At 26.2% G+C, this 144,179-nt stretch overlaps 3 protein-coding genes, 1 long non-coding RNA gene and 1 pseudogene across 13 annotated transcripts; 2 read left to right on the top strand and 3 right to left on the bottom strand.

Moving 5' to 3' along the window:
* Positions 1-24,370: 24,370 nt before the first annotated feature.
* LOC112682359 (keratin, type I cytoskeletal 9-like) lies at positions 24,371-30,987 on the bottom strand. Its single transcript, XM_025552932.1, has 4 exons — positions 30,814-30,987; positions 27,247-27,299; positions 25,705-25,937; positions 24,371-25,546 (listed from the first exon to the last, which is right to left on the bottom strand). Exons 1-4 carry the CDS (start codon positions 30,832-30,834, stop codon positions 24,432-24,434), a joined length of 1,422 nt encoding a protein of 473 aa, XP_025408717.1. The 5' UTR covers positions 30,835-30,987; the 3' UTR covers positions 24,371-24,431.
* A 23,534-nt stretch (positions 30,988-54,521) lies between these two features.
* On the bottom strand, positions 54,522-65,662 carry LOC112682382 (transcriptional activator cubitus interruptus-like). Of its 2 annotated transcripts, none has more exons than XM_025552960.1 (8): positions 64,914-65,662; positions 63,375-63,500; positions 62,922-62,988; positions 60,659-60,909; positions 56,641-56,802; positions 55,148-55,246; positions 54,910-54,985; positions 54,522-54,813 (listed from the first exon to the last, which is right to left on the bottom strand). In XM_025552960.1, exons 1-8 carry the CDS (start codon positions 65,355-65,357, stop codon positions 54,761-54,763), a joined length of 1,278 nt encoding a protein of 425 aa, XP_025408745.1. In that variant the 5' UTR covers positions 65,358-65,662; the 3' UTR covers positions 54,522-54,760. The 2 variants fall into 2 exon arrangements, with proteins under 2 accessions (XP_025408745.1, XP_025408744.1); XM_025552959.1 differs by having other exon boundaries at positions 54,524-54,813; positions 54,910-54,988; positions 64,914-65,655.
* A 12,034-nt stretch (positions 65,663-77,696) lies between these two features.
* Positions 77,697-84,620, top strand: LOC112682371. Its single transcript, XR_003148506.1, has 3 exons — positions 77,697-77,978; positions 84,210-84,285; positions 84,373-84,620. It is a non-coding gene; the product is annotated as an uncharacterized LOC112682371 (long non-coding RNA).
* Positions 84,621-90,754: 6,134 nt separating this feature from the next.
* Positions 90,755-138,122, top strand: LOC112682305 (circadian locomoter output cycles protein kaput-like). Of its 9 annotated transcripts, none has more exons than XR_003148501.1 (17): positions 90,755-91,107; positions 101,604-101,759; positions 121,837-122,003; positions 122,075-122,154; positions 123,236-123,322; positions 131,778-131,877; positions 132,462-132,620; positions 132,676-132,829; positions 133,411-133,517; positions 133,602-133,855; positions 133,919-134,558; positions 134,626-134,669; positions 135,925-136,012; positions 136,081-136,124; positions 136,221-136,403; positions 136,479-136,600; positions 137,586-137,674. XR_003148501.1 is itself a non-coding variant. In XM_025552849.1 (17 exons), the coding sequence occupies exons 2-17, from the start codon at positions 101,614-101,616 to the stop codon at positions 137,609-137,611; spliced, it is 2,340 nt and encodes a 779-aa protein (XP_025408634.1). In that variant the 5' UTR covers positions 90,755-91,107; positions 101,604-101,613; the 3' UTR covers positions 137,612-137,696. The 9 variants fall into 9 exon arrangements, 6 of the variants coding, with proteins under 6 accessions (XP_025408634.1, XP_025408632.1, XP_025408630.1 ...); XM_025552849.1 differs by having other exon boundaries at positions 136,479-136,539; positions 137,586-137,696; XM_025552847.1 differs by lacking the exons at positions 90,755-91,107; positions 101,604-101,759 and adding an exon at positions 105,428-106,649 and having other exon boundaries at positions 133,919-134,522; positions 136,479-136,539; positions 137,586-137,701.
* A 4,095-nt stretch (positions 138,123-142,217) lies between these two features.
* Positions 142,218-144,179, bottom strand: part of LOC112682301 — a 5,721-nt pseudogene continuing 3,759 nt past the window's right edge.

The following is a 144,179-nucleotide window of genomic DNA, read 5'->3' as shown; positions in this document are numbered from 1 at the left end:
TTATAGTCTTTACAAAGCTGTTTTTTTATTTGTAATCTAAAATATTTGATGTAATACTGTTCCGTATTGCAACCCGTAAGTCCCTTTTTGGATTTCCTAAGAGGTATGCCATTGCATACGTTATAGGTCAGTGATCGGATTGTTAGATAATTGATAATCAGTAAAAACATATACTGTCGTAGATTGTATTATTGATAGAAACAGAATAAAATTGAGTTGTTCCTAATTTAAAAAGAATCGTAATTTGGATATTTTAAAAATAATTTAATCAGTAACATAACATTTGTTTGTGTTTTTGGAAACAACAAATGAAAACTTTTAAAAATAAAGATCACACGTTATTTCAAACTGTTTGTGACTAAACATTTTAGATATAATACGTCAGTACTTAAATAAATTTAATAATTTTGGTTTTAGATATATTGAATTACAAATTTACTACTTAAATGATTTTATGACACAATAAGAAAAAAAAAATGAATTCTATTAATAAATAATATAGATTTCAAAAATAATTTTGTCAAATATATTTTAAAAACTGCAATAGAAGTGAAAAAAGTTTTGAACATTCGTAAGGGTATTTTATCAAGGGTTCACCAGCAAAAGCTTAAACAGTTCACAGAGACCTTTGAACCTTTATATTTTCTATTGTTAAACAATTTAAAAATGTTGAAAATGTTTATGTTTATGTTATTGCAAAATCCCTGAATTAATAGAACGAATAGTATATTTAAAAATTCACTAAGTATATAGTTTGTAATTTGAGGAATTTCAATATATTTAATTTAAATTATTATTTTTTATTTCATTTTTAATTCATTTTATGAGTATAATAAAATTACAATTTTAATAAAAATGGTGTTAGATATATTATTTAACTATGGATTTTAATGTGGGATAGTAATTTGTAATTATAATTAGGCCCGTAGAGATATAAATCCGGGTCTGAGAATAATACCTTGGGATACCTCAAATGTTGAACTCCCTATCAACGCTCGAAAAGAATTCTATTTTCTCTCTTCTCGCCAGACCTGCTTATATACTATATAAATATACGAATGGTTTGAATATGTAGTTCCAATAAAAATATACCGAATTATATAGAATAATCTATTTATGTATACAGAATCAATCCACTTACTTGTTTGTTAGCCATAGCCAAGTGGTTGGATGCGAAACAGCAAAAAATAAAAAAACAAAACGATGTTCGAACTCTGTATCACTCGAATAATAATAATAATAATAATAATAATAATAATAATAATTGTATGATATTTATGTATTATAAATTGTCACATGTATATTTGTTTTATAACTTATATCGAATACACAAAACGGAATGAATAAAAAAAAAAAAATGAATTTAACACAGTATGGGTAATGTAATATCTTATTATGGTCACGTACGAGAGGAAATAAAACGAGTAGCGACCGTAAGAGATGTTCTTATACGGTGTTTTCCACTATACAGTTTTCACTCGCAGGCCCTTCCAGCAGTTTTTCCACCGATACGATTAGACAACGTACCCGCGCTAACATCGAATTATTATTGTTGTTGTTACTCGATTCTCTCTCCGTTGTCGCGACATCCGTTGCTATTATTATTTAGCAGTCCTGCAGTGGTTTTCGTGTCGGCGACGGTGGACGGAACGTTTGATATAATGCACGGTTCGATTGAATATACATTTTCATTTCATTCGGTGTATTATTCAAATCGTCATCCGATCGCTGTAACAATACGTAAGGGGTCTTTTTTTTCCCGTCTACGGATTATGAAATTAATATCGTTCACACGACGTGTCACACACGTCACGCAGAACTAATAATACACGTTGACACCGACCGTCTCAAGTGTATGGAAAATAGGATCGGGATTATTTTCCTCCAACCCTGCAGCGCAGTCGCGTACCGCTTGCATAACTGTTATTTTAGTTCCATAGAATTCTCGAAATCCATGTGGTAAGTACATCATTTTATCATCGAGACGGTACGGACCGCTGATACGTAACGATACCGAAGTATTTTACGAGAAACTCGTCGAAACACGGATATGGCGTATTTGATTTTCTTGTCATCATCATCTTATCCGTTAAGTAAAAACTTCCCAAGATGCCTCGACAATATGGATACTAAGACTTCCGTTCTACAGTTTATCATATCATAATGGTTATTTTGATCTTTTTGAATGTGTCAGGAATTCGCCTAAACACATTTGTATATTTAGGCGCACTATTCGTCCATAGTAACCGAATTCGTTTTGTATTGTATTTTCTGGTCATCGGATATCGACGGATAAACAAACGGTTGGCGCCAATATTTTCAAATAACGATGGCGGTAAGTATTTACGCAGTATTTCTTTACCGAAATGTTAGATTGGAAATTTTACACGTTTGACTGTATGAACGGTACAAATTACTTTTCGGTTGAATAATTTATACCATGGTTATAATAAAGTAGCAGCTTTAAAACAAAGTAGACGTGTGATAAACGGTTTTTTTGAAATATTTCTTTTGTATATTTTATAAAATTGTACACTTCGTAAACATTTTTATACATGCGATTACATAAATCATAAATCTCGACTCATTCACAATAGTATTTCTTTCGTTTTCAGGGCAAATATCAACTGACACTGTTACACTGTCAACATAAAAAGTTTGTTATCCATTTATTATCGGCGCCCGGGGAATTTGCCATCTACGCCAACTAATCTATAAAACAACTAAATAGCCCACTCGATATAATTATTATTGAAACAAAGCCGCCATATGTGAAGCTGGCAATGTTTTAAAATTGTGAAATCGTCATTTCCAGTACACATAATTGCGAATTTGAAATATTCAATCTAATTTGATACCTAATGGCCCTAACTCTAACACATGTGTTAACATTATTTGTTACATAATGCCGATTATATACGTTCAATAAATATTCATTTATTATAAAACCTTTTTTTGTAAAGTTTAATAATACAAATGCTATTTATGTGTACTGTATAAGTTTTGATAGTATAATTTTTATTATACTAAATAAAAACTTAGTATTTGATATTTGATTTTAAATGTTCCCTAGTTGTTACTTTTCTTACATTTCTAATAACTCATCTCAAGTATTAAAAAAAAAAAAAAAAATAAAAAGTTTAAAAGTGCATTATTCATAGATCTTTATTTACATAATTCACACATAGTGTTAAGCATAAAGTGATGATTACCGGGATATTTATAATGAATATTACATACACAGATATATGATATTGTTATTTATTAATTTATTATTTTAATATTGCGTATTCACATTAACAATATACGTTATCAATACAAAATTAGTAAACATTGCCCGCTTGCACATGGCCATGATCAATGTTCACCCGCAATGCTGTGTAGGAAATCTTATGAATGGTCCTTTGTATAGGCTATCTATCTAGTTATTTGATATATCTGTAGTCCTGTCTGAACCAGTCATCGAGCTGACATCAATTATTATTTACTACTGTGGTGCTACGACATAAAATCTTATAGCTCAATCGTGCACGAATCTCAATGGCACTAATTTAAGATTGTCATTAAATTCACTCTAAACTAACTTTATATCAATTTTGTTCATTGAAGCCGCTTAGGAGTATGATTGAAGCCACACGTAATCCGATGAATATTTACGGTAAATAACACATCAGTGAAAGTATATAAATCGTAAAAATGATTTATTACTCAACGTATTAACGTTTAAACGTCTGCAACAGTTGAAGAATTCGTGCAAATATTATAATTTTCATGACACGAGAAATCACTTGACTCTGTGGTTATTTTTTATCTTTATTCGTTTGCTACATACAAGAACGATTGTTTTTATAATACTTGTAGGCGTGTTCGACCTTTCATTATAATTTTAAAAGAGGAGTTCTAATATTTGGACTTGAATAATTGCTTATTATTTTAACATTGTAATGACTAAATATTTTTGAAATATTATATTATTAATGTTGGTCTCAGATCGTTAGGTTAGTTTTATTATTGATATTTGTCTACATTTTATTCAGTAGTTATTGGTCAAACATTTTTCAAGTTTTAAAAAGTAAAAGGTTCGTTTATTAGAGATGATTTATATAATATGTCTAAATGTAAATCGTGTATTTAATCATTATATACAAAATTTACAATTTGTGCCAGTGATACAAAGTGTACGGAATGCATATTATATAGTGTTATATAATAAGTTAATTATTATATCTGCTGTTGTATATACAAATAATAAAAAATAAAAATAAATTGCATTACATTATGCACGGGTAAAAGTGAATATAAAGCAATTACTTGCACATAGTAAAAGTACTGGAATAAATCCGTTACTTATTGAATTATGCGAATACAACCTATAATATTTACGAATGCTCGGTTTAACTTGTTTATGTTAATTATTATAATAATTTTTTAAAATATATATTTGATTTCAACCGACAATATAGGAATTTTGTGGTAATATTTTTTCCTCTGCTGCAGTGTTTTTTTGCATAAAATACAATTTTATTATATTAAAAAAATCGGTTCCGAGTGGTAAAATTTCTTAAGGGCTTACCAAGTGAATATGCTCGGACGCTTCAGAGCCACGAGTTACACGTAATCAAATTTATGTAAAGCTCAGAGTAAGAAATCATTGCTCTGGTGAAGTGCTGGTAAAGTTTGCAACGAGGTACACCCATGACCAATCTACTCGTTTTACGTTTCAATGTAACTTTACCCGTAACACCGATCACAGCTGTCAACGTTTTCTTATGTATTCAGGTCCGGATCGATACGATTAAAATTGTGCCGATAAGAAAATCTTAGGTGGACGGTTTGAAGTCGTTGTACACCAAGTTAATATTTAAATTTAAAACTATATTGCTCAACTGTATAAAACAAACGTGTACACTCTTTTGGATTCGAATGAGTTATTTTTTATGTTGCTTACCAATGAAAAACATCACAGATAAAAAGTTCAAGTGGTTTTAAATTAATGTATTCGTCTCAATTATATGAACGTCAGTATATTATTACTCGAATACCAGACGACAATTTTCTTCTATTGAATACGGGGAGCACATACATAGAAACATAAAAAGACAAAATAAATACGGTTTGTATAATTATGTAATATTTTGAACGAATCAATATATAATGATGACGGATAGACGTATTCGATTTTCATTGATAACAATAATAATAGTTATGATTATTTTCGTCACGAATATATATTTTTATTATGTTAACATAATATGTACAGGTACTTATATATGCATTTATATTGACATTACTGTTCATGGTGACGTACGTCAGTCATAAAAATATATTGCACATATGGAATAGATGTATCGAAATATGTAAATATTATTTTTGTATTTTTACTCTAAAATCAGACCAGCCGCGTGCCAGAGACGCATTTCATTTCCTGCATTATCAATACTATTACACATTAGCCGTATTGACGTTTAACAAAATACGATGTAATATTTTGTTCGACTGAAAATATGTGCTTGTACGAGAGTCTATGAGAATTATATGAGAATAATGCGGTGACTAATGGTCTGTCGTCGTGAAAATTTTATCGTATTATATAATTAAATATATTATAAATAAAGATCGGATTTATATGCATTTTAAATTGTGAAATATGCGTGCAAACATGTATTAAATAAAGTCAAAATAGCAAGAAAAAAATGTAAAACATGCAAAATAAAATTTATTTTATTAAAATTTTCATAGACAAAAAGTAAGATGTATAAATAGCAAATTTGCAATATAAAAATGTAATTTGTTAAATTTTAATTTAATTTTTAATTATTGGTACATATTGTAAAAATTATTTTATTAAAATTAAATAATAGATACATATAAATAGGGGAAAAGTACGAAAAATGTAATTTTGTATGTTAATTGGAAAAATAATAAGTTGTCAAGGTATGTTCCATGTTTATTTCTGTGAAATTATGACGGCAATCTGTAAGAATGTATTTGTAGGATGAACAACTGCATTCAACATCGACACTGGTTATTGGAGCATATTGAAAATTAGCTAGTATATCTGGCGAATAATTTGGAATAGATAAATCATTGAAATTAGCACTATCACCTTGAAGTATTTTCGAAATTTCTTTTAAAACCATTAATCCTTTATTTTTATTCAAAACGTTTTTACATTTTGTTATAATTATTATACTATTTTAACTAGTAAGAAGTTCATTGATAGAGTTTTCCACTTGTTCTAAAATTTTTAACGAGTCTACAAAGGATAAATTAAAGGTTTCAAGCTTTTTGATGCTTTCAACGAAACAAAAAACTTGCACTAATGTAAGTAAGATCATATTTGATATTAAATTTATTTAAAATTGATTTAAAATTTTGAATGCTTTTTGCATCATCTTCTAAGTTTTCAATTATATTTTTGAACTCTTCAAAATGATCTGCGTAAAAGAAGGCTGACTCTTACCAAGTTCTTCAACGGGATTATTATTGGCTGTGGTGGTAAATGTGTATTTGGTAATATTTCTTTATATAACTGAATTCAACCTACGAAAAAACCTTTTTTCTATTATTAATTAAATCATTAATATCACGAAAAGTATCCATAATTTTTTCAGCGATTCGGCGAATTTTTACATTTTACATTTTATGCAGCTTTCGTCATATAAAGGGTAGCATCAAATAGAATCAACAAAACTTTATCATCATTGTTACCTTCAGGCCACAATAGCTTACAACACATTAGTTACAGAACTCCTTACAAATTGTGCTATAGTTGAATTATTTGTTTTTTCGAGAACTTTTGATGTTAAAAGATACGGTTTAGAAGGCGAATTTCAATTTACCAACAATAAAGTTGTCTACATATTTTCCTCGAGGTTCAGTAGTTTCATCAACAGAAAAAAAATGTACAAGCTGCCTATGTATTCTTGAATATTTTGTAAAACGTCTGTATAACATTGATTTAAATAATTTTTTCTTAACGTACTTTCTTCTGGTATATGTTTATTTGTGTACTTTTCCAAAACAGGTTTAAAGTTTTTATTTTGTATTTTATATAAAGGTATGTTTGAAGAAATTAATGTATTACAAAGTTCTTAGGAAAATTGTGATTGATTTTTTATAGATGTTGAAGCTTCATGAACAAAGGTTTTTTTAAAAAAAGATTTGTTCAAACATTTTTCATGCAAAAATGATTTTGTATGTTGAACAATTTGAAATGTTTTTTCTGTTACCGGTTTTTAACAATTCTGTCAGAAAACTGTTGTATTACTTAAAACTTTGGAAACCTCACCAGAAATATTGTATGGCTCAATCCATTTTCTAATTTATGCTAGTTTTGAATTTGGAACTTTGGGCATATTAACTGTTTAAAAATCAATTGGTAAATTACAAAATTATTTTAAGCAAAAAACACGTACAGCATACACTCAACAATCACTAGGCTACAACTTAATTCTTACTAACAATAATTGTCTTGTATAAATGTAGCAGTGGTTGTAATAGCGTAGCTATATGTGTTGTTTGGGGTATTTTATCAACAAGATTATATAAAATAGGTAAAGCCACGTCTCCACTATAAAACTCGTACAACTAACCTATGGAAGTTTAGTAACCTATTTTTAGCGTCCAAAAATTCTTTGAGACGTAAAATATTTAACATTATATAAACGTATCTATAATCTGGTTTTTTTTACTCAACACCTTTTTGGATCGTTAGGTGTATATTTGTACAGTTTTTTGTTAAAATATGCAAAAATATGCAGAACATGCACTAACGTCAGAATATGCATAAATATGCAGTATACATTTTTTATATTTAATCAATCAAGTAATGATTTGTGGAAACTCATTGACTGCATATATATGATGTTAAAAATAGCAAAATGCATTTTAAACAAAATCTATTCTATAATTATAGTTAACCTATACCGTATAGATGGTGGTAAAGTATTCTTATGGAATGAATACTTATGTAGGTGCTTCAAATTTTTTAAAAATATATTTTCAATAAATATTAATGTTTTAAAGACTTGCATTCGTGCTTGCATTTGATTATCTGAATGGTTGAACTTAGTAATAAATATCACCTTTATTATGTACGTCTTTTTAATTACTCAGTATCAAACTATTAAATATTATTATTCTTGAATACTTATAAAAATAACGATATCGTATGTTATACATATACATATGTTTATTCATGTTATTAAATATTTATGTATATATATATATTCGAAGTTCAATTGAGTAAAATCATGCTACAAAACTGTAGTTCATTGATAAATTGTAATATTTTAATATGTATTTAACTTATAAATTATTTTTAGGTCCCTATTCCTTTAAAATACATTTTTGGTATAGTTGGAATTGTACATATTAAGTATCTACTATTTTATCGAAATACGAGCGAGACCATTTAAAAACTTTTTTAAGAGTGTTTTTCGACTGATATAAAATTCGAGAATGATATAAACAACTAAGTACATATATATAAATACTTAAATACGTTTGTATATAAGTATTTTTGTTTACAATTATAGAGAAGAAACGAATTTCACGCATCGTGTTGTATTGCGCGATAATCGAGAGGAAAACATTATGTCCTTTAATAGCTGCCGCGTTCACGATTTACCGTCGTTTAAATTATAGCAGTAGTATAAATTGTATACTGGAAAAATAAAAATAAAAACATATGACGAATATAATAAATATATATAAGCGTAAAATCTCGTGGAGTCGCATCCAATCGTTTACCATTTATTATTATTTTTTCAACTCAAAAACCTACGCACTAAAAAAAATATCTGACAACGACGACGTTTCATTGCAGTTTACTTCCGGTCTTCTACTCGTATGTTCATCTCGTAACGCACCGATGCCGATGCTTTCTTGCAGTTCTAAATTGTCGGTAGTCATTTTTCTGTAATTTTCGGGTTTTATGTTTTATATGGAATACCTCTTGTCCTTGTTGTGCTGTCGGTTTTATAAAAATTCTACGTCTTAAGCACGTTACGATTTCACTATGTTTGAAGAAGGAAACAACCGTTCAGTTAAACGTTTATATATATATATATATATATAAACGTTATATGTATATTATATATATATATAATATAAATATTATATTTTACCGCAGTAACTGCAAGTACGTTTGTTCAAACACCAACACTACGGTATCAACCTATAGTAAAGGTCGATACGGGTTTTTTGGCAAATTTTTATAGTCCATAATAATGCATGTGTTATATGTTCTTAAACCATCTCTTCGTAAGATGATGACTGACATAAAACCAAACATGTTTTAAATTATTGAAAACAAATGTTTAACGATTATTAGACTAAAAGTGTCGAGTAGATATCGCATTGAATGAATATTATAGTTTTTTATATTGAAGTCTTATTCATTGATCAAAAATAACTTACAATTAAATGAACTGAGATCGTATAACAAATAAAATGTAATGATTTAACCGTAAATAAATTATAAAAATAATATATTGAATGTAAATAATCATAAGTATTAAATTTATATTAAATTAAAATATTGTCTGGCTTTCAATAAAATTATTATCTACGACTATTGATTGAAAAAAAAAAATAAAAAAATAGTTATAGAATAAGGATAAATTTATTATGCATTGAACGTGGTCCATTCATACAGATCTAAACTAGAGCTGATGTATTTCACCGAGATTTTCGAAACATATACGTTGGCGTGTTTTAGAAATTGTTCTTGTTATTGCTTTTGACAAATATTAATTCAGTAGTATTGTACTGATTCAATGGCACTATAGAAAATTAAACCAGATACAAAATGAATACATATCAGAATTTTGAGCGTAGTTTTAGGAAATAATGTTGGTATCTGTCTATAATTTATTGATTTTTCATCTTCAAGTGTTTTGAATGAAAGGTGAATTAAAAATATTATCAAAGGTTCTAAATATTCTCATATAAGTATACATAAACCTTAAAACAATAGGTACGGCGTAGGAGAAAAATTTACGATCAATGCCTAAAAGCTATCCGGTCGTTTACCTAGGTATAGCGTAAATTAAGTACTATAGTAAATGAAAAATATGAACAAATTATACACAGTTGTAAAGTACACGTCCATCTTATTAATTTTTTTCTCACCACTATTACGTATCTATAACATTCAAAATTGTAATCCTGGACGATTTTATTTTAATTTTGGTATGATTTTTGAATATATGATGTGTGAATAATTGAGTTAAAATGTATCTACATTTACCTAAGTATACAGATTTCAATGAAAATAGTTGATACATACAAAGCATTGAATATACTGAATACTTACAAACAAGGCTCGATTAAGGGGGGATCTAGACGGAGTGGTTGCTCCGGGGCCCTCTTGAGTACTCAAGTGAAAGGGGCTCAGTAATTTTAAGCCGATACACATTTCTTATCATACTAAAATTAGTAGTTTTATAGACATAAATTGTATACACCAATTAATTTTATAATTTTATAATGCAATTGACAATTTGTGAAATAGTTAAAAAAGTGTATCTTCTGCGAGCGTAGCGATTAGTTTTGTAAAGCATGTTTTGTCAAAAGGGCCCATATAAAATTTCAGGCCCGGGGCCCAATAGGTCTTAATCTGATTTTGTTTACAGATTTTTTAATGTATAATTTATATATATTTTTATGTTATCTCATCAAGGACATAATAGCTACGAAATATCTTCTGGAGAAAATGAAAATATGTAGTGACAATTACATCTTGTGAAGTTTCTTTTAATATTAAATCAATGATATACATTTATTTTAACTTTCATAATATTTTTTACTTGAAAGTTGCATAAAACCACTGAAAAAATATTTTTTCAGGCTTAGTTTTTTTTTTTATCGGTCATTAATGCATCTAAATTTTGTAACATACGTTCACTATACGATATTACATAATAAAATTATTTTTTTTTTTTTTTTTACTTACGTAATAATATTATTTATGTTATTGTTTAGTGAGTTCTTTGTTTTAATTTTTATATAGTAACTTGAAGTTTTAGCCTAGACTAGCAGTTATTAATTCTATATTAATTATATCCATGGAGTCTTTTAATTCTTAGCTGTGAATTATATAATAGTTCTACAGTTTTATATTTTATATTATACAAGTATAAAATTACTATTTATCTAATCGAAGAGTAAATGTTTGTTGTTTATAAATCCATAAAAATATTTTCTGTATGCTTTATTCTAAGACTTTATTGTAACAACAAAAAAAAAAAAAAACATTAGTTTGCAATTTTTTTTTATTCAATAATAATTTTCGATTAACATAAAATTATGTTATTTATACAAGAATTATTTTGTTCGAAATATTTATCAGGTATGACGAGTAATATTAAAATTGTTCTACAAATGTAATTTGATTGTAATTTCAGAGAATACCAACTCAATTATGCATATTATAATAATAATTAAAACAGTTAATATATACTCGTTTGTAAAAATATACGTAAGTTTTATTTAAACTATTTGGTCAAATAATTGAAAGAAGCCTAAATGAAATATAAACATAGAATACAAAAAATTAGTATATATAATTACTAAACTGTATATTGTAATAATATTTTGGTGGGTTTATTGATCAGCAAAAATAAAACATCAGTGGATCCCATAATTTCAAATATAATTCTATGTTCGTTTAATTAATGATAAAACAAATTGGAAAACGGTGTTTATGAATAACTTAAAAAAGTCTATAACTTAGTATTTAAACCAAATGCACGTTTTGTAACTTAGTAATATCTTTATTTACTGCTACAAAATAAAAATATCACGTTTATTATTTAAAAGAGAAAGAGTTAATAAAAATATTTTAAGCTGTAAAGCTGTATAACCAGCATAATTATACAAAAATTGTAACTTGCGTTGATGTGGTGACTTGTTTAAGAGAAGGGCTAATTATTATTGCATCATAATTATAGCATTTTGTTCAATAATTAGTTTTGCGTATGTGATTTCTGGAATATAAATTAAATATCAATAATAAGGTACAAGATGTATTCAACGATAATCCACTATGGTTTTCACTACGAAATTTACAACTTGAATACATAAAACCGTGTACGTTCATTTTATAGTTTTGGAGTCGAAAACGGTAGTAGTGTTTATTCTTGTTTACAGAAGTAATAAAAAATTCAAAATACGATTTAACATAGCACAAAAATGATTTGTAGTTTATAATTTAAAAATGATAGCAATTATTTTTATTTAAAAAAGTTAGTGTAGTATACTTGTGATCGATGTGCATACTGACGATCGACGAGAAATTAAATTAACAAATGGTTACAAACAAATAATTATTGTTATCTTTATTGAAAAACATAAAAATAGACTTAAAAAATACAATTACAAACTTATCAATATGAAAATAGTCTTAAAAATTGTTAAAATAATAACACTAATAATTACACTTCTAAGTAACACTGTAATTTTTATATTACTCGTTACAATTATTTATGAAATTCAATAATAATTCAAAATCGTTGAGATTCGATCGTGGTGGTATTGTTCTGGTATATTCGGTGTTGTTTTTATTTTGTGTCATTAGATTTTATGAGAAAATTTCGAATTATTAAAACAATACTTTATATTTACCCTAAATTTAAGGACAAAAACTTGTGATTTTTCCTGAGTTTGTTATGAACTTTTTACTATGAAATCTAGAATGTTTATTTATTCAAACCAATGAACTTAATGTATTTATGTTCTGTGTAAATTATATAACCCCAACATTCTTAGCGTCGAATACTAAACGAGATACGTTCGAATACTTATATCGGAAATGCATTCAAAAGTAGTCCGGTCACATATTAATTATCACTGAACTTTATCCGAAAGAATAAGCAACCTCTAGGTGTGTACATAAAGTGTTCATACATAAGAGCTTGCCAATCAACAACATTGGAAGATCGTTTCGGAATCGCACTGCAAAATTAACATTAGTATTTAAAATCTGAATTTCACAGCTTACAGCTATTTATTTACACTGCATAACGTGTAGGTAATTATCGAAAGAGATTAGCAGTCATGATAATGAATTATTATTATTTTGATATTTTTGATCATTTGTAAAATTATATTATCATTATTTTCCATTTGGCATGGGAATTATTAACGATGTTTCATAAAAAAAAAAAAACATACCATATACATAGTATATTGCTGTATAATTAATATCCTTATGTTTTATATTTGTATATATATATATAATGTAAAATACTAATATTTTACTACAATGTATATTTATTTATACGATTAATTGAGATCTTATTCAATAGTCAGCATAATTAACGGATGGCAAATTTTTTTTAAATAACCATCTCTTATAATATGCAGACTAGGAAAAAAAAATATTATTCGTTTTATTTTGTTTGCTGTCTTGGTACATTAATGTCTCTTTGATGTTATTCAAAACTAGATATATTCTTAAATTGATAAAATAAATAATAAGGATTAAAGCTTACGCAAACAAATTGTTTGAAAGTATTGAAAACGTGGATATTTTTATACCAACTACAAAGTAACTCTACTGTAAAATATAGATTAAATTAAAAAACCAAGTAGTAAAATACAAGTATATTTATATAAGTTTCTATAAGTATATTTAAACACTAGTATTAAACATTGAACCGATATAAGAAGAATTTTTATAAAACGTTGTGATAACTATATTAAAAAATAAAATAAATAAATAATGTTTATTATAATAAAAATATATTGCGCATTACTATAATAAATCATGAAAAAATTTGTAGCAGTGCGAATCTTTTTAAAATTAACTTATAATATATGCACCATGATGCATGTATGATACATGTAGATAAAAAAAACAGCTATGTTTAGAACAGTATACTGGGATTGGACGTAATATTATCTCATATAGTTTGTTTAGCTCAACTTCAATAATATGATAGACGTGTTATAGTAATATTTCGTGAATTAAATACATTTTTTTTTTTTAATGGAGTACCTATCATAAATGTATTAAATATAGGATATATACATATATATATATATATATTACAGGCCTATAATATAAGTATTTACAGTGAAAAAAGTTTAATTTACGTATGAATCGCCGGATAATTTACAGTTCAAGAATTTATACCTTAGTTCATAATAATTATCAAGGTTGTACACAATTATAAATAAACTATTCAGATGATTTACATTTTATGATTGGGAATAGTAACTCTTATAGATAAATGATGTTCGTTTGAGGTCAGCAGCCAGTTTTCGTTTTGAGTTAATGTTTTATAACGCTTTAACGAATCTGACGGTGATAAAATAATTAATAAAATAATCTATATGTAATCAAATTGTCATGACTAACTGTTATCATTAAACTAGTCTTACATTAATATTTTAATAAGTTATAATCAAAAATATATTTATGTTACCTTTTATATGATAATATGATAATCTATAATTGAAATTACATGACTCTAGGAGGTTGCCATAACCCCCAAATATTTCTCATATATACACTACTGGTCATATTATTTTAATACATTTAAAAGCAGATAATATTGTATTATAGAAGTTATTATTTAATTTTAATAATTAATAAATATTATAGTAAGTATGTTCATCATTTTTAGAACTCGAAAATCGTTTAAGTCATGATCTTTTAGGAATATTTTGGGTAATGATTAAAATTAATTGAGTTTAAGAGATTAAGGAGCAGATAGGTAACTAAACATTCACTATATTTAAGACGAGTCTTAAGTGAGATCGATGTTTTCACCTATCGTACACTTTTTGTTGATTTAGTATTTCTGTCTCATGCTGTATGTCATTATAAATTTGTATTAAAAATTTAGTTTTTTAAAACACAGAAATACTTTGCTTGCCAAAGCGAAAAATTACTGTCGAATAATACAGTTGTCATCTTTAGTTATTTAGTTATAATTAATTCGTTTAGCATGATTCAAATTTATACGTTTCAGAAAGCTATAAAACTGTAATAAACATTCTTCAAGATATATGGATTTTAGCAATGAAATAACCACTATTATTTATTATGATTACTATTATTTAATCCTCAAATATATATTCCTAAATATTTAAATTGAAATTTTTTTTTGAAAAGGCAAATTCAATTTTTTTTTAAATAATAGATAATAAAAATAATAATAATAATAATAACAATATTTATTGTTACAAAATCAATAAATAAACAAACAGGGGTAGGAATATAGTAATAATTATTAAGTAAAAATTTATATTTATTATTTGAATTATTACATTGGTAGGCGACACATCGGACTATTGGAAAAGTAATTTGTTTTTGACTATTGTATAGCAAAAGGAGGGTTATGTCTAAAGTTGAAAAAGGGTACTTTAAGATCAATTTTTTGTAATAGTTCAGGACAGTTAATTTCTCCATTCAAGATTTTATAAACAAAAGTAGTATCAAAAACTAATCGTCTGGTCTTTAGTGACTTTAAACCTGCAAAGTTTGCAATCACATCCATATTTTGGTTTAATCTCATTGTTTTATACGCATAAAAACGGAGGAAAATTCTCTGGACTTTTTCTAATTTGTTGATAAATTGTAATTGATTTGTATTCCATAATACTGTGCCAAATTCAAGTGATGATCTTACTAATGAACAATGTAATACTTTTAAACATAAAGGGTTATTAAAATCATGGCATGTATATTTGATAAACCCTAAAATACGAAGACTGGTCCCATATATTTTATTTATATGTGCATTAAAGAATAAATCATTTGCCAGAATAATACCTAGTTTTTGTACTTGATTAACTGAATTAAGGGGGATGTCATTTATATGATAAATTGAATTTATATTGGATTTAGAGCGGTTGAAAGAAATATGAACACATTTAAAGGTATTAAAGAATATGCCATTTAATGAGCACCATAATGAGAATTGATCTAAATCGTGTTGTAGGGACATGGTATCTTCATCAGAACGAATAGACATGTATAATTTCATATCATCGGCAAATAGTAAAAAATTACAAGTATTAAAACATTTATTCAGGTCATTAATAAGTAATAAAAAAAGCAATGGGGATAAATGACCACCTTGTAGAATTCCTGACGTAACATTAATAATACGAGTATTAGAAATAGAATTATCAATTTTTACTAACGGGTTCACTTAAATAAGAAGAAAACCATGACAATACTGGATGTCTAATTTATGTAGTTTAGCCAGAAGAAGACTATGGTCCACTTTGTCTATCTTCTATATCTATTATTTATAAAAAAAATTTTATAATTATTATGTTTTATGTTTAACTTATTAGTTTTGCCAAAATAGATTTGCGAGGAGCTACAGTTATACTACATAATACACATTGATGTTTAGTTATATAGTTTTATATAATTTAAGTACAATTGTGTATGTACATAAAGCAAATGTGGCTTAGAGATTTCTTAGTTGATGAACAAGAGAGCTGGTTGGTATAATACATTAATCATAAATATTTAGTTATACTATAAAAATATATAAAAATAAAATAAAAATACCCCGGCCGAAGTACTTGTCGCTGAATGAACCCATGCATTTTATTTTTCATGCAAAATAACACAAGTATAATTTATACAAGTAAGAACGATTTTTAATTAATTAATTACTGATACTTTGCTTATCTATCATATTCACTTATGATTATTGCACCATATACGTATAGATTGAATAGTTTTCTATATTAAAAAAGTAAAAAAAAAATACGATTACAGTGGTCACCGGTTAAATCCAGGTTTGCGTAGTCGTTATTTAACAAAGAGTGACCGACAATTAAAAATTATCAACAGTGAAACTGTATGATATTATTTCGGAAACAAATGAACAAACAATAGATTAAGTAAACAATTTGGTCGAACAAGCAAAACCCGATAATTTTATAATTATATCGCATTATTGCTGAAACGTGCTAAAATAATTGTCAAGTGAGTGTCTACAAGTGCATATTGTTCGTGTCTCTCAATTTCGGCTCGGTGCTACAGTTGAATCGGTTCTTACGCATTTCCGTACGTATTGATACCCGAAACGGTCAACCATGCGACGGACGTTTAAATAGGATCTATTTGTATTTATCGACATCTTGTACTTCAAGGCGCAACGAATCAAAATAAAAGAAGCGTACTATTACTTATTTACTATTTCGACACATTGAAATGTTTGTGTTATGTTTATTTTTAACCACTTTTCTCATAAATAAAAGCGAAAAAGTACTTCGTCTTTGTGTGTAGATAATTTTTTCCATGCATAATGACATTATTTAGTAAAGTTGAAAAAAATATATTTTAAGTAATTCGGAATCCAATCCGGGTCATACATTAATTAGTAACAACCTGACTACCAACACTATTTTTTTTCCGAACCAATTAGTAATTCTTACTCATCTTGGTCGTGTTTCAATAATACTTATTATGTTCCAACAATAATACGTTTCTTTATACATATCTAACCGCAGTTTCGTGTTCACGAATTACCTTTATAAACATTTATTTTGGGTAATATGAAGCCGAGTATATCGTTTATGATTCATTGCCCAGTATTTCATATTGCCCGTAACATATACAAACAGATTTTTTGGTGTTCCAACTCTGGAGCAAGCAAAATGTAATTGGCCGTGTTAAAAAAAAAACAGAAATTTTATAAGTTCAAACCAGCAACACTTAATGATTGGTGGTTGACCTTTGTTAATAGTGATTATAGCAAAATCCAGACGCACTAGAAACTATAATTGTTTGAAATCAAATAGTAAATCAGTTGAAATCATTGGAATTCGTGTTATTAGCATATATAATTATTTAATTATTTGTTGATGAGTTGTAGCTGCTCTTACTATAGTAGCTCTGATTCGAATTTTTTTTTAACTTGTTTCATGTTGTTTTTATGTTTCTACTGCACTTGACTGCCGCTCTTACAACCTATTTGACTATAATCACATTTCACGTTGTTCAATAGTTTCTGTTGATCTTTTGGCTCTTTTTCGTTTTGCATCTGTTGTATTTCTTCCAATTATAGTTCTTTTCGGTAGAATTTTTGATAACCTTTAAATAATGAGAAACTTTAATAAACTCTTATAATTGCAAACAATACTCAAAATTATCACAACATTTCACGAGAATAAATTTTTTTTTTTACTGTTTATGAAGTTTTTAATATAATCTAATTCAATTATTTGACATGATCGACGCAATAATCATAAATGATTAAACTTTCTGATGAAAATATCAGAACGGTGTATTTGTGTTGACGGTTTGTATTATGTGCCAACTTCACAACAATGCAATCAAAATAAAATAAATGTGATGCGAAAATTGCATAAATTATTTTTTTAATTTATTTGTGAGTAACGCATCCTTTTGATGAAGTTGGTTAATAAAATTCGATTTCAGAGGAATTGGTATTCGCTGAATAGTCGTTTTTGCTTTAACTGACGTAAGAATACTGTTGTTACTTATATATTTATTTTTATCATTTTTTTGGTGTAATTTGAAAATTTAAACACTCGAGAAAATTTTTGAATGGGAAAAATCGAAATTGTGAAATTGTCGACTACATGAATGGACAGAATGTGCTTAATGCATTTTTTAGTGGTCTAAAACCGTCTTCGTATTATTGCCTTTCTAATGAAACCGGTTTGGGAAACATCGATTGGATGGATTCAGAGTCTATGACGGACTTAAGTAGAAATAACTTTTGTGTTTTAAAGATATAGACGAATATCTAATATTTTTATAATGTCTTATTGGCATAAATTGTATGAATATTATAATAGAAGGCTATTATAAAATACTATTTTTAAATATCAAATATATATTGATATTTTCGAACAAAGTTTTTTGTATTCATTAAGTAATATAGTTTCTAATAACGATTTAAAAAATATATTTAAATCATGGTACAGTAGAATACGTTGAACTATTGCTGAAAATAATTACTCATTCTAAAAACTAAATTAGAATTAATCTATAACAAAAAGATGACACAAATATAGATGGATATTTCCGATTTCATAAGTGTAGGTATTGTATAACTGTAGAAAAGATTATATAAACACTGTGAGAGCACAATCGATTTAATGATTGTGGAAGTAGAAGAATGATAGGGCGTTCGTTGTAAACCGCATTAACGAACAATTGATCCACAAAATTATCATAAATTACAATCAATGTACTCTTTTACTTTGAACTGGTGTGCTGTCATCGACATTTATGGAAATTAAAAGTATACACACGGTAAAATATTTACATTTATTTTATCTAACGGTAATGGAATAGGTATGACATCATCGTCTAATTGTAGGCAACATAGAATCTAGTTAATGTGGTGTGGGGCCATTACTAACAATTCGATTCCATGTTCAAGGTCATTGACTAAGTTCTTATTAACTTTTATACATAGGTCTTAGTGATAAGTAAATACCTAAAGTCCTATTACCTTGTGTTAAACGACATAAGTACGTCTCTGTTCTTTTGCTTTAATGAAAAAGTTGATTGAAGCGAAGCATTTCTGTAACATTGGACATTTTGTCTTCCCGACATCTACTGGTTTGGAGAAAATGTATCTAGGTTGAATTTATGTTATAATATATTTATGTTAGGTAAAAATTCTATAAACACTAAAACACTAATCGCTCCTTCTTTGTAATAGAAGCGTAATATACATTTGAAAGCAACGATAAATTATTGCATTCTAAAAACAATTGCGAAAGTTAGTACACCCATGTATAATTATTGATACGATTGAAGTAATTATATAGTTATATATAAACTCTAGTTTATTACGTAATAAGAAAATCACGCGCCTTAAAATCTAAAATCAACTAAAAACTTTATATAAAAACTTAACATACTTAAAAGATTAAAAAAAAAATTAATTATCACTGTTCATGCAGTATGTAAAATGTCAATAGTTTATAAAAAAAATTACCGACAGGTAGCCTAATTTATTTATAGTGAAACTATGTAAAATGAGTTATAATTAACGAAATATTACATTCTTATGCCTAATTACATAAATTAAAATGATATATAATTAAATACAAAACATTATTGTAACCTATTGTAAATTATATTCTACCTAATAAATTATAGCATTGTACCTATGTTTTTGACAACATTATTTCTTTCTTTGTTACTGAGGGAATCAAAGAGTTACCTCTTTAGAATACCAATTCCTAATCTAAAATCTTTGCTGCATGACATTTTAGCTTCAATTCTTATTATACCTATTGAAAAATACTTTAAAAATAGAAAACACTTATTTTTCATTTCTTTTATCCGATTTTCGATCTAAAGAAATATTATGTAAAATTTTTGATTCAGTTATATAAACTGAAAAAGTGTTTATAGATTAAAAAAAAAAAATATTAATTATAAAATACAAAAAACAAAAGTTTTCGTCTAGAGTATTATTGTATAATATTTGCAAATATTTACGAGTACTCATCATAAAACAATTTTTTTTTTTATTTTATAATTTGATATATACTTATAGGTATAAAAGTCTTATAGGACTTAAAAAATTATATAATATATAATAATTACACTATTACCAATGCAATGATAATTATGTTTTACCAGATATACAATTTAATATATACTTATTTTTACAACATACTCAGTGTTTATGCACTATTTCATCAAACTATGCGAAGAGTGATAAGTATAATGAATTGAGTAAAATAATAAAAAATACTTTTATTCAATCCTTTACTCAATAAAACATCTTGATCCTGTGAATAGTTCAATTGAACAAATTAAAAGTATATAGATTAAAAAATAATATAATTATGCACTTAATTATATGTAATATTATGTATATTGTATGCTTGTTTATCAATTTATTTTGGCCTAGTTTTCACTAAAAGGAAAATGAGTGTATATACTTGAGCAAATGGTTTAAAGCAAAAATATTTTCAGTTATTCACTTATCATTTTTCCAGTGACGCATGGTTTTTAAACTATCTAGATTTTCTTGCAATAAATTGCATTTATTTTTCCCATAAGCTTATATTAATTAGTAGCTATCTACCAGTTATCTATAGCTGTTACTCTCACGATTTGATTCTAATTTTATCACTAATAAGACTTAACTAGAATTAGTTTCAGTAAAACCTAAAAACTAATATTATAAATTGTGCTCTTTCAATTTAATTTACTCAATTCAAGTAACTCAATATTTGAGACATAAGCAAAAAACTGTTTAAATTAAATATATCTAAAATAAAATGCTATTATATTATAGTCGATAATCACTGCATTGTATAAAATCAAAAAATCAACATTTAAATAAATGTGTTTAAATTTTATTTAAATAGTGATTCATGATCTCTCTGTATTCTTTTAAAATATTTAAGCTATTAATTACTTCATGACGGTAAGAATTTTAGTTAATACTAAAAGCAGTAGTCAAAAGACAGATTATTGAAATTTAATGACTAACGAAGAAGTTTCAGATACCGGATTTGCACAGAACAGTGATGACCAAGATAAAAATAAGAATTTTGGATGCTTAAGAGTGTTTATGGGTTTGGAATCTAAATCTTAATACTATACATAAAGATAGGTTAATTTAGTTCGGTTATTAATATTATGAGCATTAGCATGAAGCTGATCATATCACGATAAGACGGAGTTCAGGTACTTTATTGGTACTCATGAAAAACTTTCGTCTCTAAAGAGACTATGAGCACATGTAAACTTCACTTTTCACTTTTTCTACCTTTTTTTGTGTGAATTCCACCAATACATTTCTTTACCTGAAAAACGTGTAAATCACTTTTTTTCACCTAAAAAAAAAATGTGTTATCCATCGCTATGTTTTATCGATTTAAAAACACGTAAACTCCACTGATGGCAAAATCCACCACATCTAGCTTAATTCTTTAATAACACACATCTAAATATACACCACTTTTCAAAAACTCTATTAGTAATTCAAACGTACATTAAATATGTAAATTTACATTAAATTAAATAGATTTGATAAACTTAATAAACTCACAAATTCTCGATCAAAAACACGCCAACAATATATAAACACCATAAGTTTGTCATTCAAGGAAAACAATATTACTATGATGCGATTCTTCATAGCTGCATCTAATCATTATAAAACTTAATTTTAAATTTTATTTAAGTAATTTTATTTCGACTAGCTACTCAAGACAGAATCGATAGTTTTTTATTTATTTATTTTTTTTCATAATTATGAACTTATTTTAAATTTTTTTTTTTTTGGCTAATCTAAATGATAATTATTGATTATTATAAATATTTTTTAAATAAACGTAAAAAATAATTTTTTTTTTTGGTGCTATATTAAACTAAACAGTTTGTAAAATATAGTTTTTAGCAGAATTAAAATTAAATGTTCGTTAGAAATACATTTTTAACAAACATTTTATAGCATATAATTTAATATTCATTTTAACTACACATAAATTATAATTATTGTTGATTGTTAATCTTTGTAAGACGAATTACATACGCAATACATAGACGCTGTATGTGATTTAGGTCTTTACGGGGATACCACAGTAAAAAATATAGTTGTTACCATTTGTAATAGTTATAGTAAAAACCTATTACTACAATACTGTCGATGGTGTATAACTGTTGTTATTTAAAAGCTAAATTTTTGAGGAAACTTACACACACGAATTATTATCGATAAAAATAATTTTAAGGAGAAAAGAGTATGAGATGTATTAGTTTAAATTAAATTATGACGTATTCGACATTATGTACTGGTATTTATCTTCGTCAAATTAAAGTATAACTGACTGCATAAGTATGCATATCATTATTGTTGTATTTGAACCCAAGTTCTCGCGGATAAAAAAATCGATAGGTCCAATACATTATAATAATTTTATCTTGTGTGTGACACAAAAAGATATTCGATATTTTAGCTGAAAACAATAAATTAAGTCTAAAATCGGCATTAAGTGCTGCGGCGATCATGATAAGTTAAAAGTTACGAATTTAAGATGAAATTTGCTATTACGAAAAATACTAAAAATTAATAGGTTAACACACATTTTTTTTAAATCTCTTCTTTTTAAAAATTTAAGTATTAGAGGAACAATTATTTCTAGTTTTAAATGTAAAAATTTTATCAATTTTGAGATGTAGTGAGAAGTGAGTGATTTTTGAATTTTATATAATATTTATAGTATATATATTATATATATTATTTATTATATAGATTGACCTTTTTATTACTTATTACTGAAAAAATATACTTTATAGCAGGGATGGGGAACTCAAAGTTATTAGAGGGCCACTTTTTAGGAAATTAAAATCTAGCGGGCAAGAGCGTAGAAAAAAAAAAGTAAGGTCAATTAAAATATGAATTTTGATTAGCATTTATATACATGGAAATAATAAATTCAACACATACGATAGCACGACACGAATGATACGAAGAAACTAATACAGTGCGGTACAAACAGCTATGGTTGAAAGCTATGCGTATACATAAATATGATATTTAGACATTTAACGATGTTTAATACTAGATAACAATTATTATATCAATTAGTTAAAGTATAGACGATAAAATTTAAAATTGTTTGATATAATTTTAAAATATAGTACGGGCCAAATAAAAAAATACTCGCAGGCCGTATACGTCCCGTGGACCGCCAGTTGCCCAACCCTGCTTTATAGGATATACTATCGATTATTTATAATTTTTTACATTTGAAACAAAATATGTCCAGCAAGTGAAATGCAAAGATTTCATTTTTATAAGAAATTGGCATGAATAAAATAATTAATTTAAATATGAATTTAAATTATTTTTAAATATAACAATTTTTACTATCTTATAAGTTAATCTATCTCCTTTTATTGCATTTTAGAATAAAATATATGATGTTACTAAAATAAAAATAGTAACATTACGGGTAACTAATACGAATAAATATTTTCGTTGCTAAGTAAATAAAATAATTATTATTTTAATAATTTAATAAATGTATTCTTAATGTACAAAATTGTACCAAATTAATTATATGACTTTTTTTTTATGTGTATAGTGAATAGTAAATATTTCAATAAACTTAAAGCTATTATCTATCAATGTATTGAATTGTTCAAACATTCCAGTATTTATAAAATTAAATGTATTTCAAGTTTTATTTTTCAGATATGTAGCTTTAATTTTAAATTATAAATAAAAATGCATCTTTTTTCTATTTAATAAATGGTATTTATTTTAATTATTAATAAAAACAGAATATTCAGTCTTAGAACAGGGAAACTTTAAATATTGTTTCCGCATTAGATACAAATTAATAGCTAATAACGTATGTAACAATAAAACAAAATTAAACATTTTAAACATAAATTCGTATTATAAAATAACCTATTTGTTTTGAAATTTCGCAATGGCTTATTTTTTAGTATAAGGGAAACTGCTTCCTGGAGGTCCATAGCTATCTTGTCCCGGGGCTGAATAAGTGTCTCCACCACTACCACCTGCGTAACCACCAAAACCACCAGAACTAGAACCATGTCCACTACCAGATAAATCATCGAAACTGAAACTTCCTCCGTATCCTCCAGATGAACTTCCTCCGTGTCCTCCAAATGAACTACCTCCAAGTCCTCCAAATGAACTACCTCCATATCCTCCAGATGAACCTCCACCATATCCTCCTGATGAACCACCCCCGTGTCCTCCAAATGAACTTCCTCCGTATCCTCCAGATGAACCTCCCCCAAGCCCTCCAAACGAACTTCCTCCATGTCCTCCACCAAATGAGCTGCCACCATATCCTCCTGATGAGCCACCACCGTATCCTCCAGATGAGCTTCCACCGTGTGCTCCACTGAATGAGCTGCCACCATATCCTCCTGATGAACTGCCTCCGTATCCTCCAGAACTGCCTCCGTGTCCTCCACTGATTGAGCTACCTCCGTATCCTCCAGATGAGCCACCTCCGTATCCTCCAGATGAGCTTCCACCGTGTGCTCCACCGAATGAGCTGCCACCATATCCTCCTGATGAACTGCCTCCGTATCCTCCAGATGAACTTCCTCTGTGTCCTCCACTGAATGAGCTACCCCCGTATCCTCCAGATGAGCTTCCACCATGTCCCCCACCGAATGAGCCGCCTCCATATCCTCCAGAAGAACTTCCACCATATCCACCAGATGATCCTTTGTGGTGTCCAGCAGAATACCCGCTAAATAGAATGCCACTTGAAGAACCACCATAACCTCCGGAAGAGCCTCCGTAACTTCCAGAAGAGCCACCATATTTTCCTGACGAACCACCATGGCTTCCCGAAGAACTACTGTAACTTATTGGTGAGCTAACATAGCCGCCCGAAGAACCACCATGACCACCGGAAGATCCGCTGTATCCTGAAGAACCATGGTCACTGGAATCATACTCATCCAATGAAGATGGTCCACTGCTGTAACTGCCTGATGAACTGTCATCATAGCTGCTACCACCATGCCCACTTGATCCAGAATCGTAAATGCCAGAACTTCCATGACCTAAATTCATATTTTTACTCATATTATTCACATGGTATAAGTATTTAGTTTTATATATGAACCTATTATCAAATCTAAATCGAGATAAGGAGGATGGTTATAAAATAAATGTATGTGAAGTCGTAATTTAAAATATGTGATTATAATAATGATCTTACCATCATACGAGTCATCTCCTCCACCACCAATATAGCTACTTGAGGATCCTCCATAACCACTGGATGATCCTCCGTGACTACCGGATGATCCTCCATAGCCACTAGATGATCCTCCATAACCACCGGATGAGCTACCATGATCATAATGTTCATCATGGGATTCATAGTGATGAACTGGTTTTTTTACATAAACTTCTTTCACAATGGTTGGTACATGCACACGAATATGTACACTGTAATTAATTTTTATAAAAATTATGATTTAGCATTTATATAGATAGAAATTTATCATATTCTTAATATTAGTTAATAATATAGAATATATATTGACGTTTTGTTCATATTTAATACTATTAGGATTAAAATGAATAATATATTACAACAAGAAAGGTATGTTATGTTTATAATAAAATTTATGAATAAGTATTTTTGTTTATAGGGAGAAATCAGAGATTTTAAATAATAAATAATTCACAGTCATCTTAATTAGTTTCACGTTCGATCATCAGTTGAATTGAGTGGTTGGTAGTTTATATAATTATTAATATGTACTGTTTAAACGTTAAATGAAAGTTGTTCGATTCTATTTTAAGTAAGATTTATTTACTAAATTATTTAAAATATAATTTATGATCAGGGTTATATTTGTATGCAACAGCATTTTTTTTTCGCTATGTCCAAATGGAGTTTTAGTGAATAACGTCCATAATTTATATTATTCTGATGAAAATGGTACTATTTTTATTTTGTATGTTTTTGCATATATTGAGCTTTATGCATATTTTTGCATATTTAGTATGATCTTATTTATTGTATTTGAGCCCGTAATAATTAAACTGATCAAAGTATATACCTAATTTGGTTTTTTGTCAAACATAAATTTTATTTTTATAAATACAGTCATATTTGGTACATATTCGACAATTTAAAAAAATATGTGGCCATATAACACATGTATTTCTGCTATTGAATATAAGTTTTACATTTTATTTCTAAAATAATAATAAATATGTATGCAAAGAATAAATAAATAATTTTTAATTTTTAATCTCAATTATATTATATTAAGACAATCAGCCAATCACTGATGTTTTTCAATAAATAATTTTTTTTTTGTAACTATATTTTTGCGTGTACCTCATAAAAATTAAAATACTTATTTTACAATTTTTTATTACATACAAATTCTAGCCCTGTTTATAAATGTTTATACAGTGTAACTATGTAAGAAACAATTTCATTCTCGATCATATGTATTAAAATAATTTCGCTTGGATTTCCACATTGGTTTACGGATCATAATATTGAAAAATATTAATACTATGTAAAAAAGAGTGGGACTATTTTTAATTTAGAATGAATCATTTGTTTTTAATTTCTAAGTTAATACTGCAATTCAGTGAAACATGTTATAGTCATTGAAGGGATCAAGGCGAATTGCAATGTACAGGTTTGGATGTTTTTCATTCGCTTATTCCGTACGAATCGCATGGCTAAATTATATAATATACAACTATAATTATACTACAATATTATGCTTACTGTTCCTTGCCGAAAGTTGCGTACGTGCCGGCGACCGCGAGCAAGCAGCATACCTGAAAAACACAAGAAAAACATTATGGTCGTGTACACCCAGACTTGTTACGTCGCCAGTCTATGTTTCTTCGCATCCGGTGACGCGAACGGATGGGTAGGCACGCGCGCGTGGGCGTGAGAGAGTTTGCGCAGAGGAACTAGTTTGAGGAAGAGCAGCGCGCGGACTTTACCGGTCGGCGCGGTCACGTCGGGGTCACGCGCGCGCGGTGGTGAAAGGTTTCCAGCATTCGGGCAAACCGGACGAAACCGTTCGTTTCCGGGAGCGCGGGACACGCCAGACCACGTACCGCCGCGACGGGTGGGCACGTCGCACGTGAACGCGTTAAACTGCCGGATTCGGGATGCGATCCGCGAGAAGTACCACGGACCGGCCGACGTGGTCTCTGGAGCCGACCCGTCGCTTTCCCTTAGCGACCACTAAGTCAGAAACTTCTACCGTGGCGGTCCGTGTCCCGGTAAACGGAGAGAGAAGAAAAAAAAAAATAGAGAAATCGGAATGACAAAAACTAATCGCTTAAACGCAGGCGATTCTCGGTCAAACACATTACACAACTCGGTACAAAATTAAACCCACACGAACGGCATATGTTTATAGTAATAAATAAAACCGTGTTAAACGTTCAAAAACAGCCGAGTTATGAGGTAAATCGAACGGGCCGAGAATGAATTGTTCGGCGGTAGATGTTATTCGATCTGCTCCGGGTAAGAAGTGAACGTTCTCCGACCGCCTCTGGTTTATGCGCGTGCCTACCGTCGGACGAGGGTGAACTCGGTAACTGCACGCGGTCCGGAAGTACAGCGTAACGTAACAAAATCTCATTACATCGGTGCGGTGACGTCGTGACGGAAGATATGTACGTTTGTGATCGCGGTCGTGATTTGCCGATCGGACGATTATCGAGTATCGGTGTGTGTATGTGTGCCCGATGGGCGTAAACGGTAACACACACACGCGCACACAGATGTACTCGTAAACACAGCCGTTCTACCGCGTGAATTACTCGCGCGGATATAACGTATTGTTATTGTTATTGCATGAAACGTAGTGCAATGTTCGAAACAACTTTTGGTTAAGACATCGTGCGAGTCGGACAATATCGTATGTAAATCTGCAATGATTTCCATCAGCCGAATCGGGTGTACCTACCGCGATTTCACGTTTTTAACGGTCCGAGAAAGTGTATTATTGACGAACGTTACCGTTTCTCGTACGAAAATCTGATGTTGATGTTTGTAATCATATTTGCATTGGCGTGCAGGGTGATCAAATATGTTTGGAGAGCTGAAGCCCACTATACATATACGTGTACGTAAGCTTAACCCTCCCACCCCCTCTTTACACGATTAATGTTAATAACATTCTTGAATTTAAAAATAATAATAATTGTAAATAATAACAAAACCGATTTATATGTACATTATATTTACGTATTTATGTATTATTGCTATTCGCCACGAGTTCAACACAACAAGAACAATTTACTTGAACGAAATAAATAGCAAATAATTCTAAGGCGATCTTAGATATTCGTACCGAAGAAGCTAAGCCCATCCAATCCTCTCACTAGATACGCTTATGCGTATTTATTGAGTTCGTTAATTCGATATTATATTATTATTGTGTTCAACGTATTCGTTCGCTCTCGGTGGATTAGTCGTCCCGGGAATATCAATATGTGTACTCTTGCGACCATATCCAATGGACAGAAGATTTGATTTTATTTTTGTAAACGCGCGAATCATTTCAGCTCCTTGGTTTCACGAGTTTTGCTCGATGATCTGTTCAAAAATTGGAAAACCCTGAATTTACTTTTGACACCCCATAACGCACACGCTGTGTTTCGCTCTGAATCATTTTTAGAATGCAACGATTATTAATTACTTTTAGATTGGAAAAATGCTACATATAAGATAATCGTGGCCAAATGATCGGCTACTGAAAAAAAATGCATTTCCCGCGAGACTAAATCCTTATCGGGACAATTGAAGCAAGACGAATTACCGACATTGAAATTATACTATTCTGACAAAATTCTAACGAAGCGAGACCAATTGTTCTGAACAAAACTATAATTACTTTTTTATTTAAATATTTAAATTGAAATTTATTAAATCTATGCAATCAATGATTACAGCGACTGAGTAAATTGTATAATGAATATTATGTTAGAATAAGTAGAATGGTATAAAACGTTTGATTTTATTGTACCTATTTGGTACTCGGGATAATTTCGAAAATATCATCGGTAAGACTATTACATCTTAATTTTACAGAATACAACATATTTTGAATGATACGTGTGTTTTAGAATTGTGAATTGTGAAGTGTGTTTTGAAAATAATATTGATATTTTAGATTAGTATTCAATATTGTAATAATAGATCGAATTTATTTATGGTATAACTAATTTTTAACTTTGATGTTTTTGACGTTTTTTATACATGTAAACATTATGTATGACATTTTCATTACAAATGTACAAATGAAAAGAAGCTATTATTATGTTGTGTATATATTTTAGCTTATTTTGAAACTCTTAAGAAATCTTATATTCAATGGTCGATTAGATAATAAGTTTCGGCTAGATATATATTTTGAAGTAGGTCGAAATTGTATCATTAGTTTTTTCGTAACGTTTTCAAGATAGTTTCAAAGAATTGACATTTTTTAATCCTGTTCGTAAAAATTATTATTTTTGAAATTATGAATTTATTTCATAACATTATCTTAAAAACAATAAATAAAATATTTGTAAAAGATTATAAATAATTATTATTACTCGTATAATGGCTATAAAAATGATGAAAACAGCTAGGAAAATATTTGAATGGCAAATTAGACTAGTGAAATTAGACAAGCACATGATTTTAATGGAAATCATAAAGTATTGTTATCGTACAAATTAAATTACTCTACAATTAAAAATTTAATGTGTATGTGAGTTAGTCCGAATTATCCAAAAAGTAATTGAAATCCATGATATTTATCATGAATATCAGTTTTATTCAAACTTGAATGGGTAAACATTATAAGACATGCACGATAGTCATTATATTTTTTATACTATTTTTTGTATCGTTTTTAATACGTAAAATAATTTTAATGGTGGATATTCTTAAATATTTTCAGAATGAGTATGGTTTAATAAAATATTTCGATTTCAATTAATAAACAGTATACGTATGAAAAATTCAGAAACTTAGAATTGAGAAAGTCTAGATATTTAAAAATAACTCTTATTGAATTTGAGTGTTTATAAATAAAAATATTTTAATCTTTATCGGATGAAGTAATTATTTAATTTAAAAAAAAAAACCGGTATCCATTAATAAAATCAATACAAGTTGTCGATAATTTGTAAAATTTGTTTATATACTCTTTAAAATAATTACACTACTCAAATTTATTTAAAAATGTATATGTTTTATCGATAAAAAATTTTTGTTCCGAGAGTAAGAATATGGTAAACTCGCAGATCCACGTAATAAATGTTTATATTGTTGTTTACTTACTGCGATTGATAAAGTATTCATGTTGAGAGTATAATAATACAATCGACAGGCGTCGGATGTTTGTTGAAAATACAGTTAACTCGAAATATGGTCCACACCGTTCGCAGCAAATAATAATATCGCAGGATCCTTGCAGTCACCGAAATCACCGGCGTACATCAGAATGAAAACCTAGCTGGCGTCCAACGTTTTTATATCCGAAAGTCACAAACCGTAAAGTCGAATGTCTGCGGTGGGGCTCCTGGTTACGAGTAATTGTATGTCTAAGCGATCGCGGTGGCGGTGACGGAAAACAAGGCGTCTCCAGGTGGTAGGTATAATCGCCTAAAATGATGAATACATGATATAATAATAAAATGATCTCTTACGAAAGCATACCAAAGAGTCACGTTCGTTTTTTACCGTCTGTGAACTTGCAAGAACAATTTTAATAGTTTATTACCTACCGTCCTCTTACCACGTGGATCGTTAATTTAATTGGATAATAGTAGTTATTTGTGGTAGGTCGTATGCAAGGTAGTTGGATAGGAATATTATGAGTTTTGAATTAAAAAAAATGGCTATTTAACTTTTTTTTCTTCGTATTTATAATATAAAGCTTATCGCAAAAATAAAAATATTTATGTTACAATATCCAAAAAAAATTCAGTGCAGTAAACCGATCGACATTTTAATAGAAATAACTGTTGTATAGAATCATTACGATAATTTTGTTTTAATTTGAATTTTATTCGTTTTTATTTGAATTAATTTTAGTTTTGAGCTTTATTTTAAGAAAAACAAAACTTCTTAGATGTTTTGTTAAGCATTAACATTTTATTTTTTAATTTTATTTATACAAATGGGACGAGCCCAATTACAAGTTGTATATGATAGTTTTTAAACTTGCAACTTAAATCTATTTGACTGAATAAAAATAAAAAATAAACATAAAACAATTAGAATATAAAGTTAATTTTGGACAGTAAAGGTAAAAAAAATACGCAAGAGATGTTAGGGGAAAATTGGTGTTAGAAGCAAAGAGCCTAAATGGCTCGTAAAAGCTAAATAAAAAAAAATAAATAAAAAAAGATTAAAAAAAATATATGTGCATGGTAAAAAAAAGAATAAATGTATCTATGTAAATAAGTAATATTATTACAAAAAGAATCAAAAATATGAAAATGAAATAAATCAACCTGGACGTCATTAACTAATTTCATTTTAATACATTTAAAGGCAAGACAATTGCATAATTTATTTTTTGAAATTGAATATAAAATGTATTTTTAGATCTAGTAAGACAATGAAGAACATTAAAGGTTAAGTAACTGAGTAATTCAAGAAAGTTTAAACCATTTACAATTTTATATAGAAACGTTTAATCAATCAGTTTTCTCCTTTCAACTAGAGTGATCATATTTAATTGGATTAATAAAACTATAATTTATACCATACATAGTTCCTATTATAATATGTTAATATACCTATTACACTTAATATTAACATATTAACATAATGTAATAAAAATATTATATAAATTATAATAATAAAATTATATAAATACTATGTAAGTATAATTTAATATTATTATTAAAATTGTTAATTATTATAATTTAAATAATATAACATATATTGCCTTACATAGTACCCATTATAATGATATACATATTATTCAAATGTTTAAAAAATTTCAAATATTATTAAAAAGTCACAAATCTTGACGTATAACATTTATTTATTAAAATTGTTTGTTTTCTGTTTTAACAAACAAAAATCTTTTAAATTATATGCTATTCAAGGATATTAACCTGAATAGGTAAATTCTAAAGGACATGGGTATATAATTATTTTTTGCTAGTAGGATTATTTAATTTACACTTACAAACGATTAGATATACCTTAGTTATTTGAATTTTTAATATTTAATATATTATATTATATTGAGGTCAATGTGATTTCGATAAAATATTTTTTGAACAATTACCTTCGAAGTTTAAATTCATGTTTGTTTTTTTTTTTTTTTGATCATTTTTTTGAGCCATAATTAATAAAAATAATCTTTTGTATTCGATTTTGATCATATAATATAAATTATGTGTATAAGGTCAATAGAACCATAATTAATTATATTATTTTATAGTTAAGGTGCAGTTAATTTTTAAAATTAATTGAGTAATTTACCATTTCGAACAAAATTCAGAATTTTGATAGTTTTATGTATATAAAATTTTCCCCAATTTATAATTATCATTTTGGAAATTTGAATATTTATTAGACTAGATTATTTACGCATAAATTTCCATATTAATTATAATATAAATTATACTTCAACAACTAAAAAAAATTTTAAAACATAAAATAGACTTTTTCAGAATTCATCACAATTTTATATAATTATTATTATTTAATCTCTAGAGATTCTTCTTAATAAAAAATAATATACATTTTTTCTATACAATCTTACGATATTCTATGGATTGCAATCGAATAGTATGGATTTAAAAAATGTTTTATTCAGTTGGACACTGAGAAGTATTTACTCCCATTTCGCTATGCATTTTCTATAAATTTTATAATTTGTTGTGAACATCATACAATTTACGACTTGTTTATAATAATTGATTGTATTCCTATATTATATTATATGTATAATCAACTCGCTATTGTATCAAACCGACTCGAGTATCTTCAAAGAGAACGGGAAGTCGCTCTTCAACTGTTTTATTCTAATTAAATCGTAATCGTACGTAAGAGTCGGAACACGAACAATGTGAAAACTCTGCGGAAATAAAACTATACGGTATGGCCTGCGGGTATTCTTTATTTATGTGCTTTTATGTGTTTCGCAAACGAATGTACTGCAAGAAAATATGTTTTAACCATTATACATAATTGGTTAACAATATTGAATAACTAATTCACAGATATTTCTAAAATTTTTCTCTGTAGTTTCTATTATTGAACACTATTGTATAAACTGCGTACTACAATACAACCATGCGTGCATTAGTCATAATATTATGGTCTAAGAGAAATCAGTTGACGTGTGATACTTGTATTTGTCACTGTGGATTTTTATTAAACGAGAAGGCAGAATGAATCAATTATATTGGAACATCGCATGGAAATAAAACGTCACTAATTGTGGTTGTACACAATTGGATGAGCACTATCCCTCGTCACAATTATTATTGTTGTACAATAATTTTAGAATTTCACGTAACGAGATTATTTATTGAACATTTTCATAATTTTAATTAATCATGGAATAATAGGGAAAAAATGGCGTATTATGCTGCTAAATCTGGAAATTAATTCACAGGACTCTGTGTATTTGACACCAGCATTAAATAATTATTTTTATAATTAAATTAAGTAAAAAACAAAATAAATGTTAATACGATTTATAAATACTATAATAATAAAGTATCACATAAAAAATTTTATTGGCATTTCGCAAAAATCGTTTTTGTGATTTAAAATATAACAAATAATAAGTTGTAATTTATATTAATAAGTGATGATAATTTATCAACATTTTTGAAAATTGAAATACCTATATTATAAAGACACATGAAGACCATAATTGATATATTGTTATTCTATACATTTGAATTTATATAATATTTATTCGTGAAAATTATGTTTTATTGAAAAAATACATATAACCTTAGTTTAATAATTTAACGTCAAACATGAAAAAGATATTTTTTATTGTGATTTAATTAATTAATAAAATTTACTACATGCGTTTTTGAAAATAATTTTAATACTGATTGTATAATTACAACACTAAGACGCTAAGAGTTATATTTCATAACAATCAGATATCTGATTGTTATATTTCATAACAATCAGATATCTGAGAACGATTACTATGACAATTTGATAAGTATAATCATTTTTTTAACTTAAGTTTTTTCTATGATAAACATTTAATTTACGTTACATTTTTTGGCACCATTCTATAAAACTTTCAAACTAATTACGATTAATTATATGCATTATATGGAATATGAAATATCAACATGTTTAGTAAATGTATATTTTGAATTTTGTTCATCTAATCATAATTTAGTTGACTAGAAAAAATTTTAAGTTTTTCAACCACAATGTATTCAAGATTTTTCTTCAAAGTTCCATCTGGAAAATGTAAAAAAATAAACTGACTGTACGCGTCATGATATTAGCAGCATTTTTTCATATTTGTATATAAATTACCATAATGAACTCATTGTTTATTATATAAATAGATGAACAGTTATGCATACATCGAGTGATGTTTTTTAAGTTTAAAATAGTCAGATTCTGGTGAAATTGATTCCCTAGCTGGAATAGAAGTTGGAAAGTTAATATGTCTATTAGTTATTAATGTAACGTGGTTGTGTACCAGAACAGTAGGTGTTGGATGTTGCAGCACTCATAATTACAGTTGTGCAAGGCTGAGTTTTATGAGTTTTTTTCCAATACTGTCCACAGTGTCAACTCAAAATGATTGATTTCTCAATCCTTAGACGACCGCCGACAATTTCCGTATGACGTTTTCGATACATTCGATATTATAGACATTAGAAGTGCTCGTATACATGTTTATGATTATTATAAATTTTAATTTTATTTTTTATGGCCAGCTCACTTATAAATAAACGGCATTATACTATAAAACAATTATTTGAAATATATATTTATACGACGTACATCAAAATTAATATAAAACGAAAATGTTTTAAATAAATTTAAATGAAGTTTTGATCGTATAAAATATAGCTGATGATTAACCAAACTACGAAAAGTTGCACAGTTTGGTAACATTTATCTGAAGACACTAACTGAAATACATCTCGTATTATATAAAAGGTTTATAACCCTATAAAATACATAGACATTACGTTTGTTGTTATGATTGGATTGTAAAATAGCAATAAACGTTTCATAATCCATCGTATATTATGGTCGTTATTTTATAATCTACAAATTTTTTTATATTTTTAAATTATCGCCACCTAGTTAGTGATTATTAATTGAATGCCAATGAATCATACGGAAAAATCGGCTAGTTATAAGACACATTGATTTATCCCATGTGTTGTAAGTATCTTATTTGGTTGTAGTTGTTTACGTATGTACAACAAACATATAATTAAAGTTGCTCGGACTGTAATATTTACAAACGATTTCCTTTACGTTTCCGATTGTGTTACAATGCATTTACATATTTCGTAGAATAAAAATATACTTTCCTATTTTTTTTTTTTTTTTTTAATATTTTCGTATTACGCAACGCGTATAATGTAACCTTTGTGAGTCACCGTTCATAATAAAAACGTCTGCGTATGCGAGGATCATGAATACTATAGTACAAAATAATTTCGTCCGTATTCGTCTACTTTATTGAACCATATAAAAATCTACGGAGAACAATACCTGTTACACTAACACACATCGAGTCTACCGTGTCTACTATCGGTTTTCTGTTTCCGAGGAACGAGCAAAATAATGATTCCGATAATCCGAACGTTAACAGCACACGAAGTTCTATTATATCTGTAGAGCGTGGGCATTTCATATTCCCGGGTATACCTGGGAGTCACTATATTGATCGTTTGTCGAAATTTCAGCCTCGTGTCCAAAGGGTTTACTATTAATTTAATCGGTGCATCACGACTGCTAACGACGATTGTTACGTGTGATTCTCACGCATGATCATACATTGTGCACGCGCAATGGAGGTTTTAAAATTTGTTGGTATTTTTCCCATTTGCACACGACATTACTGTTTACTCCACAGCCCACATCATCATAATACGCCCGAGTTTCACTGTTCGGGATATCGTGTGTCGTAAGCTGATAGAAAAACCCGGGTCAATTAGATTATTGTAAGACCCGTTAAAAGCTCGGACCAAGCATCTGTAAGGTGTTACCTAATATCCTGCAAGTCATCCTTCACAAACGTTATCTACCAACATTGTTCTTCATCCAAATAATTATAATTGATATTACGCGTCAGAAACAATCCACTGCGTCGTTTAACGCGTCCTACCGACGGAGACGTTTCCTTTTCACGGAATGTAATTAATTTCCGTCCTGCGTTTTATTTAATTAGTCAGCTCTGCAGCATTTCGCATTCTCGGTGCAGCTTAACTAATTGAACGTATCGATTTACGTTTTATTTTAATCGTACACTTATTACCATTAACAACCACGCGTACCGTAATCGCACCGGTACGTTCCCCGTCCGTCCCGTACAAGCCTTACTCCCGTCGGTCGTTATGTCGTCATAATGTTGTATTACATTAATCGCGCGACAAGCGTTGTACGTCGTACGTCGGCCCGTTGACGGTGTGACGCGTTAATATTTTGTGCGGTGCGGAATTTCGTTTTCTGGCAACGGCCGAGACGAAACAAAAGCGAACAGCAGTTCGCGCGCGCGTTGTGTATGCGTGTAGACTTAAACGACGCGTGTATGCCGCGCGGTATCGAATGAAAGCGATTTGGCAAACGCGTTCCGAGAATTTCACATACATGCCATCGCGACGAAGAAAACGAAATACGTAGCCGGCAGAAAAAATAAAAATCAAAAGTAAAAGGAAAAAAAAAAAATTAAACGAAATAATATCGTGTTTAACGATATAATAATTAAACGCGCGGTATATGGCAAATTATCAATAATATATATAATATCCATAGGCGTTTTCGGCGAAGGTTTAAACGAATACATGATATATTCGGTATAAACATATACAGGATGTATTTTTTTCTAACGTCCAACGTTCGACAAATCGATACATATACATACGTGTTTTTAATATATCTGTTATCCTAACTGCAATCGTTCTACGTGCACATCATTCACATCTGTAGAATATTTTATTAAGGTTTACTTATTTTCGGTAAAGCCACTCTGTAGTTTATAAGGTTTTCATTTTTTTTTTTCAAGTACTATTTAAAACTAATGATTTTTTCAGAATCATTGGTACACACATTTTACGTATATGATCAAATGTCGGACTGGTAGTTCAGACTAACCGAGTTCGTGTTTAATGTCTTTAACTTTGAACTCTCTTATCGAATCGTTTACCACTGCAGGTTTGGTGTTCGCTTTGCGTGCGTTCAATTTGTTGGAAAAATGTACTGCTTCGAAGCAGGACCTACGACATTAATAGTATACGTGTGGCCATCTAGGAAAATAAAAATAAAAGTCTCAAAACGATTAAAGAAAAATAAATAACTAGCAAATTTATTTTATAAATCGATATAAAGGTGCTTCGAGAATATTACGTTACCCTGTATAGTCCTACACGTACTACGCGTGTTTTCTTACGTCGTCGGATGCGCGCACGTTCCCTTGCATGGCAACGAAGATGGCAGCTGCTTGTCCTTTCACCTCACTGCTGCCGTATCGTATCATAATATCATATAGCAGGTACACACACATGCACAAGTATTACATGTCTTCGGTTAGTCTACGAGTGAAGAAAAAAGTACCGAACTTACGTAATGGGATGTTTATTTCGCGGTGGAAATACAGCCACGTTCCGGATGAAGATACAGCAACTACTCGTCTAATAATAATAGTAATAATGAGATATTTTTTAATGTTAAACGTAGGTTGATAATGGCCTACAGGGACGTCGTATCTCGCGAGAGGAGGAAGAAAACGGCGAGTCGTGCGCGCATCATGATTCCGCGGGCAAATTGTATGGCCATGCGCGTGTTACGTACGCATATGCGAGCACAATAAAATTTTTTTTTAAAAAAAAACAATAATAAAAACGATTGCGGCGATCGGACGCGATAGCTTTTTATTTTTAACCGTATATACGCGTTATTTATCGTCTTTCTCCTTTTCTTCCGAGAGAAAGAACCGCGTGGTGTACGACTAAAAAATATTATTACAGCACGATAACATAATTAGTTCCTAAATAAGTTGCATTTCTTCGGCCGCAGCACGATCACCATCCATCCGTTCATTATATACATACATATATATACTCATATATACCTTATACCGGAATAGTATACAATTATTACGTCCGGTACTGATATGAACGGATCGATGAGATCTGAAAGGGGAAAAATCAATTTTTCGACTGTCATGTAATTTTGACGGTATTTTTGTGCGATGACTGGTGATATTTAAAATACCTAATGAACCTGCATGTGCAGTAGTAAGTACGGTAACTGGATGAGAAAAAAAATAAAGACGCTTGTATAAGACGGAGAGTTATTACTTTTTATCTAGGAATAGTATACACTTTTCATTATTTTCTTTTTCTTCCGAGTGAAAAAATCGTGCAAAGAATCTCAAAGAACAAATTGTCCACTTATATATTTTTTATTTTCTTATTTTTTTATTTGTTAAATCATAATATAAATACAAGTTGCACATTTTTAAATACAGAATTATAATGATTATCTATCTCTCATAAGCTATGTTTGAGTTAGAGATAAAGAGTAATTTAATTTAATTTAGACAGTGAAAACTATTTTATAAAATATAAAACGAACAAAATAAAATAATAAATAATAATAATAATACATAATTATAGATCCTAGAGCAGTATTATTCGTATTAGTCTTACGAGGCTCTACAAAAGTGACATAGTGATCACACGAACAAATAAGTTCATATAGTTTTAAATTAATAAGACGATAAAAGGTTATAACAAACATTTGAAATTCGTAACGATATTTTTAGACTAGGTACCTCTTTGTTCAAAAATCAATTAACGATATTATTTTATCACGGATATTATTTAATATTATTTTTAAATTATAACTTACTTATATTATTTAAGCCTGATAGTTAAGTATTTAGTTGAGATAGGTTACGCTCATTAATTTATTATTATTATGCCAATTATGTACAGAAGTAAATGATAGTTATCAGTCTCTGTTGGTCGGGTGCCCCATAAGTTTGGGGACCTGGGGTTCGTATCTCACTTGTCCTTAAGGTAAAGATAGAATTAGTTAAAAGTATATAGTCAGTTAGTTATAAATATTCATATGATATAAAAATAAATCTTTACGATACTGTTTACAACATTGTTATTGATGATTGTTGTTAATCAAGCAAAGCAGCTGATGTAACCATATAAGACTGTATAAAAGAAAAAAAAGAATTTCCAACAAATAACTGAAAATCGACCACTTAGTAGTTAATAGTATATTATAGAGAAAGCATAGGCTTATGAGTTTTTTAGATTCCCTCAATTGGAAATCACGTAATCGAAGTTTGTTTGAAAGTTGCTCGGGTCGTATTTTTTTCATGATCTTTCGATGCGCATGTGTTACGTTTTAACAGCACGCCCAGACGTTTCGTGAGTGGTACGAGATGCTCAACATCCGATCAAGAAACCGGTCGATAATATATTATTGTCGTCGATTTGTACCGGATAATGTGTAACGTGTTCGTAATGAACGCGAACACGTGCACACACACACACACACACACACAAGCACGCACATTTATTAAACGCCCGAAAATTAGTCGAAATACTGCGTGACCTATGAAATGTAATAACTAATAGACGAGCGTGTTGAGTTGAAAAAGTTACATTGATATTATATACCTATATATTGTTTGAATGCGTTTCGTCGTGGTTCATCGTCACGCCGGTAAATAATCCGAGGAGTTCCGGTTTACAATATATAAATTATACGTTTGGTTTACAAAAAGAGGTAAAAGTTTCGATAAACAATAGTCGTTAACATCTTGAAATTTCAAACACTATAAGTTAAGTAATACTCATGTATAAGAGTAATAAGAGTATAATAATTATTAAATCGAGACATTAATAATTTTACTAACACACTGTCGAGCAGTGGTTTTCAAACCGCATGTGCAAGAGAGGGAAGAGAGGTAAGTACTGGACGCAGGAGAGACGCTGCAGAAATCATAGATTATAATATCCACTTTTATAGCATACAGTTTTACACTCGAAATTAAGATCATCAGATCATTTATACGAGCAGCTAGATGAGAGTTTTTTATATATTATTAATTTTTTTATGTTGTTGGTCCACATCAAAATACGATTTGTTCACGAGGACGTATATTCATACAGATGGATTACGCACGTGGGCAACATATTATTATAGACACGTGCATGGTTTAAAAAACTTATGCGAACGAAGAAAACCTTTTTACGATTTATTATTATTAATTTACATAAATGAAACTAGAACTGAGCCAAACCTACATAGTACTATGGTATTGCCAACTCAAAACTTGATCACTATAAATTTATTTGTAAACGAAAATCGGTGTTGCGTTAGAGGAGTGTGTGTGTTAATGGTATTTTACTAAAAAAAAATGTGTGAAGTATATTTCTGATTAATGTGTAACAAATAAAAAATAATCACTTTGTATTCATCAATGTTGCAGTATTGAATAAAATTAACAGATGATATTTATTATTTGATAAAAATCATAAATCATTAAAATCATGTGACCAAAAACAACTAGTCAAAAATATTTATATTGGTTGCGCATTGCCATATAAAATAATGCAATTTTTTAATTGATTATTTAATCGATTTAATATAGCGTGATTCAATATCAAATTAAATTTATCGTAATGGAAATGTATAAAATAAAATTCTTGTTTAAATCAAAAATGGTATAAATTTATCAACTTATCGTCTTTAATCTTTAAAATATTTAAGATGATTCTCACGACATGACCTTATGACGGTACGTGATCAAAACGATTGGGATTTTATTTTTTACAAATATTTCAGTTTAATAAACGTGTAAAGCCCAAAACTTATACATAAAAAAATATGGCGCAACTATGAGTATAAAACACTTTCCAATAAATTATGACGATTCAGATGATTTATTTAAGTAGGTATATCATCATCATATTCATTTTACTATTAGATATTTCAATGAATTAATAATAATTTTAAAAGTAATTATCTAATATATATTCACTTTCTGTACTGAATCAATTATGAAATATATTTTTTGTATGTGAAAAAAATATTATATTATAATATTTATAAGCAAATCAGTAGAATAACACAAACACACTAGTTCTAGTACTTATATTACTTACTTACTTCTATTACTATCAATTAATTTATGTATGACAAATTTTATGTCATGGACCTCATTATTTTTCTAATAAACTAGTCTAAATTAGTATAAGAATACATTTTTGGTTCCGTGAACTCCAATGGGGCAATATTTCACTAATTAAACTATGATAATGTAAGTGATTAACGTGGCGATGGATAACAATGACAGTTGGACAGTATAATATCTACGACCTATTGTAAAAACATTAGATTTTAAAGTTATGGTTGTACTGAAAACCAAAATATTTGACCACATTACATATTTTGAATGGGTATAGATCAAGGGCGGCCAAATGGTCAATCATGGACAATTTCATAATTGATCATGTTAGAATTTATTTTTAGGGCACGTGGACGAAAATTAATCGTGGTGGTTATGAACAAATGATCGATAAGTTTTATATGTATAGTTTTTATCTTTTATTCTGGTTTATAAAAAAAATTTCCAAGAAAGTCGATCTTCAAAGGTGAAGTATATTTTTAGTAGATCGTGGCTGAAAAAAGTTTGGCCGCCTCTGGTATAGATTATAGGTATCTTTCAGTTGTATAATTATTTTAACAGCAGTATTACGATTTCAAAACAAATTAAATAACAGACAAATTGATTACTAGTTTTTAGCTAACGTTGGAGTCTTGGGGCCATGATGCTTACATTTTATTTTAATCCACGTAACGGTACAACGTTGATAAATTTCGAGAAATCTCAGCAATTAAAATATGAATCGTGAACAGAAATTTGAAGAATAATACAGTAATGTTTTAAAATCTTATCTTTTACAAAGACAGCGTTTGTTTGTTTATCCTTAAAAATCTCAATAACCACTTGACCGATTGTTTTGTAATTTTAAATGAAGATTTTTTTATTAAATGGAAAATGTCATAGGCTGTGTTGAGTATAATTTTTTTAATTCATTATTTGCGATAAAAAACATGTAAGTTCTTTTACAAAATTGAAAAAATTATTGGTTACGTAATTATCGGGAAGAATTAGGAAACCTCATTATAACAAACCATCAACTAACCGCTAAATATGGATTGTTTAGAGATTGTTTATCTGGTTTTATCGCTCACTCATAAAAGTTTTATGGCTTAACTCACTGATTTGGTGGACGATTGTATCATTGACTATACACGTTTTTGCATTTGTATGTCATTAAGTGTATTAGCTTCGATAATTTGATTAATTGTATTTAAATTAAAAAATATATCATTTTTAAAATGCCAAAATCTCATTTGTCAACTAAAACGCTGAATGCTAAACGTAAGGCAATTGTTCAACAAAATTAAAGCTTTGTCAGTTACAGCTCTCGCAATAAGAACAAATTTTGCAAATTGTCGCCCACGTAAAATAAATCCAGTCAGAGAAATGCAGTTGTTATAACAACGAATACAGACATCTTCTTAAAGATAACATGAATCGTCAGTTAAATGTTTACAAAGGCTTGAGGACCAACGTTCTATGCGTAATAGGCATACTACGACGTAAAGAGCTGTATTTAAATATCAAGCTCATTTAGATTATATCAATTCAATACGTGTACGAATTAGCTCAATGAATAATCGTAAAATCAGTTTGTTCTATTAATATTTTGAAAACAAAAAATATTATTTATTCTAAAGTTTTTTAAAATAAATATTTAAAAAAAGATTATATTATATGCACAAATGACACGCTCTAAGTTCTATTAAATTATATCGCGGGCGAGGCCGCTAGTATTTATATAAATATACTGTGCTCTTTGATACAACATCGTAAACATCATATTTTATACCCGTAGCGGGTCAGAGGTTAATATTTAATATGAATAATTTAAAGTAAAATCTTTTCGATCTCACCGAATAATATATATATAAATAGGTTCACCGAGGTATTCGTGTTCGCTGGAATAATTACGTTTATGGTATAGACTTTTTTGTCCACTTTTGATTTAAATAATAATAATTAACGTCGACGACGAGGACAACGAATAACGACGATGAGGATGTTGATATAATCAAGCTATATATATACAGGTATATTACATATAACATTATATATGTTAGAATAATGTATTAATGCTTATCGTTCAATAATTCCGTGCACGGAATATGAACGGTAAACACAAATATTTAAACATGCAAATAGCAGATGGTTCTTATTGTAATTATTCTTTAATTTAAATAGATATACGCATTGTTTAATATGTGATTCGAATAATATTATTTTTTTTCTTTTGGCCCATTCTAATTGCGTATTAGACAATCATTACATTTTATTTCGAAATATAAGACCGAATTGGACTGGAGTGCATGCACACACACACACACACGGTTCTATCGTTATACAACAGTACAACACTACCTAGAAGAAAAAAAACAAGTAGTGAATCACTGCAGTAGTCTGTTTAATTATTAATTTTACTTTTAACTAACATTTTCAATCTACTAGAATTATTTAAATATTTTCAGAAGAATCCCAACAACTAGAAGATTAGTACCAATTATAATATATTTAGATAACCTCAGTCCTGGCGACTATTCGTCGCGTTTGCCCATTCCCGATGAAGTTTTCGTCAACACAGTATGAATTATATGATTAATTTGGTAGATAGGTGTATATTTTATAGTTTCTAGACCATTTCTAAATGATCTAATCTGCAACAGTGAGTACTGTTTTAGAGGTGAGCCCGACACTAGTATTTTTTATAATCAGAACAAATTTTTAAATATCAATGTAGCCCGAAACATTTCGTAAACATTTCATCCGAAAAATATTTGGAGCGTAAACAACGGACATTTGTCAAATTTAACGTTTCTCAAGAAAAAAATATGAATACATTTGCATGAATTTGTTAGAAGGTACATTCACCTTTAAAATTTTGTCGTATGCGATCTATTTTGTTAGAATTTATTTTTATTATCATAATCTAAATCACAATATTGTTGTAGTAATAATATATAACTTTTATGTTCTCGAAATTATAAAATATGCACTTTGGTGTCTGTTGATACACTTGATATTTCTGATATCAGTTACGTATAATTCGAACTAAACTATTATAGCTATAGTACTCTGAAAACAAATTTGTAAAAATTAATTGTTTTGATACTTAAAGACAATGTTTTTTTATTAATTATTACCGCCCGATGATAATATGCGATGAAGATGACATCAGTAGTTTTAACTATAATTATTTTTGCAACGTTTTTCACTACAGTCTCTCTGAATGAAAATAACAAAATAATAAATTAATAACCCCCAAGAGCATATGTTTGTATAGAATGATTTTCTAATACATCCGATTAGTTATAAACACTAAATCGCCTTTAACTAATTATTTCGAACAAAAATGTTTGACATGTTTTCTTACGAATTTCGAATTTAATTGTTCTTGACTCGTCGAGATTACCTAAATCTTACGTTATTCAGGAGACAATGAAAATTATTTAATAACACTTTCAAGGCATTGGGCACAACTGTACTAATGGTAATTAAAATAATTATACCCACTCCGGTCGTTGTCGAATTGACTCGTAATCGCGTATACAGTTTCGGTTATACGTAAACATTAATGTTTTTTCCCGTTCATCAATAATAAGTCTAATATTATATACATATATACGTGCATGTGTAAACAACATACATAGACTTGGTATATTGTACTATTATAGTCCTTCCGATGTATATGCGATTATATTACTTAATACCCGTGTGTAGTACAAGGATTTAAATTCTATTTTGAATCCTCTCACTTTTCTCTCTTTCTTTCTTTCTTTTTTTCTCTTCAATCGCAATGCGCTTATGTAACGCGTAAACTTTTGTATACACGGAAATAATTATAATTTTTTCCTATATTTTTTTCCGGATCTGAGAAAATAATTTTTTTTCCTTGTCTGATGACTACCTTATGCCCAATGGCGATGTTGAGTAAAAAAATTAACATTAACAGAAATATATAAGTGTAAATGCGATACAGTGCTAAGATATATTAATATTCACACATCCATACGTTTATATTTTGTGTTTAGAAAACGTACTTATAGTTTTTTTAACTTAAAAATGCATTAAATAATTAGTGAATTTTTACGACAATGACCTGGAAATTCGGATAAATGCACTTGGACTCATCGTTGTAAGATACATACTATTTACTTAAACAGACTAAAGGGGTGTCAAAAACGCAGTATGATTTCAAGAGAATATTATTTTTATGGTTAAACCTTTTTAAAACATAATATTTTATATTTATTAATTACTTCTTATTTACCGTTAATTTCCGTTGCACATGGTTTTATATTTATATTATGACAATTTTATTATGAAGTTACAACAAGTAGAAACTTAATAATGAATTATTAAAAGTAAAAATTATACATTTTATGAGTTAAACGAGTTAAAGTAATGTTGAAATAATTGAGATAATGGAATTAAATTATATGTCTAACTATACAGTTAATTTTTAAAATTTAATTTGATCAACTATTTTAAATTAAAATTAAAATTTATATTTATTATTCTTATCCACATTTAATTAACTGATTTCTAGGAACTGATTTTAAATTTATCGATGTATTTTCCATTTTCCACTTTATCTGTTATAGTTTTGATAATTCCATTAACCGTCCGTATTTGCATATTACGTACATTGTTTTGCTTATAAATCAAAAATAAAACCTAATATTTTTTAACCAAGATTCAGTAAATTTGTATCATTTTAAACTTTGGTAAAAAGTAAAAGTAACTTTATATTGAACTTGATTTTTGTTTGAATGAAAATCGCGACGATTTCTATAGGTTATTAAATTTTGTTAAACTTTACGGTATTAGTAAACGGGATACGAAATAATTAGTATATATACGCCACAAAAGACACTAAAATAATTTTCAACTTAATAATCTTATCAATGGTATTCGTTTTTATGAAAAATTACAAATGATAAAATGCATAATATCACAACTAACATTGTTGTAGAATGTTACACTACAAACAAGTGTTCACCATCAGTAATTACTATACAGGAGCTTACGTATAATGCAGATTGCAGTTCCATGTAAACCATGTCATGATTTCATAACCCCAACGTGCAGACCAACTGTATATTGTTTGAATACGGTAGCGATTATCTGGTAACTACTGGTTAAGACACCGGGTTATGTATTCGTAGGTTATTCGAGGTTCATTTTCAACAGATTTGAACGTATTACGATTATTACCCAAGTTGCATAATAGTCGAAGACAAAATGATAATATACCGTCTATTATTTTTATATGATATGTCTAATATAAATGTTTGTTTTTTTTTTTGTATTTAAATTGAAGTATTCAACATATTCATGAGAGAGATATAAAGAAAAATATGATAAATGGCTAAGGCTCCAGTAGTATTTAGAAATTGCATATCAGGTTATCAGTGGACTATGACCGTGTCAAATTTTAAGATGTTTTGACGTTGCTTAAAATTGTATACGATTAAACTTGAGTAATAAGTACTGTATTGTTTTTGAAATAATATGAATTATGATATCAAATTTAAACTAATAAATGACTGGATATACTATATAGAATTTAAATGTAGATGGTTTAATATTATAATAGTAAATTGTTATGCGCTTACAGAGGAAAAAAGTGAAGAGGTAAAAAATTCTTTATATGACAAGCTAGACAGAATATGTGATGGGATACCATCGGGAAAACCAAAAATTATCATTGATGACTTAATGCAAAGATTGAAAGAGAAGCGGTATACAATCTATCTATTGGAAATAACAGTAACAAACCGATTACGTTTGCAGCTGCAAGAAACATGGTAGTAGATAAGTAATATAATGTTTCCACATAAGAACATTTATAACATACCTGGATATCACCTTGTGGAAAAATAAAAAAACAAATATATCATGTAATTGTTGACTGGCGAATAAGATTAAGCGTGGAAAATGTAAGAAGTATGAAAAGCTGTAGCACGATCTCAGATCATTTTCTAGTCAAGATAAATTCAGACTAAAGATTTCGATAGAATAGTAGAAAAAACAAGGTTTTTTAAAAAAAATCAAGTTACTAAAGGAAATCAAGACCAATGAGTACCAAGAAAAACTGAATAAATATTTTTTAAATAATAAAAAAGAGATAAATATTGATGATTTGTGAGGAAGTATAGAAAAAGCGGCAAAAGGAACAGCAGTAGAGATATTAAGTCATGAAATGCAAAGAAAGAAGAAACCATAGTTTAATGATCAGTGTAAAAAGGTCACGGAAGAAAGGGGTATCAAGATTAAAAGTATTACAGAACCCGAGTAAAAACTAATAAAATAATATTAGCCATAAAACAACGATTGCTAAAAAAAGTTACAAGGATAAACAAAAGATCATTTGAAAAAGAAAGAATAGAGCTCATAGAAAATAGTAGGAAAATAACACACGAATCTTTTTTTGAAAAAGTAAACGAAGTAAAAATTGATTTCAAACGCAGAACAACAATGATTATAGGAGAAGATGAAACTTTATCAACCAAGAATCCAAAATTGCAGATGAATTTAAAAATATGTTTGAGACTCTATAACATCAACCTAGTAGAAACATAATCATACAAAAATGTGCCTCAGTAGAATAAAACTTAGAATTACCAACAAATCAGAGGTCGATGTTGGTTTGGAAATGTTCAAAAATAGAAAAGCGGCTGGGGAAGATAAAATAGTGTCCGACTACCTTAAAAAAGGAGAACCAAAATTAAAAAATCAGCTACATAATCTTTAAATTTATCTAATCTATAATAATATTTGGAAAAGTGAATAAATACCAAGTTCTTGACGTATATTTGTTCTATGTTCTATCTTTAAAAAGTGAGATCCTATGTATTTTAAAAATAAAAAGGGATCTCATTATTAAATTATTCATACAAAATACTATTTAATATTCTACTCAATAGAATAAAACCTTATTTACACGAGATAATTGGAGATTACCAGACAGGATTTATGACATGAAATCAATCTTGAATCAAATACATATTGTTAAACAAATAACCAAAAAAAGTCACGAAGTTAACAAGGATATTCATCTCCTTTTTATAGATTTCAAAGCTGCTTACGATTCAGTTGATAGAAACAAACTATGGAGTGCAATGTGCGATTTGAGTATACCTGAAAAGCTTATGAGATTAATCCGGTGATGTTTACAGAGATCAAATTGCAAAGTGAAGTTTAGAAACACAATAACGGAAGACTTCGAAGTAGTGACTGGGCTAAGGTAAGGGGATGCCTTTTCCCCAGCGTTTTTCAATATAGCGTTGGAGTCAGTCATCAGATATACTTTGGTCACAGCAAATGGAGTTGAAATCGGAGTTGACAAACAATTAGTAGTGGCCGCATACGCAGATGATATAGTCATAATGGCAGAAGATGAAGCGAATCTAAAAAATACTATAATAAATCTACAGGAAAATGGAAAGAAAATAGGGTTAACAATAAACGAGGATAATACAAAATACATGGGCATAACAAGATATAACAACAAAGTAGGACACTTGGATATTTACTTGTATGATTACATATTTGAAAGAATGGATAATTTCAAATATTTAGGGGTGGACATTAATAAAGACACAAACAGCCATAAAGAAATAAATATACGATTAGCAACGGCAAACAAATGTTATTTTGAGTTAGTACCTCTATTAAAAATAAAATATTTTATCATGGAAATCAAAAGTAAAATTTACAAAGTTCTAGTGAAACCAGTAGCCTTGTATGTATGTGATGCGTGGGTTACAAAAAATCGGACGAACTCAAATTAGCGATATTTGAACGAAAGATATTAAGAAGAATCTATGGATCTAAAAGAAATAGCGAGGGAGAATATGAGATGAGGACAAACCAGGAAATTAAAGATCGATATGGAGAAGCGACCATCAGTGGTGTGTTAAAACGTAATAGATTGAGATTGGCTGGACACGTGTGGAGATCAGAGAGAATGATTGGACAAGTCACAGAATGGAAACCGAACACAAAAAGACTAATAGGACGCCTCAAACAAAGATAGAAGTATAGAGTGGACAAGGACTTAGAAGAACTTGGAATTGAGAACGGAGTTGAATTGGCTAAGGAAAAAGATCAGTGAAGACAAGTGGTTGTTGCAGTAATGAGCCTAAATGGCTTGTAAAAGTTATACAATACATATACATACATGCATTTTAATTATAATTTAGAATAATTATTGTTATTTAATGATATTTACAATACGTCATATAGCATATTATAAAAATCATCAACAATAATACAATAACTAGTTAAAATTAATAAGTAATAAGTATTCATTCTATCCTATCTTGATTGTTTCTACTTTTTCAAGATTTTAATTGTTATTATTTATGCTCATATTAAAAGTGTTTAAAATTATTACCTACATTAAAAGTAATTTCTTGTTCTGAATCCATTTATTCTGAGGACTTTCATTTCCTTGATTCATCACAAAATAAGTTATATATTCTCATTTGCTGTATACTGGTAAGAAGTTATACATATAAATATATTTATTCAAAATAAAAGATATACTATGAAAATATTAATAAATAATAAACTATCATTTATAAAAAAGGCATAGCCTAGGACCTATATAATATGAGTAGTATTAACTATCTATATAAACGTTTATATTCATTACCTGAAAATATCTCAATAATAATAATAATCTATAGTCTTAGTTAATGGTGAACGTAAGAATAGAACAGTAGCTTCTCTTAATCCCATTAATACTATTATTTAAATACACATAACTACAATATCTTGGTTAATATATTATTGTTAAAGTAAAGTTATATTCATTATTACTGGCTAAGGTGGTTAAACTAATGTATTTAACAAAATCTAAAGAGATTTATATAATTTAAAAATAACAATAATATAATAAAAAAAAAATGTTATTGGTTTAATTAAATATTTTGACATAGATGATCTCAAAGAAATTCTGTGTGATTAGAATTTAAATTAAATATTTTAAGAAAATGTATAACAGAAGGTAGTTTGAACAATAAAAAAAAGTATTTGACAATATCGTATTATCGTAATATTTAATAAAATCAAAAAATATTTGAAAATATTAAATATATAAGGATTAGTCCTATAAATATATATACGAGTGTATGTATATGTTTTGCAAATAAAACTATAGTAGTGTAACATACTAATAACATACTAATTACTTATTTCGATTCTAAAAATCATAAAAAAAAATCTATAAAAATGGATACGAGTAAAACATAAAAAGACAATAAATTAAATAAATAAATTATATACATTATTAAATTTCAACAAAATTTTAATTTAAAAATTTAAAATGTATCTAATAGTCGAAATATTCAGTAGATATGTCTGAGATTACTAATTCCAATCTTCTGTTTAGTTAATAAAATCTATAAATATAGTTGTATACAACTTTTTCGTGGTTTATATAGTAATGTCTCGATGAGCATATAATAATGTCAGTCCAATTAATCATTTCTTTGATATTCTCGACCTCATCCATGTTTTGATTCATCATATTAATAAAAAATTCCGTTCATGTGCAACAATGTACCTGGTATAATGATAAATATTTTTAATAATCTATATATTTCAGAAAAATGTCCGAGTCATATTTTTTGAGAGTTTCTAAAGGTAATGAAGGTAATTGTTCATCTTGCAATCAATAATTATGTTCAAGTTCAAATTCACCAATTAATGTAAATTTAAAAAATATCCCTAGGTATATTTATTTCACGAACTACTAAATTGATTTATCACGTATTTTATTTTATTTTCTAATTTGTATTTGTCATCAAAAATGGATTTTATTGCAGCATCACGTTCAGATCATAAACGGACATAAAATATTCATCTAATCTAGATTCTAAATCATGTAGTAAATCATATAGAAAGGGAACAAACAGTTATTCTAACATTTTCTTCAGCAGATTTAGTTTGAGGATATTTCCTGTTTTTCATTACTTTAGATAATTTTGGCTTGTTATTTCCACCTAAGATTTCCAAGTTTGATACCTGACTTACAGTGGTTTTAATTATTTTGTTAAAACAGTTCTAATTATTTTAGTTCTAATTAATTATATATATATATATATTTTTTTTTTTTAATGGAAATTACACAAAATATTGTAATTTAACATTATAAATTTAACAAATCAAATAACTAATTTGAATACGGTCAACAGAGGGGAGGGGCCTATACCGCTCCTCTGAATCCGTGCTTGGCAGCAGCGACCGTAAAGGTGGTGAAATCTGTTTATATATATAATACATTCATAACATGTGCTCGTTCACATTGTTAATACAAATATTGTTATTGAATTTACAGCGTCGACTAATACAAGAATAGATATCGTCTATCCGGATTTAGATGTTTATCAGCCAACCATAATAATATGTATTCGTCATAATACCCGGCTAATAATTACGTCGTCTTCCGTAGGTACTCGAATGACTGTCAAAATGTCTAACTTAATATTCACCTTTGATCATATTACAACGTCACGATCTTTCTGTTTGATTACAATCGTAATATACATATCAAACTTAATGTTCAATCCTCACCTCGTCGTATCTATGTATTGATTGTATTATTCGTATATTATAATCGTTATTTCATTAATATAATGGCTTGATTATCATGTAATTTTGAATAGATTTTCTTGATAGGATTCGTATCGCAAACACAAGTGTTCGCAAGCTATTGAGTAATTGATAATACCTATTGTGAATATTGTTAAATAATTGAAAACGAGTTGGACCAAAGAAAAGTACAAAAATGATCAAAGTTAAGTAAATGATTTGTATCATTCGGCGAGATATATTTTGATCGGACACGGCTATCTAGCATCGAAAACTACTCGAATACTTAACGTTTTATTCCTTTAATACGCTCTTGCAATTGAAACGTTCATGACATACATTTTCAACAATTAGAATTGTAAGTTAATTGTTAGTTTATAACACGTATGGGGTTAATGGATATTATAATCTGTTCATTGGTGTTTCATAAAAAAAAACCTATTCCAATTATTAAACAATGAAAATTAGACAGTGATGATTCAAACATGCATGTAAATATGGTATAAAAACTGTAATTTTTGAACATGTATGATTTTGAATGATTTACAACAGCTAGGATATTATCGTATACGATTATCTACATTGTAGTCATTCACATATGCCAGTTTTATAATTCAAATTATATGTTATTTATTTTTTAAGATAGTCTATGGCATTTCAGTTTATCATAAAATAAATAGCTATTGCTTAAGTTTTTCTTTAAAATTAAATTAAACTATATTGTTGACAATAAGTTTAAAACAGAAAATTTTACTGAACATAGAGGATTGGCAATTAATTACAAACATATTAAACAACCAAAATTTCCCAATTTTTTTTCTTTCTATTCAATTACCTATTATGTTAAAAAGTGAATAAAAAAAGAAGTAAAAATCTATAAAATATAAACCAATTCGTAGGAGTTATAAATGCTTATATTTGATGACCATTATATGCTAATCCAGTAGTTTTGATGAATGAAAAAATGTATGACTTGTTTAGACGTTTCATTTTTATTTAATAATTAAAACATCTAATTAACATAACAATTGTAAAAATAGAATATTTTGAGGGTATTTCGTTTACACTGGTGAATTCGACTTCGATCTGGTTTTAAAATAAAATTTCCAGTAATCGTCTCACTTTTAAACAGCTGGTTGGACTAGGTCGATCTATTTTGGGTCGCTACTCACAAGTAAATCTTACATCAATATTATGTAGATAACTCATATAAATCCATACTAAACAGGTAATTTCCAAATTAAAAATATACTTTGCATTGTTTTAAACTATAGCAAATGTTTAAATGTTTAGAATAATAGTTTTGTTATGTTTGTTGTTAATTTATGTAAAAAGAAATTATATAACTGAAAAACATTTGTAGAGGACGATAAAAATACTAGTAAAAATATATAATGAGACTTGCCTGAAACGCAGCACACGATTAAAGCTAAATTGTCTTCTGGTCATTGTTCTATTTTTCCTCTATAATAGCATTGAGTGGAAATCACCTCGTCTATTGTCATTACGTCACACATCACCAAATAATCAATGTAATGTTTTATGGCCGTGCACAAAATTTTTATCCGTTATAATAATTTAATCTCCACAAACATAAATATCAGCATTATTATTTATTTATTTAACCTTGAGGAGGAGGTTGAAATCCGTCTACCCCATTATGGTTAGACCCGATATCACTTATTCCATAACTCGTAATTCATTTATATTAATCGATCCCATTGCATAAAAACATTTTAAAAATAACTAACAAACACTAACTGCTTGTAACTAAAAAAAATTATTTTCTGGCTAAATCAAAAAAAAGTAAATACATTTTACTATGCTCAAACATAAAATACAAAATAAAAATGGTTATCGTTTTGGTATAATAATGAGCATTATTGATGATTACGAGCTATGGGTACATAAAATAGAAAAAATACAAATTTATTGCTTGTTTTAATGCAACTTATGTTTCAAATGATTTTTCTTTTATAAATTATAAATTACCTATAAAATATAATTTTCTAAAACAATTAATAAAAAAAAAAAAAAAAACGTACATAAAATTTTAGTAATAATGAGCAAATAAATTAATAAAATGAGATTCATGATTTTATGACAATAGTAATCACATTAAAATTTTTTGTCTAAATCTTCTTAAAACAATTTTTAAAATTTAAAATTTTCTACTATCTCAAATTCTGAGACGTAATTAATTTCCCTTAATTAACAGTAATTACAAAATCACATCTCAAACTTAATAAATGTAACATGTATTTTCCTATTTCATTTATTTTCTTATAATATACATACATACTACCATTGCGTCTTTTCTAATTTGATTTTGAACTGTTTTTCATCAGGATAACCTATTTGAAACAGAATGATTAATAATATTTATTAAAAAATGTTTAATCAAATTTTTAATTTATAGTTAACGAACTAAAAATACATTAAAAACGTACAAATTGTTTGGATGTTTGTTGTTATTGGTAAATTCGATTGTATATGATATTTAGGTAGGACATTTTTAGCACACTGCTTCTGAAATTAAACAAAACGATTGTCTTTGATTTGTATTCGTAACGCAACGGATAATGTATAATTTCAACAAATATTGACAATAATTAAAATCCGATCGTTCATCTAAGTGGTCAACATTTGATTGTATTCGATTCGTCTATATTAATTGATTCAACTTACCGTCGATGGCTGTGGATTATGGTTTTTCACATGTTTTCTGAGTGAGCTTGGATCAGTGTACCGTTTGTTGCATCCACTAGCTGTACACGCATACGGTTTCTGCAAATAATACAACATTACAATTTGATACGAAGTTCAATTACAGAAATGGATTTCAATATAGTATTTCATCTCGTATTTACATTTTATTTAGAAAATTAAATTATATTATTTTTTTTTTTTGGCTCGAATAAATATTGCGACAGTCGTACTTGAAAATAATCAATAGTTTGTAGCCGGTATGTAATGGTAGCATTTATAAATGTGTGTTGCACACAAATTAATAGTAAGATTAAAACCAAAATTCTATTTTGAACACATTTTCGTGTTTCAATCAATTTATTTTATATTATTTATTAATTATAAAACATAATTATAAAGTATAAGTAGAAACACGATTTCTAAATATCAATTCAAAAATGAAAATGTTATATGACTTATAGTTTTTCATATTACTACGAAAAACGTTTTATTATAATTGCATTATTATTAAGACTGGGGTCAGGAGGTTAACAATTTCCATATTATTTTTGGCAAAGATAGTTAAGCAACAAGAAATTCATGTTTAAAATCTAGAGATTAAATTTAGTTTTTACGTAATTCTATACATTTTAAGCTATATTAAATTGTTAATAATATATTTTATTTTATTTCCTTATTATGAAATATTTTTAAGGTATTCCCGTTATTCCCTATTATTCCCGTGAAAAAAAATTTATAAATAATGATAATTTTATTGAACATTAAATTTTGACTTTATAAAAACTGTTGAAATTTAAAAGATACAATCCCTATTTTAGTAATTTTTTAAATTATTTACAAAATTATATTATAAGAGAAAAAATGTATATTTTATTAGAAAAATTTAATATTAACAAAAAATTCTAGTGTTATTTACGAGACTTTTAATTTTTCTAGAAAATAATTCCATGTTATACAAAAACATATTTAGGATTCAAGTATCTATTTATTTAGATAATTTAAGTCTATATATTTCATATCATCTTCTTCAGTTTTATAATTAATCTCACATTTATTTAACGATATTTTTACTTTTAGACGGCATTTTGTATAGGCAATTTATGAGTTTACACGTATGTGTATATTTTTTGTATCTTTAAAAATTACATAGAAATTATACAAATATTATTAATATAACATTACTTCATATTATTACAACTAAATAACTATGTATTTTATTATTTTTGTTATTGCACATAACAATTTGCAGATATTGAATAATATTTCAGATACATGAAAATATTTATAATGTATAGGTATGATTTCAACATAAGATAAATACGAATAATTAATGTGTTTTCCGTGTAGTTAAATAATTATAATAGTTATAATTTCCACGAGTAAAATTATGTTTATCAATATAATATTTAATTAGTTTATAATTCCTTAAAATTACCGTTTAGATGGTTATATGAAATGTATACTGTAAATACCTGTTCAAAATGTGTTCTTTGATGTTTCGCTCTGTCTGAACTATTACTGAACGCTTTTACACAGCCCAAAAATTGACAAGAATATGGTTTTTCACCTGTGTGCGATCGCTGATGGATTTTCAAATTCTCTAGTCTAGAAAATGATTTCGGGCAGCCATCAAACTGTTCGAAAATACATAAATGTTATTAATTATTTGCATTTTCTCCATTGATCAATGGTGTTTAAATATGGCGTTAAAATTAAGAATAAAATCGAAACATATCGGATAACGATACAATATTAATTAATATCAATCCGAACGCATAAAACGTAAGCCGTGGTTTGCCACTCAGTGTACTGAAAAACTGTACAATATGCGTACGTTCGAAATAAGTTAAATATGCATTGAAATGTCCAATATTCCTTTGGGAATTTTCACGCACATAAACTTGTATTAAATTAAATTCATGAACCTTCTTGCAAGATTTGATAGTAGCAGGGAAACATGCAACAATAGTAATGCACATGAAATAAATAAAATGCACATCAACACGTTTAAGTCAACACGTATTCACGATATTATTTTTTTTAATATTATTATTATAAGTGTATATGATGAAACATAAAATAACAAAGAAATCAAATTTTGATATTTTCTAAAAATTATAAATCAGGAAAAATATTAATAAATAATATACGAGTATATACATAAATATACAAATACCTAGTTTACATATATAAATAAATAAAAGCTTAGTCTGAAGTATTATTATATTTATAAAGTGCCACTGGTTTTGAATTAAAAATTCATTATCAGGTACATACAAATTCAATCAAATCGCGACTAAATATGAAAAAATGTATAGAAAATAAAATATGTTGTTTTTAAAAAGGGCTTTTTGTTATGTAACTTGAATAGAATTCATTATAGTATGAAGATATAATAAAAATCATTTATTTTATCAGTTTTATTTTTTCATGACATTCCTCTTGTGTCATCGTCGTCAATGTTAAAAACAGACTTAACGGCGAAAAAAAAACTCACGTAGATTTAACGCGTAAGCATGTTATTGTAGAATTAATCAGTAACTCGCAATAAAATATGCTTAACAAACAACGTCCGGCAGTGTATAATAGAGTTTAATCGATCGATATTTAAAATTGTTAGGATTGTATTTGAATGGTTGGCGATGTATCATGGGAAAAATCTCCGGGAAAGGAAATGTATTGTCTTTGTTCGCGAACAAGTGGATTATGTCAATTCGACAAATAACAAAAAAAAAATTTTTTTTTCATTTGTTAGGTATCATACAAAGTGCAGTGTTATAGGAAAAAATGTAATATCATCACGTGAGATCGTCGTCGTCTTTTCAATTTGAAAAATATCAAACGGATGTTTGTAAACTAATTTGTAATTGAAAAATAATTCGGTCCTGAGTTTCTAGAGATATGAAATAGTGGCGTATTTTCGGATTTTGACCGAGGGGGCCCCACCACTACAAGAAAAAAGAAGTTCAAATGTCGTAGACGACTTGCTACGAAAAAATAAAAAGAGAGAACATTAATTTATATAATGTGGTTGTAATATTGTAATATATTTTGTTTATAGGGAAGATTGAACGGTTTAGCGATTTTATCTATAAATAAAAACAAAATGACAACTGAAGAAATTATTGATGAACCGATAAACAAAAAAAAAAAAGAAGATTTTTACCTTTTTAACTATGAATAACTCTTAATTTGTATTTATGATAATTTCATATCGAAACCTTACATCTATAAGTCACCCCTTCCCTTACCTATAAATAAATCTATGATAATTTTATTATTATATAATTTTATCTATTATAATTCAGCCCGTTTCGTAGAACTATATACTTGAACAACATTCATAGCGCCATAGATGCCTCTTTGATATTGTTTTCTCTAAATGTTTTTCAGCTATGTTTGTACTAGTGTCTTTTATAAATATTTAAAATTCTGAAAAGTATGATAAAAGAAAATATAACATCCTTGCATTATTATTTTTATTAAACTATTGTTTATAACATAAAAAATGTACATTTTCTGACTAAAGTAATTGATAAGAAGATATCCCCTCCCTTAAAAAAAAGTTAAGTTAGGTTACTAACTAACCTAACGGTCGTACACTAAAATAACGTGTTCATGCTGATAAATCAAACGCACATAAATAAGAACGCTAATAAGATTATGTAATGAGCCTCAGCATTCCTTAAATCTTAATACCGTGTTAAAAGCATCCCATCAACATTTACGGTAATCCTAAATTACAAACGTGCGATATGAAATAACTTACAATTAGGTATGCAGTATTAAATACATAGGTACTTAAACGTGGTTTAAATATTTAAACCGATATTTAAATAAACGCAAACATTTTAGTGTTTAAAATATTGAAATGTAAATTTAACTTTTAAAATATTCAAATTTATATTTAAAATTGTATGCATGTTGTATTAATGGTAGGATATCAAAATAGAACCTCCGATCAATTTGCATATATTAAAGTAGATATTTTAAATAATAACGTTTATGTGTAATGGAAAATATGTATCTGTTACCTGGGATACATTTTAATGTTACGGCGTATTAGTTTAAATAAATATTTATTAATAGAAACTAATTATAATTTTGTTTTTCAAATTATATTTTTCTAACAATCATCATGAGTCAAACGACTAAAATACCGGAAAAATGGAGTGGCTACTAGTTGCGTCCCGCGGTAAAAATTTCTTCCGAAATACGGCCCGAGTGTTTTTGGGGTGCATACGAATTGGGGACCGAGTTTTTTTTAGGTTATATACGAATTGTGGCCTGAAATTTGATATTAAATTAATTTAAATATGTAAATTTAAATTTAAAAAGCTTCTTTTTCCTTCACGTTTATTAGATACTGCAGGTAGGTTAAAAATGATGTTTTGTTTATTTTGGCACTGTTAAAAATATATATGATATTTTTTAAGGTTAAAACGTTTTTTTGACATTAAAATCTGATAAAATGTTTTACTTTTATTAAAAAATGTCAGCACTGGTAAAAGCATATATGATATTTATTGAAGTTAAAAATGTTAGTATAATTTAGTAAAATTCTTAGGTATTATGGCACTGGTAAAAACTTATATGATGTAATATATTAATGACAATTTGTCAATTTGGTTTTCTTCTACCCGTTTCATAGCATTTCTAATAAATGTTTCTTTTTCAATTATATTTGTTCTGCGAGTATTTAAATGAGTGCTTCTTAATTTTATATAGGTATCTTTCTGTACATTTTTTCAGAACATCGATGAATACAAAAATACTAGGATGAGCTCTGTAGAACAAAGCGTTGAATTTTGAATGAAAAGCCTCGCAAAACATTTTATCAGTCAAGATTAAATTATCTAGAGATAAAAAACCCGGGCCACAACTCGTCTATACCCAAAATAAATTCGGGCCACAATTCGGATTAGACCTTTTTTCGTTGATATCTTTGGAACGCATCTAGTATGCGGCCGATGAATGACATCGTTTAAAAATCTTAAATCTGTTAGTTATAATACTACCGTGTAGGGTTTTTATTATTTTATTTCGGCGTTTTTATTTTATTTCTATTAGATTTTCTCGTATTTGGAAAATCGTTTTCATTATAATCATAAGCACATTGGATCGTTTGCAATTTCCAACCCCATTGTACAGGCTCTGTTTATTGTTATTCAACGACACAATAACCTTACTGCAACGGTTTTGATAGTCGAGTAAATATCTTTTATTAACCGAGCTGGGATGTCATTTACATAAACCACCGTGATTGTGCTAGCTAACGGCAACGTTTAACTGCACAAAGGACGAATCGTGCTCGCATAATAATAAAAATAATAATAATAATAGTAATAATAATAATAATAATAATAATAATAATAATAATAATAATAATAATAATACTAGTAATAATAATAATTGTAATTGTATTCATAGTGAGTACAAACTCATTTGAATAATTTGAATAATTTATAATGACAATATAATATGGCTTACCGTGCATTTATTAGGCTTGTCGCCCGAATGCACTCGCATGTGTATGAGAAGCTTGTAGCGGGCATTGAACGGGCGCACACGTCTGGGGCAGCCTCGCCATTGGCACGTGTACTGCGCGCAGGCGCCTCGGGACGCGGTGTTCACGTGCAGTTTCTCGATGTGTTTGACGAGCGGTTCCTGACCTGGCCCATCGACTTTTACCGTGCACCCTTCCCATTCGCACGTCCGCACCCCGTCGTCGCAGGGATCGGCTGCGAACACACAAATAGTACGTGATCAAATAATAACAACACACCGGCGACGGGTATAACACGCGAACATTACGCATCGTGTTAAATCGTAGTCGTGCGCGGTGATCGACCGACGAGTGGAAACGCGATAACATAATAAAATGAACGGGGACAACAGCAATAATAATAATAATAATGATGATGTTTTGCAGAGCGTCGAACGAAGAGACACGAGGGAGAATAAGAAAAACGGAAAATAAGAAATAGAACAACTCGTTGCCGTGGGTACGTGCATCGGGGTCGAGGACCCTGAGCGTAAAACGCGTTCGCAAAAATCGCGCCGGGCACCCGGCAACGCGCATATTGTTATTGTACACGTCGTGCGACATCCCACCCTCCTCTAAACCCTCGCTTCGCACCGTTAAAAAGGTTATGTGGGTCACGAATCGAGTACGGAATTGCGCATCCTCTCCAACCCACAGATGTACATATATGTGCGCGTTTAGGAAATGCGCGTGTCAAAATAAAATGTTCAACCGAATACCCGGTTTGATCGGACAAAAACTTATTATAGTACATTATAGGCGATGAACGTGACTGAAACAAATAAAATTTGAAATTGTTGTACTATTCGGTGACGTCCGTTCGGCTAATCCGTTGGAGTAATTCGACCGAATCTTCACTCCCTTATATGAAGCGTCGAACCCGGTCGAGTGTTGGGATTTAATCGAACACGTCATCGGGTTTAACTTTATCACGCATCATATTAACATGAGACCAGTCATATTATTCGATATATAACCTCACTCTGCTTTACAATTATGCCGCACTAATTGTTCCGTTTAAAAATCCCTCTGAAAACCATTCGTTATTTTGTAGCCCGCTTTACCAGTTGAATACATATATTACAATTGCACAACATTACGTTTATAGTATTTCAGTTACCGGTATAAGAAAAAAACCCCACGAATTGAAGAAATCTATTTTTGTGTTCGCAGAAGAGCACATGAAAGTACAACAAAAGTTTTGAGGACTTCTTTGACTATTTTTTATATTATTTTATAACTTATTATATATAATTATATATTAATATTACATATTATTTGTATATTATTACTATATGTTTAGGACTATTTCACTTTAAATTTTTAAAACGCATGATTTAAGGTTACTTATATTGTTTTGAGCTCATACATAGTTTTGGGTTGTCAAAATACTCCAAGTACGATTTCATAACAGAGTTATTAAAACTGTGGATTTTAAACTCAGTTAATGGGAGGATTACCAATTGTACACGATTTACATTTATTGAAACAGTCACAATTAATCATAGCGAGACCGAATATTATAATAAGTATCTGTCTATTTAAGAAATCATAGCATTTATCGTTTTTGGCAAATCTCCAAAATATTATGATGTGCGCTCATAAATAAATATAAGGTTTAAGAAAAACCTGTAGATAACAATATATCGAGAGCAATTGATGTACGCGCATAAAAATAAATGCCAATTATTTATTAGAAAATACAGGAATGTTTCTTTTTTAATAACATGAAATGCGATTTCTACAAAATACAATTAAACAATGTTTTATTTTACGTGAACAAAATATTATTGTATTATACCAATTATTATATATTAATATATACTATTTATAAATGTATTTCGATATTGTCTATTTAAAAGAAATTAATATTTGAAATTTAAATTTTTATTCCGATTTCGAAGTATATCTTGTTTTAAATTACTATATGACTGTAATAGTCATACATTATTCCTTGATTTTTTTATTTTAATTTTACACAATTTAGTTAAAAATTCATAAATTTAAGAAGAATACAACTTTCGTATATTTTAGGTATCTGTTAGTTATAAAAACTCGAGAGTTCTAAAATGTAGTAATGTCTTCCAACTCAAATTATTTCGTTATGAGAAAATGTAAATAATATTAATCATTCCGGGTAGTTTAAAAGTATATATAATTTCAGATGATCATTTAACTAAGTACATAAGCGTATCAGTAGATATTTACCTTGGTGAACGGGTTCTAATAATGTGTCATATATAATGGCATCACAATCACGTTTTGGCATCACCACCTTTAACAAATAAATGTAATATAATAAATAATTTAAGCGATTACAATAAAACTATAACAATCAATTAACATTTGAGGCTAACATTATACAATTATAATAAATGGTATTTAATTAATAAACTTATTATGATTTTTAAGTCAGTCATATGACTGGCAGAAAATAAATAACTATGTCCTATTCCGAGTTCAAGTGTAAATTATATAACTATATAATATGTTGTAAATATATTTTTATTATATACAACTATGGTGGTAATATGGTGGGCGATTTTCATTGACGAATTTCCATTGTATTTTGTGGATTTTACATTTTTCCATTCCCTCAAAGCCTCTGGCTTAACTATCACTGATATTTAAGAATTATGTTATATAATCTATCAAACGAACCTGGTTATCTGAGACAAGAAACGATTCATCATCTTGATCATTCGTTAAAAATGGTATATTGAACGTGTAGAGATCTTCTACGTCGGCGGTCACTGTGTGTCCGAATGAGTCTAAGTCTTGAATTTCCTAAAATACCATTGTATTAATTTAGTAATGTATAAAAAAATTTCGTTGAACAATAATTCACGAAAAAAATTAAACCATATGATTAAATTAATGCAGATCTACAAAAATGCACATAAATTAAATATTTTTCATCAAATATTTATTTTTCTCCTCAGAAACTGCTTTAATTTTAAATCAAATACGTTAAACGTAAAATAATAATACCTATACTCCATTGTTCTGTTAGATTTAATAAATCGTGATATATTTACATTGAGTTATTTAGCATAAATTATAATTAATAATTAATTAAAAACTGTCAGATAAATCAAATTTATAACCACCCCACGATTTAAGAGTAATAAGATTTCATGGAATATTGTATACATTTTTATATGGATATAATTACATTTTATTTAGTGGAAAAGAATGAAAACTTAATGTTCATGTAAAGTGATTTCATTTTTTATTTATTTAATTTAGCGTAAATAGTTGCGTTTAAGTTTCATATTTTATACAATATTTGAAAAAAAAAAAGACATAACTTAGAGTGCAGTTATATTGTTTTTAGCAATAATAATTCGATCAGAAACATTTTGATCGAAATAATAATTTTGATGTAAAAATTTAAAAAATGTTATTAAAACTTTGAAAATATTAGTACAAACTCACCCTTATTTAAAGTAATTTATTAATATTATTTTTGTTTTTAATACATACGATTAGGTACTAGGTACTAATTATTGCGATATTTAAAAAATACTCTCAACATTTAGGTTAATATATATGAGGTTATCCAAATACTTTTTAAATTAAAAATGTAGACATTTTTTTTAGTATATCTAACTATTTATTGTTTCATAGTTTATATCAAAGTTTAAGTTAGACTTATTGTCATAAGTTATAAATATAATTATTTGAAACTTTAATAAAAGAAAAATAATTTGTTCGCTTTCCTTATTTTACTTTAACTACAATATATATATATATATATAATTAGGTTATTTGTTTTTGCACAAACATCTTAAGCTGTAGTTATAATACACAATGAAGAACCCACCAAAAATAGCAATTTTTAATTTAAAAGTTACGTAAACTATTAAACTTTTTTGACCAAAAATGTCTATATGATTGTTAAAAACTTCTAATAAATCTGTTGAATCGATACGTTTGTAAATAAAAACTAAAATTAAACATAAATCGTACAGATATAGCTGATAATTAAATTAAACTTTTATACTCAGTAAGCACATTTAAATGAACTTTTCAATTTGCAAGAGTTTTAATTTTTGAAAATTGAATGTCATCGTGTACATAATCGTCATGAAATACTAATTTCTAAAGATATTTTTCATACGAATAAAAAGTTTAACAAAGCTACAAAAGTATAATCAAACCGAATAATATGTTGTATGTAAAATCAAATCATCTTACCGAGGCTAACCCAGCAGTGGTGGAGGGCAATCCTAAAGAATATGGTTTGCGGATCTTATGGAGTTCGTCGGAAAAACTTCTCGTGCCGGGTATCATGGATGGTAAAACGGGCGGTGGCAAAGAGTCCTCGTCGGAATCCGTCGACTGCAACTGATTCTGTTGTATCAACCACGCCGATGACTCTATGGTGTACGACGGATAGTCGTGATAGTATTGCTGATGATCGTGATGATGATGATGATGATAATGATGGTGAACGCGGTGATGATGATGGTCCGCACCGTTATCATTGTTGACCGTGGGCTGAGCCCTGGGTGATTCTGGTGGTCCCAGCAGCTCCTCGTCAAACCAGTCCAATCCCACGTCCTTCATCCAGTCTTGCGGTTCTGGTCCCAGGCACTCGCTAAACCACACACAAGGATCCACGTCGTTTTCGATTTTCATCGTTTATTCTCCTTAGACCGAACAAGAGAAATTACTTGGTTTTTCTGTTTTATTTCCTTTATCGACAACCAACAATTGTTTTTTGTTTCAATTATTTTCCAGGAACACTATACTCTGATCGATAGTTTAAATAATAATAACAACAACAACAATATTGATATTATAATGCGCCTGTACACGTTCGTCTTCATGTCCTGTGCAAGACTGACTCCTCGTCACCATGCAGGATAGATTCGAAGGGACGATACTTTTTTTAATCCTGTGGTATATTAATCACCGAGTCGGCACACGTGATTTTCACCTCCTCCTCGTCCTCCACCATCTCTGTGTGCAATGCTTCGAACCCTGTAGTCGCCATTACCGAGTGTTTAGCTCGCGCGTTTTAGACGTTGCGTTAGTTGGTTTTTTTTTTTTTATTATTATTTTTTTTTCTTTGTCATCTTTCAATCGGATAATAATAGTTGATGAATATTATTACGAAGCAGAATATACGGCGACAATGACGGTAGAAAAAAAGTTTATGTAAGAAAAAAAGCCAAGTGCTACCATACCGTACAAACATGTGTACGCCATCGATGGTCGTCGTCCCCTTATTCTTTTTTTCTTTCTTTTACTACTACGTACTATATAATAATTAATAATACCTCCTCTACCGCGCAACATGTCAATTAAACGGGACTGCGTACATTTGGTGACCACAAATTAATACACATATACATTTATATACATATATATATATATATATACGTGCATATCATATTTTTTTTCTTTTTTAAACTCTCTCTCCTTGCATTTTGATCATCGTAGTTTTGTACAAGCATGCCGTTTTGTAATGAGGCGTCCAAATACTGATGTACAGACATTTACAACTAGTAGAGCAACAGAATATAATATAAAATCAGATATTAGTATCATGTTTTGGCCGAAGAAATTATTTAAAATAATTAGCCTCGGCATTCAGCATGTTGGTTTGAACGATTAAATATGAGACGATGACGAGTTGTATTATATAAATTAAAAACGTTTATCATTCGTTTGTGATTACTCAAATTTTTATAAATATTTAGCTTTCTTTAAGTTGGTTTCACTAATTCACTTAATAACTCAGTGGTTGATATAAATGACTATTAAAATACATTTTCTAAGCTATTTACTAAATTACTCATTACATAAATATTTTAATTGAATTTAAAAGTAGTAAATTAAATTTAAAATTTAAAATTAACTTGATATTTATTTTATTTTATTAGTATTGAGTGAGAAAAAGCAATAAATACAAAATAAATAGTTCAAAAAAATGTATTCATTGTGTTAAAAAGTTTTAAAAAAAACACAATCACCCAGTAGTAAAATCTAGGTGCTAATTAAAAAATGATCAATTAAGATTTATTTCTGTATGACTACTCGAAATATTAAAATTTAACTAAATTTTTTTTGAACTATTAACTAACACTTTCGTTAACTTCACTAATGAAAATTCATTTTTTTTAAATTAAAGAAAAGTACTTTATTTAGTACCTAAATGCAAATGTATGACTATGTATACGTATTAAAAGTATGGTAAATCTATAAAATTCCAAGACCTTAATAATAAAATGTTCAGTCTTAGGTTGATATTATAACCTAATAAATTTTAATTTTAAACATTTAATTGTATTTATTTTTCAAAATATTCACTAAAATATACGAAAAATATACTAACTTAACCTTGTATATACTTAAAGTGTGAAGTGTTTATTTTTAAATAAAAAAATTTGTTTTTTGGTTAATTTATATTTTAACAATTATATTTTTATTTATAGTACCTTAATTTATATTCAATAAATGTATATTATTATCATACATTTTTACCATGGTATAATGATTCCAATAAATGAAATTTCAGATTTATTAAAATCGATCAATAACTAAAAAAATGTCTTTAAATTAATTAATTAATTTTTTATCAGATATTTCTATAAATATCTATTCTCTAAATCAATTACGAACAAATTAACTGTAGTTAGTGTCTTGAAATATCCAGTTTTAAGAAGCCTATTTTGACGATGTATGGAATAAAAAACATTTACATAGAAAACAAGAAATAAAAATGATTCTTTTATAGAATTACCCAAACAATAGTATTAACTATAGTATTTTAAATAACTAAATATTCAATTACTTCTATTATATACAATTTCAGTGTAATAAGTCAAAAATTTATTAATATTTATTATTTTTATTATAAGAGTATTTAACGTAGTTATGGATATATGGTCGTTCGTGAAAACTTTTAATTAAATTCTACAGCCAAAGGGAATTGATTTCTTATAATAGTTTTTTATTTTGGTGATTACTTTTTTAGATAGCATAATAACAAACAAGAAATTTCGTTTCACACACCATCTCAGTGGATTATTAATAGGACACAAAAAATACTTAAATTTATAAATTTGTTTTCTTTATAAAAAAAAACAATAAAACAAACCATTGCGAAATAAAATAAGAAAAAAAAATTTTAAACAATAAAAAACCAATTCCCAATATAATATTTCAAAAACATCAACTTGTTATTTGGCTTTTGGTAAAATAGGTAAATGATTAATTTGTATGAATAAAATTTGTATCAAATTTAATATAAGAATCATATTTAAACTAGGACTAAAATATTTTTAATAAAATAACGTACATTTTATTTTGCAAGGTTTATAAATTGTTGATGTCTTGCAGCTTCATGTTATAAATATTTCCTGAAAAAAAAAAAAAATTGTTCAAACCTGAATGGGTTGTAAATATTAATAAATTATTTTTTATAAAAAAAAAAAAAAAAAAAAATAGAAAGGTATTAATATTGTAAATTCTAAAATATCACTATAGTAAGGATGACTAGATGACAAACGATAAAATGTTCGCATTCCATATAGAAAAATTAAAAATATGTAAGAACTAAAAGCAAAGAAAAAAAAGTTTTCATTTTTATCATAAAATACGAAAATACAATAATTCTAATTGCAAACAACGGGGCCATAGTCAACTATTTATTAGTCTAATTCAGGGGTGCCCAATCCAAATTATCTTGCTGGCTATTTCAGAAATTAATTATAATTCCATAGGTCGAATACAAAATTATCCATCCCTATTTAAGATTTTTCTCAATACAAAAAGATTTTGGAGAAAGAAAATATGAAAGAATTTAATAAAAATGTATTTATAACTATCGCGGATCAAATGGTTAATAGAAATAACACGACATTTATAATATAATTATATTGAAATTATCTAAAAGTATCACAAATATAATTATTAAGTATTACTTTATTACTAAAATTCAAAGAGTAAACATACTGTTTTGAATATTTATGCATTTTGTGTATTAAAAACATTTTTATATTGCATAATATATTACATTAAAAATAATTATTTATCAAAAACTATAAATTAATTTGATTTTATAAGGGTAAAATAATAATCATACTGTGTAGTATTGTTAATATGTATTTCATTAGGTACTTGTTACTTATTAGTACACACATTTTAACGAAATACATATCGCAATTAATTTGTTTGCAAGGTTATATTTATGTGAATATGCAAGTGATATGAGAAAGTAAGGAAATAAGAGTATTTGGTGATGGTAGGAAAAAATAGCCAACTCCTTATAGTTGGATGAAGATTAAGCCAGAGAAGATATGAAATAAAGATAAGGGATACTTATTTTATACAAATAATTGTATTATTCACAGACATAATAAACTTAATTTTCTATGAAGTTTAAAAAAATGTTTGTATCTTTAGGAAATCTTTCAAACCCTTTATGCTTTCTTAAAATAATTTACAATTAATTAAAATTACCTTGTGAAGAATTGTACAGTTAATAGACTAATTTTTATTTTAAAGGCATAATATATAAAATAACTAACTACCTTATTTTAAATTTTTCTTAGTTATGACATTTTTATTTTTTAAATTTACAAGAAATCTGTTTAGAAAAGTTTGCTCATATACATTTAGCTTGTGTTAAAATTTTGCTTTATTTTTTATATCTTGATTGTTAACTTTTAAAAATTCTTGTACTGTTAAATTAAATATATTTACGCTGTTAAATTAAACTACGATCACGAGATAATTAAAGATGAAAAAATAAATGGCTATAGTTTGTTGGTTATAAAAATAGATACATTTAGCTTTGAATGTTTTCTTTACTAAATCATTGTATTCATTTTATAAGAATATGGCCTGCAAATTATTATAAACAAACATATGGTTAAGAAAATTTTAGAACACGTGCCAAGACACTTATTAATATTTCTTCTATATTTGAACTAGAATGAAAATTAATATATCATAAAAAAACTTATATTGTAATCGTTTCTTTGTTTTTTTATTTAAGCTGGAAAAAAACTTAATTTCTTTAAGGACACGTGTCAGCTAAAACACAGCAGGAGATAGAACTATAAAGATGAAGGTGAATCGGTAAGTTGACCAGCACACGTTTGTATTATCAATTTAAGAAATCAAAATAAATGCGATACAATTCAATTAAATAACTTCATTTATTATAAATCAGGTATCTATCACTCTTAACTGTAAACAATTGAAAACTTTTCCAAATAAATGATAATAAGGTTTGAATGTATTATATAAATAGAATAGCTATGATAAACCGTACATTTTATTAAAAAATAAAAATATAATTAAATTATAATTGACTAATGATTTAATGGAACATACAATAAACCTTTTAGCGTGGAATATGTAAAATATTCAATAATCGATTAAATTTAATATTACCAAATATCTACTTATGTTTAAATTATATCTGAGCAATTACAAACCATACAAGAAAATTAAACGATTTAAGAATATTTTTAAACATTGGTGCACAACTAGGGGATCAGAACCTTAAAAAATTTGAATAATTTTGTGAATTACCAAAATTATGAACATTAAATTAGCTAATTAATGTTCATATTTATTCATAAAATATGTATCTTAACTCAACCTTAATAACTGTAAAAAAGGAAAAAAATGAACTAATAAAACAGTATCTATACCGAAAATGTACATTGTACATTTATGTATATATAATGTGTACCTATTATAATTTTATTACTTTAAATAAATCTATAAACTTATAATTTATAATTTTAATTAAGGTATTCAAATAATCATTAATTGCAAAAGAATTTATTTGTAAAAAAATGTACAAAAAATTGAAACTTAGAGTAGCTAAACACTTTAAATGGATATTATATTTTTTGTATTTTTTTATTTTAGATTCTAAGTGAAGCAAGGAATGTATTAGTTTTTTCATGATGTGAATGTTTTTTTTTTTTGTTGTTGTATGTGCGCATAATTTCAACAAGAAGGTTTGCTTTGATAATCGCTGTCATAAAAATGTTCTGATAGGAAATGTTATCTAGTTGGTAACTTAGAAGTGAGTCATTTAAGGAATTTCCCAAAAATGTTCTTATTAATTGTGAAAAACTGATGAAAATGTATACATAAACATACAGTTTTCGACAAAAATTTTAAATTTTTGTCGTAAGTCAAAAAATAACTGTAGAATGCTTGTATACCGTTGATATATATTCGATATACAGTATGTCCCATTAGTTCCGTATCACCCTTAATATCTTCACGGAAAATCAATATATTTAAACGTGGTTTTATTTACAATACTTAGTATGGAAATTCTGATTGAATGGTATAATATTAATTTTTTTTTTTTTAAAAAATTCAAAATTTCAAAAAAAAATTCTAATGCATTTAAGAATTTTCAATTTTTATGATAGCCATTTTCTCGAGCATATTTTTTAAATCATTTCAAAAAAAAAATAATAAATATTAAAATTGAATAAAAATTGACCAAGTTAGAGCAAGTTATGTTTTTGAAAAATTATAATAATAGTTGTTATTTAGCAAAACACGAATTGCTCGATTTAATCAATCTCGATTGGAACGCTGATTTTTTATGGCAATCTGTAAATATCTAATTATTAGTGGAGCTTTTAGGAAATATTAAAATTAAAATTTATATAATATTTTTAAACTTGATTGTTAATAATAAAAGAAAAAAAATTTTTATTACATAAAAACGAAAATAATGTATTACATTCTTTTTTATAAATATTCGAAGTGACCTCCATTATTTGTAACACAGAGCTGAAGACTTTAGACCCAAGCGTTTTTAACATTTTCTAATGTCCCAGGTAAAATATTTTGAATATTTTGTTCGATTTTGTCACGAAGATCAGGCAATGAACACGACGGATACACAAGATTTTTCAAATAACACCATAAAAAAAATCCATTGGTGTTAAGTCGGGTGACCTAGGTGGCTAAAGCACTGAATCCCTTGTTCCTATCCATTTTCTCGGGAAGTGCTTGTCCAGCCAACCGCTCACAGTATTTGAATTATGTGCCGGTGCACCGTCTTGGATAAATCGGATTTTAATATTTTTTTTTTTTAAACTGTTTTAAAAAATATGCTCAAGAAAATCTTAAAAATTGAAAATTCTTAAATGCATAAGAAATTTTTTTTTGGATTTTTTTAAAAAAAAAAAATTGAATTTTATGCTTTTCAATCATTTCCATACTAAGTATTGAAAAAAAAACCGCGTTTAAATATATTGATTTCCCGTGGAGATATTAAGGGTGATACGAGACTTATGGGACATACTGGATATTCGATGTATATCTAGATGTTATATTTTTCAAAAAAATTTTTTTTCTATTTATGTATATCATATTTTCTTTTTTTTTTATTATTATTTTTTTTAAGCAATTATGACAATTAATGTATATTTTAACTGTAAACAATATGAAGAGAATAATCATATTTTCTCATACATTTTTTCGTGAAATGTCAATAAAATAATTTTTTTTTCACAAAAAGTTTGAAAAATCATTTACAAAATTACTCATACATATCTATAACTGATTGATGAAAAAAAATTACGAGATTTTGAATTTTAAACTTTAACAAAACGATAAAAATCTTTTATATATTTAAAGTTAAAAATGCATTATACTTTTAATTTTTATACTTAGAAAACTTGAAAATTGGATACAAGATTATTCAATTTTTGGTACTTAAAAAAAAAAAAAAAAAATTATTGGAAAGTCACAAAACAATTTTATAAGTGTTGAGAAATGAAATGCAGATGAAATCGAATGATCCAACAAATTTCCATTGAACGATATTGGTTAGTTGATTGTTATCTTATACATATTTATCATATTATCTCAAATAATTTACTGAGTTTCTAATGAAAATTTTATAGCCTTTTTTATAGTTTTGACATTTTTTCCAAAATTTTAAATTTTTAAAATCCCATCTGATTAAGAAATTTGGTTTTTCTATATTAAATACTTTTAGAAATATAAACTGATTCACTCGAGCTCTTCCACTTATATTGTTTTTTTTAGATCAATGGTAATCAAATTCTAGATTAATTTGTTTTGAGTTTTGAAATCTTAAACTGCAATATCATTTACCCATCGCTTTTTCTAATCCGACCTAGAAATATCACCATTTTTCAATATATTTTGTACGTACCAACTGATGGATATAAATAAATTGAAATAAACAATTTTTTTGGTCATAATAAATGGCGTACTTTTGGGCCTAATATAGAACAAATTTATTATATAGATACATAAATTAATATTTTATTTAAATAATCTAATCTTATATTCCTTATAATATATATTATATTTTTAGTATTCTAAAGTATTCTCAGTTTTATTTGTATTCATAAATTACTATTTATAAAAGTATATATTATACAAAGTAGTTTTATTAACATATTTACATGCTGAAAAAATAAAGTTAAAATATAAGTGTTGAATAATTTAAAAAAAAATGTTAATAAAAAAGTAAACATTTTTTTATTATTTATGCAACAAGATGCTATCTAGCCGATTTTTTTTTTATGGAGAAATGCAAAATCAATATCATAGATTACCTCTTTTAAAATATTTTCAAATTATTGTAAGATATATATAATAAATTAATTTTAATTTGTGAATAGTGATTATTGTGTAGGTTTATTACTTATAAAAATCTATGTAGCCCTTTTTAAACGTAAAGTTCAAATTCGTTCATAAAAATGATAATATGCCATTAGAAATATAATACATACGTAGTATCACATAGTTTAGGGAATGGTTTACTGATGTATCTATTCATCTCACCTTAATAAAAATTTAAATGTTTAAAAATTTAAATGATCAAATTGTTTTCATAACAAATTAATACGATAAAAATATGAAGTGTATTCGTTTCTTGCGAACGTAATATTTCAAAGATGACGGTCATAGATAATGATCATTATTTCCGTCAAAAAGTCAAAATAAACAAAACACGAATAGAATACCTTACGCAGGAATCAACTTGGTACATAAGTCAGAGAAAAGTAGTTTTTATTTTTAAAAAGTATTTTACATAAGCAATCAATGGGAGGTTTATTATCATTTTGAAATACTATATTTTTTTAATAAACACTTCCGTTTTTTCGCGTAATGATTAACACAAAATTAATAACGTTATAATTAAATATACAAAATAAGTCAAATAAATGGGTTTAGGTTGACCTCGTTACCATTTTTGAATACTCAATTCTAATTCTATTAAATTTGAACTTATGGCAATCGAAAAAACGTTTTATAAAAAACTTAAATGGCGCGTTTATGCCAAATATATGATTACGTAGGATAAAATATAGGATAAAATCTATAGAACATTTTTCGATGGCCGTTAAAATTCAAGTGTATAAGAACTAAGTTTTAATTTGTGTCCATAATTCTTAATTAAATCTTCTGTGATTTGTAATAAAACTATTATAATCGTATTTGAAATTATTTTATTTTGATATTTAAGAGATTCGGGGACATTTTATTATATTTTCATTGTTCACTAATTTATAAAACACAAAACTTTTTTTTATCAAAAAAGTATAATTTTATTTATAATTAAAGTTTAATAAATGCATTAAATAAATGTATCTAACTCTAAATTAAAAAAGTCAACGATATAGTTTGTACAGTAAATCTTTTTTATAATTTTTTTTCTATAACTTCATAAACATATAATACACGTTTCATAATATCCAAATGATTACGTACAGAAATTTTACTGCAGTTTGTTACAGTCAACTATTATGTTTTTATTAGCGAAATCTGTATGTTTTTATAAATATGTTTCATTTAACTATATATTTTATAGTATTTCTCTATGATTATTAAAACTAATAAATACAAATAGTTTAAATCAATCATACGACAAGTATAAAGTGAGTTGTAACTACTATCTTATATTATTAATTATTTTATAAGAAATTGTATTATATGTGAAATCTATTAAGAGATTAGAGTGTCATATGCTATTCTTAGAGGGTTTATTCGTCACTAAGTAATATTATTTTGTAGGCAAATGCGTTATGTACAAATACAAATATCATTCAACTAAAAATATTTCAAAAATAAGGAAAAGCATATTAACCTTTTAAATCCTAAATTTTCAAATAATACTTATAATACTGGCAGTAAAAATAGATTTATCGTTTATTATAAGTATAGATTTTTACAACCACCAATGAACGAACACAATACAGCTACTAGAAACTTTAACCTTGAGACTTTTATTGTTGAAAGTAAATTATTGTAGTATTGGCTACTGGGAACCAGGACCCATAATCTCAAACCCTATTAACAGAATCGAACGTATAAATAGCGTTTTAATATTTTTTTATTTTTCCATAATGTTGACAAAGAACTATAAAAGATAACAAGAATTTTCTAGTGACATTAAGACCTTACCCAGTATTGTACTAAATAAAGATAGAGTAAAATAAATAATTGCAATTTTTGTAATTTCAAAAAAATTATGAAAATAATAGAATCTCAATTTATTTATAAATTAAATTTAAATAAATCATAATATATTTATAAATATAAAAAAATATTTTCTCTAAAACAAAAAGGATCAAAGATTGTTTTGTGTTTTAATTTAAATCATTGAAAATAACTAAATATCAGTTTATAGTTTATAAAATGTAGTATATATATATATATATATGTATATACATTTAAATTACAAATATATTGTTTTATTTATTTGATAATTATTTTGTGCAAAAGTATTTTTCACTCAAAAGATAAGACGTTTATTAAAATGTTAAACAAAGATAAATTCAAAAAAGAAAAAAGAACAAAATTAGCTATTTGTCAAAATGTATTTTAGATAAATAGTTATTATGAAAGTAATTTCAACTATTCTATAAAAAAAAAAAATTATTTCTGCGTTTATTTTTGCACATAAAAAACGATATAGTTAGGTTATGACGGTCTGATAATTATCAATCGTACTATTACAGCTTAGTTAAGTCCCTTTAATCTCTGTAATCTTGGAAATTATGTTGTATTAGTCTCTTGTCAATATCCGACTAAAACTCGTTCCCAATAGACTCTTAGACGATGACGAGTTAACCAATATCTCTTGTATATTTTTCGTACGAGGGTTGAAATAGCGTTAAATTAGAGTAAGCGCAAAATATCATACAAACTATCCTTCAATAAACGTCATATACTTACCATTTTTATCGTCTATATCATGGAAATTATAAATAAATAAATTAAGTTTATACAATACATCGCATCTGTGTTAAATTTAATACTATACATTACTATATGAATTAAAGAAAACTGCCAATGGTAAGTTTTAGAATTCTCGTAAAATATTTTCTTATAGAAAAGTTGTAATGGAACCAGGGGCACAATTTCAATGAAAAAACTGAAGGTGCTGAAGCCCTCCTATCTTTTCATGTTCCTTAATGGTTATAAACACCCGCAAACCATACAATTCAACAGATACTAAAATATTTGGTAAATATATGAATATTTCTAAATTTAAATTGTTCACTTTGATTTTATATTTTTATCGTGCGTATAACGAATTACCTGTCTGTAAACACAAATGTTTTATTTATTATTATTTATTTATTTATTTTTTTCACTATTAGATTTTGACTGAAGCAAAGGATATTATGGTTTTATAATGATGTTTGTATTTTATTTGTTTAACACTTATTCGGATAGAAATACTAGTCCAAAAGTTTTTTCTAGGACTTTTTTTAGATTTTAAATTAGCATGTCATGGTATTTTAGGTAGATCATTTTTTTAAATCTTAATAGTCTTTCTAGACGTGAAGAAAAAACTGTCCTGAAATGGTAAAAATACACTATAAATAAGACTTTTACACTTCAAATTTTAGTTATTTAGTCATAATTTCAAAAGTAATGTGGCTAGAAACTTGAAACTTTTACCCTATAGCAAAGCTATTTTGTTTTTCGTATAGCAAAATATTTTCGTATTGTAGAACAATTTATATATTTATACAATAAAACTCAAAAATTACTATGTTTTTCTATACATAATGAGTAATGAGTATTTAAATGTAAATTAACATAAACACATTTGGGGGTGCTAATTTCGAAAATGTGGGTACTAAGCACACCCAAGCCCCCCTCAAATTGCGCCTATAAGTATAACTTTAATAGAAAAGTTTTTAAATTGCGACAACTTCTATAAAAATAATATTATAAAAGAAAAGTATTAGAATATGAGATGCTCTTTAAAGTTTATAAAAAGTACATATGATTTAGTGATTTATAGTTACTTCGTACGTAGCATTGTATAGAACTGTTTTTTTCAACCTGTAATAAATAAATACAATTTGAAATTGAAGTAAAAACAAATAATACTATACTTTTTTCTTTTTCTTTATTTTTTGTTCATGCATAAACCCTACAAAGATTTGAGTAGTTAATTATTATGCTTTATCGACCTTTGTATCAGGCAGTTACCATTTATGCAGTTTATTTATTTATTTATTCATTTTTGAAGATAAAAATATATGTTTTAATTAATTTATGAAATTTAAAATTTGTATTTTTTTTTATTAAGAAACCAATGTTTTTTTTACAAATGTTCACATGTTAAAATAATTTATTCAAAATTAAGAATATTTACAAGTCCTCGTATACTTTAGTTGTGTTTTTTGTACATGATTTTTGTTAGTACCCATGTATTTACAATTTGTTATCAAAAAATTGGATGTGAATTCGTTTATATAATTTTTATTCACTATGTACTACGTCATCACAATTCTAGCGTAGCTATTTGCATTGCTGCCTACGAGTAATAGATTATGACAGATAATGCATGTATGACGTTATTTTGAAATTAAAAAAATACTCAAGACAACCTGTTCAGATAAGGGATTTATCTGATCGATTTTTAGTGAATGCATTGGTTAGTGTAATATTATGTGATTAGTATTTACTTGAGCATGAATATTTTGAGTTATTGCCAACGTGATATTTCATTCGAATATAATGTGTAATGATACATGTTATGTGTTCACAATAATATACAAATGTATGTATGGTTAACTGTTTACTATTATATTTACCGTAAATGTGCCTTGTGATAAAATATATTTTATACCACGTATCCGTGGCTCAATAGATCTTATCTAGTTGCCTAAACTATCACTAGAGTGACACTAAGTGTCAATAATCGTCCCAGGATATTGAAGAACAGGACACAGACGACAACACCCGTTCGATTAAATTGAGGTACCTATAAATATGCCATTATTGTGTGTGTGTGTGTGTGTGTGTGTGTGTGTGTGTGCGCGCGTGTAATAACTTGGTTAACCACCTTTTTGTAAACCTAGTTGGTATTAAATACCTACCGTCTCCTACAGTTGAAGTAGTTACTATCAGTATTAATTATACACAGTTGAAATGCACTTGTGACATGATCTTTTTTTTCTTGATCTTTGTGTGATCAAACCAAACCATATTATTGGTTTGATATATTGGGTATAATAAAATATATAAATAAATATAATTATAATATAAAATTGAAAATAATGTGCTAGTAAATTTGAAAGAACCAACATTTTTCCCTTCACCGTCGTACATTGTTGCACACATAGGTATACTTTAAAACGAGCTTCGTGAATTGATATTTCATGTTTCTCGTAATAACTATAACTTAAACATATATATTATTATGAACACTATAATCAAATTACTACACTACACTACTTATATTAGATAGTAATAGTGTGTGATGGAATGAAAACAATAGAAAACATTTACCACAGAACGGAAAGGTCACAGAATAACGTCATTTGTTGATAAACTCGATCGAAACGTACAGTTAGACTTGGATCTTATACGATTTATGTTTTTAAAATGTATACAATTATATCACAAGAACGTTAAATACTTTTCTATCAATAACTAATAATAATGACTTAGGAAAATAGTGACATACAAATGACATGTAAATGTCTTAAGCTGTAGCGGTGGAGAGGGATTGAAGTCTTCCATAATATCAATGAAAAATAATAACTTCACGTTCTCTGTTCACTTTTATTGAGATATAAATATTAAATAAGTACATTATATTGTGTAATAATACTTTCATCATAATATCGAGGTAAACTATGTTAACGATAATATAATTTCATCACTAACTACCATTTAAATGTGCCAATTTAATTAATAATACTAGGTTGTTTCTAATTTTTTATTCTAGAAATTATATCCATCCATGTAATTTATACGTCATGTTTAAGGTGTTTAATGTTTATCGAATACATTTTATGATTTATAACTGATCGATATAATATGAAGCATACTAATTTTATATCTCGATAGATAATTATGAAATATTATATATTATATTAATAAAATCGTGACTCTATTGCGTTTTTATAAATTATACTTACGCGTATGAATGTACTGACACATTTCACTGTTCGTAGCTAATATAATGATCGCGTCTTCACTATTATGCAAATGAATCTATCGAAAACTGGGTAAACGGGTGCATTAATTATAGATAAATACTTTTTAACCTTCCCAACATATCGCACTTATAGAATCAAAAGTGTATTGCCGATCGTGTCATGCACATATTTCAAGTTTGTTTTACTAATAAACCATTGAAATAATCAAATTAAGTATATAGACCTTTTTTTTTTTTTTTTATTGTTAAACCTTATTAATATTATAATTTTTTAATATTTTTTTTTACTAAAATAACCTCTAGTCGGTCTGCACGAAACACGTGTTAGCATCGCTAGAACGCCATATGACCATACATGTGTAATTAGACACCGAGTCAAGTTCAATAGCCCGTCGACCCCACGATTTATTTTTCATCCCATACACCATCACGTACACACGATGACGTTTGATGTAATAGGTTCCTATACATAATATTCTAACACTTACACCTCACACATCATCGTCATATTATACTACCCTCTTAAATATTATGTCCCTCTTCGCTTCACGCCACCTAAAACCACACCGTAACTATACCCGTTCGTTGTTACATATATACACGTAAATATCTGTATTTATGTTACATGTGTTATACATATACTACGGTGTTTAACTCCCACATATAATACGTATGTCACGTAAATTTTTCTTTTTTTTTAAAAAACAACAGAAATTAAGTTTTCTTTTAAGTTATAATTGTTACACTTATTATAAGACATTTAGATGTCCTAAAAAATCGTAAAATAATAATAAAAAAAAAAAAAATCAAAATCGAATACATTCAAATGTAATAATTATTAATAATATTAGTTATAAAAAATATATTTATAAAATATTATATATAAACTATTATGTGATTTGTTATGAAAAAAATTCGCATTATAACTTTTTATAACTTTTTACACATAATTTATGTTAATACATTTTTTTTTTTTGAGTTTTTAATACTCAAAATCACATTAGCAATGCTATATTTTCTTTTTATTAGATGTATAGTTTTATGTAATTGCTACATCATAAATATATATTATTGAGTAAAAATTGCCAACGACAACAAATTAAAATAATAATAAATAATCACCACGTTTACTAATGAGAAATATTATAGCTATTTTTTTTTAATATTTTCACATTTTTGATTAATAGCGTAAAAATAATTCTTAAACCGAAAAATATTCATTCTACAAATGTTCCTAGGTGTAATTTCATAATAACTTCTAGTTGTTATATGTTAGACTTCTAATGTAATTTATAAAATATAAAAAATTATATAATATTAATTTTATCTGAAAACATGAACTGTAATTTTTTTTAGAATATGTAAGACAGCAACAATTATTTGCAGATAGCATAGTTAAAGCTGATTGTATATGTTGTACATTTTAAAGGATTTTGAATGATAAAATTTGTTTTCCTTACTTTAATGCGCAACATAATTCAAATGTTATTACTATTATCATTTATCCGTTATAAGACTAAATACACACTGAGTGAAAAGATTATTGTAATAATATCATATTATACTGTTATTATAAGTTGCACAATAGTTTTCTTTTGTTTGGAGATTGTTCAACAACGAATCGTAAAATGGAATTTAAATAACTAAACCGACGTTATAGTTGAATCAATCAAAAATAAAAGTACATCCAATCTCATTTAACTTTGAATACGTTTTAAGTAATTTTGAAAACGAAAACTCTCCGCCTTGCAACGAAAGATATAGCAATAAACATTTAAACACAAGACTATTTCATGCGGAAAATTTGATTAAATTTAGGTAATAGAGATAATGCACGACCAACTTAAATTCATGCATAAAACAAAAACTTCGACAGAACGTTGGATTTGTTTAAGCATAATATGTGGTTATATACATACATATTTCCTTTAAAAAAAATAAAAAAATATTAATTTTGTGTTTTAAAACTAAAGATTGCAGAACTAGATTATTCATATCATTAATTTTTTACTTAGTTATTTACAGGCATGTAAATTCCCTTTAAAAATTAATGTAATCTATAGTTTCTTATTTAATCTATAATTTGAAATATCTTGAATGTGAGATAAATAATTTATCGACAATTATGAAAAAAAAAATATAATGGAATATTATATTTTTTGTAAATAAAGTGAAGATAAATTCCAATAAACAATAATTGTATTTCGTATGATACTATACTTTATTGTTAATAACGTCACGAAAAATAGTACAAAACATATTTTTTTCGTCACTGTAATACAGGCATCATTTATTAATCACAAAAACTATTGTTTATCACACATTATTTCATATATTAAATAAACGTTTGACATTTAAAGTTGTTGTATAGGTATATATATAGGTATAATAGTTATAAGCATTCTATGTTTTAGCATATTATATGCATATTCGCAAAACATTCGAGTTTATTAAAATTGTATGATAAATGTTCAAAGTGCATTCATCCTATGACCTTGACTTGAAATCATAATTTATCAACGCCTTTAAATTAATATAAATATTACATAATTGATTTATATAAATTATAACATATTTATCCTAAATATTTACTGTCCGAAGCATATCCTATTTTATTTAAACATTTCGATAAAGAACCATGACTATAAACAAACGCTTGATCTTTATATCCGATGTTTCTTTGTTTTATTTTAGATCATAACATTTAAACCTTAACACTATATTTAAATATTTTCAATTAAATATAAGCTGTACTTAAATTTTGGACAGTTTTACTTATTAACTGGGGTGGGTTTTTTCTTTTTAAATTTTTAAATAAAATTTAGTTAAAATTATGAAATGTGCTCTTTTGTACTACAATATATAATATCCACTTTTTTGGATTATGAGATAATGTAATGATTTTACAAAAGCTTATATACGATTAAGCCTTAAGTAGTAAAAACTGAACCATAAGTATCATGCGTAGTTTTTTCAATATTAATCAAAACCGAAAACAACTTATAAATAATAATAAATGTTGTTAATAAGCTAGAAAAGTAATTTCGTGTTTTATGGCTTCGTAAATTAATGCAAGGCTAACCACAAGCCATTTCTCCTAGTATTATAAAATGGAAGATTTGACACAGTTAATTTTATTGTTTATAAACGTTTAACGAATTATGAAGTAACTGGATGTACGAGTATATTTTTACGTACGATAAAATTAATTTTTTACCTTAATAATGTTTTATTTTTTAAAATTATTTTAGACAAAATAGGTAGATATCTAATTTTCTTTTTGTTCTCCTGTTATTTTCATATAAGTAGTAAATACATCAAACACCATGTGGTATAATAACTTAATACCCTCTATTATTATTAAATTATATAATTGTGTTAAAATCAAATAATATAAGATTATCAATACAATATTATATATAACACTGACCATAAATAGTTTAATCATTATTTCGGAATCCTAATCAGATCGGGTTAATAGATAAAATCGGGAAAATTCATCCATATGATTGGTTATAAATTAGGCATATAAAACTATCCTCTGAGTGAAATGAGTGTGGTATGCAGTATTGTGCCTCTATCTAATAGGCGATTAACGACCAATATGAGATTTATTTACAAGCTTATAACTGGCATAATTATTAGTTCGAAATTATAAGAAAAAAATAAGTGGAAAATCCCATTCTTTAATGTCAGAGTCGCTGTTATATTCAATGTGACCATAAACACTAGTAATTATGTATTAAATAGTCCAAATTCCTGAAACAAAATTAAAAACTTTGACTTCACTGCGATCATTGCATATTGAGTATTGAATAAAAATTATTTCGTTATATTGTATACTTATATATATATATATAAATATATATATAAATTATGTAAAATCTAATTCTTATTAAAATATCTGTAATTTTACCCTATGGGGTATTAAAATAAAATAAAATAAAATAAAATAAAATAAAATAAAATAAAATAGACTCAGAATCATCTGATACATTCTGATGATATATCATTAAATTGCTAACAATTATAAATATTATATCTACGACCCTTTTAGGGAAACCTAACCACTATACCTTATATGCTCGCCAATAAAATATTTGTTGGAGAGGTAAATATCAAATAACATAATATGCTAGGTATATAGGTTCAGTATGTGTTTTAAGTTATAGTCTATTTTTTGAATCAATATCTAATATTTTCCGCTTATATATTTTTCCGATAAAGCATTTTTAAAGAATCTTAATGGTACAAAATTAAAGTTTTTATTTCAGAGTATGGGACATTTTGAAAGTTATTAAAATAAATAAATAATTTCTAAAAATTGATAGCATAATATTATTATGGGTTATTAAAATTTTAAAATAATTTAGTTATAATATACAAGTTTCGACGGAAACCATTTTTTAATACATTATTTTATTGTTAATTTTTAACAATTTAAACTAAAAATAGTACTGAATATTCTATTATCAACATTTCTTACAGTTTTTGACACATTGCTTGAAATACAGCCTCGCACACTCATCATATTTTAACCACTAATATCTGGTACCAACTTATAACTAACCTGTGTGACGAAGGAAAGAAATAAAAATCAAAACATGAATTAAAATCTATACCCAGTCAGACATTTTTTTAACTTTCATGCAAAATATATAAAATTATATTAAATATTGTAAAAACAATTTGATTAAAAGAAATATTGATTATTATATACATACAATATAATATTCTAGAATTAATAATATAAATTATGAGTGTAGTTGAAAATCATGATTTTCCAAAGTGTCTTATGTAATAACCAGGGTTGTGAATTTAATGAACTAAAAGCTATTAAATATGCACCAAACACTTATGAAATATACATAAATATATACTCTTACAATTCTTAAAATATTCACTAATTTTTCAAAAACATGCAAAAAACACCTAAACATATTATTAAACTTTCTTTTAGTATTAATATTATTGAAATATAAATTTTTATGTTTCAAATTTAGGTATATGAATTCTAGACTATTCTTGATATTTGTTGTTTACAGTTTGGAAATTTTCACTATAATAATTAAAGCAGTATTTACGCACCTCAACGTGTAAAAATAGATTCGGGATGTAGTGGTAAGTTTAAACACTTTTTAAACACACACTTGACATTTGCAATTAGTTTGTTAAATTTTGGAAATTTAATGCGTATTTGTTCGGCAGTTTCATGCAGTCCACGAGAAAAACAAAAGAATCCAACTATAAATTGAATAATTTCATGAAAACTACAATAACATTCAAGCACATTTGGACCAGATTGCTCGAAAAAATATAAATATTCAGAAAAAAATTATTAATGCAAAGAAATCACAAAAACATGCATTTATTATGTCCTAACCAATTAAATATGCAAAAATATGCAAAATAAAATATCGTTATTACATTATAAATAATTATTGACCGAATCCATTTTTCCATACCAAATAGCAAAAAAAAAAAACATGCAAATGCATAAAATTCAAAACCTTAGTAATAACTTTTTTGTAAAAACACAAATAAATATTAAATTCCACTATTATGTTATTTTAATAAAAAATAAAACATATTCATGATTCATTTTCACTTTGTAGTCATATTTCATTTTTAATTTGTTATTAACGACTTAGTTTTAGCCAATCTATAGTTTTATTTATTAATCTATCGATTTTTTTGAATTTTTATTGAAATATTTTATTATATTTTAAAAATGATTTATTGTTTTACTAATTGAAGTTATTGCTATTTGTATGTATATATATTTTTATAGATAAATTAGATATAGTTGCCTCTAAATTACCATTTATTGTACATTTGTACATTTACTGGGTACAACTGTACATGTTTTCTTTCATAAAATATTTTAGGTATTTAAAAATCCATTTTATCGAATTAGAACAATTATATGTGGTTACAACATTGAAATATATTATTGCCGCAAACTATTAGGTACTTAAACAAGGTTAGTCTTGATATTTAATTCTGTGATATTAAATTAAATTTCTAATAGATTTTCATATTTTACAAAAATATCGCTGTTGTATCTTCTTCTGCTCTCTATTTATTTCAGATTATATATTTAAACAATAATATGAGGAAGTAATGACCGCATAATTCAAAGACGTTTTAACTCGTAACCTTGTATATTATGCGTGTGAACTTCAGAGAGAAAGTAAAGCAACATGAACAATGCACACATACAAACAAACAACGACGAATGGAGCATAAAAAATATACGTGTGGCCGTAATATAGAATAAAGATTATTTTTAAATATAATTTAATAATAAATGCACAACATTTTTTTTTCTCATTTTTCTGCTTTAATTATTTTATTCTGATTTAAAATTTTAAAACTTATCAATATGTTAGAGTACGAAAATATTAATTTTATTTATTTTTGCTACTTAATTTAACGACGTAATTACTATATGAGAGAATAGTATACGATAAAATGTATGCACTGACGTAACGAGTTGACGTGTGATGAACTACTTATAGAATAAATCGAAATGATACGTATACTATTTTTTTATGCGGTTAATAGCTGCAAATAATAACATTATATATTTGTGAATATAATATGTATTTGTATTTATGTATTAATAATATTCAACTGGAAATTATAATCTTGTACTGTATTCTAATAAACTATAAAAAAAAAAAATTAATTTCTATTATTCTTATCCATCAGGTTCCTAAGTTATAAAAATATTTCTCGTATTTATCAAAAACATTTATTTAGCGACGATAATTTTTAATTTCGAATAAAAAATACCATTTAACAATAAATTGTTGATTAGTTACAAAAAAAAATATTGACATTAAAACTACAAATATATCACAGTTTACAAATTACTACAATCATGTAAAATACTAAAATTTGAACTTCAACGTCAAATTTTCTATGTAAAATATTTTTAACTAAATAAAAGATGTTTTTAGTGAATTTAACCTTATATAGTGTTGTCTTCATAACCAAGATCTACTGATGGTAAAATAAATATTTTATGCATACAAATTAGATTCTTCATTTCTTCTTTTATGGTATTGAATGTAAATATTTTTTCTAATGGGTAAAGAGTTTAAAAATGTTTCTGTCTAATTTCTACGTAAAAATTCAAATTTTATTAAATTTTTTTTTGAAAAACGATTTTTTAAATTGACTAAAAATAATAATATTTACAAAATAACAAAATTTAAATCTTCCGGTATCGTCTTTTTTCTAGTAATTTAAATTTAATATCTATCTCATATTTTATATAATTATACAATTAATTGATGAAAGTAACACATCGTATTAAATAGACTACCTACGTTGATAGATTATTTTGATAAGTATAAATCAGTGAAATGAGTACCAAAGTACCGTGAAACAATTCTAAAGCAAATTTTGGACATTATGGACATTTTTTTAAAATGGAATATTGCTTTCCCTTTTGATCGAATAATTGGCAAATTTTATTGTATTTCAATAATGATCCAACTGAAATTAATATTTGTTTTTCTTTTGTAGACATTTTTTTTAAAATACTATGTTCTATGATGCATTTTTTTTAACGAAAAGTAGACAATTATTGATAATTGACAAACCTAATGGCTGTTGGTTGACCTTGGTTGATCCTAGTAAATGTATTTAATAATAATTCTTCATTTTAAATATATTTAACAATAATTCTTTATTTTAAATGTATTTAACAATAATTCTCTATTTTTAATGTACAATTAGAATTGCATGTTTAGTATATGCATCATATTTTTAAGACTAATTAATTAATTAATTTAAGTATTTCTGATAAATGTATAGTACATTGTATTAAAATAAGACACTAGGCAACACACGTTATACTTAAAATAGAATTAAGCAACAAATGAAATCTGTTAAGCATTAACAATACGAGATGTTGGTCAAATAAGCGATTTGACTAATTTAAAACAAATCGCTTAAAGCATTTTCGCTGTTTGAAGTCCAGTTTTATGTATGAAGTCGACACCAAATGTAAATTGAAACAGTCAATTTCAAGCTTCATCTGCTTTCTATATAACACGTTTTAATACGTATAACTTAATAACATTTCATCAGTGATCTCCGGTATTACGACAAATACTAGAACTGTATCGACTCATTACGGTTATTATGCAATCAAAATGTATATTTCAAACTATATTTATATACTACGACGTCGGTAAAAATTGAATGACCACACACCACATTTTATATAGGTGCAATTTATCTATGTGGTTACTGGTTATAATATTACAATGAATTGTAATAAGTGCAATGTGATAATCAGTTAAAAAACAAATAACATATACATATTTTTATTTTATATGATTCAGCCCTTATCGATTTCATCACTTATAATAATCGTAAATGCTATTTTATAGATTGTGCAATAAAAATATAAGATTAAGTTTATAAAATAAGGTATCTAGTAAAAAAATAAATGTAATAAATATAATAAATAAATTTAAACCTAAATTTGTGAAAAATGAGAAGGAAAAATAAAAATAAAACGTTAACTAATCTATTTGAAAATTGTCACTATTAGGTGTATAATATTTTCATTTATGTTTATGCCATAAGATTATATTCACTCACATGATAATTGTAAATTGACAGTTGTTAATTGACAATTACAGATTGTATATTCAAATAATAGAATTAAAAAAAAAAAATTCATTATTATCAGTTTGGATATGTCTAGTTGGTAATGTCTTCATTTGAATTAACTTTCAAAAAATGTTTAATATTCACTTCAAATTTAAATAAACGTCATACTCTTAATGATTATCGTCAGAAAATTGTTGAAACGATCCGATCAGAATCTAAAAATGAAGAAATAATAATTTATGAACATCAAATCTTTTTTCAATATTGGACTAACATAATCAGCTATAGGTACGCTTCACAGCATGATTCAATGTACTATGTATTGTCTATTCATAATTTTTGGGGGTCGAATTTTTTGATAGGTCTTGAAGCATCAAAAAAATGTTTAACATTTAAAGTGATATATATTATTTACATTTTGATAAAAAAAATTTTAGGATCTTATAATATATATGAAAAGGAGATAAATTTAATTGAGATGTTTTTTTATCAGAAATTATGAAGTTAAAAGTTAATGATTCAACAGTTTTTATATATTTACACAAAAAAATTAAATATTTTTATGCTGATATATAGCATGTAAACATAAAATTTTCAAATACCTTGTTATATATTGTAAAATAATACTAAGCACTGCTTAGTAGATCTTTAAGGCAGGAGATTAAAAGTATTGAGGAATCATATGCTTATTACATTTAAGTGTTTAAAATAAATTAACGTATGGTATATTATTATAATTAAATTTGATATTTTTAAATCTTAAAACAATTACAAGAATCTCATTAATATAATTTTATTCTAAAAGATCTATTTTTCGGAGAGGTATTTGTATATAGGTATAGTATATTTGTGTAGTGTATATTTGTATAGGTATTTGTAAATTTAAACTGTTTGTATTTAAAATTAAATTAATTGGTAGTAAGATATAAACCCTTTGTCTTCAAATTAGTTAAAATGGGTTTTTATTTTATTTAAAACGAAGATTATATTTTTTAAAAACATATATAGGATTTTTACCATTATTTATTTCTTATGTACTCATTTTTGGTTTTAAAATTATTTTAATATTTATTAGTTTTGCATCTAGATTCTGAGTGTCTGCAGGATCTATAAAATTGCTACAAAATCAACAAATAACGTAAATAATTTGAACATGTGTTTATTTTAATTGTTATTAATTTATTTGATGTAACTTTCTGTATTGATCTTAATTTATTTTAAAATATCTTGAATTATCTATCTCGACTTTTGAGTTTATACCACTTAGTATTAAGTACCAATTTAACTTTTTTTTTTTTTATAAAAATACCTTTTAATGAAATTATTATTTAAAACTAATAAAGATTATGCAATTGCTAACTTTGATATAAATTGCTTTTTTACTAGCATTAATTTTTTTATATTCCAATATTTAAATTAATAGTGTAATTCATTTAATAACCTAATAAACCTAATAATTTCATATGGTTCATTGAGTTATCGATTTTTAAATGTCAAACACTGCCAACATTTTAAATGTGTTCATATATTCGTTCATCTTATATATCTCGTTCAGTCTTACCCACAGTTTAATTTTTATACCAGATTTCATTTCTCCCTAAAATATTATTACATTAGATAATATAATAAGTCTAGTAAAGAAAGGAAACTCATTTGCACGGCTGATAAGTCCTAATAAGAATATTATTCGTATATTTATTTTTGACATGTGAATAAAAATGAAATGCTCATTATGAATATGTAGTTAAATTAACCTTAATAATTATGTAATTAAACTATACCTTTAAAATATATTGTTTTTCATAAAACAAATCAACCAATAAAAATTATTATACACTAGAACAGTGGTTCTCAACCTTTTTTTGTTCACAGCACACTATTATACATCATAATTTTTCGCGGCACACTCATGCACTGGACCACAACAAAAACTTTGGCTACGCCAAATGCTGTAAGGTTATAACCATGCAGTGTACATTATACAGTTTACCTACATAAATATCTGCAGAATTAATTGACATTTAACAGTCACAGTTTTATCAATCGGTATTTTCAAGTATCAGACGTTTTTCGCGGCACACTTAATCGATTTCGTGACACAATAGTGTGCCGCGGCACACCGGTTGAGAACCACTGAACTAAAACATTAATCAAATTAATTTATATAGATATTGTAATAAAAAAATAATTAGAAAAATTTAAGACTAATAATAGAAAATATTTAAATGTATAATCAATAATAGAATAGGAATAAAATATGCATATAAAATTATACAATGTATAATGTTTTGTCATTGAAAATAAAATTGGACTGGTACCTAATACAATTTCTTTCATTACTATATCATTGATGTAGGTAGTTAATAAAATAATAGTATTGTTAAATTATATGATATAATATGATAACAAGTATCATTGATCCAAAATTCTAAATAAATGGTTAATCATCATAATATGAAATATGACAATATTTATATATGAAATGGACATTTACAAATATTATTTGTAAATGTCCATTTCATAAAAAAAGTAAACGATTATATGATAAAATAATGATTTAATAAGTAATTTATTGATCATTTTTATTTTTTTATTTTATTAATAATATTTTCTTTGGCATAGCCGACAAGTAAATATAATAAATAATAGATAATAAATTGATATAATTTTAATTGATGAAACATTCAGAAAAATATAATATTTTTCTTCACTCTAACGGTGGCATCACAGTGTGACAAGAGTTTTTTAAGTTTTTTATATTTTTATTCCTCCTTCGATTTTTTCTTCTATGATCGACCAAGTGATAAGGCTCATGACCACGGGGTCATCAACAAAAATGGCGTCTTTTGGGTCGGGTCGGGTTTGTTGTTGTACGGTTGTGATCGTTTAATTGATATAAGAATAATAATATAATAGTAATTAATAATAGACTTTAGTAATATCTAATAATCAAAAAAACCTTAAAGACCTCATTGTTATTTTTTCTGGGATCTAGTGTATTTATTTTTACAACTATTTACTTTATAAAATACTTGTGCGGCTTTTGTGCGTCTGTGATCAAATATAATAATACCTATTATGTTCAATTTTTGAACAGTTGTCACATGTGTCGTGCTCGATCGAGAAATGATCAGTCATGTTGGTCAACCGCAGAATTCGGCAGTTGTTTAATGAACGTTTCATAGACAGATAACACGACTACCACCTCAAATAATAATAGTTCAATTGGCACACATCGAGCCGTACTGTAAGACTGCCCTACAAGACTGAACATCGCTTATAAGACTGACAATAAAGCAATTTGTACAAGTATGTTTTAGATTATTTAGCATGAACAGGTAAAAATTCTATTACTAAAATTCAGCAAGAATAAAGTCTATGAGTCTAGTGTAGTTCCCTTATTTTTGGGCATTTTTCTTTTTTTCTGTATACTTTCACATATATTTTTAATTTCCAAAACCAGTAATAAGTACAATAAATATTATTTTGTCCGGAATTATAATTTTGAAACAGTTTGTTGAACAATGTAAATTCGAAGTTGTAATTTTGGTTTATCAAAATGGAATGGATTACAAAATTTGTAATAGCCTGTGATAATCTGTTTAGGATAATTTATAGTCAATCATTCTTTTATAATTTTATAAAATTATTTAATATTATAATTACCAATTTAAATTTTTAATTAAGTTAATGTAAAAATTAAAAACTTCATTAAAAGTACTAAAATCATTTTCTAATATTCTATATACTGTATAGTAGTGACAAACATAGATATAATTTGGTGCATTAAAATTATTTTGATTTTTCTGTTATTGTATCATAATATCATAAGTTGTACGATATCAATATTGTATCAAAAATACACATTTTAAATATTACTCATATAGTACTTATTAACTAAAAATTTGTTTTACCCAGTTAATTGAAGAAAAAAAGATAACTAATTACGTTCAGACAAATATTATTGTAATATAAATTTTATAAAAAATTAAAACTATTTTTAATAAAAATAGGTGTTCATATATATATATATGTGTGTTTAATCTTAAATCCGATTACTGTATCCTAGAAAATAAATTCATAGTCTTATATTATTTTTTTCAATAAAAAATGAAAATATTTGGAGATTTCTTACCAATTTATGGTTGATAGACCAAAATAGATGAAGATGTCTTAGTGGATTTATAATAAGAGTTCAAAAATGGAAGGTTATTAACTCGGTTTAAAGGTAGATCGCTTTTTTCTTTGAAGCTATACTGTCAGCCTCACTTAACAGATGTTTATATAGCAACTATTGACAAGTATTTTTTCACCAATACTGAGACTTCTGGGCATATTTTTGAATTTTTTTTCTCACCATTTAAGTGGATCTTCATCAGAATGATATTTTATATGTATGATACAATACAATTTATCATATTTATTAGCTAAGCCTTACAAATAAATTATTAATTTTGATATCCTGATATATTGTTTAATATAAAACAATATCAATATTGTATCGAATTATCAATATTGTTGCCCATCATTACTATACACTACTTATAAAACAATATCAATATTGTATCGAATTATCAATGTTTTTGCTCATCATTACTATACACTACTCTATAGTTATCAACTGTGTGTATACAAGTAAATAAATGATTTAATTTATGTAAGGATATGTATTTATAAATATACCCATGATTATTGTTATCTTTTATTATGCTATTTTATACTTATTAATAATTATAATTCAAAGGTATGTTTTATTTCTTATTATAAATGATTAAAATACTTTTATTTAGAAATACATCATCCAATATTTAGTAGACTGTTTAATTGTTTATAGTGTGTTTTATAAAATAATATATACTTACTTGATTTCTCAATTTTATAATTTTTTCTGTATTTTTGTCAGAAATTTACAAAAAATATCTTTTCTGTTTAAGTTTTAATTTCTTTCATTGATAAATCTGTTCTTTATATGTACTCATAATTTATTAATATACTTAATATTGAAACCAGTTATTTAAATTCAGTTGATTAATGATAATCCAAACCAGCAGGGAACCATGTCAGGACTTTTTGGATAACTGACCAATAAATAATTAAACAAATACATTGATTAGACTTAATTGATAATAAGATTGTATTGAAATAAAAATAAATCCATATATTGTATATTTAATATCATGTAGCTTATATATTTGTACAATAATGTAAAATTACATATATAAATATGTTTTTGGTGAAAAATGTTGATAACAATTTTAGAAAAGTAGTTGATAAAATAAAAGTAGTGTAGCACCCATAGTGGACAAGATGAGCAAAAATAGACTGACATGATTTGGGCATGTGATAAGACAAGAGGAAACAAATATAATAAAAGTTGTTATGAACGTTGAAGGAAAAATAGGAGGACAAAAAAAAGAAATGATAGGATACAATTGAGAATAATATAAGGGCTGTTGGTGTATGTGTAGGGGATGTAGAAAATCGATACGAGTGGGGGTTTAGAACAAGGATGGTCGACACCAAATAGTTGGGAGAAAATCAAAGAAGAAGTTGATAAAATAAAAAGGTTACTGGTTACTGATGACTTGATAACTGTTCATTTTTTTCTTTTTTGGAAGTATTCATGTCTTCAGTAGTTTTCTGATGTTTTGGACTCATTGCAAGTTCTATCTTCAATGTGTATGTTCTCAACAGTAACATTCAGTGGTGGATTGACCCACTGGGATACCGGGAAAGTTCCTGGTGGGCCGGTAGTCGTATTATAACACTGGACCGATCTACTTGGATTAAAAATTATTTTATAAAAATAATGTATTTAAGTATATTGTACTTAATTGTAAGATTTTGATAAAAACATAGTGTAAACGTGATGTAAACAGTTCTACAAGCATTTAATCCATAAATAAAGGAGACTTTTATGGAAAATTATTATTATTGAATGGTGGGCCGGTCATACGGTAATTTCCCGGGCCGAAATGTTTAGCCAATCCGTTGCTGGCGACATTGATTATGATGGTTCTGTTAAGTTTACAAAAATGCTTACAAATTTCTAGAATTTAAATTTAAATTATTATTAGTGTAAGAAAAAAATCTATAGATTTTATATATATTAATATTTATTAATATTAATTACTGCTTTTTTGTTATCAAAATTAATGTTTAAATTCTGCCATAATGACCTACAAGTCTTAATGATATAAAAAAATTAAATAATTTTTAATTGCAGTAGAAGGCTGGATATTAAATAAATTTATTATTATTTGTTAGTGTTCAATATTTGGACTATTTTTCTAATCATTTTATTTTTAATTCATTAGGTATTATGATTTTTCTTCAGTATTTATTAATATATATTTATTATTTACTTATATATTTACCAATATTTATATTCTTAACTGTGTATAAGAATTTCCTAATTTATGTAATATTTATAACTAAATTATAAAATGGTAAATGAATTGTATGTTTTGAACTCAATGCAACGTTCACATTACTTAAATGGTGATGAGCATGCAATATATAGAACTCATTAAAAGTTCTTAATTGTTAGAACTCAACATGAGATAAACGCAAGTAAGGATATTAATCCATAGGAGTATAAACCTATTCATAACATTTATTATTCAATTCAATTTTCATTTTTCATTCAATGTATGTAATACATTTTCTTCGATATACATATAATGATTTGTTCATTTTGTTTCATTGATAATTATAATTTTGTAATTTATGTTATTATAATGTTATTAATTTTTAATTAATTTTTGCTGAAATTTCAAAATATTAATTCGAATATAAAGATTTTTTTTTTTTTACTGTATCTTATTATAATGAAAAAATATTTCTCAAATACTTTAAAATACCAATGCTTTAGAATTGTAGATAAAACTAGGTCAATTTGATTTACAGAAATTACAAATTATATATTTGTTTGTATAGTATTTTGAACTAATATCCTTAATTTGGAAAAAATGCTGTAATACAATTGAAAATTCTGTTTTAGAATTTTTTTCGTTAAGTTGAATAGTTTGAAGTAATTTGAAATTAACAAAACACTACTTGAAAATTATTTTAAATTTCATTATCATTTCAGAAAAAATATGGATACTTGTATTAGTTTTAATGAAACAACTTTCAGAATTATTCACTATCTCTGTTTGTAATTCTTGACAGTTACCGGTCTAAATAGGTCATACGAGTTATCGTCACTGACGCCGGATTGGTTCGATCAATAATGCGTTCAGATTGCGCAGTATGCACGATGCACCAATCCCGTAGCCTTTGGAAAAATAACGTTTTTAAATGCAATACAATACCTCTGGATTCTAATGCATCTCATATTCTCAAATATCCTTAGAACACTCATTATTAGTGTTACCATTGTTCATGTTTTCGTTTTGACATATTAATATATATATCGTTATAGTATATTGGTTTTGGTATCAGTGTTCTATTTTTATGTATTTTAATATAGTGTTTGTTGTTTTTTGTTCAAAACAAAATTAGACCATTTTTATCATATAGTAAATTCCAATTTGATTTAGATATAATTTCAATATCAATTCAGTATAAAGTTTTGAATTGTTTACTATTCAACAAATAGCCGATAGAGAAAAATATATGAAAATGAAAGAACTATAATATATATTAAGGGTGTATTTAGATTTTTTTTTTACGTGGGCTGAGGAATTTCCTCTAAAATAAATATCACAAATCAACCAATTAAAAACCAAAATTAGAATTTTAGTGAACAATTTTAATTGTAGTTCTATAATTATAACTGTTTTTTCTTTTATAAAATGATCGAAATTAAATGAAATGAAATACCTATATAATAATAGGAAATTTACGTAATAATAATGAAATAATTAATACTAAATTTAAATTTAATCATTACGACCAAAATTGTCGGATACATAAATAGGTACTCTACATAACATGAACAATTTGAAACTAATAATAAAAACTAATAATTTACTTAATAATGATAATATAAGCTTTTACAGTTTACATTTTATAGAGTAAAAATAGACTACATTTTTGGGGGTTTGAGGCCCTATCAGTCCCCCCATAAATACGTCCCTAATATGTATGTAATATATAATTGTAATTACTTTACTATATTTCCTTATACAGTATTTCAGATCCTTTTACTTAAATCTAGTTAAACATGTAAATGTTTTTTTTTATATATATATATATATATATTTTATAGTTAATGGCTTTTAGTATAAATAGTTTATCAGTTAAAGAACTAAGATTTTTGTTTTTACGTTACCTACATACAGCTATATATACATACCTATATTTATATCCATATCGTAGATCTAACTTAAATATTTGCTGGTTCTATATGTCCGTTGTAAATTTTTAATTATTTTTGATAATTAACCGATAATAATTGTTGGTTTATTAAGGGCCCCATACACGGAACGATATATCGACAAACTTATCGTCAAACGCCGTCGAGCGACCCGGTTGATACGTGTATGGACCTGTTTGTCGTCGCGTTGTCGTGTCTGCGTGTCGACGCTCGCAGAGCATCAACACGACAACCGCCGATATGTCGACTAACTTGTATGTGTGTCGATATATGTGTTGTCGATATCAACCGCGCGTTTGCGTAAACTATATTAAAGTGGTGACTGGATCACTTTTTCGCATTATAGTGTTTTGTTTTTTTATAAACGGTCTGACTAGACCCAACAACTCATAAAATGTATGATTTTCCATACGCAAATAATTTTTAAAATTTGCAGGTTCGTTTGACTGAAGTTTATGTAACGAATTCATATTTGAATACTTTCTTCTTTCCAATAACCACTGCTTTGACCATTTCCTTTTTTTAATTTGATCGTCTTCATCGTCCACAGCCAAAACAAGAGCAGCTATAAATAATGCTTTTCTTTTTCTTTACATTGAGTTGGACATTGTAGGAAATCGTGGGAAATTTTGAAAAATATAAAATCTACGATGTATGAAAAAATACTTCGTACTTCAGAATTAACTGGACTACCTACCGAACTGTAAATCGGGTGAATAGTTGATAGACAAATCAATTCGTGTCTGGAGTAGGTGATGTTTGACAACAAATTGACCGATCGGTTTGACGATAAGTTTGTGGATATATCGTTCCGTGTATGGGGCCCTTTAGTTATATATTTTTTTAAAATAATTTATATATATATTTATAAAAAAATAAGAACTATTAATTTTGATTTTAAAACTTTACTTATGCTTATTTATAGAAAATTGTGACATATGGTTCACATATGGTTCTGTGTTTTATGTATAAAATTTATGAAGTTACTAGTAACATACTATAACTAATTAATTGTAATAATTAAATATACGTATGACTTATAAACTTTTCTTAATTTAAGTATAAATATGTAAAAGGACAAAAATTTATCGCCATGTAGTTGCATTTATATATTTTTTCTTTTATCAAATACGTGTTTTTCTTAATAATTTTGTGTTCCAATTAAATTTCAGTTTCTCTCAACCTCACTAACTTTCCGCATTTTATTAAGTATATCGGACAGAATACTTGTTTATTGTGTACATTTTTATACTTGGATAAATTATTAGAGTCACAGTGCTAAATTTGAACTTAAAACTGGAAACAATTATTAAACCATAAAACTATTATAGAGGCAGCCATTTATTGACTATAACCTCTTTTCTGATCCTTCATAATATTGATGAGTTGCTTTAGTTACCATAAGCCTATTTGAACCTAAGTGCAATTCAAACATCTATTGGTACAACAATTATTTATTTAATGAAATTAAACTACCTTTGTAATACTTAATTATTTTGCAATTTTAATCCAACGTAAATCACATCATATGTTTAGCCCTCAATATTTGAAACATCAAGATTAAAAAGGGTTGATTTAATTGAATTAATTATATTATGTCTTAATTCCGTATAGTTATTGTTTGTTAATTAACCTTACTTTAATTAATCAAATTTATTTTGGGTTGTACAAATTTATAAAAACTTTTAAAATAAATAAGGGATTTTTTTTTAATAATAAATAATTTAAATAGTATATTATTTTATTAATTGTAATTTTTTTTTCTTCCGTCTTTTTCAAGTTGTAGTTTTATCGTTCTATTTTCTTTATTGATAAAAAAAATTCAATATTTAATTTTATAAAACGTAAAATGTATATAAATTGATCTTAATGTTTATAATAAAACCATACCTAAAACTTATGTCTAATCGATATATATATATATATATATATATATATATAAACAATGATTTTATCCAACCTATATTTTTTTAATTACATGCCATTTATTAAGTGTTAACCTAACTATTTGCACTGTCAATGTTATAAAATGCCTTTAGTTTCAAAACAAAACAAACTTATGAGATACAGTGGCGTGTCGAAACCTTAAAGCTAAAGTGGGGCAAATATTTGTTGTAAATTTCTGACACCACCATCCCTATACTTAATTTTAACCTCAAATTAGAATTGTTTTCAAATCACTTACATATGGTCATATGATAATTGACTAATGAAGTTACGCTAAAAGGCTCATGATCTATTTGCATAGCCTAAAATGGTAAATTTCACTAATTAATTATTTTTTATAAGCCTAACCGCTCACTCCCTTTTAGAGGTAGGGCAGTTGTTATATCTGGGTATAGGTTTCGGCGATTCTGATGAGATACTTCTTTGCGTAAAATTTTTGTAACTTTAATGTAGCGTTCAAGTATTTTTGTATATAAATTTAAAAAAAATAAACTTGAAACCAATAAAAATATTTTTTTAAATATATTTCCTTAAAAGCTGGATATTCGTTATTGAACTAAATAATAAAAATAAGAATTGATAACCATATCATTAATGCTTTACGCTTATGAAATTATTATTTTTGATGAAATAGATTTCTTATCCTAAAAGCGTATTTTAATAATTGTTTAAATGTTTCTACTAGTATTTTGCTATTAAGATTGAATAATCGATTTGATCAATTTAATATTTATTGTTTTATAAATTCATGTTCATTTTAAAATTTAAAACTAATTTTTTCAATTAGTGTTCAATATTTTAATTTTTATATGTAACGAATTTATAATTAATAAATTAAGATTTAGTTTTATTTATAAATATAATTTGAAAATAGATTTAATTTAATACTCGATTAAAATTATTTAAAAAGTTGTTTATATTAAATAATTACCTGAAAAGTTTATTTTATTTTTATTTTAATTTAGCTGCATCGGTCATTAGTTGTTTGTACATTTTATTTACATCTAGTGCATAGTTTTATATATTTATAAAAGTTAATTAATTATAAGATTTGTACTTCTAATGTTTGACTGTTAATAATTTAGTAAAATAGGTCAATTTATTTGTGTAATAAATAGAATAATAGGTAGGTATATAACAATTTTATAATTTTAATTAAGTAAAAATAAAATTGATTTTTTTTTTTTGTCAAAATGACATAGATTTTAAAATCTTGCTCTAACCTCTTTATGATCCCATTGAAAGCGATCTTACAAGCGCTATGTCCACTAGCGATTTTGATAGGGACGCTTAAGCAATTTTACATGCGTTTCTGCGTTTTTACCTAGGGCGTGTTAATTTTATTTTATTTTTTTTGCTCATTCGATCGTTGACAAAGATGACATCGAAAAATGTTGCTTTCATTTTTGAATAAATATTTAATTTTATTGATAATAATACTTTAGTAAAGATAGTATAGAATTAATAATAAATATGAATATATAACATTAATTAATTAAAAAACCATTTATATTGAGATATTTTCTTACGTATGCCCAAATTTTTTGGATCTTAGATCTATTTTTGAGGTAAGCGTATCTAGGATATCAATAGCTTCCTGTATGAAAACGCTGGTAGCTTCATACTCGTAACTAAGTTCGGACAAAACTGACACGGAAGACATTTTGACAGCGATTAATCGCAAAATATCAAACTATTTTTACAAATTATCACATGCTACACGCGACAAGTACAATATGTCCTTATATACTATGTACAATATGTCTTTTTAATCGGCGTTTAATGTGTTTTTTTTTAAGTCAGCCAACAAAATATTGACCTGTAGGATTGCTCCAACCATTAACAGTTTTTTTTTCTTGATAACAAATTTTGTTGAGTTGTTGTATTTGAGAACTTATTTTTAATTTCGCATAAGTTTTCTAAATTATTGTTAATAATGTGCGAAAAATTTCAATAAGCCGGTGGTAAAATTTACCCGTTTTCGACAAAATATAATTTTTTCCCGTTAGAATAACATTCGTAAATACTGGAAGTTTTCATTAAATGCTAATACCTATCTTAGCATATATTGTTAGATAATATGCTAATGTAATCACTGTTCTCTTCAGATAGTATAATTAACTTTAGTATTAATAATTATTCGAATATAATATTTTAAATTAGTTATTTTTTTGTAATAAATTTAATAATTTTAATTATTAATTACAATTTAATATAATTCAATAAAATATGACAAAATATAAATCGTTGAAGTTTTAATCTTACAAAACATTCTTAAAATGAACACAAATATATTATACACGTGTAACAATTATAGTTTTGATGATTCCTTCTGCCTGAATCAGAAATTGATCAGCAAATTATTTAAAAAAATATAAATTTTTGAAAATCAATGGATTTGGTTTTTACTTTTAAAATTATGTATTGAACAAAATGTATTGCTTTTAATAAATCCGTATCTTTGTTTAAAAAATTATTTTTGTCGTTCTCATTTTATATTTTTATTTACTATTTTTATGAAATGTTGATTTTATCTTAAATTTTGTTTATCGCAAAATAAACATTTTATACCTATCTGATTTAAATATTAAGTAATAACTATATAACAATTTGTAATTAATTCTACTACGTATTAAAACTAACATGTAAAAAATTTATCAGAACCACAGTAATTTTATGTTAATTTAATTTTTATATTAAGATTATTATGGATAAATACATAATATACTTATACCAATACCCATACCTTATTATAGAATATTATATATTATTATTTTATTCTTTAGTTTTATAAAATTAAAAATAATATAGTAGATAATACATTAGTTTTAGGTAATAAAAATGTTGTAATTATCCTCAATTCAAAATCTCGATGTCATCTATATTTATAAAATACATTAATTATAATAATAATAATAATATTATTTTTAAATACAAAAATAAATGTTAAAGTTTATTTTTCAGTTTTTAAAAATACTCAAATTATTAAATACACGTTTTTTAAATAAAAATCGAATTTTATTGGTATTTTATGATTAACATTTAAATAATGTTTATCGATTGCCTAAAAAAGAGAAAAACCGTAAAATAACCCTGTACAATTAATAGATATATTTTATTAATTTAGGAAATAATAAAAGTAAAACTGAAAATAAAGTGGTTTCTAAGCTGGAAATTTGTTTATATCAAATTTCCAGTAATTCTTTCTATATCATTATATCGATGGTCCGTTTTATTATGCCTCTCTCCGAGAAATTGGTTTTATTTTAATCAAAATATTATCAATAACAAATCAATAGATCTAAAAAAGATTTAGTAAAAAAGGATACAAATTTAAATCGTCGAACCCTCATATCCCTAACTCTTTTTTGTACTTAGGTCTAACATATATATATATATATATTTTCTTATTAGATTTGAGTCAGTGACTATTACAGAACTTTTATATTAAATTGATTTTGTATTAGCTTATTTAACAAATTATCTGCTAGCTTATTGCTATAATATATGATAAACTTATATTTGTTTGTATTAGGATAGCAGTCATGGATAATAGTAACAACTGCTCGCTTCGTGAAGATAAATGTTGCGATGCCGAAGAAAAAGAGCGAGAACAAGCGACTGATGAAAAGAGTTCTAGTTCATCTCAATTGGGAGTGGAAAGATCTTCAGGCACAACAAATCCTCCGAGGTAAGAAAATACTATTTTATTTAAAAGTTTTTAAGAGAAAATTAATAGATATTTTAATTTTCATTGTTAATTTTTACATTAAGTGTACTACATTATAAAAATAAAATACACTTAATAAATGTGCATGTGCTTATTGGAGGTGATTTTTCAAATTTAATAGCTGTTATTCACTGTGTATAAATATGACTAGATTTTTATTATTTCGGTATTATTTTATTTTATTTTTATTAACTGTCAAACTATATACCTTCCCATTTTATTTATAAGTAATGAAATAACTTATTAGTTATAATTAGGACTCAGAAGTTGTAGCACTAAATATGTTATTTTTTAGCTCTTAAAAATGCACTTAAAAACTCTAAAATATGCGCTATAAATAGCACGAAAAATAAAAAAAAATGCATTTATGTTGAAAAAATTATAAATTAGAAAAAAAATTAAAAGTAATTTTACAAATATTTGGGCACGTAAACGTTTGGACTGATTGAATTATAAATTTAACAAAATTGTTAAATTAATTAAATATATTTGTAAAAGTTTACTTATAATTAAATGATTGTATTTAGTCACTAACTATTAATACATCAAATTGTCGATAAAAAAATAAAATAATTGATGATGTCTATTTATTTCCTATAATTCAAATATTTTTTAAATTATAACTAATTAAATCATATTATTATTCGTTTTAAATTTAAGATTCAATCATTACGTTTAAGTTTTTTGTTTTTTTCTAGACAAAATAGTTTTATGAACATTCTTTGAATTATTCTTTTTCGTTTTTTGCTTTATAGTTAAGGACGTCATCAGATGGAAATTTAATTTTGTTCTGTTGTTTGTCTTTACGAGAAATTTTTTTAAATTAGTTAAATTAGTCATTACAATTAGATCATGTAAGTTGTTTGGTTTCTTTGATTGTTCTGTAATTCATAGCTCTAGGCAATTTCAATTTTCTGGCAATTGATTACTATTGGTCAGCAGTAATTGTTTACCCTTTTTTTCTCAAAATAATTTATACACCTCGATTTTAACTATAATAATTTAATATTGTACTTTATCATTAAATGTGAAAACAGTTATGTTAAAACAAATAATAATACCACATTAATATATATGTTATCTTAGTTACATAGTGAGAAACAACGAAGGAAATTATTTTCATAAATCAAATCAGTTAGTTATTATAGGTTATTGGCCTACTTACGAATTAAAATATGTTACATTTTTAGTGACTAAAATCTACATCACATTTATAAATGTTGTTATTATTATTTTTTAGTAGTTATGTGAATTATATGATCTTATAATCTTGCGTATTTATATTTATATTATTTAATTTCTATATCAAAAAATGTAAATTTATGTATTCTATAAAGATAGAAGTACTTCATTAATAATAATTAATAACTAAGATAACGAATAATTTTAACAAAATTTTCATGTACTTGAAATAATCGGAATCAAAGTTCTGTACATTTTTTATAATTACCTAATAATCTAATTTTAATATTTTAAAATTATTTACTACCAAACAATAAGCTAATAGATAAATTATATTGGATTTCTATTGTAGAAATTTATCATGATTATTTTTAAATTCTAAATCTTTTATTAAAAAAAACTTTTTTCACTAGTTAAAAGTTGAATTAAATATATTTTTTATGCAGTTTTCACTGGATTAGTGAGGATATGCCTTGGTTACTTTTTGTTTTATTAAAAGTAAAGGAGACTATTTATATACTATTCATAGTCACATACTCATAAGCATATTATGTTAAAATGAATTATAATGTAAAGTAAAATCGTATACAGAAAGAACTTTTGAATTTTATCGGTATAAATATATCATACATCCATAAAAATTGTTTCTAACCTAAACAATCTAATAGAATATATTATTTTATGTTATCTTCAGCCTTGCATATATTATTCTATTTTCGTCATATTTATATTTTGGTAATATTGCTTATATTTATAAATATCATAACATGCTGTAGTTCAGAAATTCAGTTCATACTTATACATTAACTTTACGGCATAAAGTAGCGTTCACAGTTTACCAAGTTTGCTCTTTATCATAATTCTATTTGTAAAGTGAGGTTATTCATTTTTTTGATATTAAAATATAAAAAAAATAATTTATTGCAATCATAATATTACACCTAAGTAATTTTTATTCAATATATTGTGACGGAAGTAAAAAAGTTTGAGGAAGTATTAAATAGTGCCATATATTTCTCAACTTTAGTAGGCAACTCAAGAAATGTACCCAATATTTCATGCGACTTTTTTGAAAATAATATTCTATGTAACTTCCTTAACTTTTTCAACCACCAAATTAAAAGATTATTTTTCTATATTTATAATATCTAGTAATATCAAGTGTAGTTAATTATTTTTATAATTGATACCAAGAAAAATGCAGTTTATTTCTCGTCAACAACTTATCAAATTTAATTGTTTTATGAAAGTCTACCGATAAAGTATATTTATAATTTTAAAATACCAAAATTCTGAATTTATACTTGTTTTTCAAGAAAAATAATTTTCAAAATAATTTGTAATCGAAATAGGGTTGCGATCCGATGATTGAAGAATGCTATGCAGATAGTCAGTTTATTGGCATTTTGATAGATAATCAATTTGTTTTAATAAAATAATATATGATAGGGTGATGCATTATGTGAAATTGAACATTTATAATTTCGGGATAATTATATATTTATTATGACCAAATAAAATAAATTAAAAATATTCTTCAGATAACATATTTATCTCTGAATGAGAATTTGTAAAACTTATAATTTTCAAATGAAATAATGAGTACTAAAATACACAAATATTTTGTTGTGAACTGCATAGTTCATGATTTAAATTATTGTAAATTATTCGAAAATTATCGAAAAAGATGATGATCATCATTGAGGTATAATTGCAAACATGTTTAAACAGCTTTAATATGTGAACCTATTGCCTATATTACAATTTACATGTAACCAAAATTCATCATTATTATTTGTCTTCCGGCAATACTGTTGAACATAATAATAATAGTAATAATTTATTTCTGGGTTGGTCAATGCATTAAACTTAATTAAACAGTGTGTGTCCAGATATGCAATAATTGCATTGGATCACGAAATAAAATAATACCGGATATTTATAAATAACACCGGAATCCGATATGAGTATTCAGTGTGCCACTGACAACCGTGTAGTACTTGCTTCATTTTCGTGATCATAATCGTCTCGTCGGATCATCGATTGTACAAAAACCTGCGGAAAATTCTTTTGTTGATAAAGTCGATAAAATTGCGCTCGAAAATCAACGGTAGAATATACGCATGTGTTAAACATGTTAAGTATTATTTCATATGATGTGGGTAAGTAATATGAACACGGTACGTGTATCCTTCCGTTCGCTCGCCTGGACCCTGACCTCGGGTTATGCGAATAATATCGTTGCCGTTGCCAGTGCAACGGCGGAGGTTTGCCCATGTGACGGCGCAGAAAAAGTTCGTGCACTGCGCAAAACGCATAATGTATTAGGTAATATCTTGAGCGCACCCGCGAGATCAGCAGTGTTACCGCGGCGAAGGTATTCCACCTTGGCGGTGCACCACGGTTGCACTGGACGGATCACGAACGGCGCTGCCGCCGCCGTCGTCGCGCGCATTCGGCTGCGGGACGACCCACTGACGGTAGTGACTTGTACCGCCCGTGATTTTTTCAATGAGTCAATGTCGAATGCGTTCCGCCAGTAGTAGTTATCGAGTCGGAAGCAACATGTGCCGTTCCGAGTTGAGTGCGGTTAGGGTTCTCGACGCTTTCGCCGCGACCCTGATGCTTTGCTGAACGACGACAATTATTAAATTAATTCGGTCGTGCAACGACGCAATAATATTATTACCGTACGTCAATAACAACAACAAGAACAATAAGTTAAATAATAACGTAATTTTTTCTCCGTTTTCCGTCTTAAAGTCGCTTTTCCGCCGGATTACTTGTTCACGGAAGTGACATCAAAGTTCTTTTTTGTTTTTCGTTATTCATCTTTCGTTCATATTTTCGAGAATAAAAATCTTTAACGTATTGTTGCTTACCCGATTTCCACGACATCCGCGGTGGCATGATGTTTTCCGGCGTCGAGTATACCACAACTGCTGGGACTGTCGGATCGTTGCAGTTACAGTCTCAGCACCACCCGTCGGATGCGGCCGTTAACAATCAAAGTTGCGTGGCGGAGACGTCCAACTTTGGCCATCATCTTCATTCTGATCATCTGCTCCAGTACCAAGATTACAATCGTCTTCACCATTATAACCGTTACCAGTACTTTGCAGAGGCATCACAACCCTCAACGATGGTTACTACTCCCGCCGCTGCCTTGTTGCCTTCTCCTCCTGATGAAAATGATTTCTACGGCACCTTTTTCCAACACGATAACAACAGTAATGACGAAGACCTTTATCGTTCTACCGCCTCGTCTCTGCTGTCGCCTTCCTCGTCATCGTCCTCGTCTTCGGCGTCGGCGTCTTCATGCGCACCGCCATATCGTCAAGTGTTCTTGCCCACCCAACAAACGCACGATTGTTATGGAGTGCCAGCTCATCCGTCTATCGTCGATTATCAGCCACATGTCACCGATTATCATCCGCCGCCGGTTACTGATTTTCCACTGACCGTAAATTATCGGTCGCCGCCGGTCTCCGATTTTCAACGGCCACATCAACATTATTATCGTGACTTTTGCGCCCAACAGCCACTGTCGGTTTATCACAATAAAGATAGCGCATCGTCCTACGATCACAACGGTCCTGAGTTGTCCACTGCCGCTACCACCGCCGCCGTCACCGTCACTAATGTCCCCGCCACCGTGAAGTCACCCAAGTAAACTTTTGTTTTGTAACTAGTTTTTCAGTTCTTATTACATATGGGGTTCGCTTAGTTCGATATGAAAGTTAAATAACTCACTATTCTATTTAAGTGTGACCCCCCCACTTGTCTCAAGTCCCTGACAATTTGTATTCGAATTATAAAAACAATCAATCCATGCAGAGTTTAAAAAACTACAAGAACCTTTATTATTTAGTACTATTGTTTGATTAACAGTAAAATTATTATTTTAACTGTTTATTTCATCTAGGTTATCTTGCGCATTTATTGTGCATGTTATAAGACAATACGTTCTATGAAAATTTTTATTTGCTAAAAGCGACTTTTCATGATGTCGGAAATCATTGCTTTAGAGATGACTAAGATAAAATATTTTCAATCCGATTTATTTATTAAACTCTAAATCGACTCTTAGGTGATGATTTCAATGGATTTTTGTAGATATTTTCGTATCATGGTGGATGTGGATCGTTGTTTAGTTTTTTGTCGTACTTTTTTCATCGAATTCAATTCATTCTCCATGTTGTTTATTTTTTATCATTACCAACTATCGCTAAGTGTTCACTTTGTCGTTTTTATTTGGTAGATGAACTTGCACTCGCAATTGTGATATTTTGCTACAATTTTTTGATAATTTAAAAGAACGTTTTTTTTCTTCACTAACCTGCCTAGCTTATCAAATGTGCATCATTTTCAAAACGGTGCGGGACTGGAACAATGCCTAAAATCAAAATACTTTGTTCTTTCGTGTTACTTTTTTTCAATAGAAATTCTTTTAATATTAACTGTAAATGTGCTGGTATTTCATTCAGTTTACACCGAGCTTTACCTTTATTTTGTATTTCAGTTTCTGCATGTTTTACACTTTAACTTGACCAAATATTAAAGTTACTTATATCAAACCGAAAGAAAAATATATTGTCGTTTATCTAACGTTAATTTTTTCGATGTTTGTATTATAGTAATTTATATATAGATATGTGTAACAACTATAAAAATTGTTCTTTTTATGTAATTGTTACATTGATTTTAAAAATAAATTATCTGAAAATGTTTTGCCTAGAAATTCTGATATGTAAATGTCGTTAAATCGTAAGTAGTCGATTTCAATCTATTCTCTCGGTAATTCGTATGATTTCAGTTGTCTTGTTTCGTTCCTAAATCGTAATGGTAATTAATATGCTTCTTTGGGAACTTGGGGTTTCTAATAAACTTGAATGTTTTTTAAAAATTTCTTCCAATATACTTGCGATTTATTGTATTATATACATTATTTTTACATTAGTCATAGAACCATAGATAGATAGATTAGTCATAGATTGCGTTGTGTAATGTTATTTATCGGAGAGTTTTGACTACTAATAAACTTCAGCTTAAACGTTTTTCGAAGTACCATATTACTATTATTTGTAAAAAAATATTTTTATTTAGCACATTCTTGTAGTTGATGTATCTTGTTTTACATTTAATATATTATTACTCAATATTAGGTTAATAATTAAATTTTTATAGTTTTATTTTTACGTTTTTTGTCAACCTCTATAGTTTGGTTATACATACTCGTCAACCCGAGAGACAATAACTTAATAAATAATACCTAATTTATTTATTTAATTTTACTTTTTGTATAATCAATGAAATATTAATTTTTATTTTGAGTACGCTACATTTAAACTTTTTAAGGGGTTCTAAGAAACTAGTTTTGATGATACTCTATGAATCATTGATTTACTATAAATATGCTACTGATAAAATGCAAGTTATTTAGAGTGAACACTAATTTGATCGTGTACTAGAAAGAAATGTGTTTTATTACGTAGTTTTGTTTGGTAATTTACAGGATAGTTACGGATTTACACATTAAATATTTGCGTTCAAAAAAACGTGAAATTATTATTTTTTATACTTGGACAAAATTATTCTTCAACATTGTAAATTAACTAATGTTAACTTTAAAGATAAAGAAAATTTATCTAACCGTAGAAAATTATTTTTAGATCATATTCTATAAAGTAAAACAACTTATTTTAATATTTTATTAGACAATTCGTTCAAACATTTAATAAATATTGTATAGGTAACATTTAGTTTCAAATTTATACTAAAAATTGATCAGTATTTAACCTAACACATATAATTAGCAAGTCTTATTTGTTTTTGTGAAGTTTTTTTGTAAGTGTAACTTTATTCAACATTCTTTAATATAACCTCCAAAAAACATTTGTATTTATTTTATTTCATTTTGGTATGTATGGTAAAATTTATGAATATATACAAAATGAAAATATACAAACTAATCTCATCATCTGCTTTTAAGAAAACTTGTATTGAAATTGAATATAATATGGAAAAAATATTCCTGGAAAAATATGAATAGATCCTATCAAAATGCGACGGTTTGTTGAAAAGAACAAAAACAGTTTTTTCGATCAAAATATAAAATTATATTTTTAGTAAACAAGATGTTTTTTTTTAAATAGAATTCTATGAATTTATATTTTATTAAATGGTTGTCATCAATAATAGTATATATTAATATTATTTCCATTTTTCTCTTAATTTATAAATTATAATCAATATCATATTCTTAAATAAAGTACCAAAAAAAGTTATATTCACACAAACTTTAAAAGTATTCTTTTAAATGTTTTTTTTTTTTTTTTTTATAATTATTATTTGCTATGATATTTTGAATAATTTAATATTCAAAAACATTTAAGTATTTTGGTGAAAATTAGAAAAAAAAATTGTGGATATCATTAGTGTCATTCAAAAAAAATATTGAATATGACATGATTATACATACATTACATTGATGTAATTTTAGTCCTGATGTTTTAGTAATATTTGGATGATGGTTAAGGTTTTAATAATTTTCATTCAGATAGTAAATCTATTTGGTACATACTTATTTATATTTTTATTTTTACATTTTTAATTTATTTTCGTAAAATGTGTAATGAAAAAAATGTTATTCATCGTAATATTACAAGTATTTTGTGATATTGATCCTCTAATTAAATGTATTTTCTTCCAATATTAAAAATATATTTATTTTTTATTTTAAATAAACATTTGTTTTTTTAAAACTTACATTTGTTTATGTGTTAAGCTGTTAATTACTTCAAACATAAGTTTTCAATGGATAATATAGTATATAATATTATATTGTCTAAAACTATAAACTTATATGTAAACTATTTTTCACTACCATTGGGTTTGAGTAACAATAGGTATTTAAAAGTTGTATTTTACTATTAATTTTGGTGTTATTTTTTTTTCCCGAAGATTGGATTTTCTACTGTCCATGTGAGTTATATAGGTATTTTTAAATTTAATTTTTGTTTTATTACTTAACCAAAAAAAAAAAAAAATAGTTCTTTGTGTTATAGCTATAAAATTACCTATAAATATTTCCATCATCTACCTATTATGTATTATGTTATTTTACTTTGTCTTAGAATAGTGGTTTAGTTTAACTCGTACATTCTAAATGAATATTGTGTTGAGGGCCCTAAAAGCGTCATAGACATTTTATTAAAGTATAATTTATGTTTTTAAATTTTATTATGTTTTAAATCATTTCAACCATATTATTCGGCCAAAAAACATATTAAAATGTTTTAAAATTGGATAATTATTGTCAAATATTTCTATGTGCACCTGTAAAAGTAATTGATTTTTGGTTTTTCCTATTTTTTTTGTAGTAATTTACATATTAGATTACAAACTTGATGTTAAGTAAAAAATTGGATTCCTATATTATCAAAGAAATAACTAGGTAATTAAAGTTTAATTAAATATCTATTTATCAGTAATAGATTTTCAAGTTGTTTTTGGTTATTGTAGTTATTATAATGTCCAAGCAGAAATCTTCCTCGTACATTTTTTTTACTATAATTGGCAGAAAAACAATTTGAAGGAATACTATATACTATAATAAAACTTGATATTTAACAAGATAAATAAACTATCGTCAAAAACAAAAAAGTTTCACGTGAATTTTAGTCGATTTCAGTACTATAAGAATATTTGAAAAAAAATTCATTATTAATTTCCTAATTTTATTGTTATGCTCGAAAAATTCCAAATATCAATGTTATTAAAATGAAATATACCATTGGATATATTTTCTTGTTCTAAATTCCGAGTAAAATCAAAATTTCACATATCGGCATTCTCATAATTTTAAAGTATTGGTACCTATAATTATTTCCATGATAAAAATATCTATTAACTTTAATCTAAAGTAATTTATTTATGATTTAGTTATTTATAAAGTGGTATAGCAAAACAAAAACTAGAATGGTAAAATGATTCAAGTTAATTCAATGTAATTAATAGAAGGAAATGGGTTTCATATAATCTTACTAGATTGTTATAATGTTTATGTTTAATACCAGTATTATCCCCAGTATTAACTAATGCATTTTATTCATGAAAGAATTAATTGACTCTTGTCTAGTATTTCTTATATTAAATATATTTCTAATTTCTTCTTTTACCATCTAAAAGAGTACAATAATGTTAATTATCAATTTCACCTCGAATTAAATAGTATTTACATTTTTACATTTAATGTAAATTTTATAGTAACATTTTAAATTTTGTTTATCTTTGATTTTATTATATTTAAGGGTTTTCTTACAAATTATATCTCATCGTTTTGAATTGAAATTATTTTTAATTAGACATATATTTTAATTAAAAAAAAAAAAAAAAAAAAAAATAGAACATCATAGTTTTTTTATTTTTACTCAGTATTTTATTCTGAAAATATACATATGTTTTATGTTTTCCCTTTGTCAATACTCTGGGTCTTTTATGACAACCGACTTTTCGAAAATGTATTTTGAAATTTCGTCACTTTTACAATATTATAAAAATTGTAATTATTAATGAATCGTAAAACAAACTTTAAGATCTTAAAGAGTAACCTTTAATTAGTATTTGTAAATTTGTTTAGATTTTTTCAAGTGTTAACTAAGTTCAAGTGTTACTAAATAAAAATGACTCGGTGTACAGACGATGTCCCAAAACATAAGTTTACAAAGGGTTATATATAAATTATCATACATATCATGCTCATACATGTTTTTTATTTTATTTTATTGGTTACTCTTTGAGGGATGGCCAATTATACTTTGTACAAAATATAAATAAAGTTATACTAACGCGGATTGTAAAGCAAGTAAAATAATTAGTAACCGTGGAAATTAATAATAAATAATAATAATATAAGTATATTAAAAATAATGACATCACTTAACGCTTGCCAATTAATATACTTAAATTATCAAACATGTTAAATGCTAATTATCTAATGGTTTATGAACTTTGTTTGATTGAATTGTCAAATGATTGTAAGAAAATAGGTTTTTTATTTAATTGAATTTGTTTGGGTTTTTATACTTATTAGTTAAATCTAGACTGGATTTTCATTTTATATTAAAATATAGAAAATTAAAATATTATACAAATAGTTAAGAATGCTAAAAAACCATTGTAACTGATTAAGTATTTTCTTAGTTATTTAGTTACTTATAAAAATAGTTTTATATCGTTGAATATATATATACGATGAAGTTTTAAAACTTTTAATTTGTTTTACTAAAATGTGTATCTCAAATTAAAAATGTATTCAATAAAATTAACTAAATTGATAAATATAAAATATATTGATTGCATTAAACAAATATGAAGTTTCATCTTTTCAGTTATATCCAGGATCGTTAATTACTTAAATTTGAAGAATTGAATTAATGTTTTTGGCTTTAGTTATCAATGACTATTTACTTAGTAAAAAATAAGAAAAACTGTATTATGTTAAAAATATTAATAACAATTCTTATATACAATGTACAATTTTTATGTTAGGTGTTGTATCGGCTTTGAGTAAATTTTGAAAAAGTTTCAGTTTGAATGAAAATTTCAGTAAAAAATGAATATTTTTATATTTCTCGCCTTACTCTGAAGATATCGAATAATTATTTCAGCTGCTACCTATATTATAAAGTAAACGTAATAATAAAATTAATAAAAAATCATTAAATATTTCCTCGACATTACTTAAATTACGAACGAAGAAAGTTCAGTTATTTCTTGGCATTTGAACATCTGGCTCAATTGCATTTGACATCTAAAAAACGCATTCTTGATTTTACTAAATTATCCTCTTAGGTATCTATAGTATTTATGAACTGACAAATATAGTTTACTTAGAGGACAAATTAAATGTCATTGATAATTACTTAGGTTATATTTTTTGAATATACTTAGTTAGTACTTACAGAACTAAAAATCATTCCTTGTTTCTTTTATTAATAATTTGATTTAATTTGTGATTTAACTAGTTCTATGTTTATATTGTTTAATTTGACAATTTAATTGTTAAATTAACTAATTTTTAAAATATACAATTTTTAACATTTATATTACAAGTTCAATTTTAGTTAACCGTGTATCAATTATTTCGAAGACCTTCTAATTATTAGTTCTAACTATATTCGAGGTACTTATGTACATTATCTTCTGATATTTGTGTAAATCTTAGATTTTTATTGATGACTGAAAAATGAACTTATAAAAGATTAGAGTTTGGAAATATTAATAAATGTTTATCATACTGGTATTAAGAACAAAGAATATTACAGGAAACTAAAAACAATCTACTCCCCACTTCCCTGCGAATCTGAGTGTAAATAGTTTAAATTAAATAATTATTTTTCTATTTTTCTAGTTTCCTATGATTTTTTTTGATATTTAGTACACTGAAGTACCTATGGATATCGTATATTAAATCGTATTGCTTAAAGCATTCTTAAATTGTTTTTTTTTATGAATGCCTAGTTTCATTATAACTTAATTATGAAAGAAAAAATGTAGAAACTATAATTTTATTCCAAAAATTAAATTTACTGATATTAAAAATAAGTCCGATGTTTAACTATTTAAATACAATATTCTGTAATTGTGTAAAAATAATTGTATTAGAATTATTTTATCATGATCTTACACTACCTATGTTTTATTATAAAAATAAAAAAAAATGTTGTTATGAAATATGCATTTTATTTTTCTTCGTACAGTACAAAGGTACTTACTAAATTTAATCAATTAAATATACATAATGAATAGCAAAGGTCATTAATGTAACCGTACATTTAATTTAATTTTCTGATTAATATAATTTACCAATACCTTCGAGTTTACTTTGTAATTATTGTCAACTTAATCTTTAACGTTGACTAAAAACAAAAGAACTACTTGAAATCTAAAACGTATTATTAACTTTATTTCTAGAAATATTAATTTTTCCTTTTAATGAAATTGGAGGCAATGATTTTCTTTCTCTTTCTATCATACGCACAATATAGGGATTTAGAAATTTTCTATTTCCAACGTACTGATTGATCTATTACGATAAAGATTTTGAAAACCGATTTAAATTCGTCATAAAGTCTTCTTTAAATAGACTTTCCCATTTTTTTATTTTGTCCCCAAAATTTCATAAAATAAAATTCAACAAATTCGAAACATAAGAATTAATTTTTGGGTATGTCAAGTGCAAAATTTAAAAAATATGAAAAAGGCGATCTAAAGAAGAGTTTATGACGAATTCGAATTAGTTTTCAAAATCTTTATTACTTTAATAGAACGATCAATAGTTACAATGTAAATAGAAAACGTCCAAATCCCTATAAACGCGTGTAATAGAAAAAGAAAAAAAACCATGACTTGCAATCCTCTTAAAATATAAATTTAAATCACATCATTTATTTATGGATTCAGGTAGTCATTGATATTCCTTATTAATACCTCATTGAATTTAAAACGTGTTTGTGGTGTTATCTATATTTTTCATTTTTTTTTTATTATTATTATTTTTCAAAAAAGACAGGATATATTTTAAATTAAATAAACACGTAAAGAAAGTGGAATAAAATAAATAAGTGGGTTTGTAATTAAGTAAAAATATCAATGGTAATAACACACTATTTTGTATAATATATTATTCTTCATCATATTATTCTGTAATAATGTAAAATGTTAAGTACTTTTAGCATTATATTGTCCATTCGCCAAGCATTTACAGATTTTAGAATTATATTATTATATTGTTTTTTGTTTTTATACTTGTTTATTTTAATTTGCACAATGAAATTATATCATTTATTCAACCGAATAGTTTATCCATATGCAACTCGATTTTATCGTTGCAATTATGTATATGCATATTTAATCACATTGCGCATACGTTTATATGGCTTATATTTTTCTATAATGTACAATTTTAAGTACCTTTAGCATTAAATTGTCCATTTGCTGAGTATTTACAGATTTTAGAATTATATTATTATATTGTTACTTGTTTTTATACTAGGTAATTTTAATTTACGCACTTAAATTATATCATTTATTCAACCGACTAGTCTATCCATATGCAATTCGATTTTATCATTGCAATTATGTACATGCATATTTAATCACAGTTTGCATTCAACTACAGTGTGCATACGTTTATATCAGTGTTTGTATACATAGTTGTTTGAATTTTAATCTACAAAAGTAATAGAGATTATGTAAGACCCTAATTTAATACTTTCTATGTACAAATTTAAATGTTCATATATTCTCATATATATAATATATGGTATGTATAACATGTATATGATGTATGTATGTTGTAGTCTGTGTACAACACGATAATATATAATTATTATATGCTAGTATTAACCTTGATATTATTTCATTAATTCTACTGAAAATGTTCATTATTGTTTCCATTTATATGTCATTACGTATATATATTTGTATTACCGTAAATTTCATCATGTATAAATTGATTCTATCTGCGTCTAATTCCGGCATTTCTCCTACTTAATCATTTTTATACATTTGCAATATGATTGCACATCATAACAAATGCACACGTTAACATTATTCTACTTTTTAATTTTTAGTTCTTGTTTTATAATAATATAACACTCAACATGCGCAGTCGGTTTTTATTAAAAACTTATAGAGAAAAAAAAACATAAAGTTAAAAATGTATTAACTCCCTGTTAAATTTGATATTATAGTATAGTACCTCGAATATCGAGTATAATACGAATTTAATTCTGATGTGAATATAATAACAAATAACTACTAAAATATTAAATTTTTTCGTTAAAAATTAAGAAAAATAACATTCATCAATATCATTTTTTGCATGATTTTTTTTCACTATTATAGTTATTTCATGTGTAAGTATTGAAAAGGACTTAAAGACATTTAATACAAGTTTATATCTTAATATATGGTTGTGACAGTAAAAGTATTTAGTTGTCAGTTTTTAGTTACACGTTTAGAGTTTTTAATATTTAAAAAACGTATGAACAAATTATTTTCATCTGACCCCTGTAAATTTTGACCATGTGGTATTAACTATCAATTTTACAATTAAAAATTGCTGTTTTTGTAAACAATCAAAATATTTTATTATAGCTTAGATAGGTAAATAATGTGCTCTTTTAATTTTTTTGAATTGTAAAAATAATTATTGTGTTTTTTTTTTCTTCATCAACTTCCATTATTTTATTTTCATTATTTTAAATGTATTTGGATGTATTAAAGTTTATTTTGTTAAAATTTGATTCTAGAGTAGTAAATAATTTTCAATTAATTTTTGTTTCATATTTTATTTGTTAGTTTTTAGAGTGATGAAATATTAACTTTTACTCAGCGTTAAATTTGGATTTATAAGAAATTAAATTTTAAATGATATAACAAATGTCAACGATAATACGTCAAGACATTTTGGCAGACCTTGGTCAATAACTATGCTGTTATTGACATTTCTTGAGCAACTTTTTCGATCGTTATAAATTATGATTATTCTTAATGTTACTATTAATTATTAAAATAAATATTTTTATTAATAGTATGAATAAGAGTTTTCTCTCAATGTTACAATTAAAAAATTATATTATGGTTAATCTCACGCTTTTCCTGTAGTTAATAGTTCAAGTTCCAAATACCATGGTAATACTTATAGAAGATAATGACAGTGCAAAAATGGATTTTTTTTTAGGCCTAGTAAAATGATATAATAAAATATAATACTCATCACACTATTGATATGAGTACTATACATCAAATGAGCTTAAAATTGGTAAACAAATTCTAGTTCTGAGTGGGTGTGCTTTATTCTATAAGAATGATTTTAAATTATTTAAATTTGAGAAAAAAATTAAATTATAGTGAAATTGAAGTGAAATTATTAAGAACGATTTGAAATTGTTATGGATGTATTTAATCTACTTTATTTAAACATAGAAAATAAATTAAACTTGAACAACGGAATTAGACGAATTCAAATTAATCTTTATATGACAATATGACATAAATAGTTTATTGTTATCTTAATTTTTTCGTAGGTGTTAGTAAATATTGTATTTGAATTAATCGAATCATAAAATATTTTCATTGTTTTAATAATTGGACAAATGATTTATTGTTTTTTGGAGTCTGCACTGTAGTGTTATAAGGTTTTTTGTTAACCTATTTTAGACGCTTCATCATCAAAATGTATAATATACACAATCTTATTTTTTATACATTTCATTTTCTTTCTATTGTGAATATGAACTATGCGATAAAATACTTAAGTAAATTACTTGCCTTCTTTTTTCATAAATTGTCACTGTAAGACCATGATTATGTTACTAAATACATATTTAATTTCCAGTTCACAGTATATTTATTTTAAATTGAATTACTGATATATTTTTTGTTGTTTATTTATTGTGTATCCAATTCTAATGTCTTATACCCGTTACTCCACAATTTGTGTGTACTGGAATATTTATAGAGATTTCAACTGCAATGGTTAAGATTGCTAACGTATAGTTAAAAATAAAAAGCAAATACTGTAAATCAAAGCATTCTCAAAATTGTTTGGATGTTAATTTAGTGTACATTTTTTTTATTTAAAGAATAAAATGTAAGCGTGAGTCTGGGGTTTTCATTTGTACTTTGTAAACAATAAAAAAAATTTTCAAAATATTTTCATTTAAGAACTAAAATTCGCAAAACGAGTTATTGTAAAATTGGATTATTTTCTAATTATTACCTCTATTATAATATTTAGGGGATTTGAAGCGATAATTTGTTGTACCTATCACAAGTGACATTCCAGTAACTGAGACATATTTAATTTCTAACGTATGAATTAATGATGTGAAAAGGATTTTGAAAATCTATTATAACTCATAATAAAGTTTAATCTAGGTCAACTTTGCACCATATTTTTTTTTTATCAGGTTTTGAAAAGTCGACTATTTTTAAATGTAGTTTATTGTGATACAATTATCGGAAAGCATATGTCAATAATTAGACTTAATGTCTTGAAATTTATGACAGAGAAATATGATGATTATATTTATAAAATCTTTATCCTATCAAAAAATCGATAATTTTTTGGTAATAAAATATGTTATAGTTAATGTTACAAATGTGATATACAAAGATGACAAATCACTCTTTCCAATAATCTTATTGAAAAAAATTATTTATATTTTGGCCACCTGTAAAAATTATGATTGCCTTACAAACGAAACAAAATATATCGACTACCTTTATTGTTTAAATACATGATAAAAGTAAAGTTAAATACAATTCATGTTTTCTTAGTTCTTACACCAAAAATATACTATGATTATAATCAAATAGGTAACTATTATTATGAACACCTTTTGAAAGCTCTTGAAGCCTAACCTTTTGAAGCTCATACGCATCTTTTATGCAAAACAACTAAATAGTGAAAATTCTTCACACATATACACACGCATTGTCATATAATACACTATATCAAGGTTTTACTTTAAGGTGTTACGTTATTCTAACAAAAATCAGTTAATTGATTCTATCTCAAGTGTTCAATAGAACACTCGTATATTATTTCGATTCATAATAATATGAGTTTTGTTAAACATTTTTTTGTATTCTAGAAATATTTAAAAATCTACAGTCATCATTACTCTTTATGTCGATAAAATCAGTAATATATTTGTTAAATTATTACTTTTTTTTTACGTTTGGAATTAATTTCCTTAACCAAGTACTTGTCAAAATAATGTATCATCAACTCGTATTTATATACTCAAATAGAACATTTCAGTCATTGATGAAGGACACACTATTTGGATGAACAAAATACATCTGAAATTTTATCATAATATTTTAATGAAGTTAGAAACATATATGTATTTCCTGATACAGTATTCATTTCAGCTTTTATGTGGCTGTTAATTAAAATCAATATATTGTATATATTTTAATGAAACAGTTACACGATGTGCATATTTTATTCAAAAATGAAACACTATTAAGGAGTATTGTAACTATCGAATATTTTTACCTTCGAGTTATTTTTACGAATCATAATTGTGATGAACATACATACTTTAAATTAGTATAAAATAATAAAAAGAAAACATTGGCTTTTTTTTTTAATAGGTAATTATTGAAAACTTTAAAAAAAGTAATATTTATTGTACATTAAATTAATACCTGTAGAATTTTAACATTAATTGTCTCTAAAGATAATTTGTGCTGTTGTAAATTTGTACAATTAATATGTACATAAAAAAATAATGATTACAATAACAGCCATTAAATAAATAACATAAATTAAGCATGATGTAGTAGGATAACACTCAATGGAGTTACTTACTTTTGATATAAAAACACTTTTATTTGTAGCTACACTCTTAACATAATTTTTTTTAGTGTTCTTTGTGAGTTGTCTTAAATATGATTTAAAGATATGTGGCTTATGTTATGGATGGTGTAGAAACTGTATTATAGAGTTTTTGATATGGACATCTGGTTAATATTTGTGCCTAATTAATTCAAGTATTTAATTTATTTCACTATTAATGTTTACTTGACCATATTTAAGATTGAGGTGTATTGGTAAATATAAAATGTAACGTTAAAAATTAACTGCAACATTTAAAAATGGAATATTAAATTACCGAAAAATATAATTTAATAATTTATAATCTCTCAGTATCTAATAGTTAAATTTCTCAGTTATCGAGTAATTATTATTCAATATACGAGTATTTATTATTAATAATGTATCTTTTATATATTTCGATTTGTACCTAACAAATATTGATCTAGGTATAGTTGATTTTAATTTTCTTGGAAAGTTGGGTAGTGTGCAATATATTACAACTGTCAAGAATTTTATAAAATTACTGTCGTTGACCCCAAAATGAAATGTCTGTAAATTCTTGTTTTTCCTTTTTCGCTATAGGTACATTATAAGAATCTTGCGACATAAAAAAATAAAACCATGTATACCGAATACACAATTATCAGGTATTGATGATATTGTTAATCACATGGTAGTTATGCACAAATTGGTATACGAAGAATGTAGTTTATTTATAAGTGATGATTTTAAAGTATTTGTGAAAAAATGTCACTGTTTTACAATTTTTTTTTTTCATTTAAGTACTTCTTTGCATATTTATTCTTATTTTGTCCTATTATCTGTCACATTTCTATTATTTTAAATTGTTTTTTCACTTATATAATTGTTATTTATTGAAAAGAATTATTTTAAAATATATTAAAATTTTAAGATATTTGTTTAATATTGTAACTTATATAAAAATATATTTATGTATAACATAATTATTTCTATTATAAAACGATTATAGCTTATAAAGTTAAGGTGACTAAAGTCTATACAAATTGTTATAAAATTATAGTTTGTTTTTAGTTGAATTCGATTCCACTTAAACCAAGCAATTATATAGTTACAAAATTAAATTGTCTTGTAATTTTTTGAAATTCAGTTTCAGAATAAAAATGATTGGAACTATACAGCTAATAGCTTAAGATTGCTATGTTTTTCGAGATGCTTGTTTATTATATTTTTAAAATGTTTTTGCCAAAAATTTTATTATCACACATTTTACTTTAAAATTCCATATATGTTTTGAATGATTAACATATTAATTATACTGATTAATATATTTTATTTTTTATGAATATTTATTATACCTTCTTCTGTAAGACAATTTTATACGTATCAATCACTAAAGTTTATTTCGTTGTTCATCATTTTCAACAGTAGTTAGGAATTATTCCTCAACCTTTATTTACTTACTAATTATACTTATCTTGTTATCAAACCATTAAGAACTAAGTTATACAATTTAGATAGTTTTGAATGTAAAAAAAAAGATAACTTACAAGAAAAATAAATGTTTTCTTTTAATAAAAAATAAAGACAACTGCAAATATATTATTAAAATGTGTATGTATTCGCGTTGCACATTTAATATCTTGTGCATTTTGATATTGTTCTGAGATATTAAAGCATGGATTTAGCATAGAGTGGGAAGTGATGCAATTGGTAATGGCGTTTTAACTTAAAACAGTAGTCAGCAAAAATAGAATATCGTAAAAATTCGCTCACAGTTCAAACCGAAAACGGATAGTCCCCTCTACCCCGTACGATGCAAATCTTGAACCAAGGTCGATGTTCACTGCCAAACTATAACAGACCGTATACTTCTCTTGAGTATTCTACTGCCTATATTTCTATTGTTTCTGTTTATCAAAAATTTTTTTCTTTGATTATGTGTTGGCAGTGTACATGTACTTATTATTTACAATTATGTATCTTAACAAATTCTAGGAAGCAATTTTATGAAATACTTTTTCATTTACATAATTAAAAAAACCTTATAAATTGTTTCCAATGAGCTCATTCACCTTGATTAATATTTTTTGAAATAAAAATATGAAAATTGCTTTTCAAAAAGTTGATATTTTTCAAATATTATATTATTAAACCTGTGTTTTGTGTGTGTTTGAAATTCTGATACATTATTTGTTGGATTGCAAACAATTCAGTATACCACGGTTTTAAAGGAATCCCTAAAGTGTCTTGTAATTGTTTAGCATATTTTACTCTGTTTATATATTCTTAAATACAAATTACCTCAAAAGCAATGTTGAATTAGATTTATGCGTTAATATAGTTGATAAAGAAATACTTAAATAAAGTGACAACAGCTTCATCATTACATCTTATATTTAAAATTAAATACGTATTCAATTGATGTATTGCAATTTATCTTTCATGTATTAAAAATTATATTTTATTATTTAGTTCTAGTAGACAAATGAGAAATCAAGCTGAAAAACTACGCCGAAGCAAGTTGAATACGTGCATCAACGAACTTTCGCAACTTGTGCCATTGATATCAAATTCCCCTAAAAAAATAGAAAAAACCAGTGTTCTCAGGTTAAGCGCTGCATACCTTCGACTGAGTAGGCGTAAGTTTGCCGATTATTTTACCTTTTTATTAAGTTAGGTTACTAATTAGATATTATTTAACAATTTTCAGTATTAGCTGGATTCAAAAAACAGCGTGAAGAGTTGCCAGCATACGTAAGGGAGATGAATTTATCTGATCTCATATTAGGCGTATGTATTCATATTAATAATATTATTAGTTTATTATCGAAATAAGATTTTTTTTTTAATATTTAAGAATATTGAATTACGCGTCAGAATCGTAATATCATTATATTTTCTTAAGTGGAATGGTATCTATCTTAGGAATAATATGTTAATTTAACCGTATGGTCAAAAATTATGTTGATCTCTCTCCAAAACTTCAAATGGACTGTGTAGGTATATTTCTTGAGTATACATGGAACCAGGACAATTCTTAACATGATATTTATTTGTCAATACTAATAATTAAATAAAATTGTGTATTTTATTATCTGTTTTTACATTTAATTAATTAATGTATTTTGGTTTAATTATTAATTAATTAATCAATAAATTCGTGTTATCCATCATTGATTTTTTAGTCAAGAATTAATATTATCTTTTGAAAATTTGTTAATATAATTTTATATTATTATCTTGTACAGTGCCTGTATATTTTTATCTTAAAAACTACTGTTTACCATTTCACAGTTGTACGTACGTACGTACGTACAACACACATGTAGATAATGCATCTATGATAGTATCTTATATACTAGTTAAAAAGGTAAAATCTTAAGAAAGACAATCTAGGATATTCGTCCTTTATCTCAAACAACGTCTAATACTTGAAAAATAATTACTCTATGCTCTGTATTCCATAATTTTTAATGTATATTTAACGCAAAATAAATGTTCCTATATCAGTGAAATATGATTTAAAATTATTGTAAGCGGTAAATAGTTGTATAGACTGAAAAAAGATCTATTCATTATATTTAATTATATGTCCACTATTCATGTATATATTGTGTAGGCTTAGTTGAACTGTTTTTCATATATATATATTTATACTTAAAGTGACGTAAAAATTTCTTATGTTTTAAAATAAATGTATGGTTTTAAAATGTATAAAAAAAATTTTACGTAATGAAATAAAAAATAATAAATCTTCAAGATTCATTCAAATTATTACTAGTATCCAATCTAAAAATATTATATTGCGCTTTTGGTTTTTGCTTTTTACGTGATTTATTTATTTACATAGTTTTTCACAAATTATTTTTAGGATAAAGATATATTCCTTATGGTTTCATCTGCTGGAAAAATAGTGTTTGTGTCACACACAGTGGAAAACATATTAGGCCATCATCAGGTAAGTTATTTACGCACCATTAATAAGGCATTCATTTTAAAATATTAATTTCTAAATCTCTTAAGCTTAAATCATTTTGTTTGAAAACTAATCATAATCATGTGTTGAACTCTTATTATTGCGTAAAACTACGTATATCACGAATTGTTAAAAATATATTAAATTAAAATTAATTGATACATGTTGTAAATAAACTTATATTATTTTTATGAACTGCAATTTTAACAGACAAATATAAAAATGAGCATTAAGATTTTTACGGTGTTCGATTAATATTAGGTATTTTATTAATATATGTAATATTTGGCTTATAAAATCACATCAAATTTATTCATTCTGAGTTCAACATTTTTTTAAAAATTGTAAAGTTGCCAAAAAAAAAAAAAAAAAGAAAACATAAAAAAAAATATATACAATTTTATGTAGAATTAAGCTTTATAATTTTTGTTTTTTGTTATACTAGGTATGTATTATTTGATATTTATTAAATATATAATTATTCATCTACTGAGTTTTTTCGTTATTTTTTCTTATAACGTAAACAAATTTGTAACTTCCATAAATAATGTAATCTGAGCAGTGTAATGTATAAATAATTATTTACGTTCTGTACCGAACATAGAAAATCAATTAATTCGTATATGAATTTCATTAGGATAAAAATATTGAATTTGGTAAATAATTAAAATTGTAATTATTTAATTTATTTTTATTATATGTATGTACTTGTATTTAAATGTAGGCTATTATTTTTATAAAATATTCGTAATGATGTATTTTCAATGTACCAGATTACATTTAAAAAAAAAAAAATCCCAAAATATTGCCAAAAATAGTCTGCAGTAGTTATTAGAAAATACAAAATATATTGTATTTTTTTAATATTTTTATTAAATTATTTTGTTATACTACTTAACTTCTGTATAAATTCTATTAATAATTGTGTACATATTATGTATAATTTAATAATATTTTCTTGAAAAGGGATAGCTAAAATATTGTAGTGTACAGTAGCAAAATTGTATGATAAGTACTCTAGACCAGAGGTTCCCAAATTTCTTATAGTACGACCCATTTTGGAAATTATTTATGTTCCAAAATAATATCATTGACCTTTTTTTTGCTGTTTTCATAATTTTAAATTGAAAAAAAGTATTATATTTATAAAAATAAGTTTATACTATGTAATTTAATTAGCAAGTATATAATTTTAATGTGAAGGATGTAATTGTTTCCTATTTTTCATAACTGGATTAATATCCACTTTTTTATTTTGATTGCAAAGAACTTGTTGTAAGCTCATCATCAATTCATTTTCTTTTTTAACCGCTGACTCAGATATTATCTCTGTTTCTTCAGTTTTCGCAGAACTTTAAGTCATTGACTTCTTATTTAACCATTTTTCCGTAATAACTGTACAAAAGCTCAAAAAAAATACCAATTTATTGGTGATTTGAGAAATAGTAAAATTTAAACTGCGTGCATGTATCGTATTTAATGTACCGTTTGTTACTGAAAATAATCAATTTATTTGAACGTCATATAGGTAATAATTTGTTTCAAATATAATGCTATATTTTCAATATAATATTAATATAACCGATTGCGTTGTGTTGACACAGTCGAGCATAGACATATAAAGAAATATTAAATATTATGTCTATTGGTCGCAATAAATTTGCAGTTATCACAAACGTAAATAACAGTTAATAATAAAACTAACTAAATAATTAAACATCAACCATAAGTAATAGAAACACATGAAAAACATAACGTGACCCACTAAAAATATAATCGCGACCCACAGTTTCGGAACCTCTGCTCTAGACCTTATATAGTTATCCATGTTTTGTATTAAATTTATTCCAATTTTACCAAAAAAATTCAATATGATTCTCATTACATATATCTATATTTTTATCATTCAAAATCGTTGAGTTATTCTTTGTTAAGATTATATTGTATACAATATAGATATTTCATACTATAGCAAAAAGTCTTAAATCTTTTTCGATAAATAGGATAAATTGTCAAAAAACTAAAAATATCGTTATTAAAATGAGATACTTGAAAGGGAGCTGTTATTTCTTTCGTAATTAATTTATAGAAACTTTCAGCTAAGTGACTCGTAACATTAGTGTTCATAATCTATTTTTCTTTTAAAAACTGAAATCCGTTTTTCTTATTTATAATATGTATAATTTTTTCGATTTTAAATGGTGATATTCATTATTTAAATCCAACGTATGTATCACATTCTGTACACTATTCTAGTGTTGCTATGATTGAGAAATACTTATTTTATATTGTTGTGCGCATTAAATCAATTTGGATTTGTATTAGCAATAAGGGGTAAACCCTTCGCCAGATCATTAAATGTCCACGTTCAATTATCTGCACACATGTATTAGTAACAATTGCATTTACTCTCCTTTTAACTACAAATCGCATACGTGAATTTTCATAGCACAAGCATTCATCATTAATGTATTTCATTATTAATAGAATTATCAATTACTTATTACCACAACCAACAAAAATGGTCTCGAGATCGATTTGTTGTAAAAATGTTATTTTAATAATAGAAGAATCAATAAAATACATCCATTAATATTTTCTCGGAAAGAAGTTGTTTGAGAAAAAAAATACTTGAGAAATATTTAAATAACTATTTACGAAATTATATTACAATAATTGTTTAATGACTTCTGTTAGTATACCTAAATGTACTTGTAGTAATTTATTATTGTCAACAAAATTGATACTAACTATTTTTATTTTTATTGCTATAAACTAGTTTAACTTGATTTTAAAAGTTTTCTCAATATTTATTAAAGTATTCAAATACGTTTACTTGATTATGTAACATGATAGTAATAATATGTTGGTTGTTTTCGTAATGAACACTGCAGTTGTCAATAATCCAAGAATTTTTATCTCGACCATTCGTAGTCTACTAAACCTCCGTTTTTCGTAATTATAATTTGAATGCATTTAAATGCATTACGTATAGGCTACTATTTCTGTATCGATATACTATTACGCGTCAAATATGCCGTTTCATTATTTTACAGTTCATACTAATACCTTTTTTACCTTGATATCATCATAGATGCGTGCGATGCATTATTACAGTATTGATTCGCCTCCCACCTCTCACCGTAGTCATATGCACTGACCAAGGACATCATTCTTTTTATCGTTGTTCAGACGATAAAAATTTATTATTATACGTACAAATTTGGTTACCTGCACTGCATTCAATTTAAAATGTGTTTTAATTTTTTTCGCATCCTTGGAAATTTATTTGAATTTCGACGTCAACACATAGAATTTTTCCAGTGTACAGTGTGTTCGTTTATGTAAATTAACTACAGAATTTAGGCCCATTTGGCCTTCAATGCACTTACATTTTAATATGAAATAGTAATTATTGGTTTTGATGCAATCAGGCACGTAGCTATAAAATTTGTATTATAGGGGGGGGGGGGCAACAATTTTGGACTGTTGTTGAACCAGTAAAAAGACACTATTTGACTCTAGTTACAATTTAATTTTATGTCTACATGAATAGATCCTATAATTAACTTTAAGATAACGTGTTTTACAAATGTAAAATTTAATAAAATAATAATATGCTATATAATAATCATAATAAATTGTATTATCAATAAGTTATCATAATTGTGTAGTATTCAATGTGTATAAACCAAGGGCGACTCAATTTTTTTCTTTAATTCGGGCCCAAAATTTACAAATAAAATTTTTGATAATATTTAAATCAGATGAATCCTTAATATTTGAACACCTATCTATGTTTTGAAAGTTTCACTTTTATTTTATTTGATTTTTCACTAAGTATGGACCAGGGCTTAAATCAAAATAATATATATATATATTGTTTACCGCTATGGGACTTTTAAACGTTATGAGCAATTGAGCGTTTTGCGTTATTTAAATTAGTGTGGAATTTGAAACGTTTTCAAATGTAGTATTTAGCAATCAATACTATGTAAAATAACAATATATATTTTAAATATTATATTATATATATATATATATATATATATATATATTACCTTTTACCCGTGGTTTATTGGTAAATATATTTGTGAGTATACGCACTAAAAAAATATGGATAGTAATCCTAAAATAAATTTTCTTGCTTCGCTCGACAATTGTTTTCTCTCGATATGTTCGAAAAAATGTAATTAATCCTTTGTAACTACACGTTTATAACTTCTATTAAGACTATAAAATATAACACCACAAGATATACATTTGCAGCGCATTATAAATTGCATGATGCAGATTTAAGAACTATGGGGTGAATGTCCACACTCTACTATTTTATTCAATGTTATTCATTACAGTTAACAAAATAAATTTAACACACTGTACACTGTAATTTTCAACAGATAAATATTTCAATCAATTTCATAGTTCATAACAATTTTTTCTAATGAACTATTGAATTATTATTATTTTTTGTTTACGAGTTATTTTAGAAGGGTATATCCGTAAAATAATTTTACATTAGGTGTACTCTAAAAATCTAAAATCTGCTGATGGGTATAAGCCGTATATCAATACACCCCTGCCATTAACAATATTTTCTTTTTTAATTCTTATAACTCATAACTTATAAATAAAGCAATCATATTTGTTGTATAACAATAATAAAATGCACATACCACGTGAAATATGTATTTATTGTCAATTTATAACTTATGTATGGTGTATTACTAAAAATGTTTCATCGGTGTTCACCGAAATTATTTTTGATGAGGCAGGCCATACGGGTTTCGCGCCGACAATATCCGATGTGTTTTAAGAAAGCATATTTATACATTTTAATTGGTAATGCTTATTTATAAATTATTAGTTGATACATTTATTGCGATTTTAAACATCCTATTTATATATATTTTATTTAGATTATCCAGTAATTTAAGTCAATTTTATGAAAATAACGAGGTTTCAATCGTTAAATCATTTTAATCGTTTTCTGTTATGTTATTCCATACTAATTTTAATCGTTTTTCGTTTCTGTTTCATTATCTGTTATCGATTTCAATCGCTTTTTGAATTATACGTATACGTTATACTAATAACGGTATAAAAACGTTTTGGTGTCCTGATATGGAAACTAAGTATCGTTATAAAATGATCCACCTTAAAATAATTTGAAATGTTTATCTCACACACATCACATATGATCGATTCCTTAATACGGATTCAGCCCCCCCCCCCCCGGGCGATCGCCCCTTCGTTCCCCCTAAAATCGCCACTGGTATAAACCAGGGTTGAAACGTATAATACTGTACATTTGAAAACATATTATACTTACGTATAAAAATAAATTCCTTTATAAACAAAAATGCATTTATAATTTAAACATTTTAAATTTAAACACAATAAAACAAGGAAATATAAATTATAAACGAACAATTGTGCTATTAATCTATTGTTATTAATTATCGTTATTTTATCGCTGACGTATTTATAATAAATTCATTGTACTTGTGATATTTGTAATACTTTTTAAATTTTATATTATAAACGAAAAATTAAAGTAGATAAAATAGTTAAATATATTTTTAGGAGTGAATTTCAAAAACAAACCCTATTATACGTTTTGTACGTGTAACATATAAAACGCTTTATACACGTATATTACCAACCCTGGTATATTTAAACATAACATATTTTTGATATTTTTTTCGGGCTCATTTTTTCGGGGGGGGGGGGGGGGGGGGGGGGGGGGGCTCATCTTGGGTACAATTTTTAGTAAATATAATTCTGTGCGATTAATGGATATGAATCAAGATCAATTGACCATGTATTTTACATTATATTCAGGTTTATAATTCAATTGGTTTTTGACAATGTAATTAAGTTATCTTTTTCTTTTCTTTTTTAACCGTGTGTGTTGACATAAGTTGTCTTAAAAAAGAAAAATATCCTCATTATATTGTATCAGTATTTACAATTTACGTCTTACGTCTAACAATACAACTAATGAGGACAACAAAATCTGTGTTTATTTTTTAATTTGATTAAATACATTACAAATTGGAAACTGCCACCATACTAGTCGAAATGGCCAAATATTTATTCTCATCAATGGGAATGCAAGTCAATCCGTTAGAATCCCACGCAGTTAACATTGAAAAAGAAAATCTAACACCAAAATTAGTAACACTACTCGGTTCTTTCACAATTCCATCAATTGAAGACACAGACCGTATTAAATACTTGGGAATAAACTTTTAAAACGAAATCATTTTCGATCAATAACAATTCCTTATAAATCTAGAAAACAATTTCAAAAACCTAGTTACATCATCCCTTTTAAGAGGTGACTAAAAACTCAACAAATGAACCAATACGTCTACTCTAAACTGATTTGCCCATTATTAACAATACTAGCAGATCTTCTACTACAACCTCTTCTCTATTATGTATACATACGCATACGAAAAGTATCATAGAAATATGTGGATTACCAGCGGATATTCCCATTACAGTATTCTATTGTGAACGCAAATATCGTGCTTTAGGTATGCAATTTGTAGACATGAAGTTTGTAATGAGAATAATATAGTCGAAACCTTACCATACATTAAAGGTGCTTATCCTCAGACAAAGTTAATGTGCAACGCAGCACACCATCGCATACGCTCGGCACTAGCCAACCTATTCCGTAGTAAAAACTTTGAAGTCAATGAAGAAATCCACCGTCAGACAACAAATGATATATCATCTAAAACTGCCACATAAATATACTATTGTGGAAGATATGATGAAAGACAGAGGACTCATCCTAGACTCCACAATTTAATTGGAAATAAATTATCCCTTCCAGGACACAACAATGAACAATGAAAAAAGGGTGAATATCTGCCATGCATCTCGACACTTCGAATTCAATACAAGATCAACAGCTGAGAAGTTATAGGTCTATGGTTTGGTAATCGGGGTACTTCATGTCTCATGAAATATTTTTTCTGAACTCACTACAACTCACTACATAACTCGTTTTTAATACTATATAACATAACAAAGTTATACAATATAACAAAGATATGTTTATCAATGTCGAAAGACTCATTAAATATTTTAAAATATCACTTATCTTCATAAAGAATTATCTCGCTGATTATCATTTAAATTCTGTTTTATTTTTATATCGTTTATTGTGTAATTTTTATTTTATAATACAAATCATCTTGTGTATATTTTTTTACTCTATTCATCTTTCGTCATTCAATATTATTATATTTCTTGTTTTTAATTCTGTAATCATTTTACCGAACTATATATATTTATATTGATATTATATGCTGTATCTCGGCAACACGTACGATGGAAATTTCAGAGTTATGATGTATATCAGTGGTCTTAAACACGTCGCGCGCGGGTCCGTTCGATGTGGTCCACAATAAATATTTATTTTTTCAAAAATGTTGACACTCTAATACAAAATAAGAGATGTATCAAGTATCAAGTGTTGCTAGAAAATAAAAAGTTCATTTTTGTCATGATTATAATCAATAAAAGAAATACATTTTGTCTTGATTTATTTTGTTTATTTCAGATTTAATATTAAAATTAATAAAAAAAAAGGTGTTTTTTCCCTTGAGTTTGAAACTATTGATATATTCATGCATGATATGCTATTCCTATTGCATATTATTATTTGAATTGGAAAATTACCTTAATAAAAATTTTCTGAGTTACTAAAATTAGAAAAATTTGTTAAATAAGTAGAACATTGGTGATTTAGAATTCAAATGACAATTTATGCTTAACATTGGAAAACTATGATAGGCTTTATTGTCATAGAATTCTTGATAATGTGTTAAATATTGATTTTAAAATTTACTTTTATCATTATGTTAAAATTTTCAGGAAATTAATCGTTCACGTTTTATAAAATACTATTAAATTAGATACACCTGTAATTCAAAAAATTTAAATCGGTGATAGTATTTCCTTTTGTGGTTTTTAATTGAATTGAAAATTCATTTCAAGGAATTGCCAAAGAAAAAGTACGATTTGTTGTAGCATGCATAAAATTAAGAGGATGAATAGAATTTTGAGATAAATAAATTATAATAATAAATATTAATTATTATAAATAAATAATTCTTATTAATACTAGTTATTTGTCTATTCAACCCAGATTTTAATGTAGACTTAGGTTTAACAATCGAAGTTAAGTTATTGAATGTAGACAATTTGGGTTGTATATACCACATTAAAAACATTTATCATTAAATAAAACCATCCATTTATTCAAATTGTTATTTAACAAAAGTTGATTATATTATTGATACATTATTGATAAAATTAATTATATATGCTATTGTATATATATTAACTTTTTTCCTTAACTAAAATTGATCTTTTTAGTAACTATTGACCCAATATTTTATTGTTTTAATTGCAGACTGATCTCATGGGCCAGTCAATTTTTAAAATTGCTTGTCCAGAAGACTATGAACAGATAAGGGATAATTTAAAGTACCAAGAAAATACCTCATCTGAAGGCAAGTTTAATATTTTTCATTTTCATTCGCATTTATAGTATATAAAATTACTTTTATACTTCATAATAATTAGTGGCAACCGAATTGTGTTAAATTTATTAGCTGGATTATGTGTTTAGTTTGTCTGTTGTGTAAGGCATTGCTTGCTAACATTTTAGTTTTCAAATTTTGAAAAATTTAAATTTAAAATGTTTAACATTTTACAAATAAACTAATGTATACTAATAAATGTAAAAATTAAAAACAAAATGGTATAGTGAATTTAAATTGTAAAATATTACTTATAAGATATATTTGAAACATTTAAGATATTATATATATATTATATTTGTAAAAATAATCAAAAAATATTAACAGCAATTGTTGAATATTGTATATATTCACTAAATAAAAATAATTTTCATTAAATTTCTCCTAGAGTTATATATATTAATTAAAAGTCTCAAAAATAGTATTTTATTAACCATGATACTAGTTGAAAAATAATCTTACAATTAGATTATAGTATTGTATGTATACAATGTTAATTCTCTTAATAATATTGTAAAAATCGAATTGTAATAAAACTTAATTTAATATTTTAGATGGTCTTCAAAGCACAAAGCTAGAAGGTAGTGGTAATAAAATGCAACGTCGATCATTTTATATGCGTTTGATCAAAAAAACTGCATCTCGTACAGACCCTCCAGAGTATAAATTGGTACATGTTATGGGCACATTAATGCAAAATAATGGTACAAAAAGTAATATTTGAATGTATTTAAAAAATATATTTATTTTAAATGTTAACTTTTATAGATTCTTCACTCGGGGGAAATGATTTTGTACTGAATGCCATCATCAGACCATATAATGATTTTCGAGTCACTGAAATCTCATTATTAGAAGCTACCAAAGAAGAATACATTACTAGACATCAAATTGATGGTCGCATTATATATGTTGATCATAGGTAAGAACTTATGCAAATATATCATATACAATTGTTTTAATTTTTCTTGGGATTTAATCCTTGTACTAGACATTTAAACAATCATTTTATATAATATTAGGCAACCAACTTTAAAATTGTATATTCTTTATTTTATCAATTGAACTACAATATTTAAACAAAATATTTCGCCAAAAAAATTTTTTAAAAATTCTGTAGAAAAACTTATGCCCTATAATATAATGTTCTTTTATATTAGCATTGGTAGATTTTGACTGACTGTAGCCATTATTTAATTGCTATCATCTGAAAATTTGACAAATAATTTTATTATTTTAGTCTTGGCTATATATATATATATATATATAAGGCAAGAATTAAAAATGTACTTATGTCTATAATGAAAAAGGATTCCTACTACATAATATTGTGTTATGAATAACCTACTTTGCTTTTATTGCCATTTATATTCTACTTACAATCTACTTCTAAATACTAGTAATTTATATAAATTGAATACTCAGACTGTAATCTTTTATCTATTATATTTACATGATTATAATATATATTATGTATAATAATATATTTTAATATATTTATAGAATATCTATTGTATCTGGATTTATGCCTCAAGAAGTTTGTGGAAAATTAGCATTCATGTATATGCACAAAGATGATGTCCGTTGGGTGATGATTGCCTTGAGACAAAGTATGTTTTATTTATATAATAAACAATATCATACATTATCAATATAATTTTTCATCTATTTATTTTATATTTTTATATTTTCAGTGTATTATAAAGGTCAAAGTTTTGGTTCTAGTTGTTATAGATTATTGTCAAAAAATGGTGACTTTGTATACATGAAAACACATGGTTACTTGGAACTGAATATAAATGATGAAACAATTGCATCATTTATTTGTATTAATACTCGGGTGAGTACAGAGGAAGGAGAGAAAGAAATAATTAAAATGAGAGAAAGATTTACACCATTGATAAGTAAACCAGAACCTGGAATCGCTGCAATTACTAATAATCAATATGTAAGTTAATTAATAAATATTATAAGCCTGAGTGAGACCATTTTGTAATAATTTTTATTATAGATGGCCAAAGATTCAACTACATCATTAAAAAACGCTAGTACTGAAGATCCTTCAACATTAAATAAAGCTGTACAACAAATGTATACTAATATTCCAGCTCCTGCATTAGACAGTGTTAAAGAAAGTGCACAAAATCCTTTGCCAGACAGCCAATATATTAAGGTTGTACTTTTATCGAAATCCATGCCTCCAGTTCAAACTGATTCCAACACACCTAAAATTGATAAACGATCATCTATGTCACCTCAACCAAATATTAAGCCACTTATTCAAGATCGTCCTACTGTACTTCAAATCGCACCTCATGCTCCTCGATTACCAGTTGTTATAGATCAAAAATCTTCTGAAAAAACAATAGAGAAAGATACAGAATATTTCAAGCAAAGAGGTGGTGTATTAGTTAATAACAAACGACAAAATGAGTATCAGTTAATACCAGATCACTTACCTAAGACACCAAAAATAGAAACCCAAATTGATTCACCAACTTGTAGTCAGTATAGTCATCAAATGGATGGTTCTCAGTCCGACAACCAACTAAGCACTGATGGTTATGGTTCTTTGGAAGACTTTTCTAGCTTTCAAAGTACTCCTATCCAATTAGGTATGCACTGTATTGACGAGCAGGATACTGATTTAGGTAACCTCGATAACTTATTTAAAAAATAAATAGTAAATGTTATTCTAATATATTATTATTTTTATAGATTCTTTTAATGATGTAAATATTACCGGATTTGACAATTTTTCAGTAAGTTTATTGAATCATTTTTATAATGCAATTAGTTTTTATTCTGAATAAAGCAAAAATATAATAATTAAAAACAAATACTTTCTGGTATAGAATTGGATCAAAATACTCTTTATTATAATTTTGGAAATTGTTCCACAAAGGAACTAAATTGAAACAGATAAATTTACAAAGATATTTTTAAAAAACTTATATTTTCCTTTTCGAAGTTCAACATTTTATTCGAATTGTTGAGTAGTTCGAAAAAACGAGAGAGCAAAAAATAAATATTTGAATCACTGAGTTAAGAGAAAAATTTTATTTTTATTATTGTACATAATTATTAATTATTTCAGCAAATTAGGTGGTATAAATTATTTATTGTTTTTAAAATAAAATTGTTAACTATATAAAAATTATACTATGTAAATTAAATTATTATTATAAAAAATTATTATTTTTTGAAGAAATCTGTAATGGTTTTCTGCTTCATTTGATGCACTAATCACAGAACTTTACAACTGACCAAACGAAACTCAAATAAAACTAAATGTGACTGTAAATAATAAAATAAGATTAAAAAGTATTTATTGAATGTATGTTGAACAAATATTCTTTGTTACATAAATACAATGTACAGAAATAACTGAAATTTAATGATTTATTCTGTAATTATATTTTAATAAATCAATTTTGAAGCATACTTCTTATTTAAAATAATTTCTCTATTGCTTCTTAGTCTAGTCTTCTTACAATAAAAAGTATCCAATTTTTAATTTATTTAACTATGAAACATAATTGTTATACAATTAAAATTTGTTTTTATGTTCATTGAAACTTAAAATAAATTTGATGTTCATAGAAATTTATATATATTTTTAAAAAATTCAAAATCACAATTTTTTTATTTTACTATCGATATTAAGATAAGCCATAAAAGTAAATAAAAATTATATATCAACTTATACCTAATTAGTTATAAATATAAGATTATATTAAACTGATAACTTAAGTTTTGTTATATATATTTATTAAAGTATAAATAAAATTATGAAGTAAAAAAATAATTAAATTGAAAATAATGAAAAATAATTAATTTTTCAATTTGTATATATTTTGGATGGTTTTTATAATTTGATTCACTATTTAAAATTAATTAAAATTTATATAGATAAATATAAATTATATATATAAATTGTTTATCTTTATCATAACTGATACATTTTTTTTTAATTTCGAAATACTTGAATATGTTGTATTTTCTTCTTTTTCTTAGAAAACATTGGAAGACCAATCGGATTTGATTGATCCATCAATGGACCCTTTGTTTTTGACACCTGAGAGTTTTAATTCATTTGATAATGGTACGAATACATTTTTTTTTTTATACAATGTGCATAATTCTTATAAATATGCTTCTATTTGATTTTAGGTGTTTATATGGAAGGAAACTCAACTGATATCATTCCTGATCCTGTAAGTTTCGAGATTTTGTTATAATATAATATTTACAATTTAATTATCTAGTGTACACCATATATTATGACAAATAAATTTGTTTTTAATAATTAGATAATGCATGTACTACAACATGATGGATGTTCACAAAGCGAATTGCTTAAAAAAAATCAAATCACACTTAAAAGTAAGATGGACCAACAACATGGTCAGCTCAAAGAAATTCAAAAAGGATTAAATTCACTTTCTTCAAATGCTGATACTCATTACATTGCTAAAAATTTTACCAATTTAAAAGTATTTATTTTTTTCTGGTCTCATTACAACTTAACATGTTTTATATTTAGTTTTTACTTCATAATTTTTTTTTAGGCTGTGCATGAAAAACAAAATCAGTATCTCCGTACACTACAAGAAGTACATAAAAACATCGGTGTGTGACGATGAGTTTTTATATACTATAATTTATATAATCTTTAGCTTTATAACTTTGTGTAAGTATACAGTTTACACGAGTATAAATTATTTTTAACGTTTAGATTTTCTGTATTATTTTTTTTCGTACTGTGTAAATGTAATCACTAAATATTATAATTGAGATACAATGTGCTTACAGTGGTTTATTAATTTCTTTGAAATTTTAGAATTGATATTTATGTAGGATAACGTTTTCTTATCACCTTTTTCATATGAACTATTCATCTAAAATAATAAATGTCTTAAGTATTGATAATAATCTTAGTTTTATTAAATTCTTATTAACATTATTTTAATTCTAGGCATTTAATCAGGTGATAATTATTATAAAACTTATAATTTGGGTGCATATAAAATATCAAAGATGTGAAAATGATGAAATATATGAAAATAATCTGTATTCAAATTAAAATTTTCCATTTACTAATTATATATTATTGTTTGTTTTGAAAATGTTTGTAAAATTCAAATTTTGTGCTAGGGAGGGATGCTTAAACTATTTAAAAACATTTTCTGAAAATAAACCAAAAATTTAAAAGAGCCAAATTCACCTTCTTATTCTATTGGTGCATTTTCATTTATTATGTATTTTAGTTTGAAAATAGCTCAAATAATTCTATATTATCTTATATAAACTAAAGGGGTATGAATTTTATAATTGTCAATTCCAACCTTCCAATACAATACAGTCCTGTAAAATCTTAAACATGAACTTAACTATAGCAACTTTATCCTTAATAAATTAATATAATATTTAAAGTCATAAATTGTCACAAAGTAATTACGACTTATGATGGTAGAATATATAGCTTATATTTAGCTAAGTATATTTTATATATCCTCAAGGTTAATTCAGTTGTTAATTAAAATAAGCGATCTCCAAAAGCAATTTTTAAATATTAAGACTTAAGTTTTACTGATATTCATACATTTTTACAGTAACCATATACATGGTAATAACCAAAGCTTAATTTTAATTTTTTGACATTTTTATTTTTTCAGTTGTTAATGTTTTGATGTTCAAATGATACTCTTTTCTAGAGTAATGAAAATAATGTACGGTAAAATTTGAATGGTTTAATTTATTTTCATTAATGAGTACATTTACACATAAAATACAATTGCAAATTAACTTCTGTATTTGTTAATTTATATCTCTATATATTTTTTTACCAGACTTAAATTTGTTTAATGTCATATACTTATCTCCTAAGTTATCAATTTGTTTTAATTATTATTACTATAATTATTTTTTACTATTACCTAGTGTTCGTATAACATTTGTGTAGTTTTAAAGATTCTTTTTTTTTTTTACTTTAAATTTTGTTTCTTTTTTACAGCAGATGCTCAAAGAATTCAATAGTGACTGACTTGTGTTCATTTAATTATTTTCTTTTCTTTTTGTAATATTTTAGTAATATCAATTATATTTGAGTGTATATTTTTATTAACTTCTTAAAAAGTAATACATCTAAATCAAAATGTGTTTCTGAAGAATCATGCAGTTAACAGCCTGTGACATTTTATAATATAATATTTTTAATCTAATTATTTAGTTTTCTCAAGTTTCCAAATTATCAATATTAAATAATATTTAAATTTATATTACCATTATATCATCTTTTTTCATAAAATATATAATTTATTTAGTTTATAAACGCTTAAAATACATAATGTAACAGACTATTTTATAACCTAAATATTTTGATAATAATAATATATATTTAATATTCTATAAATTATTATAAATTTCCCCCTTTTATATTAAATATTTGAATACAATAATTCATCAATTAATAATTGATGTCCAATGATTTATATATTTTATAATTTTTTTTATTATTATTATTATAATTATTTGTTTATTATTATTATTATTATTTTTATGTAAAGACTGAAAAGCAAAACATTAAATGTCATAATATTTGTTTATGTGTCAAAATGTAATTTTTAAATGATACTGTTTTCTATATTGCTTCTATACATATTATGTTATGTCAAGATATTTAATATCAAATACATTCTATATATTATAATATGTATATTGATTGTTGCATTTGTTATTATTCATAACAAAAACTTTTTATTCTTTTTTCCTCTAAGTACTCATGCTATGTATTAGTATTTCTACTTCATAATTTCTTTTTACTTCCTTACAAATTTTTCTTTATGATTTTCTATTGAGATTTATAATAAATTGTATATGATTATTATTACGACTAATTTAAACTTCAAGTTTTGCACTGTATTATAATTTTGAAAAAAAAAAAAAAAACAAATACTATCGTTTTTATTAATTTAATGTCTTAGTGAACTTCTCACAAAATAATCTGGTTCACATAAACTTTATGAAGTAAGCAGAGCATATGCACACACACTCAAACGACAAACATTTACAAACAATTTTAAACTTTTCATTAAGTAACATAATCGTATCTCATTAAAACAAATTTATAATTATAAAAATAAATAAATATATATTTTTGTATATATTTGGTATTTGAACGGGTGGCAAATTGAAAGGGGTGGTTGGGTAAACTAATTCTATGAAGTAACAGTTTCAAATTCATTTGGCGCCACTGTATACGGCTATCCTCCTTCAATGATCTGCAATTTTCATTCCATAATACACCAGGAAAATGTATCATGTATATTTCAAATTGATTTTAACATTGTCATGAAAAAAAAACTATTAAAATCGTTAATATTATCAGTGCAAGAAAGTTTAACCACAAAACAGTTTTTGTCTTCAAGTATCTCTAAAAAGTGTACATTTTAAAAAGTTTTGTTGTCAAGTATTGTTGAACTATTGATATTTTCATCCGGTTTTGTTGATTTAAATTTTCGCTGAATTCTATACCGATTTTTGTAGTTAAAAATTGTGGCCATATTAAAATTTTTAACACTAGTAGATTTTACAGATCGCGGACGAATTTTGTATCTCGCCACAGTATACACTAAATGATAAACCGACGGGTAAAAATATACTTGCCCGTATAATACACACCTAAATCAAATAACATTAACGAGAACGCCGATCACATAGACATAAAATAAGCATTTTTATGTGCTTTTTATGCATATTTCTCAATTTTTGTTGGATTTTTAATATTTTCTAAAAAAAATTTTGGTTTCTTCTAATTCCTATGGTTTTATTATTTTATTTTCGTGTATAAAAAATATTAGTGAAATATAGTTTCAATACGCTTCATTTAATCAATAATCAATATGGTACAATATAACTAGAGCGCGAATTTGTATGAGCTTAAAATTATCGAATATGCCATATAATATGCAGTAAAAATCATGAAAATATGCAGTCAAAATTATGAAAATATGCAAAAAATATGCAAGAATTTTTTATTTATTTAAAATTTATAATTCAACTTATAAAATTTAATTACTTAAATACTTAATACAAAAAAATTTAGGGAATTTCCTGAACTTAATTTATTTTTAAAATTTTATTTATTATTAAAATAAATTATCACATGCATTTCATATTTATCTTCTGTGAAGCTATGTCGTTTATCGGTTAACATATTTTTAAAGACTGAAAACGAACCTTCGATGTAAACCGAAGTTATTGGGGCATATTTGAAGCAAGTGGTATGTCGATAATCGACTGACACAGCAAGAGCGATTAAGTTTACGTCGTTATCGATTATTTATTTTATAACTAAATATATATATATATATAAATTATTATTTAGTGACAATGAAATTTATTTTTAAATTTTCACTTCAATATGCAATAAATTTTGAATTTTGCCAAAATATGCAAAAAAAAATGTCATCATTAGCTTCGAATTATGATGATTCGTGGAGATAACTGACAAAAATCCAAAAATATTGAAAGGAAAAAAATATGCAATTGCATAGAAATCCGCGCTCTAGTTATAATTATCTGTGAGTGTAGTGTTATAATGTTCTATAAAAATGTATTCCAAAAACAACTTGTATTTAACTTGAATTAAAGGGGAAAATGACATGGTATAGTCAGTGCAGTTTGTAAGAGTTTATAAAAATTTGGAAAAATATTGTTCACATATAGGTATTATAGGTATTTTGTTACGCGTCCGTACCGTTGTAGCCACGTGACCATGTTGCAGTACAGCGTTATGTTGAATAACGCTTAATAATTAATAATATTTTATTTTAGCTAAAGTCTCAAAGGCCATACTACTAAATATAAACATTGGTACCTGTTCCTGCCCTCCGGTGCTTCTTCCCATATGATATCAGATTCTATCTTTTTAACGTATTTCTTTCCGTCCTAGTTCAGGTCTACCTTACGGTATTTTTCCTATCGAGTCTTCCTTAATCAACCACTTGGCTAACGTTCCCTGTTCGCGCCATGCATGTCATGACCTACTCGTCTTAGTCTTCGTTCAATGATCACCCTGACTATATTCGACTTCTGAAAAAGTCTTCGGAGTTCATAATTATGTAATCTTCTCCATTAATTCGTTTCACTGTCGAAGACTGGGCAGTACATTTTCCATAAAACTTTTTCTAAATTATATTTTTCAAATACTTTTAGTCACGATTTTTTTGTTTTTTTCAGTGCTCACGTTTTCGAAGCGTGTATAGGACAATTGGCCTTAGTAGTGTCGTATACATTTTTATTTTTAGGTTTTTGGATTAGGTCTTTGATTTAAAAACTTTTTCTTACCCATAATATTTTTTAAAAGCTTGTTATGCCCTTAATGGCACCCCGGTCTAAACATCGTTTTTCTTAGTCACAATCGATTCAAGATACTTAAATTGTAACACTCTTTTGAAATTGTATTCTTCTATTTCGATACATTGTTATTGTCTACAATTCTTATTTCCTCGACTAGCCACTAAGTACTCTGTTTTATTACCATTAACGGACATGCTCACTTTTTTACCGTATTTATTTGTGTATTTCCTAAACTTTTTATCATACCTAAATCTTCTCCAAGGAAAGCGATATCATCTGCATATGCTAACTGTTCTATTATAATCTATTACTTATCTAGATAATTTACAAAGTGTGTAAAAAATAATTAATAACTAAATAATAAATTTCATTTGTATTACTTTACTTGCAAAAGAATAGTTCTAAAATAATTTTACATAGCATGTATTATTATTTATGAATAATGACGATTAATTATGTATATATTATTAATTACTATGAATGGGAGATACGAATTATTTGGCCATAAGGCCAGATCTATTCCATACCGACCGTTTTTAAGGAGTTTTGTATAGGCAATGCTTTGACAATCTGTATAGTACGTGCGTGCGCGTCGTTTATGTGTGTGTGTAGTAAATGATCATAAGTGTGAGTGAATTTCCTGTACCGCGGCCCATTTATCGTTCTACCACCGATTATCGACGAGCAGCGTGTCGCGTCTGATATTTTTATTGTCCTTATCTACCAGCGCTTCAAAACTGAATTTGCTGGTCTATTATTTACTTATTCCACAATTACGCATTTTAGTTTGCATTTCAAACATTATTTACGATTACGACAAAAACTATAATTGCTAATAATAAATTCCGAGAAATTTTTGATCTTACTACGTATTCGTTTAAAATTGGATAAAAACAAATATTTAATAACTTATTCAATTTAATTATTCAAATTAACAAAAATTAATATTATCGAGAGAATCGTAACACACCAGGATGATCTGCAGATATGAGATCAACAACAAGCCTGAAAAATAATTTTAATATACAATTAATAGAATAACAAGTAAAACTTACAAAATCATGTTATAAGAAATATTAGAAAAATATTTGACAGAAATTGAAGAAAATCAAAGTCAAGTAGTGCCTAGGGAACATTATTGAAAATAATTAAAGTATTTGTTCATTGATATTAGATTATTTTTTTTTTTTTTTTTTTTTTAATAAAAACTTACAACCTAATATTACACTTCGGTATATTTGGTAAAATATAATGATGGAATAAAAAATATAATAAGATTATCATCATAGGATTATCAAATGTTGTCAATAAAAATACCTAAATATCAATTTCTATATTTTACATTAATCCTACCCTAAAAAATCAAAAGAGGAACAACTAACTTTTAATATTAACAAACGAGGAATAAAATAATAATAATAAGTAGGCTCAGCACTAATAAGCAATTAAAATATATACTAAAAAATACAATTAGTTCATATAGCAGATCAGTCATCTATAAAGTTCTTCAATAAAAATAAAAATAAAATTGTATTGATAATACTACAACTACTACATCAATTGACGCAATTTACTATTAGCACAAGTAACTCGATAAAAATGTAATGTCAATTCAATTGAAATTACCTAACTTAATTGTCATAATAAGAATCATAATCAATGAAAAATTAAAGTCTTAATTTAAAATATAAAACTAGCAATTAGCATACATTCTTATGACACGTTCAATAATTTTTTTTCATTCAATAAAGAATATGATGTTCAATAAAAGTTGAACACATAATTATTTTTAGAAGTAACGATTTAAAGCTTAAATTTATACAAATTCTTTACAGGCAAAACAATTTTTGCCAGATAAGTTGGTTTCAAATAATTATAATATATTTATATATGCATTTGTTATCATTACAAATATTTAAAATAATATTTGTTCCATAAATATTTTATCACTAATATTGAATAGTAATAAATATTAAAATGTAAAACATTATTAAATAAGTATAACTAATTTAATACATACCTTAGTGCTTTTCCACTGGCTGAATTTGAATTGAAACTTATTTCTTCGGGGTGTGACATTAGATAATCAATCAACCATTTCAATCTATTTCTTACTAGCTAAAAATCATACACCAGAAGAATAAATTTATTTTAGAAATGACTATAAAAAATAATAATAAAATGTATCTAAATATTTAGTAAAGTATAATGATTTTTGTATTTAATTTCTAAATATTTTTTATTGCATATTAATTGACAAAATTAAGTTTACACAAATTTTTATACTAATAATACATATTAAAAATTTAAAGTTGTATTAATGACTGAATAATAAAGTAAAGCAATATTATAAATTTGAAATAACATAATAATAAGACTAAAAATCCAACAAAATATAAATAACTCATGAAATGTAGAAAATAATTAAAACAAAAATTAATTTAATCAATATAATATAATGTTCATAATCAATGGTAACATAAGAGTCAAATTGCAATGGCTCAAATTTTAGAACAAATTTTAAAATGAAAATAAACAATATTCATGAATATCAAGATATTTAAAAGAACTTAAAATTTTATTCAAGCAAATTATGATCCAAATTTATTACTATTTATAACCAATTTTTATAACCAAGTGTTTAAATATTTTTATATGTATAAAATATAATAATAATTATAATCACCTTAATAAGATTTGCTGTTCTAGCTGAACATGTGAAATTTACTTGTGAATTAAGACTAAATGAAATATGATCAGCTTTTTCACCAGTTACTTTGAAGCTTTTGGCAAAAAATACTACTGGAAATGGGTAAACCATAGTGGTGTCGTGTAAATATATTTAAGTAGTCTTTAGTTTAGTGTGGTATAACAATAAAGGACTAATGTAGTAATTATCAATAGAGTTC

This window comes from Sipha flava, unplaced genomic scaffold (assembly GCF_003268045.1).
Source record: "Sipha flava isolate LNK unplaced genomic scaffold, YSA_version1 202_pilon_pilon, whole genome shotgun sequence".
In the NCBI taxonomy this organism is placed as follows: Eukaryota; Metazoa; Arthropoda; class Insecta; order Hemiptera; family Aphididae; genus Sipha; species Sipha flava.
This window is presented reverse-complemented; position numbering and strand designations above follow the sequence as displayed.

Excerpts from the sequence above, each read along its gene's own strand:
- LOC112682305 (XM_025552843.1), top strand. The coding sequence starts at position 105,889 with ATGATGTTTTCCGGCGTCGAGTATACCACAACTGCTGGGACTGTCGGA. Across the intron at positions 133,518-133,601 it reads GATGATTGCCTTGAGACAAA|TGTATTATAAAGGTCAAAGT; the intron begins GTATGTTTTATT and ends TTATATTTTCAG. Across the intron at positions 136,540-137,585 it reads AGAAGTACATAAAAACATCG|TTGTTAATGTTTTGATGTTC; the intron begins GTGTGTGACGAT and ends TTATTTTTTCAG.
- LOC112682359 (XM_025552932.1), bottom strand. The coding sequence starts at position 30,834 with ATGAATACTTTATCAATCGCA. Across the intron at positions 25,938-27,246 it reads GCAACTTTCGGCAAGGAACA|TGTACATATTCGTGTGCATG; the intron begins GTAAGCATAATA and ends AATTAATTACAG. Across the intron at positions 25,547-25,704 it reads AGGAGATGACTCGTATGATG|GTCATGGAAGTTCTGGCATT; the intron begins GTAAGATCATTA and ends ATATGAATTTAG.
- LOC112682382 (XM_025552959.1), bottom strand. The coding sequence starts at position 65,357 with ATGAAAATCGAAAACGACGTGGATCCTTGTGTGTGGTTTAGCGAGTGC. Across the intron at positions 63,501-64,913 it reads CCACTGCTGGGTTAGCCTCG|GAAATTCAAGACTTAGACTC; the intron begins GTAAGATGATTT and ends ATGGTATTTTAG. Across the intron at positions 56,803-60,658 it reads ACAAGCCTAATAAATGCACG|TTTGATGGCTGCCCGAAATC; the intron begins GTAAGCCATATT and ends ATTTTCGAACAG.